The sequence below is a fragment of the Trichosurus vulpecula genome, chromosome 9 (assembly GCF_011100635.1).
Source record: "Trichosurus vulpecula isolate mTriVul1 chromosome 9, mTriVul1.pri, whole genome shotgun sequence".
NCBI lineage: Eukaryota > Metazoa > Chordata > Mammalia > Diprotodontia > Phalangeridae > Trichosurus > Trichosurus vulpecula.
Window position 1 is genome coordinate 143,433,708 of NC_050581.1, and position 121,896 is coordinate 143,555,603.

The 121,896-nt window shown below is 43.4% G+C and overlaps 1 protein-coding gene across 1 annotated transcript; it reads left to right on the plus strand.

Moving 5' to 3' along the window:
* Positions 1–18,051: 18,051 nt before the first annotated feature.
* IQSEC1 (IQ motif and Sec7 domain ArfGEF 1) lies at positions 18,052–121,572 on the plus strand. Its single transcript, XM_036738888.1, is given in 16 exon segments — positions 18,052–18,214; positions 48,595–48,691; positions 48,693–48,732; positions 48,735–48,880; positions 61,634–62,901; positions 79,321–79,482; positions 83,588–83,710; positions 84,880–85,046; positions 92,122–92,261; positions 95,092–95,121; positions 102,660–102,785; positions 104,447–104,546; positions 107,970–108,131; positions 109,131–109,307; positions 115,419–115,468; positions 116,768–121,572. Coding segments are annotated over 16 exon segments (3,438 nt in total). The 5' UTR covers positions 18,052–18,149; the 3' UTR covers positions 117,353–121,572.
* Positions 121,573–121,896: the final 324 nt, after the last annotated feature.

The following is a 121,896-nucleotide window of genomic DNA, read 5'->3' on the forward strand; positions in this document are numbered from 1 at the left end:
ACTGCTCCGAGTGACTATGTTCTTTTTAAAAGGTGGTATCCAGAACCAAATGCAATACTCTAGGTGTAGTCTGGCTGGGAAGAGTACAGGAGCACTGTCATCACTTTCTTAGTCCTGGACATTGCCTCTCTTGGTGAAGCTCTAGGTTGCCTTGAGGATTTGATCTCCAATATTATACTGCAGTTCCATATTGAGTTTGCATTCTACTAAAACCCCCCAAAATCTTTTTCAGAGGAATTCTTATCAAACCATGTCTCCCCTTCTTATACTTATGAAGCCGACTTTGGAGCCTACCCGTGTGATTTTACATTGATCCTTAGTAAATTTCATTTTGTTAGATTTTGGCCAGCATTCTAGCTCATCAAGATATTACTGAATCCCTCCTAGCTTTGTGCCATCAGAAAATTAGCTAAGTATGCTATCTATATCTTTATCTAAATCGTTGATAAAAACTTGGAAATAGCCAGGTCAAGCTCAGACCTTCCCAGGCCATATTGAACCCTTAATGACTGACCACTCCTTGTTTTGGGCCATTTTGAATTCACATTGATTTGTACTTTTATCTAGCCCACATGTCTATGTCTATCTTGTCCATAAGAATAGGAAGACGGACTTTATTAAATGCTTTGCTAAAATATACATAAATTATGTCTATAGCATTCCGATCTATCAGTTCAGTAACCTTATTAAAAGAAAGAAATAAGTTTCTTAATGAAACCATGCTGACGTTTGGGGCCATTGCTCAGAATTCAGGATGTTCTTTTTAGTGATATATCCTGTTTTTCCAGGAATGGAAGTCAAACTCACTGGCTTGTGGCTTATAGGCTCCATTCTCTTCTCTCTCTCTCTCTCTCTCTCTCTCTCTCTCTCTCTCTCTCTCTCTCTCTCTCTCTCTTTCTCTTCTTGAATCTCAGAACAAAATGTGCCCTTCTCCCATTCTCCAGTATCCTTTCCATTCTCCTCGATCTTTGAAAAATCACTGACATCATCTCAATAATCACATCTGCCAGTTCCCTTGGTACTTTATGTTCTATTTCACCTGGGCCAGGTGACAGATGCAGATGGGTGTTTTACTATCTCCTGATTTGCTTGGGGATTAACAACCCTGATGGCGAAGGGAGTACCCATAATGATGAAATCACAGCTCCTTCAGGGACTGAAATACTTTGCAAACTATAATCACTCCACTAATTCATTGTACTTTTTCCTGCCAGCTAGAAGGCACAGTGGATAGAGCAGTGGGCCTGGAGTCATGAAAAAAAATGAGTTCAAATCTAGCCTCAGAAACTTATAACCCTGGGGAAGTCACAACCTCTGTCTGCCTCAGTTTCTTTGACTATAAAATGGGGGTAAAATAGCACCTACCTTCCAGAGTTATTGTGAGGATCAAATGAGATAATATTCGGGTTTTTTATTTTATTTTTTTGGAGGGGTGAAGGCAGGGCAATTGGGGTTAAGTGATTTGCCCAAGGTCACACAGCTAGTAAGTGTGTCAAGTGTCTGAGGCTGAATTTGAACTCAGGTCCTCCTGACCCCAGGGCTGGTGATCTATTCCCTGCACCACCTAGCTGCCCCAAGATAATATTTGTAAAGTGCTGGCACACTGCCTTACCAAAATACATGCTTGATATATGTTTATGCCTTCCTTCTCTTTTCTTCCTTTCTTTTTTCCTTCCTATTTTCCTTCTTTCTTTTTTCTTCTTCCCTTCCTTTTTATTTTCTTCCTTCCTTCCTATCTTTCTTCCTTCCTTCCTTCTTTCCTTCCTTCCTTGCTTCCTTCCTTCCTATCTTTCTTCCTTCCTTCCTATCTTCCTTCCTTCCTTCCTCCCTTCCTTCCTATCTTTCTTCCTTCCTTCCTATCTTTCTTTCTTCCTTCTTATCTTCCTTCCTTCCTTCCTTTCTTCCTGTCTTCCTCCCTTCCTTCCTTCCTCCCTTTCTTCCTATCTTCCTTCCTTCCTAGCTTCCTTCCTTCCTATCTTTCTTCCTGTCTTCCTCCCTTCCTTCCTTTCTATCTTCCTTCCTTCCTTCCTATCTTTCTTTCTTCCTTCCTATCTTCCTTTCATCCTTCCTTTCTTTCTATCTTCCTTACTTCCTTCCTCCCTTCCTTCTTTCCTTCTTCCCTTCTTCCCTTCCTTCCTTCCTTCCTTCCTTCCATGTCTGTCAATGTACCACTTTCTAATTTGCCCCATTAGCAAAATTGCCTGCTCTTTTACTGGTGTTGTGTATATATGAGCATCTGGACTGTACTACCTTGAAACCTAAACCTGCTCTGACGTTGAGCCACCCTCTAGATAATATAGAATATGGGAAGGAGGACTTAGGAGTCCAAAGAACTTGGTTAAAGTCCTATCTCTAACACTTAGCATGTGCCCCTAGGAAAGTCATTTGACCTGGAAAAGCCCCAGGGAATTCTAAGAAGATAAATTGTAGAACATCAGCTGGATTTGCTTTGATAGAAGGAATCCCCTCACCTAGGGTTCCTACATTCGGGGTGTCAAACACTTTGCTGCTACCACATTCCCAGGGGCAACTGTAACACTCCCAAGTGAATGCAGAACCAAACTCACATGCAATGGGGAAATATTTAACAAAATAAATAAAAACACAATAGAATATAGATAATGTCAATATGTAACGCTTGGGATCTTTTTGTGCAATTTAGTAGCCTGTGCTCTCAGGACTCCTTTACTTAAAAATTATTGAGGACCCCAAAGAGCTTTTGTTTATCCATGTTCATCTATAGGTGTTTACTGTATTAGAAATAAAGTGATCCATTTAAAAAATATTTATTAATGCATTTAAAATAACAATAAACATATCACATGTTAATGTAAATAATATATTTTATGAAAAATAACTATTTTCCAAAACAGAAAAATTTAATGAGTGGCATTGTTTTATGTATTTTTCCAAATCTCTTTAATGTCTAGCTTAAAAAAAGACACCTGGATTCTCTCATTGGCTTCTGCATTTAATCTGCTCCAATATGTTGTTTTGGTTGAAGTCTATCAAGAATATTCAGCTTTACAAAGATGTGTGGTTGGAAAAGGGAGAAATGTTTTCATAATTTTAATAATCAAGCCACATATTATTATGAAAATAATTTTGACCTCTTGACCCCAAAAGGGTCTCAGCTACCCCAGGGGGTATCGAAAGATAACTGCTACCTATACTAATGAAATCACAGATCTAGAACACCCCCCTCCAAAAAAAGGAAGGCATGGAGGACTCGGAGTCATAACACATTGGTTCCACTTATTACTTGTGTGAAATTGGACAAGTCACTCAAGCATTCATTATGAGCCTCAGTTTCTTCATCTGTTAAATGGGGGAAAATATTTGTATTACCTCCCCGAGGGAGTTTGTAGGGAAAGGACTTTGTAGACTAGAAAGGTGAACATCTCAATAGTTTTTTTAACTCTCATCTACTCTCCTCTAGCCACACTTCTACATTGTCCCCTTCTTGAGAGGCAATCCAGTGTCCCCCACTGGTCCTGGAGTAATCCAATGACATCAGGCAACTTGACTTAGTTCTAGTTCACCCCAGTACTAGCCATGTGATCTTAAGGGGGATATTTCACCTCTAAGCCTCAGTTTCCTCATCGGCAAATTGAGGATAAACATGTGTGTGTGTATGTGTGTGTGTGTGTGTGTGATGGCCCCCTTGGCCATCCAGCGAAGTCTATGGATCCCTTCTCAGAATGTTTTTAAATGCATAAAATAATACACATAGGATTCCAAAGTAAACTATTATATTTAAAATGCACTTATCAAAATATTTTTAAAAATAAATTCACAGATTCAAATGACCCCTGGGATAAACAACATTCTCCCTGCCTACCTCTCAGGGGTAGGTGTCAGGATCCAATGAGCTAATGATATATGCCTGCTCCATCACCATAAAGAGCTACATAAAAGTCAGGAATGATTATACCCCTTCCCTTAGGGAAGCTCTACATCTATTATTCATTTTTCATCTCTAGCCCCCCCTGGCTTCCATTGTGGCTCCTCTAGGCCCCTGCAGTTTGCCAATCCAGCCACAGTAATGAGGCTGTAGGCCTGGAGGACAAGATTTGGGTTGTGGTCTCTGCAGAGCTGAGCACCAAAGGTCAATTACTTCCTGCTTACACACATGCTCCCCCAATGTCGCCTTAACTTTGGGTTTGGGGCATTTACAAAAAAAAAGAAGCTCATTTGCTCTCTATCACCACCCATGTGTCCAGGCCACAGCTGCCCAATGACTTTGGCCATCTGGCTGGATGCTTCTGTTTGGCTTTCTTCCTCTCCGTCTCTGTTCCCAATGGTTGTACAATTCTAAAATTATAGATCTCCCTTGGATTCTAGGAGATCATAAGATCAGAGATTTTAAAGCTGGGAGACAATTCAGAGGTCATTAAGTGCAATCTAGCCTTTTGCAGTTGGTGAAATTAAGGCCTGGAGAAACACGATCACACAGGTAGCCAGTAGCAGAACCAGACATATTTCCTCCGACTTCTAATCCCTAGACCGTCCACCTCTTTTACAGATTTGTGCAAACCCCAGGAAACCTGGGTTTCCACATGGGTTAAATTTCCTCCCCACTCCCCTACCCCCTCATCGGTCCTTTTATCTCTCACTGAGCTAACGCTGCAGCATCTCTTCTCCAGTAATCCTCTGTCTGCCCAAAGAGACTCAGAGCTGTTGACTTAAACTGGGGGGAGGAATTGGCGGGGCTTGAATGAAGAGAAGCAACTAGGAGATGAGATAATTAAAGAAAGATTCTTCAGTGACTTCAGTATTAATTGCTAACTACCACATTCTTCCACCCCTAGGCCCTACTTCCATCCTCCCTAGTCCTGGCTAAAGCCAAACTCCTTTGAGATTCCCGGTATTGTTGGTATTTTTAAGATCTCTTTTATTAGAGAGGAATGCTTTTAATCAGACCCATTCACTTTGGTGAAAAGCAGGTCTGCTGGAGAGCAGAGGAGCTGGGTGTTAACCAGCATATGGGTAAGGAATGCAAATTGCTATCAGATTCCCATCCTGAATGGAGAAAGGGGTACAAGCAGCCAGCCAGGATGGGAGGGGGCGGGAGGGAGTACCAAGAAGGGAGACCTTTCATTTACACCTACATTCTTGGAGCAGCTTGCAAAATGCCAACTGATGAAATAAGCAGAAGGAATTAGCTAACGCCACAGAGCCCTTTCCTGGGTCACCGTTTTCTTTCCATTTATTTTCAGGTCGGTGTTCCCAGAGGAGGGAGCTGAAAATAGCCCAGAGTGGGCTGGGAATAGAAGCAAATGATCTTGGGATTCAGATTGCTCTTTTCCTGCATGGAGAGTGTGTGACTGATTTGTGAATGGAGCTTGAGGTAGTAAAGCTTGCAGACTGTAAGGATGTTCCTTTCCCCTCATACTCTATTTAGGTTTTCAGGCCTGGCATAGTTGCTGGGCATTGTCATTTGGGGTGTGGCCAGTGAGCATAAATAAAAGGAAAGAACATCCTGCTGGAGGAGAGGCAAATGTGCAAGGGGGCACCAATTTGTCTTCCTAGGATCCTCTTGGGGATGATGTGTTCTCATTAGCTCCTGCAGGGCAACAGGGCCCCTTCCCTCAGCTGGACATCATTCCAGCGCTTAGCACAGTGCTGGCACATAGTAGGAACTCAATAAATGTTTACTGATTAATTCTTGTTTGAAGTGAGAAGAGTGGGGAGTAGGAGGGAAGTGGAGGTGGCCGTGACGGGCCCCTGAAAGGAAGAGATCTCAATTAGTCTATGCCTGCCTGGGTCTTCTGGGCTTAAATTGGAAGCTGCTCTCAAAAAAGTGACTTCTATCCCATATACAATGCTTCCCTCCATCTTCTCCAATTAGCAGCCCAAAGAGACAAAAGGCATTTTGCATTCAGAGAAGGCATGGGGCCCTATTTCATGATCTCCATCTTGGAAGGGCAGAATCTGAAGCATAGAGAACTTTCCCCTTCTCTAATAGCCAGAAACCCACAGGATTAGAGCCCAAACAATAAGGAACAAACCTAAGGCCCTGCAGTTGGCAAGGCTTCATCCAGAATAGACACCTGCCCCAAAGAGCTTCTCTTCTTGTGTGGTAGCCAGTGAATGCATGTTACGGCTCTGTGCTTGATTTTGGTGTAGTGAACTCTTGAGGTCCCTTCCAATATGGTGATGCTTCAGGTCTGTCTTTACAGACTGGAAGATATAAATTGTGTGTTAATGGGTAAGCTTGGTGTCCTATGAACAAGTACCAGTCTCTAGGGAAATTGTCCTCAGGGCCTTCGTTTCTGCCACTGATGAGACCATACTTGGCTCTGATATGGATTAAATGTTGTTTGTCATTTGGAACATTTCCTCAGTTGACTTGATGCCCTGCTGTTCCAGCCCTAAAACAGAATTCCCTATTCCGTGTCCTCTCTCTGTCATTCTTTGCTAGGACTTTCTATCATCAAGCTCTGACATTTCAGTATTCTATTCTATGTATATCTCTAATTTCTTTCCCTGTCTACTTCCTCCTTCATCTTTTGCCTCTTAGCTTCTTGATTTTATTCTCTTCCTGACAGAAGTAACCAAAGGTCATTCTCACTTCTATACCAGAATGTACATTTTGTAAAATCCCAACATCCTATTCATCGAGGTCCTTGGAAGAAGTTTATTGTGTATAAGACCAGTCCTTTGATGTTAGTAGGCATGAATGGGAGGCAAACCAGAATTGTGTCTAGGTCTGCTGGGCCTCAGCAGGCCAACAGTCTTCCCAAAGCAGCAAATGTCCAATTGGTCCTCTTCATGACACAGAGTGGACTCTGAAGACTAGTTTCATCATCCTTAAAATGGAAATAATGACACCCACGGTCCTTAACTCACTGGGCTGTTGTGAAGATCAGACAAAATAATGTACACAAAGGACTTTGTAAACCTTAAAGCACAATCTAGGAGTCAATTGTTATTATGATCTGAGCCCGGGACGTTGCAGTGACTTGGTTTTTTTAGCTTAGGTACAAGTTGCTTTATTTACCTCTTTGTCCCATCCTACCTCCAAGAGAAAATTATAGATTTGTTGTGAGTGCTCCAGAGAACAGTATTTCCCAAATCCATCTGGCAATAGAGCACCGGTTTGAGGGTCAGCAGTCCTCCATGTCCTGGAGATGACTGTTTCCCTGGAAAATAAAGGGGGCAGGGGCAGCTGGAGCTGTCCAGCAACACAAATTTAGAGGGTTCGAGAGGGCAAGATTTGCTTCAGGCATCTAAGCAAAAAAGTTCATCCCCAGGATACCGAGTGCACAGATAAAGGAAACGGTTTACAAAACCCAAACTCCCATTGTTAGCCTGGTATGGAGTCCTGCAGCCTGACCCTGATTCTCATCATTTCCCTCCCCCTTCTCCCCACCCTCTTGTTTTTGAGCCTGGTACTGAAGCTATTTTCATTCCTTACATTGTTCTCCACCTATGTGCTCTTAGAAGTCAGTATCCTGGTGTCCTGTAACCTATATCCTGAATCCTGAATGTGTCTTATCCCCACAATGCTTCTGGCACCTCCCTGCATAGGAACCTCCCAGATACCGATTTTCCTCATTCCCCGTCTGGGGAAGCTCCAACCAGTACCAGGGAGCTACCTCAGACTTGGTGAGTGGCAGATCCTGACTCCTTCCTGGGATGGAGCTGAGAGAAATAGTTTGCTTCTAAATATGTTAAAAATTCACAAACACTGGTCTTGAAGGTTGGGGGTAGTGTGCATATAAGGAAGTGGGGAAATTTAGAACAAAACAAGAAGTAAAACTTTTTATCCTGAAAAAAAATTCTTCACGCATTAAGTCCAGGTCATAGAACTTAAAGATCAAAGGGACTTTAGAGTTAATAGAATCCTATTCCTTCAATGTCCTGAGAGACGAAGTAAATTGTGTGACATTGGACAAGTCATATCACCCGTACCTGCCTGAGACAGCTTCCTAGGATGGCACATAGTGGATAACTGAGGGCTTGGTGAAAGAAGTTTTCCCACCCTGGTGAGCTCACAAAGCCTCACTACCCCTTCAAACTGGCAGGAAAATAGCATGTAAGCCAAGATTCAAACCCAGGCCTTCTAACTTCAAATCCAACCCCCTTTCCATTATACTATGCTAATAGATCACATTGACCATTTTGCTAACGTTGCTATCTTTTCTCAAAACTGGATCCACAGTGCATGGCCAATGAAGCATAGCTTAGACATGGTGTACCAGAGAAGTGATGAGATCCTACAGGAATTCGTGTAGGGAGAGACTCTGAAGGCCAACTGGTGTAACCTCCAACACAAAGATTTTGGTTTTTATCACCAAATAAATACATAGATTTGTGTGAAATTCCAGTGGTCCCATTGAAATGGATCAATGAATGGCGTCCAGAAGAACCATTTTTTTTTAAAATCCCTTTTGAAAATGGCATCAAGGTAAAATGACTTCTAGATTGAATCAGATATTTGACTGATACATTCAGAACTCCTTTACCTGTCCTCTCCTCCCTGACTTGTAGCTCCTAGCTCGAAGTATATTATTTCATTCAGTTTATCTTACCAGCTACTTTCTTTTCATGTGACCCAAATTTGCTAGTCCCAAAAAAGCAGTGTGGCCTAATGAATAGCGTTCTAAGCTTGGAATCTTGAAGACCTGGGTTCAAATCTTACTTCAGATACTTACTAGCTTTGTGATTCAATTCAAGTCACTTAATCCCCTTCTGTCTCAGGCAACTCCCTAGGATATATTGACTAAGTCAGCATGGCAAAGGGAGTTTCCTCAAACCAGTGACATGACAACTCTCCCCTATCCCAATACATCCTCTAATTGTTTTCAACACATTCTTACAGCATTCCTTAATCCTTTCATTAACTGTTCATTATTAGAGGCAGCTGGGTGACTCAGTGGATAGAATGCTGAGTCTGGAGTCAAGAAGACTTGAGTTCAGATTTGGCCACAGGCACTTATTAGCCATGTTACCCCAAGCAAGTAGCTTCACTTTTGTCTGTTTCAATTTCCTCAACTTTAAAATGGGGGCGATAACATTAGCCCCTATCTCCCAAGGTTATTGTGAGGATGATAAAATGAGATAACAACTGTAAATTGCCTAGCACAGTCCCCGCAGACATTTAGCGAATGCTTATTTCGTCCGTATTATCAGTTCTTACAGTTTTTTATGATAATTCAGAGAACACAGTTATCTGTCAAGGAAAGAGAACTGGACCAGAGATTAAGGGAATCTGGATACTAGTCCTTGCTTTGCCACCGAGGCAGTCTGTCTGTAATCTTGGGCAGGTCCATGCTGCTCTCCAGGCTCCCTCTTCTTCATCCGTAAAATAAGAGGGCTACGCTAAATGATCTCTAAGGACCTTTCTGGCTCTGAAATTCTCTGCTTCTAAATCAAGTATAATCTCATTTTAGCAGTATCGGCTTGAGCCAGATGACATACATTATGATAATTTACTACCAGGATAAAAACCTCTTCAGTATGTCAGGTGTCTAACCAAGTATACGCATGCCCAAGACGGTGCTGAGAGTAATTTTTAATACTGATCGCTGCCCCTTTATCCCCTCTCTGTTATTTGCCCAAGTGGCTACTTCCATGTCATAAGAATTAACGCGATGGTAGGACCTTCCTGTTGTTCTCCTGGCACATACCCCTCTCCCTACAAACCTGCCTCCCAATTTGGCAACTCAGAAGAATGGAAGTTAAAACCTTGAAACATTCCTTTTGAAAGGTTAATAACTATGGGAATAGAAGTATTACCCTCCAAATCATAGCCAAAATGAGTGCTCCCAAAGGTCTGTAAGATGCTCAGCATGCATTGTTGGTTATTATTATGAATCATTTTATATTAATAACGTCCTTTATAACAAACATTTATCAGTGTTTGTCCATTATGTTCAGGTGCCAGATAGTGTGGAAGATACAAAAGTGAATTTCACGTATTAGCTGTGTGACCATGGACAAATCACGAAACCTCTATAAACCTCAGTTTCTTCAGCTGTAAAAAGGGCACAATAATAGCAACTAGCATTTAATTAGCACTTTCAGGGTATTATCTACCTCATAGGGTTGTCATAGGACAGGCATTTCATAAATCTTAAGGCGCTTAATATGTGTGAGTTATTAATAGCGATAATAATAATTAGACATGGTCACCACCCTCAAGATCAGAATCTAGTAGGGGGGAGACAGTATAAATCAGGACTTGACTTATTAATTTGTTGATTAGCTAGACTTAAGAAAGTGATGGAGAAAATGTTAATAATGAACATTAAACTTAAGTGCAAGTGCAAGTCACTTAACCCTGTTTGCCTCAGTTTCCTCATCTGTAAAATGAGCTGGAGAAGGAAATGGCAAACCACTCCAGTATCTCTGCTAAGAAAACCCTAAATGGGGTCACAGAGAGTTGGACATGACTGAAATGACTGAACAACAATTAGGAGAAGGGAAAGGGAATAAGCATTTATTAAGTACCTCCTATGTGCCAGGCACTGTGCTAAGTTCTTCACAAATATTATCTCACTTAATCTTCATAACAACCCTGAAGGATAGTTACTGATATTATCCACATTTTACAGTTGAGAAAACTGAGGCAAGCTGAGATTAAGTGACTTGTCCAAGACCATAGAGCTAGTAAGTATCAGAGGCTGGATTTGAATTCAGATCTTCCTGACTCTTGACCCAGTGCCCTATACACTTGGACACCTAAATCTGATTCAGCACAATATTCAAGCTGTCAAGATCTCTTTGAATCCTTATTCTCCTCCACCTATCCCTCCTAGCTTTGTTTCATCTAAAAAAAAAAAGTTAACCATTCCATCTTTTCCTTTTTCCAAAGTCATAAGTAAAAATGTTCAGCAGGTGGGCCACTGCACTAAAGACTTCTTCCAAGTTGACTCCAAATCATTAATGGGTCTGGCCATTCATTTAGTTCTGAATTTGCTTGTGTTCACATCTCTCCATCCCTCTACAAGAAAAGCATGGAAAATTTGATTGAGCGGTCTGCTAAAATCCAAGTAAACTGTTTTCTACTGTTTCCCTTTGATCTTTTAGAGTCTCAGCTGTCAAATATGGAAACTTGGTTAGCTTGACAATGATCTGTTCTTGAAGCTTTGCTGGGTCTTTGAAATTCATCACTTCCCCTTCTAAATATTCGGTTACCATCTCTTTAATAACACATTCTACATTTTTGCCAGGAATCAAAGTCTGACTCCATGGCCTATAGTTTGGAGATTCCAGTCTCTTGCCTTTTTTTAGAAAACTGGGACAACTTTTGCCTTTCTCCAAGGCCTGCAGCGTCTTTTCTGTTCTCCATAAAGTTTCAAAGATCACAGATAGTGATAATTGACAGGAAGACTGCATAAGAAACCATGCTCCAAACGGATTAGAGAATTTGGAGCTTGGTGGGAGGGAGGCCAATCAGGAGAATTGGTTAAGAGGCATCTGCCCCATAAAAGCATTGGATTTGAAGAGAGGGGACCTGAGTTCTAACTCTAGCTTGGTTACTTGTTTCGCCTAGGGCAAGTCACATAATCTCTCCCCCCTCAATTTCCTTATCTGATCAAATAAGATAATGGATGTTTGGTACTTTTTAAGCCTTAAAAGCAGTAGATAATTATCAACTGTTATTATCAATCAAGTTAACAAGCATTTATTAATGGCCAGCACAGGGGGGACAAATGCAAAGAAATGTGGTCCAGGAGCCCACAGTCTATCAGCTCTTCTGAGAAATGCAATGATGTAAGACAGTTCCAAAAGACCCATGGTGGAAAATGCTATCTACATCCAGAGAAGGAACTATGGAGTCTGAATGCAGATCGAAGCAGACTATTTTCAGTTTCTTTTTTTGTTTGTTTTTTTCTTTCTCGTGGTTTTCCCCTTTTGTTCAAATTCTTCTTTCACAACATGACTAATGTAGAAGTTTGTTTAATATGATCAGATTGCACGCCGTCTTTGGGAGGGGAGGAGAGAAGGGAGGGGAGGAAATTTAGAACTCAAAATCTTGAAAACTAAAAATTAATTACTTAAAAACAAAAGGAGCTCACATTCTAATGGGGCAGACAACATGCAAGCAAGAAGTTCCAAGCTATATTCAGGCTAAATTGGAGATAACTCTGGGGGGAAGGAGCTTTGATTAAGGAAGACTGGGAAAGGCTTCTTGCTGAAGGTAGGACTTTAGCTGAGGCTTGAGGGAGGCCAGGGAAGCCAGGAAATGGAGAAGATAAGAAGTGAGAGAGTTCTAGAAATTAGGGCAGCCAGTAAAAAAAACAAAAACAAAACCTTGGACTTTGGTAGTAGAATATGTTTGTGGAACAATAAGAATGGCAGTGCCACTGGATTGAAAAGTAAAGAATAAGGAGGAGAGTAAGGTATAAGAAAACTAGAAAGGTAGAAAAAGTGGTCAGGCTACAAACAGCTTTAAAAATCCAAACATAGGATTTTGTATTTAATCATGGAGGTAATAGGGAGCTCCTGTGGTTGTCTATCAATCAACAAGCATTTACTAAAAGCTCACTATGTCAGAACTGTGCTAAGGCACCAGGGGTACATAGAAAGGCAAAAACAATACCTGTCCTCAAGGAGGTGACAGTCTAATGAGCAAGATATGTAAATAAATAGGTACATCCAAGAGATACTTAAGAGTAGATACAAGGTAATCTAAGAGGGGACGGCACTATTAACTGCTGGGACAACCAGGAAAAAATTCGGGAAAGAAGGTGGCATTTGACCTGAGTCTTGAAGGAAACCAGGGATTCCAAGAGGCAGAGATGAGGAGGGCATTCCCAGTACCTGTAAAATGAGGAGTGGGCTTGGTTGTTGCTTCCAGCTCTAGAGCACAAGAATCCACAAGGCTGTTGCAATAGTCCATAAAAGAGGGGACTGGAGCCTAAATTAGCTTGGCAGAAATAGAATTGGAAAGCAGGAGGTCTGAGAGCTACTTCAGAGACAGAATAGATTGTACTTGGCAATAGGCTGGATTTGGGGATAAAAGAGGAGTGGAGGACTCCCGGATGACTCAGAGATTTTGGACATTGATAATAATTAGCGGAAAAATAACGTTCTGGTGTCCCCCATTCAGTGGGTTGTTGCTGAGTGTCACCCAGGTGACACTGTCCTCAACCTGAGAGGAGGTGCCTTGCCCCTTCATCTTGGCATTCTGTACCAGTGGAGCTGCAGAAATTGCTATGGGAATCATTATAAGTAACTGGGAGTCAGGTAGCTGTCCCCAGTTAAGACAATGCCTCCAAATGCCTCAATATGATTGCTGCCATGACAGAGGATCTAGCACAATAAAAATGAACTTTAGCAACTCTAGAATTTTGCTTTATTGTCTCATCCCCAACAGAGATGGATCCATTTCTCCCAGTTCTTACCTTTTCCCTCTGGTGAGGAAACATGACACATCAGAGTATTACATTTTTGTGATATATAACTAGTGAGATACCAGGGAAGGGAGAGAACAGGACAGTGTGAACAAACAATCAAAGCACAACCAAGGTCATCAGAGCATTTGTAGTCTTGGGATTCAATCAAGAACGAAAGTCCAAAATCCTGACTTCTGATTTATTAGCACCAGGAGACAGCTGTACCTAAGTTCAAATGAAGTCCTTTTGGGAAAATGGTGATGTGACTCTCCTCAAACCCATGAGCACTAGAATGAACTTTAAGGTCTTCAAAGAGGAAGGTGCCAGTGAGGGGCAAATGATATACACTGTGTGTTCTTTGGACTTTGTGTACAATAGGAAAAAAAAGCACATTGGCCTGGGGGTCAAAAGACCTGAGTTCAAGACCTTCCTTTGAAGCATGTAAGCTGTGTGACCCTGGGTGAGTCATTTAGTGTCTCTGAGCCCTAGTTTATTATCTGTAAAATGATAATAATATCTGTACAATTCTTGGTTTAAGGGGAAAAAATTTCTGATAATTAGAGCTATCCAAAATTGAAATAGGCTGCCTTGGGAGGAACTGAGTTATCCCTGTACCAGGGGTCTTCAAGACAACTCCAGGAAATCATCAATAATAGAAAAATCACTTTCTGGTGGAGTATAGAGCAAAAATGGTAGGGCATCAGAGAGGGCCTCATAAAGGAGGAGGGTGGTACTTCTTTTGGTTAAGAAGTATGTATGCATGTATTTTTAGAAGTATTTTATTTTTTCCCCAGCTACGTATTAAGAAAATTTTTTAGCCTTCATTTTTACAAGATTTTGAGTTCCAAATTTTGTGCCCTCTCCCCCTCCCTTCCCTTCTTCTGAAGATGGTAGGCAGGTTGATATAGTTTCTACATGTGCTATCATGCAAAACGTATTTCTGTATTTGTCACAGTTATGGAAAAAGAAACAGATCAAAAGGAAATAAAACCATGAGAAAAAGAATAAAGTGAAAAAAAATATGCTTCGATCTGCCTTCTTAGTCCATCAGTTCTTTATCTAGATATGGATAGCATATCCACATAGACTATCCATAGACTTTATGAGTCCTTTGTACTTGTCTTGGACTGGTGTATTTCTGAGAAGATCTATCATTCATAGTTAATAATCACACAGTGTTGCTAATACTATGTACAATGTTTTCCTGGTTCTGCTTATTTCACTTTGCATCAGTTTGTACAAGTGAGTTAAGGAGTATTTAAAAATGCATTTGGGGATTCCTATTCAGGTAGTTGGAGCAATGAAGTCTCTTTCGACTCTTGAGATTCTGCTCCCTTAATGAAAGAACCCTGGTCCTTTGTGACTTGGGTGGGTTTGGGGAGTCAACCTTGACCATCTGGTTTGCTATTTAGACTTCAGTTGCCTTTAGTCTCTTGAGGGCATAACTTTCTTCCTTTTTCCTTCTCTTTTTTTCTTTCTGCTTCCTTCCTTACATAGAGCATTGAATTATTAATAGCCGGTGCAGTTAACTCTATAGAAACACACACACACACACACACACACAGACCAAAACACAGCAAAACAGAGTAGAAAATTAATAGGCATTTAGTTTCCAGAGGCCTGTTCCTCTGTTCTTAATGAATGCTCACAAGGAAACTCAAGTCCTTTCTTCTAAATCCCAGCCCATGCAATGCAGCCAAAACCATTCCTAAGGCTGGGGCTCCATGCATGGAAGAAGTTCCTGGAATACTTGGGGAAGAAATGTTTTGTAGCTGTCATGGCCGGCCAGCGAAGCCTGCAAAACCAGAGAACAGCTGGGTTTGAGAGAGTTCTCTTTCTGGTCCATTTATTAAAATCTATTTTTAGCCTGCCTTTTTCAGGTTGTTCTGCTAGTTTTTCCAGACCTGACCATTTCAAGTCCTTTTTTCCTCCCAAGACAGATGCATAGTGGGTGTGGTTGTGGCTCTTCAGTAGGGTTTATTAGCTACTGGATTGAAAAGGCCCCTTCCCTTTTCAGAAGGGCTCAGTGTGAGCATTGTTCAAAGAAATAACCAGAGTGGCTTTGTTGATTATTTTTAAATTAAGCAGAGAAAACACTGCAAGTCCTTAATAAGAGAAGCCAGAAAAAAATAGAGAGAGAACATTTCTTGGGGGGGGGGGGTGGCGAGCAGTATTTTGGATCCAGCGTAGCCCTGTTATCGGACCCTCACACAAAACAGTCTCTTGTTTGTATTCCTACTGGGAGGGAGTGTGCCTGCCGGGTTGTTAGAGTTGAGTAGTGCCTGGGTCCTGTTCCTAAGCCTGCCTGAGGCCTCTCAGCCTTCCTAGTGCCCCAGTTTCCCCATCTGCTGTGTGAATAATGCTCATTTGTAAGGCCCTTTGAGTCCCGTCCCCCCCCCCCCAGATGAAAGCCCAGAGAGTACAAATTATGATGTCCCCTGGCATGAGTCACATCCTGCTGCTCCATCCCAGCCCCTCACTAAACTCCCCACTGCTGCCCTGCCTACCAACTGGCCTCCAGAGAGAGGAGGCTCCCTGCTTCCCTGGGGGTTCTGGCCAGAAGAAAGAGTACCCCAGGTATAGTAACTAAGCCTGATCTGTATGGCTTTTCAGTGTGCTAGGCTAAGGAATCCTCCTTTACTAGGATCTTAGTCACTGTCCATGTGACCTCCCCTAACCTTCTTTACATAAGGAAAAGCACATTCTACCCTGGAACCTCAGACAATGTGTATTTACACATACCTGTATGTAACTGAGGTTGTTTGTATCTAACTGTCCACTCTTGGGAAATGTGGAGGAAGGGCAGGCAGGGGGTGTAGTCTGGGAGTACGTACAAAGATCCTGCTTCAAGTCAAAACCTAAATAAAAATAAATATTAACCATCTAAGTGATTGCATCAACACTGGAGTCCCCACCCCTCAGTTGGGCCTATTTTTATTGACTATAAAACCAAGAAAACAGAAGCCAAGGGAAATATTTAAATGCCCCAAAAAACCCCAACAGGTTGGGGTGGGGGGAGAGGTTTTAATTGGGTTTGGAGGGGAGAGGTATTCTCCTGCCTTCATACGGACTGCCCTGCTGTGATACTAACAGCCTCTTTAACTTACCTATAGAATCATATAGTTAGATTTAGCTCTGTCATTCTAACCTTGACTTTCAACCCTGAAGAGATCTTGGGGGCCCAAACCTTTTTTAAACAGCTGAAAAAGGCAAGACCCTGAGAGGATTTAGCACTGGTCCTGTGTAGGAAGTGTAGCAATACTGTTAGCAGAGTGGGGTTTTTGGGGTGGGGGTGCATCTTATTTGGGGAAAGGGGGGAGTGTAGGAGGGAATTAGAATCTTTACCTCCCTAGTGCCTAAGGCAGGTTGTGACTGTAAGAGTGGAGAGGAATGCGTTCTGGTAGTTGGGAGTTCACAAAGGGCATAGATTTAGAAGGAAAGGAAACTCCCTCATTTACAGATGGGGAAACTGAGAGTCCCGTTATTTTCCCTGTAAAGTTAATAGGGCAGCTGGGGGGAGGGGGCCGAGAGAACGGGGAAGTGGTGGTTCGTATTACCACCTCTCCCCACCCCACGCATTGGTGACTACTGACATCCACCAGCTTTGCGACCCCTTTTCCCCAGTGTGCGGGATGCTGCGGCTACTGCGGAGGATGGATCTCTTTTCCCTATCTCCCCCCTCTCATCCCCTCCTCTCCTGGAATTCCCGGTTTCCTGGCCGCTGGTGGGGCGGGCTCACTTTATGGGCAGGCCTCCCGACTCCCCAGACGGCGATGGGGCCTGTGCCGGGGATCTGGCCTGGGTCCAGAGCCCGGAGCCCGGCTGCCTTTCCAAGATGTGGGTGTGGGGGGGGGGTGGCGGCTGGGGGAAGCAGGCGGGGAGACCCTCCAGACAGACAGTTGGGGGGGAGGTGAGCAGCATCCCTTCCTCAGTCAGGATTTCTGCCACTTGCATTTCAGCTTTGCTCCCTGAAACCGCTGGTTTGTAGCTGGGGCTCCAAGACTCCGTCTGGGGCCGGGGTGGGGGACAGGACTTCTTCCCACTCGTCTCATTTCTCTTCTCGCCAGTCCACCACATTCTTCTGCACCCCATTCCCAGCCCCTTCTTCCCTCCATCCGGCCTTTCCCCTCCGTTCCCACCTCCAACTCCCCCATCTTTCTTCCCCTTCCTCACTCTTTTTTTCCTCTATTGTCCCCAATTGCTCTTTTCTCCTCCACCTCTCCTCTTCCCATTCTCTCTCCCCTTCTCCCTTTTCTCCTCTTTCCCCTCTTCTCTCCTTCCACTATTTTTCCTCTCTCCCCTCCCACCAGTCTCTTCCCTCCCCTCCCTCTCCTCTTTTCTCTCCGCTCCCCTCCCCTCTCACCACTGTCTTCCCTCCTCCTCCTTTCCGTCCAGGCTCCCCCTCCCCTCTGCTTTCTCTTCCCCCCACACCCCCTCCCCCTGCTCACTCCCCTCTCCCCCTCCCTCCTCCCCCCACCCCCTCCCCTCTCCGCCCTCCCTCCCTGGCCTCCCTCCTTCCCGGGCCGGCCGGCTGGCTGTTGGTCCCATTTCTTGCTGCCCAGCGCTCCCTCGCGCAGCCCCGCTCGGCTGCGGGCTCGGGCTCGTGACCGAGGCCGAGGCCGGGCCGGGCCGGGGGCGGGGGCTGGGGGACGGGCTCCGGGGCAGCCTCCAGAGGGAGGGTCGGCGGTAGCGGCGGCCGGGCTGGCAGCCGGCGCGGGCCCGGAGGCGGCGGCGGCCGAGGTCAGCGCCGGAGGGCGAGGCTAGCCCAGGGCTGGCCGGGCCCCCGGCCCGGGCCCAGCCATGTGGTGCCTGCACTGCAACTCGGAGCGGACCCAGTCGCTGCTGGAGCTGGAGCTTGACAGCTGGTAAGGCTGGAGGGGCCGCTGGGCCGGACCGGGCTGGGGAGGGGGCGCGACTGCCCGGGACTGCCGTCCCGAGCCCCAGTCCCCAGTCCCGGGTTCCCGGCCTCTGGGCTCTGGGCTCCGGCTCCGCAGATTGTCATTTCGGAATGTGCGTGCGTGCGTGCGTGTGCTGAGGGGAATGGCCCCCAGTGTCCGGGAATGCAGGCACACGGAGCGCTGCGAGCCCACGGGCGTGGGGGTGCATGCGTGGACCCCGGAGCCGAGCCTGGCCGGAGGGAGCCGCTGGTCTGAGGGTCTGAAGGAAGGGAGGTGCTTCTGGGCAGCTGCGTGTGTACAAGAGTTGGGGAGTGAGTCAGTGAGTGAGTGAGTGAGTGTGTGTGTGTGTGAGAGAGAGAGAGAGAGAGAGAGAGAGAGAGAGAGAGAGAGAGAGCGCCCAGGTGTGCCAGTGTGTGTATTTGTGTATTACACGGTCTGAAACGGCGCCGGCAGATTATCAGTCATTAATTTCGCCCCTACTGTGTGCCAGGCACTATACTAAGTTCTGTCTCAGAAAGTCTACAAGTGTAAATATGAATATGTTGTGTGTCTGAGAAACTATTTGTTGTTTATTTGTTCTAGAGCCTAGAAGTGTGAGCATGCATTTGTTGTGTGTGTGTGTGCGTGTGTGTATCAGAGGAAGTCCCTGAGTGAATTTGTGTGTCAGAACATTTGTGTGAATTTTTTTGGACTGTAGGTCTGTAAATGCATTTCTGTGAGTCCAGAAGTATGTGAGAGAATCTAGATATGTGTCTGTGGAGTGTGAATTAATTTTTGTATTAGTGTCTGTGTGAGTATGCCTGTGTGTGATGAATATAGATTTCATATCTGAGTGCCCAGCGCTCCCCTCCCCCTCATCAACAGCACAGCTGCACACTTGGGTTCCACTGCACAGAACTGTACTGGGCAGAGACCAGGAGGAGGGGCCTTTTAACTGTGACTCAGGGGGAGGATCCTTCCTGGTGCTATAAGATCTTTATTTTTTAAATGTCTTTAAATGTGTTCCACATAGCACTGCTGGGTGGTTACAGACCCGTTTCTTTAAACCGCTCCTGCTCCTACCCTAAGCCTTGGTAGTGAACAGCCTTGGGACCCTGAGGATGGGATGCCTATCCTTGCTGCTCTGAAGTTAGGAAAACTTAGTGTTCTTACTGATTCCATCTTCTGCAGCCTGTGGGAAGATAGGGAGCTGGCCTTTTTCTCAAGCTTGACACTCAATTAAGATATGAACTTTACTTGGGGGGAAGGAGGGAGCAAAGAAAATGTAGCCCCAGCATCATCTGTCTTTGAATTAAAATGACATTGGCAACCTCTTCCAGGTCTTAAGGGTTCCTCCTAGGAGCATCTAAGGTCCGGATGATTAACTCAACATAATATCCCAATTTCTTCCTTCTTCTTTGCTTGTCTCCTTCCAGCTGCCTTCTTCCCAAACAAAATACAGTAACCACAAGAGATCTTAAGCAGTCACCTTGGGTAACTAAATTGCTTCCAAGTATGATGACCCAGTTATCATCTCTAGACTGGAATGAGGGAAGATGCCCAGTTCTTATATTCCTCCAGTGAAAGACCCAATGCCTGTCACTCATTTTGGTGTAGTGGTTAGAGAGCTGTCTAGGAAAATATGAGTTCAAATTGTAGCTCTGATACGTCTGATGGCTGTTTTTTTCTGAACAAGTCACTAAATCTCTCACTCAGTTCTTTAGACAACTCTGATACTATAAATTGCAAAGTGACAGCTTGCACTGGCAGGGAGAATTTTTCTGTTTCAATGAAATCACAAGGCTAGTCCCTCTATCCCTAACTCTTGGAAATGATCACCTTCAGAATCTCTCCTGCTACCCTTCCAGCCCATTTCCACTGGTTCTGTTCTCAGAGGAGATGGAGAACAGCTGCTCTCCAAGTTGCAGGCAGGACCAAGACACAGGTGCACCCAGCAAACACTTATTTTTAAAGTTACCCACGCTATATTTTGTACTGGTCGGAGTTAGCTTCCTAAATCCCTTGCATTTGCTCTAGTGCCCCTGGTATGTGGTCTGAGAAATCTCCCAGAGGAAACCAGCAGGTTTGGCATATTTCCCTTGCCTCTCTGGTGTTAAGGTTGCTCTTTAGGCATTCCTTCCTGTACCCCTAACACTCATCTAACACCCATCACAAATCCTGCCAGGGTCTAAATTTTGTGAGAATTCTAGGACATAAATTTTGTGAAGTAAGTTGTCAATAAACCTTTATCAAGTGCCTGTAATATGCCAGGCTGTGCTCAGCACTGGGAAGGCAAAAAAGACTGTCTCTACTCTTAAAGAAATCATAGTCTAAGGAGGGGAGACAATGTGCAAAACAACTGTATACAAGATAAATTGGAGATAATCAACCAAGGGAATTAAGGGGGATCTGGAAAGGTTTTTGGCAGAAGGTGGAATTTTGGCTTAGACTTAGGAAGCCAGGTGATAGGCTCTAGCTAGATTATACATACTACTTAAAGATTTTAAATGTAAAATATTTTAAAACCGAGTTGAATGAAATGGGGATGGTTTAACCCAGAGGAAAAAAAATACTTAGTGGGAGATAGGATAGCTTTCTTCAAATATTTGAAAGGCTGTCTTATATAAGTAGAATGAGACTTGTTCTTTTTGTAGGAAAAATGGGTAGAAGCTGAAGAGAGGCAGATTTCAGATCAAAGTAAGGAAATTTTCCCCTAATAATTAGCAACAAATTAGCAATTAACCAAAAGTGGAAATGGGCTGCCTAGGAGGTAGTGGGTTTCCTCTCATTACAGATCTTTCAAGCAATGGCTGGATAATACCTTGTTAATTATATATTGTTAATATTATATGTATGTATACATACATACATATATATGCATATATATGTATATATATATGGGACAAGGATTAGTCTCTCTTATATTTGTATCCCTAGTCCTTAGCACAGTGCCTGGCACATAGTAGGTACTTAATAAGTGCTTGTTGATTGATGAAAGGATATCATAAAATATCCTTTAATACGAGGAGCACTCATCCATCTGGTTGGAATGTTTTGGCGGATATAAGCTTTCCTGGAGGCAGGGGAATGGACTGGATGACCCTTAGAAGATGACCCGGCTAGAATTTTATATCTCTTCCCAAGGAAGCCGAACTCTGTACTAGTTGTGTTAATATTTACACAACTTCAGCTCCAGAATAATGGCTTATCCTGACCACTGCCTGTATAAACAGCATGATGGTTGAGCAAATAGGAGGTTGGGAGAAGGGAAAGAAAAGGGACTGCTGGGGTTGCTGAAGATGAACTGTGTGGGAGCCTGTTTCCTTATATACTATCTGCCAGGTGGTCCCCAGCATGCGAGTGTATGACACAGAGAGAAGCCCTTGCGCTGAAGAAGTCAGAGACCACTTAAAATGGGTATTGGCTAAGAAAAGAATTACAGGCCCACCATATCACCCTCCCTGTCTCCACTGGGGCAGCACCGCTTTGAGAGTTCAAGGTTCTATGAAACTCACATTCTCATCAATGTCTAGCACATAGTAGGTGCTTAATACATGCTTGTTGATGAAGTAGTGAGTTATCTGTTAGTCTTCTTGGGTTCTGGTTCTGACAGCAGTCCCCTACCCTAGGGCCAGCTCCAGTCCTGGATGGAGGTGGCTCTCATGGGTCACATGATCAGGGACAGAAAGAAGGGAAAGAGAGAAGACTGAGGGGTGTGCATGTGTATATGAGGATGGATCAAATCATCTCTAAGGCCCCTTCCCAATTTAGACATTTTATAATTTATTTCTCTCCCTTTCTTAATCATGCCTGGAATATCACCCCAGAAAACTTAGAGAAAAAAAAATGCAATTTTGTTCTTTGAAACTGTGATCCAGCATAGCCACAGACTCTGGGGAGAGATTGATTTTGAGTGGTAAAGAAAATGACTTAATGGAACAGGGGTGGTCACTTGGGTTCTTAAATATAATTTAGAGTTGATCCTAAAAAACAAATCTAATGAGCCTAAAATCCATCATATCTCTTGAGAAATTAATTGATATGGACTTGAAGAGCTATTTGTTTGGCCAGCTCCAGCCTGGTGAGCCAGAGTTGCTATCAGAGAAAATTGATGAAGTTTATGGTTGGAAACATGGCCTATTGCCACCTACCAGTGTGTGTTATCCATCTGATCAATGGCACTGCCCCAAATTGGGGAGTTTCCTAGTGTTAGGCATTCATAGACACTTAAGAATCCTTTTTGGTTGCTGCTGACAGGCAGAATTATCCTGTATTTGGGGTTGGTATCTTGTGATGATGGGTGAATGCAACCCGAGTGGTACCAATTTTCTGTATTTCTGTATTTGGAATAGGAAACCTCCTTTTGTGACTACACCAGTCATCTCTTTCCATTTTAGTTTCAGGGACTTAAATACTGTTGATTACAGATATTTCTTCTTTTGCTGTCCTCCTGGGGTATGGTTTTGGTGAGGTGGTTTTTTTTTCCCTTTTGTTTTAAACTGGGTTGTAATGATCTTTCCCCTCCTTAAAGCTGATGATGGTTGTCACACAATATTGTTACAACACTATTGTTGAAAAAGTTGTTGCTGAGTGTTGTTGCACAGCTTTTAGCTGTTTTCCATTTTACTGATGATAGCTGTGCTTTTGCCGCCATTTGCTGTATTCAGAGTGTCTTTTCATTTTGTTAGTTTATGGACTTTGTGCTAAAATCATTGGTGTTTTAATTTGCTCTCTGAGGCCCAGCACACAGCCATGGTGGATGATTTTGCTCATAGTATTATGTGATTATTACATGCTCCATAGTTCACATTTCTAGAGTGCTTCAAGGTTTATAAAGCCTACTTGTAATAACCCTATGAGGTAAGAAATTCAAGTTTTAGCATCCTTATTTTAAAGATGATGGACCAAACAAGGCATAGCAGGGCCAGGTGACTTGCCCATGGACCCACGATAAGTGTCATAGCAGGGTTCAAACTCACCTCTTGCCTCCAGATCCCAAAGCGTTATTTTTTGCTGTATGGTTTTGTGTTTCAGTGAGAGGTCTTGTTCGTCCTTTTCTAGGTGAAAAAATCATGATGTCGCCTGTTTTTGTTTTAGTCTTAAGGCTGATAAAACATCCCTTTTGGGGAGGGGGAGGAGGTTAAATAAAATGCAGCAAAAACATTTAGCTGCAGTGAACATGAGGCTGTACTCTTGTGGCTTTCTGGTTATCCCCAGACTTCAAAACTGCTTTAAATATTCAGCTACACAGCTGTGATTTGATCAATGGGACCTCAGCTATTCCCTCTTTGGTGCTTTGCCCAACCCTTCTTTATAACTCCCACAGACCCGCAAATCTCCCTTCCACTTCCAAGTCAGGATTCACCAGCAGAGCAGTGATGCAGCAGCTTCATCCTCACTGATTTTTTATCAAACAGAATGTTGTAGGTATACAAGAATATAGGCTACGAAGCTTTTTTTTTTCTTAATGTAGTGGAAAGATGGACCTAAAGTCAGAAGAACTGGATTCTAGTTCTTGATATACCATTAACTGACCTTAAGCAAGTCACTTCACATGGACTTTTTTCTACAATGAAAGGGTCAGATCTGATCTTCAAGTTCCCTTTCTAGGTATACGCTCTGATTCGGCATCACGAATAAACAAAAGGCAGTTACCATGTTTTGATTACTTCAGGGATACCAAATGCATTTGGGCCAGTAAGCTTGGTCCTTGTAAAGGAAGGGAGAATCATTTGTAAAGTGGAATATCTGGAATGATTGAATCCTCCCCCTTGTTAGCACAAATGAATAGTCTTCCTCTGAAATGGGCTAAAATTAGTGCCCAGGAGGAATTTATCTGCCAACATAATCTTGTCTTCATAGAATCCGGCTGTCAGAGCGGAATAATTCTAGGCTAACCCCCTTCATTGAACTGATGAGATTGAGGTGCAGAAAAGGAAAGCGCTTTCTACGATTGTACATATGTATTAGAGCTGGAATTCCAAATCACATCTTTGTGACCCCACATCCAGTGCTTTTCCCACTAAATGGCCTTTCAGGATCATCCAGCCCAGCTTCTTCATTTTACAGACAAGGACACTGGGGTGACTTAGTTTTGAAGTTCACATAGCTAGAACCATGAATTTTGAACTCTGGTCTTCTGAATTCTGTTCTTCCATCTCTCCATTAATATCATACTCTCTTGTGCCTTTTTTATACAGAGTAAAAGGTACTCACTATTTCCTCCTTCCGATGGGTCATTTTTTTTCTTTCTCTATATGTCAGTGTGTACCAGACAGGAATTCACAGTGTCAGATGTGAATTCTGTAGTTCCATCACACTAATAACTTTTGTTTCTTTCTGCTTGGGGACAACTTGGCCTGGAGGCCTCAGATCTTCATGCTGACTTAACCACAGTTGCCTGCTCCTGCCCAGTGGCCCAGAGTTAAACAATAGAGGCAGAGAACAGATAGATAGGAGGAAAAATTAAGGAAGCGATGAGGTTTTCATCTTATGTTTTGAGGAAGTGGAATTCAAAGTAGTGTAACAGATTGAAGACTTGGTCGGAAGAAAACTAAAACCTCTGGGCTGCTGCATGTATATTTTAAAATATGGTATTGCAAGTCAGTGAACTGAAATGGTCTACCAAGAAGTGGAAAATTAAAGAGTGTTATAAAATTGCACTGCCTGTAGAGTTGAGAAATTGCAAAATACAGGTTGCCTGCGTTCAATTTTGCTGTTGGCAAGAATTACTTAGTGGTAGAAGGATGGAATTGTGGAGTTGTAGGAAATTTGACGGAGAAGACTGTTGTGGCCTAGGAATATTCATAGAATTCTAGAGTTGGAATGGCCATCTATTTCTCTACTTAAATGTGAATCCCACCCTCTCTCCCTCCTTCCCCCAGCCCTGGAATCCCTGACAATGAACATATAACTACTACTGAAGTAACTTCTATGATGGGAGGAGTTCACTGCTTCTTCACCAAGCAACCCACTGGTTTTCAGGACACCTAACGAGTATAACTTGATGTGGCTTGGACCTTCCCTGGGGCATTTGGGTCAATTCCCTCTAAAGTGTTAAGTTATTTTGGGGGGGACCCTTTTGTCCAGTCTAAAGCCTATGGGCCCCTTTTCAGAATAATGTTTTTAACTAATCGAAGGAAAAGCTAAATTTCAGTTGGAAGTTAGTGAAAATAAAGATGTAATGTTTTTTCAAGTTCACAGGACACCCACCCCCCCAATCAAGTAATGGACCCTCAGATTAAGAACCCTTGCTCTAGCTGGTACCAGTAAAGGAAGCAGCAGTACTTGAAGCATCTTCTAAATCCACTGAGAATTGCCCCTTTGGGTACCCAGATCTCATTTTACAATAGCACTCTCAAGATGGATGTCTCCAAGCTTAGTTAGCATCATTCACTGCCCTTCCACAGCTCCAAAGCATGCTCCTTGTACTTTTTTTTGGTGGCTGTTTCTAGTCTTTTGAAGATGTGAGTAAGCCTTTTGCCAGTTCTGCTTCAGGCTCCCACCCAAGGACAGTATCTTTGAGTCTTCTCCCCTCCTTCCTCTGGCTAGACTACCCGTGAAGGCTGCCTCCATTCCGGGGCCAGAGCTCATTATAGGGGGGAAGAGGAACTAAAACAGATGCTGAAGTTGAATTGACAAAGATGGGAAATGGAGGCAGAAAGAGACAAGACAGAACCATTGGCTTGGGCGGACACTGGGACTTTAAACTACACAAAGAAGATGAACAAAAAGGCTTCTCTCTTGATCTTTTAAATACATCTATAATCAGTGTGCGCATACTATCTTGTGTCCTGTTCTTTTAACTTGATGATATATCATTTGCAGCTTTCTATGTATTAATATACTCAATACATTTGTAATTTTCAACAGCTTTATTGCCTTGGGCCTGTAATTGTTTTAAATAAAATTTTAATAACTGTATATCAATATTAATGGCTTCCTTTGTAACCCACTGTATTTTATTGTATGCCTTTTGAAACATTATTCTGAGAAGGGGTCCTTAGACTTCACCAGACTACCAGAGGGGTCCAAACACAAAAATGGTTAAGAACCTCTGACCTAGTATGTAATTTCATACCAGAGTTTGCTTGGCACTGCCCTATTGTTAGCAATTTGGGTTGTTTCCATTTTTTTTCCTATTATAAATAGCGCTGCTATGAACAACTTGGTACAAATTACTTTTTTGTTCCTTTTGAGTTTCATTCCCCAAAGCAGAATCAAAGGATATGAAAAGTTTTATAGTCCTTGTTCTGAATTGCCAGATTGCACCAATTGTGGTGTTACAGCAATATCTAAATATATCTGTCTCTCTTTATCCACTATTCCCTGACATGCTTCTTACTCCATCTCCCACCATCACCCAAAGCAGGATATTGCAGAAAGTGGGAGGGGGGATAAACTGGATGGGAAGAGCAAAGAGTATTAGAAAAAGACAATAGAGGAAACAGTATATTGTTATGTGTTATGGACCATTTGGGCAGGTAAAGCCTTATGGAATCCTCAGAATAATGTTTGTAAATGCATAAAATAAAATATAAAGAGGACTACAAAGGAAACCAATTATATTGAAATGTAGTTATCAAAATATAAAAATAAAGTTCCCCAGTTTAAGGAACCCTGTACTAGATTATAAACCATGAAGGCAGGGATGACTTATATTTTCTCTCTCCCTGCTCTCCACCCCTAGCACCTATCTCTGTGGTCTCTACATAATATTGAACTGAATTGAATTAAGTACATGACCCTCCAAAGTCCTTTCTATGTATCTAGGGTACAATATTAGGTGTCTTGCTTTGCAGATGCTCTAAAAATAGATTCCGTTTGCAAGATAGTGTAGGGCATTTTGGAACTTTTCCCAGGCTCCTGGCATCATAAAAATATGCCCTGTTAACCTGATAGAAAATTTTCCAAGAATTCTGTTACATATTTTTTGTCCCTTTCAGAAGAACCCTTGATTGGGGGGTACATATTGACAGGGAACGTAACTTATATATAGATAGGAAGGAGTAATAAATGTGTCCCTTCCTTTGCTTCCTGGTGTCATTGAGGGGAGGCGCTGCTTAGCAGCATAACCATCATTTTTGATTCCCCATATGCCTTCCAGAGCTGTAATTAAATGCGAACATTTTTTTCTAATTAAATTTTTTATGCACTTAATAAAAAATGGTGAAAAGCCTAGGAAGATAATGAGGAGTAGTGCTGGGCTCTGCATGATTTTTAATCATATACCTGTAGCAACTCTTGCCTTGTTATCACTCTCTGGGAAATCCTTTGTGTTTTTTTTTTTAGATAGGGATTGATAGGGCCGATCTGATACTGGATAGAGAAAGAGGAGTGACCGATGACCAAGTGCCGATCAAGGTCAGAGATTACATGTTCAGATTGGATATGAGGAGAGCTCTTTGTCTTTGGAAGCTGCTAAAAGGATATGGTCAGGCCTGGATCTTTGCCATCAAATGTATTTCTCCAATGGCAGGATCCATATTTCTGCCAAAAGAGGGACCTCTTCTCCCCTCCAAACATGGCCATGCTGTCTCTCCTTTTCCTCTGCATCCTCATCACCTCAGGCATCACGTTTTGTACACAGGTAGCCCTGAATCCATTATGTGGTTGAGTGATTTGTTGTTGACAGTAGTATCTAGGACAAAAGAGATTGTATTCTGTACTCTGCACTGGCCAGCACACATTCTGGGGTCAGTTCTAATTGCCCCATTTGAGGAAGGAAATTAAAAAGATGGAGAACATCTAGAGCGTGGTGACCTCTAGATCATAGATATCACCTAAACATTTTAAATGTAAAAGATTATCAAACAAGTTGAACGAAATGGGTTTGGTTTAGCCTAGAGAAAAGAAATTTAGTGGAAGAGGGGATAGCTGCCTTTACATGTTGAAAGGCTGTTTTCTGTAAGGGACCCAAGACTTGTTCTCTTTATAGGAATAATGGGTTGAAAAGTGAAGAGAGGCTGATTTCATATTAACATAAGGAAACTTTTCCTCCAACAGTTAGCACTAACCAGAAGTGGAATGAATAAGCTGCCAGGGACATAGCAGGCTTCCTCTTGTTCAGATCTTTCGAGCGATGGTGGATAATGCCTTGTTAATAATGCTGTAGAGCAGAGGATCGAACACAGTAGGGCAGCAAGTACCACAACCCTCCCCAGTGTAGCCTGAACCAGATTAAAATGCAATGGGAATTATTAATGAAATTAATAAAAATGTAATAAAACATAAATAATGTTAATGTGTGGTTTTCTAAGTCAGTATGTAGGGATTCTCATGTATGGTTTCATGGCCCCTGTTCCTATTTGAGTTTGATACTGGTGTAGAGAGGATTCATGTTCAGGTATAGGTTGGAATAGATAAGTAACTTCTGAGATCCTTCTGACTCTGAGATTCAAGATTATCATCCCAGTTTTGTAGAACCCAGGCCTCATTTTTTAGGTTTTAGATGCTTCCTGCCACCCTTATTTTTCTCAACCTGACCCATCTTGCCTGGCATGCAAAGGGAAGGTATAACTATTGGATTCTGTTCACCTGTTTTAGTATGAAAATGTGTTATAAAGGTGGGGAGAGGGGGAAGCAATGCACTCTGAGAGTCAGAAAGCCTGGATCCTAATTTGAGACCTGCCTTTCATTGGCTTTATGACCTTGAACAAGTAATATCACTAATTTAGATCTTAGTTTTCTCCTTTGCAAAATGTGAGGGTTGGACTAAATGACCTCAGGCCCCTTCTAGCTCTAAAATGCTGGGATTATATAATTCCCATCTGGGAGATCAAACTGTCTGTTATTTGTTGTTTACGAATGGGGGAAAGTTAAGCCTCTTTTTCCTAGATGTGAGTGTGATGCGGTTTTGTTATTTGTGACACTCTGGGCGGCTTGAGCAGATTTGGCTGCTCTTACTAGCTAGGCTGGTGTGCCCTTTCTCCCTCAATGCTTCTTTCAGGCCTTTACAGGCCATACACACATCATTTCAATAAAAAATATTCTTCAAAGACTAACTTGCCTTATAGAATCCCAGAATCCCAGAATTAGAAATTAGAACCTTGATGGTCATCAACCAGCTTAGAATTCACCTAACTCTACTGCCAGCCAGCCCACAAAGATATATTATTAATAATAATTAGTATCATTCCTCATGTTTACATAATAATAACACATTTTATAGCTAACTTTAGTGTTTGAAGAGCAAAGCTTATAGCACTTTAAGATTTGTTTGTTTTACAGCAACTTGTCTATGGTTTCCCAGCTTATAAATGTCAGTGATGGGATTCAGACTCAGGACTTCTGAATGCACATCCGGCCATCTTTCCAATACATCATATTGCTTCTAATGGCTCCCATTTATGTGGTATTTTAAGGCTTACAAACTTTTCCTCATGATAACCAGTAAGGCAGATGGCATAAATGTTATTCATCCCCATTTTACAGATATGGAAACAGAAGCTCAAATTAGTTGATTTGCTCGAGGTCATACAGAGAATATCAAAGCCAGGATTTTAACACAAACCTTTCACCTCCAAGTCTAATGCACTTTCCTCCATGATATATTACCTCTACACTGAGAGTTTTTGTTAAATACTTTGTGAAATTCAGGCATGTTCTGCAACATTGCTCTGATTTACAGGAATTAGGGCCCCTGTCAAAGAAAGGAAAGGAGATTGGCCTGGCATTACTTGTTCTTGATGAACCCATGCTGGTTCCTAGTAGTTACTGCTTTGCTTTCTAAGCTTTCTCAAACCACTCATTCAATAATCTCTAATTTTTTTCCCCAAGGATCTATGTCAAATTTATCCATCTAGTTGTTAAAATCTATTTTCTTTTTAAATAATTATATTTGCCTATAACTTGCCCTCTGGAACCTTTCCTGTTCTTCACAGGACCACTTGAGGTTTATTTGAGGTTGTATGGCACTCTGGAAAGGGTGCTGGATTTGAGATCAAAGGGCTTAACTTTGAATGCCAACTCTTCCATTTTCCACCCACGTGACTTGGGCAAATCACATCACCTCCCCATGCCTGTTTCTTCATCTGGAAAGTGGGGTTTCACCAGATCCACACTAGATATCTTCTAAAACCCCTTGCCCTAAATCTGTGATCCTATGGACCCACTGAGGTTATTATAGAAGCTCTTGGTGCTTCCTGGGCTGAGGGGAGGTAAGATGGCCTCTAAGGTCCTTCATACTCTGCGATTCCAAAATTACCAGTATTGGTTCATTAATTGCATCTCCACATCCTTCCATTATTGGGCTTGGAGTGACAGACTTAATTTGTGAGAAGACTCAAACTCATTTAGAGCTGAAGGTGCTGTCTTGCTGTCATTTCCTCACTTAATTCATTCTTGACCATGTTTGTTTTAGAGGAAGCAAGGTATCTTCATGGATAGAGAGCTGGACTTGGAATCAGGGTGACCTGAATTCAAATCCTGCATTGGACATTTAATACCTCAGTCATCCTGGGCAAGTCACTTTAATTTCTCTCATCTGTAATATAGGAATATATTATGCACCTACTTGACAGGGTCATTGTGAGGAGCAAATGAGACAATATGTGTAAATGCTAACCCAATATAAGTGCTAGCTATTACTATAATTATTGGCACCCTCTTTAGTCTGAAGATCCTTCTACTCAACAGAGAAGACAAAAGCAAATTAAGTAGTAGAAGGGAAAGAGTGGTGGATTTGGAGTTTTAGAAAGGATCCAGGACAGCCCTGGGATACCTACAGTTAGGCCCTTTCCTCAGGCCTTTTCCAGCCCTAACTTCGTGTATATGTATGTATATGTGTATATATACATATATATGCAATATATAAAAATTCCTTAACAGAAAACTTGTAAGGAGAGAAATGAATAATGATAACGATGATAACCTGTGGATCAAACCTGGAAGTCTGAATTTGTCTTAAAGTTAAACCTCTCTATGTGGATACTTTTTTTTCCAAATAAAAAAAATTTTTAATTTTTTTTCAAATAAAATTTTATTGATGTCTTTTACTTTTTCCATTACCTAAAATTTCCCCTGTATTCTTCTCTCTCCGCTCTCCCAAAGAGCCATCCCATTTAACAAAAATGTTTATATATATATTTTTAAAGAAAGAAAAAGAGGAAGGAGAGAGAAAAATCAACATAACTGAATAATATTTAGAAAAAAAAATCTAAAATGCATGCAATGTTCCATACCTATAAACCTCCCACCTCTGCAAAGTAGTAGAGAGGTGTTTTCTATCTCATATCTCTTGTGTGAGGTCAGGCTTGTTTTTTTCTAATTTCACAGTATCCAGTTGTGATTGTTTTGTAGTGGTTGGTCTTTCTATTTACATTGTTGTAGTTGTTGTACATTGTGGTTTTTTTTGGCTTTACTTATTTCACTGTGCATCAGTTCACATAAATCTTCCCATGCTTCTCTGCATTCGTCAAGTTAGTTGTCATTTCTTACAGAAATATGTCATTCCACTCATGTTTCACAATTTGTTTAGCCAAGTGGACACATTTTTCAGGGTTTCATCATACACCTTCTGTTGGTGACACTCTGCTTTTAGATTTATTTTTTAAATATAAAAATAATTACAAAGGATATACTCACATGAGGAGAGTGTAGTATTTGTGCTTCCAGACAGTTTTGGAGCCTTTGCTGTGGAGGGCATTTCAAGTATCTAATGCATCTCCCTGATAGGTCTGGAGGTCCAGGAGCAAAAACTTTTGTAAAGTTTTAGGAAGCGTCGAGGCCAAAAGAAAGATGCGATCTCATCCTAATCTTATCTCTCACTATATGCTTTCCCTATATGGCCCCACTTCCACCAGCCAAAATGCTCTCTTCCCTCTACATTTTAATAATTTGCCATTTTTACCTCTGTATCTCTGCTTTCTGTGTTCCCTTAACCTCCCTACTCCTCCCATCTTTCCAGATCTTACCCCTTCTTCCAGCCCCACGTCCTTCACAAAGCCCTTTCTCGGCACTCCGATCTCCACAGATCTCAGAATCTAAGAATGAGAAATGTTCTTAGAAGCTATCTCATCTGGATTTTGGACAAGAATCCCTTCCCTATCAATAAGTAGTTTTCTATCCTCTCCTTGGAGTCTACCAGTGAGGGAAACCTATTTTCTCCCCGAGAAAGCCTGTTCTCTTTGGGGAAAACGAATTATTAGGAGGTTTTTCCTTAGAATAGCCTAAATCTGCCTCACCACTACTTCTGCCCTCTGAGCCAAGTAAAACCAGTTTCATTCCCAAGATGGCCCTTCAAATAAGACTCCTATTATGCCCCCTAAATCTTCTCTTCGGTAAAGATCCCCTGTTTGTTCAACTAATGTGTCATCTCAAAGCCCCTTACCATTATAATTGCTTTCTTATAAACATTATCTATTCTTTTCCATGTCTTTCCCTAAAGCATGATGCCCAGAACCAGACATAGCATTCCAAATACAGTCTGACTGGGGTCAGAGTACAATAAGACTACCACCTCCTTATTCTGGACCCTGTGCTTCAGTTTAAGGCAGCCTAAGATGGCATTAGGCTTGGTGTTTTTGTATTTTGGTGGCGGCGGGGTTGGCTGCCATGTCACATGATTGATTTGCCCAGTCTGAAGTCTAAATCCCCTACATCTTTTGGAGACAGTGTGGCAGCCTAAGGAACTGTCTTATTGCTGATGATAATGCCCACCATACCTATCCCACAAGACTGACATAAGGCTCCCACGAGATATGTGAAAGCACCTTGAAGACTGTAAAGCAGTTCTACGAATGCAGGGGATCGTCATTCATTTGTTCAGCAAACATTTTATGAAGCATCTTCTAGGTGGATTGCTCATTATTAGGGAGTAGACTAGGGAATCCCTTCCTTTGAAGCAGTCTGTGTGTCTGCCCCTAGTGATGTCTGAGTTTTCCAACCTTCCCAGCCACCCTTACTGTCCCCTCCCCTCACTACCAGGTGGTAACAAAGAGAAACCTGTCCATATTCCTGGTGAAGCTGCCTTGTGCTGAGAGTTGGAACCTGGGCTTCCCACCCCAGGAGTCTCCACAATAAATTGAATGATGGAAACGCTGATATTCAGCTATTTAGCTATGGAAGCTAGACAGAGATCTCTTTCTATCAATTGATTCTTCTGAATTACTAACGCTTGGACATGGGAAGTAATTAGCAGAGGGTGTAGAAGAAATGTCATTAAAAAAAAACCTTTTTTGAAAATCTTTTTAAAATGCCATCAGCCACCCTTCTACTTTAATTAGCAGATTTTTGCTTCCTAGATTCACTCTGGACAATAGTGGTTTGATTCCATTAGCTGGAAGATCCAATTACTAGGGAACCCTTAAAAAACCTCTTGGAAAAGACTCACCTTAAGACATACAGGTCTTAGAGAAAAGAGGACTGGACGAGGAATAAAGAGATCTGGTTTGACACTTCTCAGTCTAGGTTATTGGGTAAATTATTAAAGCTCCTTTAGTATACATCTATAAAATGGGGCAACAGATTTGCACTCCCTACTTTATGAGGATTGTTGTGAGGAATGCATTTGGTAAATCTTGAGACACTACATCTATGGTGGTTTCGTTATTGAATTTTTCTTTGTTCATTGAAAACCTTGCATGACCATTGTCAGATAGTGAATTCTCATTGTCCAGAATTATAGATGAGAGGTGTAGACAATGGAAGATTTGGCCAAAAGACTGTTAACGTTAGGACTTCCATCCCCTGGGAGGAGCAGTTGGTTTATGGGTGTGTATTTAGAGGGAGGAAGGTTACTAAATCTCTGTTGTCAGCTGTTTTTCCTTTCCATTTGGCTTTCCCCTTAAGGAAGAAAATCATGTTTATACATACATATGCAGAGAGATGTGTGTGTGTTTGTGTGGTTCTGGTTAGTAGAATTATATAGTTAAGTGGAATTTTATCAAAATGAGAATAAAATGCATGGTAAATATGATGACATTTATTATTTCCTTAGATCCTAGTGAAAACCACAAATCTAACGGAAGGTGGGAAAGTCCTTAGAGAACTTTCACTCATACAAGGAAAGGAACAAGACTTAACTTGAGATACACAGGGGTAGCCAGAGGGAGACCAGAGAAGAGGATGCGGTGAGGTCATCATCACCAGAAAGATAAGGATGGAATCATGACTGAGTCAGCTGAGGAGTACCTGCAATGAACTTAGGGCTATTGTAGGACAATGAAGGGGGTCAATGATCTTGAGAAACGTCACCCTCCAGAACCGGCCCCCAGATTGTGCCAAGTTTTAATCCTTCCTCTTAGTTCAGTGAGAGCCCCTAAATGTCGTTCCACACCCAATGGGCCAGCCGGCATTATCAATGAGGACCAGGGCAAAGGGTTTTGTAGGTAGGGGCGGAGTCCCACTTAGGCATGTCTGATTGGTTTCTTAGCTCTGATGTCACAGACAAGGAGGCTGCCAATTAGTGAGGTTGCATATATCATGGAAGTTTCTAGTTTGGAAGGTTCTAAGCATAGAAGATTCCAGAAAAGGGAGGGGGCATGTCTACAGCAGAGACAACCAGAGGTTTCTGGGGGGCTATCACAGACATCTCTGTCCTGGCTGGCATAATAATGCCAAGCAGTGGCCAGCTTTATTTCCTACCAAGGTATCATATTTAATTATATCAAGGGTTCCCAACTTTTTCTTTCCCTTATCTTAAAATCACAGGGAGGGGGATAATGGTTACCAACTCTCTTAAGCTGGAGTCTGGGAAGCTCCCACGGTTTGGTCTTGACTTGTTTTTCTGCAATAGCAACGTATTCTCCAAGGGCCAGTGACCAGGTATTTGAAAGAGGTAGCCACCTGCCATCATTGGACTTCCTGTCACTTGCCATGTGACATTTCTCAACTAGCCTGGGGCCAGAAGCAGTAAACTCCATTTTTAAATGGCCATTTTTAGTTCTCTGGTCTATTTTAACCAGTGACTCCACAGCTGTGAGAAAAAGCGGTGGGAAGATGTGGTTTGGTTTCTGGACTTTCCTCACCACCGGATCACCCTTTAAAAATCATTCTTTGTGTTTAGCCGAGCTGCTGCCACACCCACAGTTCCCCTGGGCCTTCCAGGATGCTGCCTTAATCTCACTGGGTAGTGGAAAGACTGACCTTCAAAATGTTTTGTTAGAGGGAGGAAGACGGTCCTAGCATTGCTGAGACATGCTGGGGAGTCTGTTCCTCCCTGGCCCTTCCTTGATGGAGAAATAAGTCATGTTCTGGGAAAAGGCTCTTCCATTGCCCTCTTTTGAAATAATTCCACTTTAATTAGATTCAGCTTACCTATTCATGATGTCTAGGAGATTTATAAGGACTTGGTTTTTCACAAACTTTGCAGGAGTATTTGTGAAGAAAATCACAGGGACAAGACAACACAAGGAAATGAATCACTGATGTTGGAATTTCAGCCGTTAATTCAGGAGATATTTTGGGGGCCGGGGACTTTCTTGGAACTCTTCCAAGCACAGCACATAGGTCACCACTAGTATAATCTCTAGTAAGGCTGGTGCTGATCTTGTCTCTATCCCTGCCTCTCTGAGCAGGATAATTATAAAGGTATTTCTGGTATTTCCTTCTTTACTCACACTCATTAATAATGGCCTATGGTTGGGGAGGTAGGGCAGTGAATTCCCAGGTGTGTTGCTCAGGTGGGACCCAAGGGAATATGGATGCAATCCTTGGCGATTCTAGAAAAGGGTATCCAAGTATCAGAGCCCAACACAAATCTGATTAAAATCCCTTCTCCATCATTGCTAACCACATTTCACTACCAACTCGGCTGTCTCAGGCTGCAGCAGCTGACGTGCGGAATGCTGAATATGGAAATAAGAAAGGATCTAAAAATAGTTTCTTGCTTTGAAACATTCATTGTTGATAGTTTTGTATTACACACACATGCACACACACACACACACACACACACACACACACACACATACACACACCAATTTTAAATTTTCCAAGATTGCCACCACCACAACAGCAGGTGGAAGAACAAATCTTATCTCCCTCTGCAGGTCCGACTGTCCCTCAGCAAAAGTATAAAGTAGACAGAGTTTATCTTTGAAACCCGTTCAGTGCCTTTTTACCTACCAGTTAGCTCCCAGTACCCAAATGCCCTGGTGCTATCTCGCTATTCTTTCTAACAAAACCTGTTCTCAAGAAACTTATTTGTCCTGCAGTATAAATGACTGGTGTTAGCTTTAAGTATTATTCAGCCCCAGGGTATTTACTTTTTAATGGGAAGTCAAACTATAAGTTAAAAGCAATGAAATTCCAGGGGTGGAACTTTAGGAATCCTTCAGGAAGCAGGATAGGTTTTGGGGGGAACTGCAGGCTTTCCCAAGGCCCCTAAAGTTACAGCATACAGGCAGTCAGTCATCTTTTATACCTGCAGTTAAAGTGGTTAATTAATCTGCAGGAACTGGCTATCTGTGCTCAAGAGGGAGTGAGGGCAGAGCTGTGGTCAAGGTCATTGACCCTTGGATATGTGTTTGTGTTGTTAGAGGTGAATTAATCCAATGAGTATCACACTCATGTTTTTTTTTCTCCTCTTTTTCCTCCCTTCCTCCTTCCCCCTTCCTTTGAATGTGGGTTACTTAGGGTGCATTGAAGCCCTGGCTTGGGAGAGATTTCCTGCAAGATGGATGGCCCATCTTGATTTGATACATGAGACTTGTTCCAATGCAGAGAAAAATCTCAAGAGAAGTTTATTTTGTTTTGTTTTGTTTTTAAATGGTGTTAACAAAATGCCTTCTTTTCTTTTTTCCAATTAAAGTATGGTTTCTTATTCATTTTTTTAAAAAGCTTTGAATAGTCTGGGCCAAAAACATTCAAAGTAATTAGACAGGATACACCGGACTGAGCTAGGGCACAAGTGAGTATGATTCATGTAATTCTACATTCTAGGGAATGTGAGAGCTGGAAGGGACATAGAGACCATTAGTGTAGAGATGAGGCCAGGAGAGGTGGACTCCTCCATGGTCACAGCTTGTTTGTGTGTGAGAATCAGGACTAGAGGGCAGGTCTCTTGTTCAACCCAGGTAGCACAGTCACCTCTTTTCAAAGGGGCTATTCAGTCCTGGCCTCTGGCCTGGGACCCCAAGAGGCGGGTCAGAGCCCTTGGGCTGCACCCAGCAGGTGGGACCCTGCCAACCCACTGTGTGAACTTCTTTCCACAAAGGAGGGGAATGTCCAGGGCTCAGAGGCATCTCCCTTTCCCTGGAGAAAACCTCAAGGGAATTTAAGAGAAGTGGAGAAAGAACATAGAGGGAGATGGTGGTGGGGGGTGGTTCTCTGTCTTCATTAAAGCCCTGCATGTGTGAGGAGGGTAAAGCAGGACAGGGAGGAGGGAGACCAGAATGGTGGAGGAGAACCTCATAGAATGTGATCTGGATGCTGTGGACAATGAAGAACAATTAGAGATTTCTGGGAAGGAAAGCAGCATGATGAAAGTGGCGTTTTTAAGAAAGTTAACCTGATGGCAGCAGGGTAGTAATGAGAATAGTTACTTACTAGCTGTGTGACCTTGGGCAAGTCACTTAACCCCAATTGCCTTGCCTTCCCTCCCCCCCCCCAAAATAAAAAATTTAAAAATTAAAAAAATAGCTAGCATTTTTTAGAGCCTTAAGTTCACAAAGCCCTTTATATGAAGTCATCTCTTTCAATCATTACAGTAACACCTCCCCCCCCATAATACAGATGAGAAAAACTGAGGCTGAGAGAGGCTAACTTGCCCAGGGATCATACCACTAGTAAATGTCTGAGGTGGGATTTGAACTCAGGTCTTCCTGACTCCAGGTCCAACCCTCTTCCCACTTTGCCAGATGAGAGATAGATTGGGTGTGAGAAGAGGCAGAGAGATTCCACATGACATATTGTTGTCATCTAGAACTCAGGGATGACGAGCTGGACTAGGGTGGTAATTATTTTTGGATGGCCTGCCCTTCTGAATTAGCCACTCCTTTGCCTCTCCCTACATTGGCAGAAATGACCAAGAGTTGACTCTGCCCACCTGGTCACAATGAAGAGAGGTCCTCATCCCCCTCTGACTCCCAGCCTCAGGTCAGAGAAACAAAGGAGGACCCTGAACTTTTGTTGGAAGCAATAATAAGCAACCCAAACATTTCCCACGGCTAACCTGGCTCTGTTACCTTCAGCTTCTTCATCTCAGATTGGCTGGCACTCCAAAAGCTTAGAGGCGCTAATGTTTGGAGAGTCTGTAAGGGGCCACTTTTCTTGCTGCACACAACCAAAAAAGACTTTTTTCCCCTAAATAAAAGTTGCATTCTGAATTCCTCTTGGAAGCCCTCCTGTCTCTTTCCCTCTTAGGGCAGAGGCAGCACCTGCTACAGTTTTCTTTGCATTATCATCTTCTAATTCAGTAGCTCCTGTCCATTTTCCCCTTCTCAGAACATCTTAGGGTTCACTGGGTGCTGAACCCTTAGATTCAGTTGGTTTTCTAAACTCTTTCAGGGGGTATAATGGGGGCTTCTTTTGGTTTCTCTCTCTCCCTTCTTCTCCTTTCTCCCCCAGTTTTCCTCTTATCTCACCAAAATCTGGGTCTACTGGACACAATTCAACAAATATGTGTAAAGTGCCTCCAGTTCCAAGGTACTATATTGTACTCTAGGAATACAAAGACACTGTAGGTAACCTTTCACTCAAAGAACTAACCATCTAGTGTGTGAAGGATTCTAACGTGTGCAGGACTCAAATACTCAGATGGATTGGAGATCTTATTGATTTGGAAGTTTCTGCCAGTGTTGTAAATCATGACCCCTTGATGTGACTTTCATCCATATCCTCACATAAGTTCAACATAGGGTGTCTGCCCAACATGCTGGTGACCTACCTTACATTCCCTTGACATGAATCTGTCTGTCTGTCTGCCTGTCATCCCTCAACCCTGCCATGGAACCAGACCATCACTTTTTTTATGATTCATTTCTTTGACAAATGCAAACATCTGGTCCTGACAACCTTTTGCGGTATAGTTTTATTCCCGCCCCCGCCCCCCATATTGTAGTTACTGAGTCTCAGAAAGGTTAACACAACAAATTAGGGGAGCCAGGAATAGAACCCAGGTGTTCAGACTAGAAGACCTTCAGAGCCTTGTATCTTCTTTATTAAATAATAAAATAAAGTCAAAAGCACTATGAAAAGTATAAGATGCACATATAAGAAAGGATTAAATTCATAGAATGTTAGACCAGAATGGGACAGTACAGGTAGTCTAATCCAGCTTCCATGTTTTTACAAATGAAAAAACTGAAACCAAAGATTCAGTGATTTGTCAGATATCACATCGATAGGCACTTTGTTGGTCTCTTGGCTCCCAAGACCGGTATTCTCTCCACTCTACTCTGTCCTTCCAAGGACCAAGCAGCTTCACTTGAAGTCACTGTCATAATCCCCTTCCCTGTCCACTGCCAGACCCACTCTTGACTATTTGTTTTTGTTTCTCACTCTCGCCTTGGCACTTTTCAGAATGTACCTCACTGCAGGGGACTTGAGGGTAGTGTCTCCCCCTACCCCAATGTTCCAGAGCCAAGAATAAACCTAATTAGAGGCACGAACGTAAATTCTGGGCCTCAGACCAACATTTCCATAAGGGGCCCCATTCCCTTTTAAATTGCAAGGGGAAAAAAAAGCCAGATTTCCCAACAGAATGGGGCCTCTTCCTGTCCTGGTCCCTACAGGAAAGCCAGGAACCTTCACATAGCCAGGAGGGCAACTCCTTCCCATCTCGGGAGTGATTGTATCCTTGCACAATAAGAGGCAGTTTGGTATAACACTTAGGGGTTAGGGGCCAGGATCCCCTACATTCTAGTTCTATCTTTACCCCTCCATCAATTAATCCTGTGACTTTGGGGAAGCCGCTCACCCTCTCCTTGGCTCATCTTCCCCATCTGTTAAAGGCAGTTAATAACAAGCTTATCCAGAGAAGAACAACTACGATGGAGAGGGAACCTGAAACCCTGCCACAAAAGCGAGGATTTAAAAGGCATTGAGAATGTTTGGCCACGAACAGCTAAGGAGCAAGCGTGGCATGGTAGCTGCCTCCTTTGGGGATTCAGAGACTCTTGAAGAGAGATGAGACACTTCTCCTTAGCCCCAGAAGGCAGAATAGGACCAGTGGGTAGAAGTTACAAGAAGGTGGATTTTGACTCCCTAAAAGAAAAGAATCCTTAGAATGAGACCTGTTGAGAAGTGAAAATGGGTAGTGAGCTCCCTGTTATCAGAGGTCTTCCCATGGAAGCAAAGTTCAGTTGGTTGGAGTGGAGGGTAGGGGGAAGATATAGTTTCAAGGGCATGTATACTTCAGATATGAGATGGTCTAGATCATCTCTTCCATAGCACATAGAGGAAGCAGTATTGGACATAGAATTAGGAGATCTGGCTTCAAATTCTCAACCTTCTACTTAACTATCTGTGTGAGGTTGGACCCGTCACTTTTGCTTTCTAAGCCTCGATTTCCTCCTTTGAAAAGCTATGGATGTGGATTAAGAAGTTGAGTGATTTGCCCCAAGGATCCAGAAGCTCAAGTCCTTTCCAACGGAGAGACGCTATAATAACAAGCTAAGAGAGATGGCAGGGATCTAGCGTGATGATCCATGTGGAGATTATGTTTGTTCACAATAAAAAGTGCCATACAGATAGCATCTCATTGTTGAAGATGCAGGCCCCAATTCTGTTGGACAAACCAGACAACTCCATGTCTCAACCTCACCACCATCTCCTGTCCCCCACCCTCCCATACATATCCTAGAGTAGTTCCCACACATGGGTACTACCATCATTCTGACAGGGGAGAGTGTACTGCCTCTCCTCTTTAGCCACCTTTACACTCCAGGCAAATAAAAGCCTTTAGGAGGGAGGGTGTGTGTGTGTGTGTGTGTGGTGTGTGTGTGTACGCGCGCGCACGTGCACACGCATGTGCTTCCCGAGTTGTAAGTTACCTGACCACAGTCAGGCCTTCCCATCTTGCTGTTCTAGAGCATCTTCCAGGAGGAAGGAAAAGGCAGGGTGGTGGATTAGGGTACAGCAGAAGGGAGAGACTGTGAGAAGCTGGAGGCATCAATATTTCAGGAGGTTTTGTTTTGCCTCGGCCTGTGCAGACTGCCTGGAGTCTGGACTAAAAGTTTCTGGCAAGTGGTACTTAACCACAGTCATCCTTTCAAAACTGCCTGCTTCCTCTAGTGCGGAGAATGAGCCTGATGGGCCCAGCCTGGAGCATGGCTTCACCATCCGATGTGGCCAGCCAGGCCACAGGCTTGTCTGTTTTTTACTCTGAGGACCTATTCATGATGCTCAGGCCCTCGCTCGCTCACTTACTTGCTCACACACGCACATGCCCTCAGTCCCTGTGACCCAAAGAAGGTCCTGACCCCAGCCCCTTAACCTAATGTCCCATTTCTTTTCTCTCCCTCTGTAGGCAAACAGGCCCAGCACAGGGGCCCCCAGAGGGACTACGCAGGCCCCTTTTTTTTGCTGTCTTTGTACCTGTACCAGGCAAAAGAGATTGGAGCCTGTGCCCCCATTGCCCTTGCCCCACATTCCCTCTGACTGACATTTTCTTGGGAAAAATCATCCGTGACTTCACAGGCCATAATTAAAAACACTCATTGACGAAGCCTGTGTACTTACAGCTTTCATCCTGACTCACTTTCTGGAATCAGAAAGTTCTCTCCCCATCCTCCTCTCCCTGTCTACCAGCCTCCTGGGCACTCCATGAGCTCTGGGCCTGTTTGTAGAGACACTGTCCCCAGATTGCTGAGCCAAACTCTCAATCAGCCCTTCAGCCCAAGGCTTTCCTGCATCCTCCCATCTTCTAGCCTTGGCCTGGATCTGTCCTCATAGCTCTTAGTGTTTCACTCAAGAGACACAACTCACGGGACTCGATATCTATTTTTAAGCCTTTTGACTAGGAAGCCATCTAGACCCCTCACAGCTTCTATAGATTCCTCTTTCCTATTGTTTCTCCAGGGCTCTGAAGGTCATAGAAAGTATGATACATATTCCCTGCTCTCCTGAACATCCACAATCACAGGGTTTTGAGACATCCTCTTCTCCATCTCCACCCCCCAACCAAGCCCCACCCAAACATTCTCCCACATTAACAACCAAAAAAAAAAAAAAAACCCTGACAAATAATCTCTATTTGGAAAAATTTTAAAGCAAGGGGTGGGGACTTGGGAATTTATTTTTAAAGTGAGTCAGAGGTTGTAGTGAACACTGAGGGCTATGGAGAAGATGAGGAGGAGTGACTGAGTCTGGAGTTGGTGGACAGCCCCTGACCTTTTTAGGAACTGGAACTAGGGCATGTGCCAGAATACAGCCCAAGGCTTGTTAACTTTTCCTCAACTGTTTCCTCCTATTGCCCTCTTATGGTTCTCTCTGTGGATACTTTTATAGATCTTGTAGGAATGAGTCTGTCTCTCCTTGAGATATCCTTTAACTGAAGGGCTGTTATTGTCTGAATGTGGAATAAAGGATAGAAGACTAGCCCTGGGATCAAAAAATATGGATCCAAGGCCTACATCTGACACTTACTGCTTGTGTGACCATGGGCAAGTCATTAAATGACCTCTCATTGTCCCAGATGATTCTGCAGGACTCTTAAGTTATAGAGAAATTTCCTACATCTGTGAGTGGAGGGAGTTTCTGCAGTGGGAGTTCCATGAACTGATGAAATCACAGGTCCTGAGGTAGGAAAGATAGAAAAAGAAAAGATGATACTGTCCACCAAGATAGGCAGCAAGGCTGCCAGGGGGAATAGAAAGGGAGAGGATCATGGTCCATTCTGGCCTAGTTCCTAGCTCCAAAGAAGACCATCCTCTTAAATTAAAAGATGTCTGAAAATAGTAAAGGAGGCAGGAAGTGATGTGGGGAATTGTGCGGAATGGGGCTACGCTCTCAGCCACTGAGGGTGAGAATCAGTACATTCAAAGAGTTCAGCCTTCCTGTGGGCCGTAGCAACCCCCTCCATAGCAGGTGGTTACACCACCTTTGCTTGAATGATTCTCGTGGTGGAGAACTCACTATTTCTTGAGACAGTCTTTAGTTTTAGTTGAACTTTCTCTATGTGGGTTTTTTTTTCCTCACATTGAGCCAAAAATCAACCCCCAATAACGCCCACCCATTTGGTCTTAATTTTATACACCGGAGCAACAGAGAATGTCTACTTATTCTTCCACATATTTGCAGACAACCTTGTTATTATGGTTGTGTGTAGGTACACACACACACACACACACACACACACACACACACACACACCCCACCTTTTAATCTTTTCTTCTCCAGGCTAAACATCCTCCTTTCTTTTATAACTGCCCTTTGGTGAGGGCCATTCCAGACATCCCAACATCCTGCTGCAGGACTACCTTCAAGACATACTCTGGTTAATTAGCATCCCAAATGTTAGTCTCAGTTTTCTATATAGTAAGGGGGTTTGACTATACAACCTCTAGAGGGCCTTCCATTTTGTATTATTATTATTATACATTTTTATTATGATCAAATATTGTGATTCTTTGTGGCTTGACTGGTACAATGTATTATGTGACTATCATTTCTTGTGAAATCGGTGGAAAGAAGAAAAGAAGTCATAAAAAGGCTAGCCAAAAGGTGTTTATAGAAGGGGAGAAAAGGCATTTTTATATCTTTATCTTGGAGATGGTGGCAAAATTTATGGGTTGTGTCTGATTCTATGGGCATTTTTAATACTTAGAAATGTGGCTCATTTTTAGAAAAGCCTCCCTGAAAAAAAATCTCTCCATTTTACTATTTACCTATTCATGAATAGAAAGAATATGGTTTGGGACCCCCAGAGTTCCATGTATACAAATCTTAGAAGCCATGTGCTTTCCCAATCACTGGCTTTGGTGGTGGGATTGGGAAAGGTCCACAAACTTTAACATGCAGGGTTCTGATACTTACTTTAAAATTTCCTCTTTTACTGCTATGGAAGAGGAATAGGCATCAAATAACCATAACTACTTCTCTGCTCCTTCAGAGGTCAGGTGCATGATGTCAAAAGCTGAAAGAAATCTGGCAATACTTGTATAGATTAAGCGTAGGAAGAGGTAGAGTTTTCTCCTTTAAAAAATTATTGATATGTTTTTTATCCTCTTAATTTCCCAATATATCCCTCTTCCCTCCCCCATGAAAACAATCATTCCTTATACAAAGAGGAAAATAGAAAGGGTAAAAAAAAAACAGTTCAGCAAAACTAAGCAGCACATCAGCCAAGTCTAACAATCTATACAGTGTTCTGTGCCCATGACCTCCCACCTCTTCAAGGTAGGGAGGGAGGTGCATTCTCCTATCTTGTCTCTGGAACCAAGGTTGGTCATTATAGTTACAGAGTATTCCATTTTGATTTTTTTCTATTTCTGTTATTGTTTATATCATTTTCCTGGTTCTGTTCCTTTCACTTTGTATCAATTCATAGAAATCTTCCCATATTTCCCTGTATTCTACATACTTATCATTTCTTATGGCTCAGTAATATTCCATTATCTTCATGTACCATAATTTGTCCAGCCATTCTGCGGGCATTTGCTTTGTTTCCAGTTCTCTGCCGCTACAAAAGGTACTGTGACAAATGTTATAGTGTACGTGGAACTTTTCTTTCTTTTGTAAAGAGAAGCTTGGCCTTCTCTGTTCTTTTTTCAGTCAACAAAAAACTATTTTCTCTCCCTGCCTTCCCATTAAAAAAAAAGAGAAAGAGAAATAAAACCCTGATAACATAAGCATAGTCAAGCAGAACAAATTCCAGCATTTTCTGTGTCCAAAAATGCGTTTCAGTCTGAACTCTGAGTCAATCACTCTCTGTCAGGAGATGAGTAGCATACTTCAGAGTGGATCCTAGTAAATCAATGGAAGGAGAAAATTGGTGATAAAATAAAGGCAGCAGAATTATTTATAGAAGGGAGGAAAGGCAGTTTTATGCTTTATCCCATGTGGTTGAGTACCTTTCTTTCTGTCTTTTTCCTACTTGGGTTATAGGCCTAGTAGTAAGATTTCTTTGTCAAGGAGTATGGACATTATAGACACTTTCTTAGCATAATAAGTGAGAGTATTTTCAATTTAATGTAGTTAGGGGTGGTGGAACATAGGGAGTCATATGATCAGGAAGTCTTCTCAGGTGTTATGGAAAACAATCTTGGGAAGTGCTTTGATCACATAATGGGCATCCATTGAGGGAGTGAAGTTTGGGGAAGGCACAGACGGGTAGGGTGTTACTGCCTAAGCTGCCATATTTGGGAAGGTGTGCATTGGCTTAATACCATGGGAGCTGCCACGTTTGAACAAGGTGGGTCGCCAGTAGTGCAGAGCATAGCTCCATAGCTGGACTATCTAGGACTTTCAGGTGAAACGTCCAATATCTGGCCTCTTGGAAACGGATGAAAATCCCTTAAAATCTCCTTTGAAAACAATATACACAGAGGATTAGATTTATAGGTAGGAGGCATGCCCTATGGGACTTTAGGCAAGTCATTTTACAGTTACCTAAATTCAAATTTTAAAACTTTCTCTAATACTGAATAAGAGCATCCTTATTTCTATGATAAAGCAACGGCTAATTTGCAATTCTAGATCTTACGATCATAGATCTTGGGCTAGAAGGAACCTCGGAGGCCATCCAATCCAGTCCTTTCATTTTACAGATAAATTGAGGTTACAGATAGACTGAGGTTCAAGGAGTTCAAATAATTTAACCAAGGTCCAACAGGTAAAGCCTCAGAAGCGGATCTGAACCCAATTCTTCTGATTCCAGTGCCATGTGATTTCCCCACTGTGCCATGAATAGTTAGGAGATTTGTGAATATAGATGAGGAAAAATGATTTTTTCCACTAAACTTTGCTTTTTAAATTCCGTTTATTTTATTTTATACATTTTAAAACATTCTGAGAAGGGGTACCTAGGCATCACCAGGCTGCCCAAGTGACCGTGGCACACAAAAAGTTTTAGAACAGGGGCAGCTAGGTGGCGCAGTGCATAGAGCACCGGCCAGGAGGACCTGAGTTCAAATTCGACCTCAGACACTTGACACACTTACTAGCTGTGTGACCTTGGGCAAGTCACTTAACCCCAATTGCCCTGCCTTCCTCCCTCCAAAAAAAAAAAGTTTTAGAACCACTGGTGTAAGGTTTAGGAGTCCATAATTCTCTATGGTATGCTACAGGAATATAGCAACCATTTTTAAGGAGGGCTAAAAGAATGCTTAGGAACTGGAATGCTTCTAAATGCTCTAAACTGTCACTTTTCCTGTGAAGAAGAAAGACTTGATTAATGGTAGGATTATAGATTTATTGGTGGACACTCTAGAGGTCATCCAGTCAAACCTGGCCACATTATGAATGAGGAGCCTGCAGCCCTGAGATGAAGTAGGTTACTCTGGTTCACATTGGGGAATAAGTGTCAAGGCAGGGATTTGAACCCAGGCCCTCTGGATACTGCTGCTAGCACTTTTTCCACTGTACCTGTCAGGCAGGGTTGTTGATGGGTAGTGTCCTTGATAAAACTTCATATAAAATATTGCATGTGCAATATCTATTCTAATTTCTACTTTGGGAATGAGGTTTGGGGGCGGAGCCAAGATGGCGGCATGAAGACAGGGGATGAGATTTAAGCCATTGACCATAGATGGCAGAGATACTTGGGAAGGAGGGAATAAAGGCGATCAGAGGAATGTCCAGTGGGAAGCTTGGCCTTCTCTGGGAAGCCAGAGCTTGCCGAGAAGCTGGAGAGATGTTGCTTCTTGGTGTCTCCGTCTTGCAAATGCAGGATACTGCAGCTGTTTTAGAGTTCTTTTAAGTGTAGGCCCAGCTGGGTCTCCTAAGGGGAAATGGTTTTCTTTCCTGTCAGACTCCCGCTTGGAAAAACCCATTTGACCACTCACTGAAACAATTTCCAGCTTGGGAGCACTTCTTCAGAACGGATAAGGACAATTGGGAGCAAGGAAAAAAGAAAATTATTTACCTTTACACAGTTTGCTGAAAGACAGAGAGCCCATTGCCTTTGGACAAGTGACTTTCTCTAAAGGCCTCAATTTCATCAGCTGTGAAATTGGGGGAATCGTACTAGATGACCTCTAATTTCCCTTCTTTTTCTAAATCTCTGCTTCTTTGATCCTACCCAGGCAGACACACAAACACAACAATGGTCCTTCCATGAGGAAGGGTATTTAACCATTCTTATACTATGGCTCTCAGCAACCCTGATAGTCACGGGGTAGGAATATTCTTTTGGTGGCTAAAAGCAGGAGCTTCGAGCTTCCTTGGAGGAAGGGATAATTGAAAGAGTTCCGTTTGCCCTGTCTTAGATGAGGGGAAGGAAGGGCCTTTGTCAACAAGAGAGTCTCTAAGCAGTTAAGCAGGGGGATATAACAAAATTGGTGGCAAGAGGCCATATTGCTTTTCTTAGGAGAGTTGATGGGAGCGGAAGGCTTGTTGTGACTATTTTTAAAATACACCACAGGAATGAGTACGTGTGTGTGTGTGTGTGTGTGTGTGTGTGTGTGTATTTCGAGATTTGCTGCTGAGTTTTCTTATTCCTGGCCAAGTGTGGCTCAAAGGGCAGACCATTTCCTGCCTGCCTCCTGTGTTAGCTGCAAGTGGAAACCTGGTTAGAGTAGTGTTTCCTCTAATCTGACATGTATCTTCTGGTCTAGGCCTTCCCCACCCCCAACACCCTAAGTTTGCATTGGAATTGAAGGTCTGGTGAGAAGACTAACTGACTCTAAAACACTAGACTATCATCTCCACCACTGCAAGCCTTGGGGATGGTGGCCCAGCAATCATGGCTCATGGTTGTCAAGGCACATAGAGGCATTGATGACAGAATCAATTTTTAAATGATACTTTCCCACATGGTCTTGAAAATTACCCATCATCCAAGAGGAAAACCTGAAGGAGGGAGATTTTGAGATGTTTGGGGGAGAAAGGGGATAGCACAAGAGCATACTGGAGGTGCTTCTGAAAGTTGTCCTATAAAGCCAGCGAAGGAAATCTCACTTCTTTCTTTTACTCAGCCTAAAAGAAATCTGCAGTGGAGCTCAGTGTAAGAAAAAAAAATTAAGAGTTCTTAAGTCTGGGTTTGGGCTAAGTGACATACGTGAGTCCTCACCATCATGTTTAGGGCTCAGAATGAAGGAAGAAGGATGGTTTGTATATCATTTCACTTGGAGGAAAGGAAAAAAAAGCTTGTTAGTTTTCTCTAGGGCTGGCTATGAATAGAATAAGGCAAAGAACTGGTTTCTGGCCTTCTTGGAAAGATGATTATCAGCTCTTACCCAATACTTGTACTGCCCTGGGCCAGGCTACAGGTGAAGGCAGCTAAGGTCTCACTCACTGGAAATATCTTTTCTCTCTTTCATGTCCAGCGTTGAGGGAGAAGCCCCAGGGAGTGAGACTGGCACCTCTTTGGACAGCCCCTCAAACTACCATCAAGGTCCAATAACTCACAGCTCCACTCTGAGCGCCCGACCACTACGATCACTCTGCGTATGGGCTGTACTCGGTCTCCCTGGGCAGCCCCAACGCTCCCGGAGGCCCAAGCTCCAGCATTCCACCTCCATCCTCCGTAAGCAGGCGGAAGAGGAGGCCATCAAGCGGTCGAGGTCCCTTTCTGAAAGCTATGAGCTCTCTTCAGACCTACAGGACAAGCAGGTACTTGGACTCTGTGTTCATTTATTCTGTGGAGTGAGTGAGAGAAATAAAAATGTGGCCACACTGACAACCGGGGGCTGGCGAGGAATAGCCAGCCTTCTGGAAAAGGGAAACAAATGTCTGTTTGCTAGAGCCTTACTTGGCTCAGGGCTGGCAGAGTGAAAGCAGAAAGGGAGAGATCAGTCAGGTCTTTGATTTTTTTGTCCGCTTGCCTGATTCCAACATAAGCTACAAGGCAGATTGATGGAGAATATGGCATATGTGTGTGTGTATTTTTAAAAATATGTGTATTTGTGTACACACACACACACACACACACACATACATATACATATATCTAAAACGTAGGTTTGTGGAGAATATGGCATGTATATGTGGTTTGTATATACACATACACATGTATGCACATATAGCTAAAATGTAGTTTTGTGGAGAATATGGCATATGTGTAATATATGTGTGTGTTTGTGTTATTCACACATACATATGCATGTATACATATATAGCTAAATGTAGGTTCATGGAGAATATGGCATGTATATGTATGTTCTATTGTGTGTTTGTATGTATACATACATATATAGCTAAAATGTAGGCTTATGGAGAATATGGCACATATGTATGTGTTATATATGCATGTATGCATACACATATGGCTAAAATGTAAGTTCATGGAGAGTACAGTATGTATGTGTGCATACATATTGTCAGTCAACAAACATTAAAGGCTCACCGTGTGTCAAACACCGTGCTAAAGCACATCCCAGACACGATGCTTCGGTTTCTTATTGGAGCTTGGCTCCTGGTATTTATTCCATAAAATGCTTAAGTTTTTTCAAGTAAAAGAAGAAGGTTCAGCCGGACTGGGGCTGGGGCAGGGACCAGTAGCCTGAGCTGGTCGGGTGAACCAGGAAGACTCTCCCTTGGTGCAAGTCTGTGGGAAGGGCTTCGGCCTGGCTCAAACGTAATGGAGGGAACAGAAAAAGCAAGAGCGGTGTGCTGGATGGTACTAGTATCGAGGTAGGTCAATTTGTAGCATAAATAGCACAAGCTTTTTAAAAAAAAGAAAGAAACTATTCACAGCCAGGGGAGATGAGGTTGCCTATTATAGCTCCTTTCATTTACAACTTTGTTCTCTGCTGGGAAATCAGCCTCATTGAATGCTGCAGCCTGGCTTCTCGTCAAAGCACCTTTTTTTTTCTTTGGGGAAGCCTTGCCCCAGAGAGCTCTGACGAGGTTCTGCACACGTGAGCAGAGTCTTCGCAGAGAGACCCTAAAGAGATCCTTGTTTCCTGATGGGTTCGGAGCCCCGGGGCTGCCCCTGGAGACAGAGGCAGAGGCTATTTCTGCAGGGTAGGTACGGAAAAAGGAGGGTCCCAGCTCCTATGGAAGGGGCTTTAGTGGGGTTAGGAAGGGAACAAGTGTTTACCGAGTACCTACTATGTGCCGATGACCATGCTAAGCACTTTACAGATACTTCATTTGATCCTTACAACAACACTGCGAGGTAGGTGTATTACTCCCTATTTTACAGTTGAGGAAACTGAGGTGTCACATGGCTAGTAGGCATCTGAGACTGGATTTGAACGGGTCTTCCTGACTCCAGGTCCAGTACTCTATCCACTGCACCTCCTAGGTAAGGTGGGTCTGATATGATAAGAAGACCATCACTGAGAATTTTCCTCTGTCTTGCAAGTTGTACATCCCCAATAGAATGTAAGTTTCCTTGAGGTCAGAATCTGTTTCATTTTTGTCATTGTATTCCTAGCACCTAGCTCAGCATCTGCTACATAGTGGACACGGAAATATTTTTTCAGTTGAATTGAGAAGGCACAGAGGGTCTTGCTTCCCTGACTCCTTACTGGTAAATTCCCATGGAGGCAGTGTAGTGCAAGGGGAAAATACACTCACCCTAGAGTCCGAAGAGCTAGGTTCAAATCCGTCTTTTGATGATGAATATCTATATGACCTTATGCAAGTCACTTGGGCCTTAGTTTCCTCATCTATAAAGGGATGAAATTGGACTTTATGACCTCAACTATAGATGCACAATCCTACAAATGGGTGGAAGCCAAGTCAATTTAAACAAACATTTGTTATTATCTGCCGGGCACTGAGATACAAAGAAAATCCAAACAGTCCCTATCCTCAAGGATCTTTCAACCTAATAGGGGAGACAATAGAAGGTATGTACAAGATAAATTGGAGAAAATATTAGAGGAAGTCATTAGCATTAAAGGATTTTGGCTGAGTTTTGATGGAAGCTGGGAGGCAGAGGTGAGAAAAGAAGGGATTGCAGGCAGGGGGGACAAAGCAGCAGGTGTTGATAAGAAGGCTAGTGGGGGAGCTGATCCAGCAGAGAGAGCCGAGCAAGGGCAGTTGGTTATTTTGACCCTCTGCTTACTGCATCTTGGCCGTAGAACTCCCAAGCAAGGGCCCGTCCCTTCCTCAGCAGAGGATAAACACAGATAGAGACATGGCACTGTGATATTGCCAAAAGAGCCCATCTCAAAGTCAAGACAAGACCTCTGTTCTAGGGCTAGCTCCAACATTGCTAGCATGTGGCCTTAACAAGTCAGCCCATTTCTCTGAGTTTAAGGGTAACATACTTGCCTGGGCTCCACACAGCGGGGTGCAGGGGCCAAATGATATAAAGCATGTGTGCTAATGGGAGGAAATGGTAACCAGAAATAATTAAAATGGTAGAGAATCTGCTTCCTTGCAGTAACATAGGCAACAGGGGGAGGGTGGCTTTGAGGATCCACATTAATAGGGCTTTGAACCTTAATCTGCTATTTCCCTTCATGGGGAGCATCATTTAATGGTGACTATGAAAAGTTAGTCTGTAAGCTTTGCTCTTTTTCTCCAACATTTTTCTTGCTTCAAATGAGCTTACATTTACATTTTGAAATATACATGTTTAAATACATACCAATCGAATGTAAAGTAATTTTATGGTAGCAGCTCTAGTCTGTCAGTCAACAAGCATTTCCTGAGCTCCTCCGTATGAGGAGGTGCTGTGCTAAGGACTGATGATACAAAAAAAGGTTTAAAAGATCATCCTGCCTTTGAGGAGCTCCCAGTCCAGTGCCAACACCCATGTACAAACAAGCCCTGGAGGGGATAAATTAAAGAAAGCCAGAGAGGTCAGAAGGCAGGGATGGGGAGAGACAGCATTCTAGGCAGAGGGGGCCAACCAGGGAGATTGCCAGGAGTCAGATGGAATGTCTTGTTGTAAGGAACAGCAAAAAGATGAATGTCACTGGATGGCAGAGTATGTGTGTTTGGCAGGGAAGGCAGGGGTGGGTGTAAGGTATAAGAAGACTGGAAAGGTGGGAGTCAGGCAGATGATGAAGGGCTCACAATGCCAAACAGAGGATTTTGTATTTGATCCTGGAGGTGATGGGGAGCCACTGGAATTTATTGATAGTGGGGTTTTTTTTACATTTTTAAAATATATTTTAATTGATATCATTTGTTTTTACTTCTCTTGGATTTTCCCCTATACCTTTCCTCTTTCCCTTTCCCAGAGAGCCATCCCTTATAACAAATACTTTTTTAAAAAATAAAGATTAAGAAATGGAGAAAAATCAGTAAAAAACCAATTGACACATCAGAGACACTCATGGACCCTGACATCTGAAAAGGAACTGTAGGGGCAGGGAAGAAGTCTTATATTTATTTTGCAGCTCATCCAAAGGCAGCACCTGCCTTAAATTAAACTAAATACTCAGGTTGCATAATCAATATACTAACTATACATCTCATGTGTTCCTTAAAACAACAGCATCATAGCCTTAGCATGTCATCACTGCCAAGGTGTACTTTTAATTTTCAGAATTAAACCCAAACTTGGCCAAGAATTTTTTCTGTGACTGTGGGAATGACTCATGGTAGTCTGTACGGATTGGTCACCAAGCCAGAGTCCGACTTCCTGCTGAGTCTGGTGCTGAGGCTTCTTTACCATTATATTATTTTCCTACCCCCTAGATGGGGATTTCTCCACCAAAGAAGAGCTCAGCTTAGCCAAGGGCTAGAGTTGCCCAGGAGTTTTTATGCTGATCTCCCTGCCACTGACCCCCTACAGTTCCTCCAAGACCCTGGCCCCATGTGAAGCGTTATTCCAAAAAAGGTCAGTGCTATGTTGGGCACTGTTAGAAGAGGATTAGAAATGAAAATACAGATACGTTTATCCTCCCTGAGTGTCCATATCTGGGATGCTTGTGTGTCGAGGTCTAGATGGCATCCTCAGGCCAATTGTGAAGAGATGAAGGAGGGGTATGGAGAAGATCACCTGAATGATCCAGGGTTTGGCATAGGGCTGCCATATGACATGATATTTTAATGGAAATATTCAATATGGGAAGATGGCATGAGAAGAGTTTTGATGAAAGCCTGGGAAATCATGAAAGGGTAAACACAGAGCATAGGAGCTTAGATTTAGAGAGGGAAAAGGACTATGTATATGATCTACTCTCATTCCAATACTATACAAATAAGGAAATAGTCCCAGAGGAGTTAAATGACCCACCATGAAAAAATACATGATAAGTAACAGCAGAAGAAGCATGAGGTTAGGGGTCAAGAGACCTGGATTCTGGTCCCAACTTGACCATTTATTAGCTTGAACAAATTATTTAACTTCTCTGAGATTCAAAAAGGAAAATAGTTCCTGCCCTCTCCGCTTCTCAGAACCAAATTAAGATGATGTGTATGAAAACACTTCTCAAAATTTTAAAGCACTAGCCTGATATCTAGTTTTTATTATTACTTGTTACCCTAATAACTTGATACCTAATTACTTGTTACCGTAATTGGTTGCTGGGAGAAAACTCTCAGGCAACTCTAGACCTTGGCCAAGCCAGATGCTTCCTTTGGTTGGAGTTGCACCTTGGAGCAGAGATGACCTTGGCCAGTTTCTTGGAGGCTAGCAGAGCATAAGCTGTAGGGAGTTCTTCCCATGTTGGAAAACTTTTGAATATTAGGTCCTAGCATTAGACTGTGTCTGAGGCCCAGCCTAAGAAGAGGGAGACTTGCCGCTGGTAGACTGGCCACTAGATGGTTAGTTATTTGGCAATGATGACCCGTGAAACACCCTTGAAGGTTAACAGAGAAGTTTTTATGCTAATAAAAGCGTGCCTTGTGTTACACAGTCAAAAATACAGGTATGGAATTAAAGGGTGGGACCCAGCAGAAAATATAAATAACTTCAAAAAGGCTTAGATAATGAAAACACATTCCTATATCACTTTGGGATTACAAAGCACTTTCCTTGTAAAAAACCATAGGAAGTAGGGAGTGCAAGGATTTTTGCCCCCATTTCATAAATAAGGAAACTGAGTCTCAAAGGAGTTATTGACTTGCTTATGGTCACATAGTAAAAGTTGGAGCCAGAATTTGAATCCCTTATGTCCAGCACTCTTTCCATGACCCTTGTCACGTGTATCGGGCCCTGAGCCCACTATTTACCTCTCTAGAAAGAGGGAGTCACCCATCAACCGTGTTACAAGCCAGCTAGGTTTGTGATTTCTCTGATTTTCACAGGTCCTTTTTTTAATTACACAAAGGGTTCATCAGCTTTCACTAAGGTGAACCAACACTAGACCATTTTGTCCACACTCTACTCCTGGGCAGAATGGTTTGTATCAGGTTGTAACAGGACACATTAGCACTTATCAAAGTGGAAGGGCATCCACTGACATGCTCGCCAACAGCCCAGCTTCCACCAGAGTCCTTGGTTTCCTTCTGCCATCTCTTTTTGGTGTTAAAAGCCATAGAGAAGGGTTGCATGGGCACATAAATGTAAAGGGTGAGGTGAATGGTGCATGGTCCAAAGTCTCGACTCTCTGTGGGTTTCTACCCAAGCTACTATTAGACAGAATCTTAGCTTGGTTTCCATTCATTCAGTAAACATTGACTGAATATGTGCTTTATGCAAAAATCTAGTGCTACACATTGTGAATGCTGGAAAGCCGAATAAGAATGATGGTCCTTGACCTTCAGGGGCATATAAGATGGACCCAAGGTTTTATTAATGGTGGTGCTGCTGCTGTTGATGGCCAGACCATCAGTAGATGGTCTGAGGCTGAGCTGCACAAAAGACCTTCAAGATCATTTGCTCTAGTCCCCACAATTTGCCTATAAATGGGCCCAGAGAGATTAAATGATTGACCTACAATAACATAGATAATAAATAACAGTGGAAAGAACATAGATTAGCAGTTAGGAACAGTCAGACAGTCTTTTTTTTTTTCAAAATCACTCCTTCTTTTCAAGTGAGGTGTGAAGTTCAGAATAGGCTGAGACTCTTCCATATGTTCAGATATTAGAAATATTTTCTCCACTGGCTCTCTTTGGATCTCCCTGACATGGATCAGCCCCTGGATCATAAGCTATTTCCTCCCTAAGCATGCATTTTCTTACATGACTTTCCAGTTCCTTTGCTGCATCTGCTGAAGGTACCCAGTTATGGATGGGGTGAGGGTGAGGGGCAAAAAACATGGATGAACCACATGGTCATTCTGCCCCTGAGTAATTGAGACTGAATAATTACTATAGGGGAAGTCTATGATGTAGGGTCCCTGGGAAGAACAGGAAGGGTGGCTCTGCTCTTATCCCCAGTGCCCTGGCCTCTGATTACCAGAGTTGGGAAGTTCTTACAGGGCCCTGTGGAGTAGATTTGGGGTTTGATTTAGCACCAAGAGGAGACAAGGTTTGAGTTGCCATTAAAAGTGGACCTTGGATGAGTCTGTGTCATGCATGACATTGCTGAACCAATGAAGTAACCAAACCATAAATTACCCAGCTCTTTCCTTTTGCAATAGGCAGCATGTGCTAGATGGGGCTCCTAAATAGGTAGGGAGGGAAGGGGAGAGAGAGACAGAGACAGAGAGAGGGAGAGAGAGAGACAGAGGCAGAGACAGAGACAGACAGTGAGAAGAAGAAGAAGAAGAAGAAGAGAAGAAGAAGAAGAAGAAGAAGAAGAAGACGAAGGAATAAGAAAGGAAAGAAGAAAGAAAGAAAGAAAGAAGAAAGAAGGAAAGAAAGAGAGAAAGAAAGCTTTAGAAAGCACAGCCTTAGGGGCCAGTTTGTGTGCTGTGTGGGTTTTTAGAGAGTTTTGCTCACAATCCAAAAAATAGAAACTTCTGCTTATAAATGTGGAAGGTGAAGTCATCTCTTGGATGTTGTTCAATAACCTCAGGGGAGAGAGAAAACAGAACCACCCTGACTGACCTCCAAGGCCAAAGCTGTTCTATGAAAAGTCATTTGATTCTCATTATTTTTTTTCTACCTACTCTTCTCTTTATGCCAGCCTTGGCAAATACTTAACTCTTCACCAGCTTTCTTCCTCATTAGCTCCCTCCCTTTACCATGGAGCAGCCTTATGGATGAAGTCTTCATTTTTACTTTAAAAAAATTTTATGTAATGTGGTGCCCGCCCTTTCTACTTGGACAATGCCTCTGACCTTCTCCTTCCAATCAGCAGGACATGTGCCTGAGGCTTTACACTGAAACATCTATATTTTATTGTCCTGTTCCCCGGTGACTGTTTATGAGGAGACCATTGGATGAGGTTAGGGGTAGAGTTTATGGTCGTTCAGTAGATTTCTCTCTTTCTCTTCTTCCCACCCTTTTTCTTCTCTCCCCCTGGACTCCCCGCATTCCCCAGCTCTTTTTGCACTTCAGTCCCCGACACTCACTGCATTAGCACTGTTATCTGACTAACTATATCAGCCCTGGTTACTTTCCTTCCCCTTGCCATTCCTTGAATTCAGAACCTTTATCCGGCTACATGCAGATAGACCAAAGGATACACAAAGATGAGTCAAACAAGATGTCATCTCCCTCAGATTTACTGTGGGAGTGACAAGATATGCAGACTAAGAACAATAACATAAGGCAGACGGTTAAATAGAAATATAAACGGAGTACTATGAGAGCTCAAAGAAAGAGATTGTTTTTAACTGTGGGAATAATAGGAAAAGGATTTTGGAGGCAGCACCCCTGAACTGGGTCTCAGAGTATGGGTAGGAATCGCACAGGTGCTGAGGGAATTGATCCAGGCAGAGGAACATAGCCAGGGAAAGTATAGAATGTGCAGGACCCAAGATTAGCTAAAGGAGAATGGTGGAAGGGCCTTGAATGCCAAGCTAACAAGTTTAATTGAGTGTTAGCTATGTTGCTGATACAGCCACGTAGGGCATGATTCCTGGGGCTAGTAAATTAATATTTCTAGTGTCTTTAACCTGACCCCATCCACATAATAGAGTCTGAAGGGGATATGTTAAGAGTTCATTTCCAAATGTAAGAAAGATTCCACTTTCTGAACATAAGGCCTAGGGCAGGGATATTTGACCACTTGAGTCTAGTCAATGAAAGTTAGTTTCATAGCTACAACCTGTGGTTATTTCACAAGATCCCTGCTACCTCTGGATAAAGGAATGCTGTGGGCCTTACTAGAGCATCAAGGGATTGCAGAGGTCATGGACATGAGAAAGTCCTCCCATCCCCCAAAACTCCCCCCACCCAAAAGGCAAAAAGGTATTGTCCATTTTCTTTCTGTCTCCTGGGCTGGTGATGTTTGTCCAAGCACCTAGGACAAAAAGGGTGCTTTCTAACTAGCTGATATTAGAGAAATCAGCCTTGCCCATTACTTTATAAACCTTTAAACACTCTATAGAATATAGACCCTATGAAGATGCGTGAATGCCAAATGCTCAGTTCACCTGATGAGCTAGGAACTGGGATGGTCCCAGGGAAATTGCCTTTGTATTCATCCGGTAATGCTGGTTAGCTATTCAGTTCCCCTGGCCCGTAGCCCACTGAAATATTAAGAAGCTTAGCTGATCTATGGTATTTGAAGAAGTTCTTTTTTAAAATAGTGTTTTTTCCCCCAATTACATGTCAAGACAATTTTTAGCATTCATCTTTACAAGATTTTGAGTTCCAAATTTTTCTCCCACCCTCCCTCCCCTCTCTCTTCCTAAAATGGTAGGATATAGGTTATACATGTGCTATCATATAACACATATTTTCGTATTAGTTACAGTTGTAAAAGTAGAAATAGATCAAAAGGAAAAAACACAAAAAAGAATAAAGTAAGTGAAAAAAGTATATTTCAATCTGCATTCAGAGTCCATCAGTTCTTTATCTGGATGTGGATAGCATTTTCCTTCATGAGTCCTTTGTACTTGTCTTGGATCATTGTGTTGCTAAGAAGAGCTCAGTCATTCATAGTTGATCATCACACAGTGTTGCTGCTACTGTGTACAATGTTTTCCTAGTTCTGCTCTTTTCACTTTGTATCAGTTCATACAAGTCTTTCCAGGTATTTTCTGAAATCTGCCTGCTCATCATTTCTTATCGCACAAGAATATTCCATATATTCATATACCACAGCTTATCATGCCATTCCCCAATTGATGGACATCCTTTCAATTTCTAATATTTGCCACCATGAAAAGGGCTACTATAAATATTTTTGCACATGTACATCCTTTTCCCTTTTTTATGATCTCTTTGGGATACAGACCTAGTAGTGGTATTGCTGGATCAAAGGGTATGCACAGTTTGGTTGCCCTTTGGGCAGAATTCCAAATTGTTCTCCCAGAATGATTGGATCAGTTCACAACTCCACCAACAGTGCTTTAGTGTCCCAATTTTCCCACAACCTCTCCAACATTTATGTTTCCTTTTTTGTCTCTGATAGGTGTGAGGTGGTACATCAGAGTTGTTTTAATTTGCATTTGTCTAATCAAAAGTGATTTAGAGCACTTCTTCATATGCCTATATGTAGCTTTGATTTCTTCATCTGAAAACTGTTTGTTCATATCCTTTGACCACATCAATTGGGGAATATCTTGTATTCTTACAAATTTGACTCAGTTCTCTCTATATATTTGAGAAATGAGGCCTTTACCAGAGATACTTGCTGTAAAGATTGTTTTCCAGCTTTCTGCTTTCCTTCTAATCTTGGTTGCATTGGTTTCTATTTGTGCAAACGCCTTTAATTCAATATAATCAAAATTATCTATTTTACATTTTGTTATGCTCTCTATCTCTTGTTTGATCATGAATTCTTCCCTTCCTTTGAGAATCTGGACGCTATACCACTCAGTGCATATATGTTTAGTATTGATATTATTTCATTATCTATGGTACCTTTTAGCAAGATGTGGTTTCCTTCTCTTTTAATTAGGTCTATTTTTGCTTTTGCTTTGTCTGAGCACAGGATTGCTACTCCTGCTTTTTTACTTCAGCTGAAGCATAAGATTCTGCTCTTACCTTTACTCTGTGTGTGTCTCTCAGCTTCATTTTGTCTCTTGTAAACAACATATTGTAGGATTCTGGTTTTTGATCCACTCTGCAATCCACTTCTGTTTTATGGGTCCCATTCACATTCACAGTTATGCTTACTACGTTTTTCCCTCCATCCTTTTTTTTCCTCTTGTTTGTCCTCTCTGTCTTTTCACCCTTTCCCTTCTCAACAGTGTTTCTATGATTCTATGTACCACCTCCCCCAGTCTGCCCTCTCTTCTGTCAGTCTCCCACCCCCTTTGCTTAATCTCCTCCCCTCCTACTTTCCTGTAGGGTAAGATATATTTATATATTCAACTGACTGTGTATATTATTCCCTCTTTGAGTCAATACTGATGAGAGTAAGGTCCAAGCAATGCCCATCTCCCACCCTCCCATCTTTCCTTCTACTGTAATAGGTTTTTGTTCCTCTTCTTGTGGAATAATTTGCCCCAGTCTGTCTCCCTTACTTCTGCACCCAGTGTACTCCTCTTTTTCATCCCTTAATTTTTTTATGTCACTCCCTCTAATTCATCTTATATCTGTATCCTCTGTCTATGTATATTGCTTCTAGCTATAATATTAGTGGTACAGTTATTAAGAATTACAAGTATCATCTTCCCATGTAGGGATGTAAACAGTTTAGCTCCATTGAATTCCTTATGTTTTCTTTTCATTTTTTTACCTTTTTAGGATTTTCTTGGATCTTGATATTGGAGATCAAATCTTTTGTTCATTTCTGGTCTTCTCCTTTTGAAAGTTTGAAATTCTTCTATTTCATTGAATGACCATTTCCCCCCTTGAAGTATTATGCTTAATTTCACAGGTTAGGTGATTATTGGTTGTGGTCCTAGCTCCTCTGCCTTCTGGAATATCATGTCCCATGACCTCTGATCCTTTAATGTTGCCACTGCTAAGTTCTGTGTAATCCCTGATTGTGGCTCCCCGATATTTGAATTGTTTCTTTCTGGCCACGTGCAGCATTTTTTCTTGACCTGATAGTTCTGAAATTTGGCTATAATGTTCCTTGGAGTTTTTATTTTGAGGTATCTTTCCTGAGATGATCAGTGGATTTTTTTCAATGCCTATTTTGCTCTCTGGTTCCAGAATATCAGGTCATTTTTCCTTCATAATTCCTTGAAAGATGCTCTCCAGGTCCTCCTTTTGATTATGGCTTCCAGGTAGTTCAATGATTCTAATATTGTCTCTCCTGGATCTATTTTCTAGGTCAGTTGTTTTTCCAATGAGGTATTTTACATTTTCTTCTATTTTTTTCGTTTTTTGGAATTTATTTGATTTACTCTTGATGTCTCATAGAGTCATTAGTTTCTACTTCCTCATAGCCTTTCTCTCGTCTGTTTTTCTGTTGGCCAATATGACGCTAGATATGTAACATTGGATCTCATAGGTACCTGTTAGTTACCACATCAGCCCATGTCTGGATTTCATGCTAAGAAAACAAACTGGAGTAGAGCTTTTCCTTCTGCCAAAGAAACTGTGCTTTATTTCCGAGTACATAAGTTCTGTCTGTCTCCCCACAGAGCCAGCCCAGCCACAGACACCCACACAGACTGTTTTCTGGCTGTGTCTTGACCAGTGAGGCCAAAATGAGCAATCAGTTTAGGGGGAAGAGAACTCATTCTTTTTCTTAGTTTTTCTTTAATGCCTAAGGAGCCAGCTCTGGCTGGTAGAATGTGCTATGTTTTCCTACATTCCAGTAGAGCACAGAGAGCTTGTGCTGAGTTTTTTGGGTGCATTAAAGCTTATCATGAAGTCTCAGGTCTGTGATTCATAGCAGGGAGTTCTTAGGGTAGGAGAACCATAAGAGGGCCATCTGATCCATCCCTTTCAGTCATTTATGACAATTATCAAATCTTTCCAAAAAAATTACCAGCCATCAAGCCCAAATATGCTAATCTGAAAGCTATCAGAAAGGTAACTATAGAATGTAAGTTCCTTGAGGGCAGGAACTGGTTTTCATTTTGTCTTTGTATCATTAGCACCCACCACAGAGCCTTGCATAGTAAGCACTTAATAAATACTCGTTGAATTAGATAAGTGTCTACATCTTAAAAAGAAGGGAAGGAAGGAAGGAAGGAAGGAAGGAAGGAAGGAAGGAAGGAAGGAAGGAAGGAAGGAAGGAAGGAAGGAAGGAAGGAAGGAAGTCTGGCTTCCAGAAGGGACATCAGGCATTTCATTGTCTTATAAACTCAACAGACATCTTGAAAGTTGCCTTATACCAGATTACTCACCATCTTTCAGACAACTGTGTTATAAAGTGTAAAGAAAACTAATGAGTTGTCAATGTCTTACCTCAGTTTTCATCTGCCCTGCCACCTTGCATCGTAATCTTATGAGGATCAATTGCAATGAATGTTTTTGGTTCTTTGAAATGTGTGAAATGCTACACAGGTGTCCAGATTATTCTCATTATTAACTTTTCCTTTTCCCATGTAGGTGGAAATGCTAGAACGGAAATATGGGGGCCGTCTCATAACCCGCCATGCAGCCCGAACCATCCAGACAGCATTTCGTCAATACCAAATGAACAAGAACTTTGAGCGACTTCGGAGTTCTATGTCAGAAAATCGTATGTCACGACGCATTGTGCTGTCCAATATGAGAATGCAGTTTTCTTTTGAAGGGCCAGAGAAAGTCCATAGCTCCTACTTCGAAGGGAAGCAGGTCTCTGTGACAAATGATGGCACCAAACTTGGGTCTCTGGTCCAATCCGAGTGTGGTGACATCGTGGAACCAGCAACAATGAAATCTCCAGCTGCCTCCAGTGACTTTGCTGATGCCATCACAGAGCTGGAAGATGCCTTTTCCAGGCAAGTAAAGTCCCTTGCCGAGTCAATAGATGATGCCTTGAATTGCCGTAGTCTGCATGCTGATGAGGTGCCAACCTCTGAGCCTATCAGGAGCCGAGACCTGGAGCGGGAGAGCTGTGGGAGGGAGCTCAAACCTGCCCTCCATGGCGTAGACCATCGAAAGCTGGACGAGATGACTGCCTCCTACAGTGATGTCACCCTGTACATTGATGAGGAGGAGCTCTCCCCGCCCCTTCCTCTTTCTCAGTCTGTGGACAGACCGTCCAGCACTGAGTCGGACTTAAGGCTGCGGTCTATGAACTCTTCCCAGGAGTACTGGTCAATGACTCACAAGGATGACAAGATGGACACAGACACTAGTTGCCGGAGCACCCCTTCCCTGGAACGCCAGGAGCAGAGGCTACGGATGGACCATTTGCCTCTGCTCACCATAGAACCCCCAAGCGATAGCTCTGTAGACCTCAGTGATCGCTCTGAACGGGGCTCACTAAAGAGGCAAAATGCCTATGACCGAAGCCTTAGCAACCAGCAAGGGAGCCCCAAGCACGTGCCCCACGGGATCCCCGCCAAGATCATCCCCCGGGAGGAGCCAGAACCTCGGCATCGACCCCGGCCCATCGATAGTCACTTGGCCATCAATGGTACTGCCAACAGACAGAGTAAGTCAGAGTCAGATTATTCTGATGGTGACAATGACAGTATCAATAGTACCTCCAATTCTAACGACACAATAAACTGCAGCTCAGAGTCCTCCTCCCGGGACAGTTTGCGGGAGCAAACTTTGAGCAAGCAGACCTACCACAAGGAGACTCGCAACAGCTGGGACTCACCAGCCTTCAGTAATGATGTCATCCGGAAGCGCCATTACAGGATTGGATTGAACCTCTTCAATAAGTAAGTGCACTGCCATGGTGCCATGTCTAAGCTTCCATCGCTCTTGTGGTGTTCTTTTGGCTGGTGTATAAAGTGGGGGGAGAGGAAACAACTAGAAATGGGAATTGAGGCAGGACAGGACCACTGAGTGTTAGCCAGGACTGGCTGAAGGATGTTCAGCTTGGAGATGAGAAGACTTTAAGAGGAACGTAATAGTTGTCTTCAGGTATTCAAAGGGATGTCACATTGAGACATTAGATACATTTCTTGTCATCTCAGAAAACTGGACTTAAAAAAAATGGAGTTGACATGGCAATGGGGCAGATTTTTGTTAGACAGAAGGAAAGACTTCTAACAATCAGAGGTACTCAAAAGTGCAATGGGCTGCCTCTGACAGGAGGGAATCCAACCCTCCCCCCCCACACACACACACACTTTCAGTCACTGGAGGCTGGGTGACCTCCACCTGTTACAGATGGAATGCTGCAGAAGGAGGTTGCCATTCAGGTGTGTTCTGAGACCAAGGTGGTCTCTGAGTTCCTGTCCAGCTCTGAGATTAGACTTTCTGTGAGGGAAGCTGGAGGAACTCTAGAAAATCATGTTTGGGACATAAGGTAGCTAACAAGAACCAAAATCAGATGGAGATTTCCTGTAACCACCGAAGGGTTAAGTGCACCAAGGCCTCACTTTCTTAGTAAAGTGTTTGCCCAGTAGAGCAATTATGAGAATAGCCTGAGGTTGGATTTACTTTCCTTTCAGGTTGCATGTTTGTCTTTCTGCTCAGATTAAACCACAATTACTCTAGTATTTAATAGAAGGATGATGGAAGCTCTGAAAGACGCTTTGTTCTATGCATGCAGGTTCTGGTGAGGGGAAGGGACCATTCATGGGGTTGGCAGTCCAGAAACAAATGGTTGGACGAGGGGGCTGTTGCTGCAATGATGTCACTTCGATCTGTTTACTCTCAGTTCTGAAACGCACTGTCTCCGCACCTTTGCCAAAAGGAAGAACAATGGCTTCTGTCTCGGTCTTCTAAGGCCTCTCTTCTCTCTGTGGAGTGTGTGAGAATGTCTGAGAAAAAAACAGCTGTACCAGCGTTGAAGGCAGTGGGGGCCACAGTCCTGGTGAGGGAAAATGCTGAGAGTTGGCTCTAAGCTCCGAGCCTGGACTGGTTCTTTCCCGGAGCAGGCACTGTTGGGGGTTGTGTTTGAAGGGGGTGGAGAAGGTCCCATGGGTGATTGAAAGGGGGTGTAACTGGTGGCTAAAGGCAGGCATATGGAGAGGGAAAAGGGTTTGGGGAGCATAGAAAGAGGCTTTTCCCTGCTGGGGATTCACAAGTATGAACACACCGTTTGTCCTGCATTCTCATTCTGACCTAGGTAATGAGCTTATACAAGTAAGGCAGGCTTACATTTATATAGGTCTTTGCAGGTTTTAAACCATTTTCTCATCCAGTCTCTCTTGTTGTCCTCAAACCATGGGTCAGCAAGATATGTCATGTGATCCTAGCTTTGCAAATGACAGTCCTGGGGCCAGAGGAGGTCAAAGTGATAGACCCAAGATCCCACCACTCGGAAGTGGTGGGGAAAGGACCAGTCTACCTGATTCCTGGTCCAGGATTCTGGGTAGTATGACTATAACTGTGTCACCTATGTGAATGACACAAGGAAAAAGCCCCCAGCAAGGAGTGAGGTAACCTGGCTTCTGGAGTGGAGACTAACCTCATGAGGTAACTGGGCACTTTGCGAAGCTTCTCTGCCTTTCGCCTTCCTCATCTCTCATGCCAAAGACATTGCCCAGCATCTAGCAGATGCTTGACAAATGCTTTTTGACAGATTGATAATCATCTCACAGAGATGTTGAGAACTGGATAAGCTATGGTTGTAAAAGCTCTCTGAAAAGTATAAGACATTGCAGAAATAAAAGAAATTGCCACGACTCTTGACTAATAGAAGGATGGGACCAGGGAATATACACAGCCTCTCTGAATTCCACAGGGACTCTTCCAGGCTCCCTCTAACCAACACATGCCATTTCCGTGTGGCTTCCCCAGTGTCCCCCGCCTTTTATCAGAGCGCTTCACAAATTGCTTAAGGAACAAAGAGTCATCTTTAATTCCTTTTGTCATGTACCAGTGCATGGGGGGAGGGGGAAGGGGGAGAAAGAAGGGGCTTGAGAGCTGTGAGCATCCAGAGGGCAGAGAGCAAGGAGGTTGAGAAATGAGACCTATATAATCTCATACTGGATGTCACTCCCAAATCAGTGTGTTGGCTCTGATGAGGGTCTGCTTGCTAACTGGGTGGAAAGAGTGGTATAATTTTAAATTCTGGGTCCCTAAAAAGAAGCTTACAAAATGTTGTCTCCTGGCCTCTTTCCCTCCACCCTTCCCCCCAACCCCCCAAAGCTTTAGGATATTCAATTCATCAAATATTTATCAAATGCCTGCCACGTGCTGGGCAGTGAAAATGCAAAGAACCATTTATGTAATACATTTAAGCTTTACAAAGTGTTTTCCTTATCACAACATGAGAAGTAGATAATGCAAGTATAATTACTCCCATTTTGCGAAGCAGAGCAGTAAGTCTCCCACCGATGAGGGACTTTTTGGCAGTCATTCGCTGACACTAATTAAGTGGCAGGTAGCAAACTCCTTGAAAGCGATCGTTGTGTTTCAGCGTGCATTAGGAGGAAAGCCCTGGACGTTGAATGGGGACACCTGGCTTGAAAATCTTGGCTCTGATGGGAGAGCGTTCCCTCTGAATTCCCGTGGGTGGGCCCTCTCCTAGCCAGAGTGGGAGACTGTTGCTTTCTCCTTCGAATCAGCAGAGATAACTTACAGATTAAGTGGCTGTTAATCAGGAGTGCCAGCCAGGCCTAGGTCAGGTGTAAGTATGTACGTGTTTGATGGGGAGAAGGCGGGGAGTCGGTAACTAATGCCAGCGTTTTCTGAGGCAAAATGAATTGGGTCCTTTGAGGAGCTGTTCCCATTGGATGTTAGGAGTGCACTAGAGGGGTCTCTCTTCTGTTGGGAAGATGAACTAGAGACAGGTATTTAAAACATTCTAATCTTAGCACAGCCTAAAATAGTTCAGGCAGGTGGGGGGAGGGAAGTTGGTGGAGCTTGGTGAGTCTGGAGAGCCTCTTGTTAAACGGGAATCTAAGATCACTCATTATTTCCAAGTCATAAGACTGGAGGCCTGATGCTGACTCTTGGGGAGATGTGGGCACAAAGGGAGCAGGGGGCGGTGCCAGCTTTGTTGCTTCCCCACCCACATCAGCTAAGACTAACACAGAGTGGGGGTAGGGAGGGATGGACATGAAGAGGTTTACTGTATCCTGTGGCTCATTCTCCAGAAAGAATAAATATGTGGTACTGGAGGGTGAGGAGAGGGGGCTAGGCTAAGGAAAAGAGACCCCAAGTTCCTCCCGAGCCTGTTTTATGTTGTACTAGGGATAATGTCCTGTTTGCACCCTGCCTTAGATTCCCAGGGTCTCTTCCCTTTTCTGTTTTATTACCTCTGGAGAGATTTAGATTGTGGTCCTCAAAACCCCTCAATGTTATGACTGGGGGCCCTATTCTGCAGTAAATTGAAGAAGAGTCTACTGCTGTGGTGGGGACGCTGTGTGTGCCAGCTCAGGGTTAGTGAGTAGAGTTGTCCTGGGTGGAGGGAGGGAAGGAGTCAAGAAGGAAGGGGAATCAGAATCTTAGAGCTGGAAGGGACCCAGGCAGGAGCCATCTGTGCCTAAATACATACACACACACAGACACACACACACTCTCATCTGGTTTTTGCGTGGGGACTTCCATGAATGGGAAAACAAAGAGCTAAACTGGGGTCATGGACCCCAGTTCTGCTCCACCACTACCTTTCATCTCTGGTGCTCACTTTCTTCATCCATAAAATGAGGGGATTGGTCTAAATGACTTCTAAAGTCCCTTTCAGCCTTATATCTGTGATCGTATGACCTTTCAAGACAGCCTGGCCCACTTTTGGTTGCTGATTGTGCCTGGAATATAGTATGCATTTAATAAATGCTTGTTGATTTACTAACTATTGGGAGAGTTTTTCTTTCATGGATACTAAATCCGCTTCTCTGTGATTTCTACCTGTTGTTCCTCATTCTGGGGGGAGGAGGAGTTAAGCCTCTGTAACTTACCCCTATTTAGTTGGAAGCCCTGACTTCGGAAATCTCACAGTGGCCTGGGGGCAGTAGTGTCAAACTGCATATTTTCCTCTCTTCAGCATACCTATGATGACCCTGATTTCCTTGTGGTAGGTTTTGTTTTGTTTTGTTTTGTTTTCTGGCTGAGGTTGCAAGATTGATGTTTGGGAACCCTTCCCTGCCAATTCTGTTTGAAGACAGAGACTGCTGTTTCTGGGGTCCCTATTGTTGGTAATACCTTGGAATCACACCTCAGATTCCATGTGCTCCTGGAGACCTCTGCTTCCATGAGGTTGCCTTAAAGTGGCCTAGTTGTATGACCATCAAATAATTTTGAGTTACAGAAATGTAGGATTTGTATTGAAGGAAGTTCTGCAGCTACTTCTGGGAACTGACTTAGTAGACCAAAAAAAGGACCATCCCAGGAAAGCTAGATTGTGTCCCTGCAGGCTCTTGTAGCACAGAAGAAACATGGTAAGTAATGTAGTTAGTTCCTTTTTTCCTTAAGCAAGTGGGTTGGGAGAGAGCATCAGTGAGCTACCGTTTGCTCTAGGAAGGTGCAATAGTATTGATATCTATGAGAACTAAAGAAGGTTTAATTCCATATTCTTGCATTGACTTATTCCTGATACAAGGTAATTTTTTTCCCCAAAGCTGCAAAATTTTCCCCCACATGCTGCCTATTGGAGTCATCCCACTCCTCCATTATCCCCCTCACCCCATCACCAAACTGAAGGTTTTTCCTTGAATGTTTTTTGTCTATAATTCTAGAAGTTCAAGGCTGGGTAGGCATCTTCATCCAGAATCTCAAAAGGTCAGTGGATACCCCAGATTTCAGCTGAAATGTGAAGGATGTCCAAGAGGAGGAAGTGAGGAGAGAGGGAGTTACAGGCACAGGAGACAGTTAAAATTCATGGAATCAGACAATGGAATGTCTTAGGCCAGGAGCGGCCGAGAAGCCAGAGGCCCTGCACGTTGAGGGGAGCAAGATGTGAAAAGACTGGACAGGCTAAAAGGAGCCAGGTGATGAAGGTCTTTAAAAGCCAAGGAATGGATTTTGTACATGATCCTGCAGACAACTGGGAGGCACTGGAATACATTAACTAGGGAAATGCCATGGTCAGCCTTGTGCTCTAGGAAGATGACTTTGGTAGCTAAGTGGAGAACCGACTGGAGTGAGGCGAGATGTGAGTCGGTGGTAGGGACCTGCGCTTTAGGAAGGTCACTTTGGTTGCTGAATGGAGGGTGGACCAGAGTGGAGGAGAGACTTGTGGCTGGCAGACACCCCCCTCCCCCACTAGTCCAGGGATAAGGTGATAAGGGCCTGCACTAGAGTGGTAGCAGTGGCAGGGAAGAGAAGAAACGCTACAAAGGCAGAATCGGCCAGGCCTTGACAACAGCTTGAACATGGCGGGTGAGAAATAGTGAGGAGTCCAGGATGCCTTCCTGCTTGTGAGCCTGAGGGGCTGGGATCTGCCATGGACAGTCACAGGGAAGGTAAGAGGGAGGGAGGGTGATCTGGCAACTAAGTCATTGGATCATAGGACTTAGAGCTGAAAGGGCCTTGGAGAGCTAGTCCAGCTAACTCTTTTTGTTGATAAGAAAACTGAGGCTGGGATGTGCCATTCCAAGGTAACACAGATAGTTTAAACACATAGAATTCAGATTGAGTCCTTTTTCAAATTTCGTTGTGTTTTATACAATACTGTTCTGTAACTCTAAGCAAAGTACTCTGTAAGGTCTGAGAGAAGAAACCTCATTTCCTCTTTAGGAGAAGCATTAGGAAGAGAGAGTTGGGGATCACAGAAAACTTGAGTAGGCAGTTCAGAAGGATACAAAAAGTGACCACTCTGCACCAGGACAGAGGTTCTGTAGCACCCTCAGCCCCTTCCCACTCCCCTCCCCCTTTCACTTTAAGACTTGGCTTTGACTCTCTTCCCTTCCTACAGATGGTTTCCCAAAGTAGGCCTCTGGCTGCCTGTGCCCTTCCTGTAAGGGAACTGCTTCAAGCCGAACAAGCGTAACCAAAAAAATGGAAAGGAAAAACACTGTGTAAGGGTAACCTTAGAAAATGACCAGAGCCTGTGTGTATTTGTATGCCCCGCCATGCCCAAGTATTTTTGTGTGACGCCAGTACCAGTCTGCCTTAGATTATAAACTCCCAGAGGGCAGAGATGTGTGGGTATGTTCTTTTTGGTACCTGATCAAATTCAGACCCCCAGTAAACACAAGGCTTCTTCCCTGCCAGCTGTCACATCTGGCCTCCAGAAGCAGAGCTTACTCGCATACACTGGCAGTGTGATGAGTATGTTAGAAGTCACAAGGAGATATTGAGGGAGGAAGGGCATGAAGGGGTGGTTGGATTTTGACCTGAGCATCTAGAGAATGCTGATATTCTGAGGCCCCCATCCTGGGCTGCCTACCTGGTTTCCTTCAGTTTCCTTCTTTCTCAACCCCATTCCCAACCTAAGAACTGGGAGAGGCAGCCTGCCCTGCCAGAGTCCCTAAGGCTGCCCAAGCGTGGCAAGGATGAGCCCAGTATTTGAGAAGAGTCGGACATAGAATCAGGTCTAGAAATTGCAGGGTCAGTGGGTTGCTCCGCCTTCCCAGCCCCTCCAGCTCTGAAGAGATCTCAGTTTCAGGGCTCTCCCAATCTCTGTGTAATTTCTCCTTCCCTTGGAAGCTGAGGGCAGACACTAAGCTTAGTGTCAGCCATCTCAGAACAGGCCATAGTGAGAAGAAGCCTGGGGTGGAGGCAGGGTGGGGGTGGGCCTAGGGGTGCTCTAAACAGGACAGATCTCCTAAGTCTGTGCAGTCAGACACATGCAGGCTTCCATGAAGCCTCAGCACTTAGGCAGCTAGGACACTTTCTAGAAAGCTTTGTAAAAGCATCTTTGTTTTCCTGCCTTTGACTCCAGTAGCTATGTCTTTTTCAAGGGCTCAGCCATGGAGATCCCCTTTGGTAAATCCCTATTAAGTGCAAAGATGAGGTTAGAAGGCAGAACTTATTGGATAGAGTACCTGGCTTGTGGGCTTGGCTCTGCCACTGACTTTGTGACCTTGAGTGACCTCTCCGGGTTTTTAGCTTTCTTATCAACAAAATCAGAAAGTCAGACTAGATTAGGGGTTCTTAACCTTTTTGTATGCTAGACCCCTTTGGCTTTCTAGTGAAGCCTAAAATATTTTTAAAGACATAGAATAAAAAACATAGGATTGCCAAGGGAAGCCAAAGACTAGTAAAAATAAAGATGTGGTTTTTTTTTTCTCATCTAAGTTCACAAAGCCTCCTGAGATCTATGGTCCGTGCACCACAGATTAAGAACCTCTGGGCTAGGTGATCTCTGAAATCCCTTCTAAGTAAGTGAAGCTCAGGAATGCAATCTTTCTGTCCCTTTCACAGAAGGCTTTCACCTATGAAATACTTCTTAGCAGCCCAGCTGGTCCATCCATGGCACTCTGGTAGCTGTGTTTTAATGTGATTTTTTTGGAGGTAATGTAGTCCTTTGCTGGGGTCTTTAGGAGCCATCCCATCTCAGACTTGGGGAGCTGTCAAAAGAAGAGAGTTGGCCGTGCCCCCTGGGCAAGTTTCATTGCTAGTCGTATAGACAGTTTGAGTGACTACTTTGTGCCCAAAGACACGTGCTTGTTGGTGAAGATAGTTTTGGGGGAAGGTACAATGTTATTGTTTAATCAACCAATTCATATACAATCATTTATTTTACATGCATTTACACTCTATCTCTTCTACTGTCCACCACCACCACCATCATTCGAACAGCAACAACAAACAAAGCCCTCATCATAAACATGCATAGTCCAGCAAAACGAATTTCCACATTAGCCATGTCCAAAAATGTGTGTCTCTTTCTTCATCTTTAAGTTCAGTCACCTTTCTGGCAGGAAGTGAGAAGCCTGTCTCATCTTCAGTCTCATGGGCTCATGGTTTATCATTGCATAGATCAGAGTTCTAGGGTCTTTCAATGTCATTTTTTCTAGATAATGCTGTCATTGCACATCTGTTCTCTTATTTCTGACCACTTTTCATGAATTCACAGAGGTCCTCCAGTTTCCTCTGAAACTTTCCATTTTGTCATTTCTTGTGGCACAATAATAGCCCATCACCACCATATACCTCCATTTCCCAACAGGAGGACTTCCCCTTAGTTTCTTATTTTGTGCTGCCACAAAAAAAGAACTACTACAAACATCTTTGTAGATGTAGGTCTTTTTCCTCTTTCTTTGATCTCTTTGGGTTATAGGCCTAGTGACTATATCACTGTAGTGGATACAAACAGCTCTTGGGACATAGTTCCAAATTACCTTCCAAGATGGCAGTCCCAATACACAGCTCCACCAACAGTGTGCTAAGGCTGCCTGTTTCCCCTGAAGCTCCACCACATTTGTCATCTTTGCCAGTCTTACGGTCTGATGGCTATCAATTGGAACCTGTGAAGGCAAGTTTGAAATGTTTCCTTTAGACTCATGCTTACTTTCCTGCGGATGTTAAAAAAGTCTTTTTTTCCTTCCTCTCTGCTCATGTGGCATTAGAAGAAGCTTCCCTGGAAAGAAAGGTTGAGTGCCTAGCACTGTACCAGGTGTTCATAGAGAGGTCATAGTAGGCTAACACCTTCCCTAAGATGCTAATAATCTAAAGACAAACAAGCATGCATTCAGTGTAAGTGTAGGTAGTGTTGTATGTGTACAGTGTGTAGAATTTGCACACATACAAATATACTGTATTGGCTCCACCAAGTACTACCCCTCATGCAAAGCCTTTCCCTTTAAGAAAAAAACCTTTTTTTGTTCTCCAAATACCAAATACAATGAACATTTTCCATGCGTGTAGTAAAACAAGAAGGGAGGGTTGAACATGAAACTGAATCTCTTTACTTACAGGCTGCTTTATAAGTGTATAATAAATCCAACATGGAACTTTCAAACCTGTGATACCTTCTGGCCTTCTTTTCTATTCTTTTCTGTGAATTTTTTTAACGCTTCAGTGAACCTCCTTTCTCTCTTTTTATTTTCTTTCTGGTTTTTTTTTTTCTCCCAACAAAAAAACCCACTGTTCCTTCTACCTATGCCCCTCATTGGGAAAAAAAAATTCAAACACACTCTTATGACAAATATGTAGAACTAAGCAAGATAAAATTGGATCTATATGAAAATGTTTGTCTTATTCTGCATCTTGAGTCCATCCCCTCTCTGTCTCAAAGGTGGGTAGCATGCTTTATCACTGGTCCTTTGGAAACATGGCTTATGACTTCATTTGATCAGAGTTCTTAAGTCTTTCAGAGTTGTGCAAGGCCTTTCCTAATACTTGTAGTTATTGGTGAGGTCTCCCTTCTCAGATTACCTTGTATTTGCTTCTCTGCCGTACATGTTCTGTCCCCCTCATTATAATGTAAAATCTTTTGAGGGCATGGATGATTTTGTTTTCACTTGTGTATCCTCAGTAACCACCTTTTGCAAAGCAAGTATTCAATGTTCGAATTAAACCTAATACAGGTTATCCTTCTTTTTCCCAGATCTAGTTTGTCCAAAAACCTGATCACAGCCTATAACTGTATTCTTAGTCTATACTTGCATAGCTTCAGAAAAGCTCCATTCCGGTGCCTTCTTGCACTATGAAGGTGCCATTGGTTGATCAAAGGCACTTAAGCTTCAGCAGGCTCAACCTAACTGGAAAGACTTCCCAGCACCTTTTCAGGGTATCTGTCTTATGTAGATGTCTTACTGTTGCTGAAGAACCATCTATTAAGTCTTAGGTCATGGAAAGGTTCCAGTTTGCATCAATAGAGACAATGTAGCATGGTTAAAAGAAAAGACCATTGAATGAATATTCAAGTTTGATTCCATGTTGGCTACTGGAGTGAGTTATGTGACCTTGACTAAATCAGTGAACCTCGCTAGGTATTATTTTCTTCATCTGCAAAATGAACATGTAATACCTATCTCACAATTAGGGTTACTGAAAGGAAAATGATTTGCATTCTTTAAAGTACCATATATATGTTTACTATTAGGAGGGGATGCCGCATGGCTTTCTCTCTCATATTTTCAAAGACAAGAGAAACTTAATGGTGTGACCTTGGGCAGGTCATATGACATCTCTTAGCCTCAGTTTTCCTCATTGTGAAGTGAATGGGTGTGACTACATGATTCTAAAGTACCCTCTGGCTCCAAATCCTGCATTCTTCACCTCTTTCTTCTTATCCTTGACACCTCTTCTCAGCCTCTTGGGAACAGAGAACCTCTGTATTAATGAACATAAAGACCTAGGGCAAATGCATTCATTTCATAGAGAACTCATAAAGCACAAAGTCTTAGAATTCAAATGGACCATCTAGTCCAGGGATGGGGAACCTACTTCCTCGGGGCCACAAGTGGCCCTCTAGGTCCTCAAGTGCAGCCCTTTGACTGAATCCACATCTCACAGAACAAGATGTATGGATCTGTTTTTACATCTATATGTACATAAACCTATGTTTGTGTATGTATATATGTACATAAATATACACATGTGTGTATATCTATGTGTATGTATGTCATATGTGCATTGTTCGTAACATGATTATTAGACTGTAAGCTTAGGGCAGGGATTGTTTTTTGCCTTTCCTCATATTCCCAGAGCTTACTTAGCGCAGAACCTGGTATAGGAGTATGTGTTTAATAAAGGCTTGTTGACTTGAGAAACACTATGTATACATCTAAGATGTAAAATACATGTCAAGTAAATAAATACAAGGTTGTTGTTAGCGAGGTGAAGGCAAACCAGCAAAGTCTCCATGTGGGAATCGGCACTTCACTTGAGTGAGTCTTTAAAGGAAGCTAGAGATTCTGAGAGGGTAGAGATGAGGGAGGGAGTTAAAAGCCGGGGAATGGCCTCTGCCAAGGGTACTCTTCCCCCCCTCCACTCCCTCCCCCCAAATGTAGTGCCATGTGGGAGGAAGTCAGTAGTAAGTTTAGTTGAATCATGGCAGGTCATAAAGGAGAATAATAAATGTCCTAAGTCTAGAAGAGGAGGTTGGAGCCAGATTGCAAAGGGCTTTGGATGCCAAACAGACGAGTTGCATTTTTATCCTGGAGGCAATAAAAGGCCCCTGGGGATTGTTGAGCAGAGAAGTGATGTGGGCTGCCCTAGGCTAGCTCCTTAGCAGTTGTGGAGGAGAGATCAGAGAGGGAGGCAATTAGGCTGCTGCAATAGGCCAGCCAGGAGGGAGAAATGTTATGGATAAAAGGCCGTAGGTTTGTGTCTCATTTCAGAAGTCAGAAAAATGTGGCTGTCTACATCTAAATATGGGAAGGCACTGTAATCGAGAAGAAAGTGAAACAGATTTGCATTCAGAAAAACTATGTTCAAGACCCAGTTTCTGCCACTTTTTACACATATGCCTTTGGACAAGTGCTTCTTATCTCCTGGATTTGTCTCCTACTATATAAAATCGTAGAGTTGAACTAAACAGTCTTGAAGATCTTCTAGCTTTAAATCCTGTGATCCTGTGGCAAACGAGCGGCTATGGATGTCACAGCCAACGATGGAACAGAATTGTCGAGATAAGCATCTTCATCTCCACACTAGACAGAAGAGTTCAGATGCTATCAGCAGCCAAACAAAAATGTACCTTGTGATTGTCCTTTTCCTATGTTAACAAGTCGTCTGTGCTGGTCGTTTTATCTCCCCTGCTGAACTGTAAGGTCCCCGATGGCAAACTCTGCTCATCCTGCAGCTTTAGTTTCATGCCAGCCAGCACCCTGCAAAGTGCCTAGTGGGCACCCAACAACTAACTAATCGTGTTAAAAAGGAAGAGCAGCTCAGTAAACTTGAAACACTTCAAAAAAGCCAATTGCAAAGTTGTTAAAGTCGTTTAAATTATCTAGATGTCACCGAGAATAGAGCACTGGTCTTGGAATCAGGAAGACCTGAGTTCAAATCCTACCTTGGATACATAATAGCTGTGTGACCCTGGGCAAGTCACAACCATAGTTTGCCTCAGTTTCCTCATCTGTAAATATGGGGATAATAGACACCCCTGCCTCTCAGGGATATTGTAAGGATCTTATGGGCTAATATTTGTACAGCACTTTGCAGACCTTAACGGGCTACCTATTGTTATTGACGTCATCATCTTTCCAATAGAGAAAACCATATGGTGTAAAGGAAAGAGGGCTGGATTTAAAGTTAGGGAACTTGGTCTTGAACCTCAGCTCGGTTACTTCCTACCCGTATGACCCTGAACAAACAAGTTGCTTCATTTCCCAGTGCCTCAGGTTTTCATCTGTAAAAATGGCTAAATAGAACCTGTAGTGCTTCCTCACAGGGCTGTTGTGATGACCAGATGAGACGGTCAATAGGAAACCGTTTGAAGAGTATAAAGCCTTTTGTAAACTGTAAAGTACTAAATAAATGTGAGGATCAAGTGATATAATGTATGCGGAGTACTTCAGAAACCTTAAAAAAGAGGAATATTAATGCCTGGTTGTGACATTACCACTCCCACCCCACCCTTCACTTTAAAGTTGAGGAGATGGAAACTAAAGTGACTCATCCAGGGTCACACAACTGGGATGAATGTGACCAGGGGAGGATGGGAACCCAAGACTAGGACTCTGTCCATGAGACCAGGCAGCCTCTATCAACGTGGGATCTCACTTGAGCAAGACTGAGAAAGCCAGTGAGGATTTACTCAGGACTTGTAGCTGTTTCTACTGGATAACTAAAGATAGGAACCAAGAAGGACCTTTGAAGATCACTTGGAGGGTGTTATTGGAACACACCTAAGGAGCAATAAAGATTGATTGCAAGCTTCATTTTATTTTTTAACAGGACGTATGATTTCACTGGCGTGAGAAATTCATGCTTAGAAAACTCCCTCTCCCATTGCAGACCATCAACTGCCTTACAGCTTAAGAGTGTCAGAGAGTTGGCTGGGGGAGTCATTGAGAGGTTAAAGAGGTGGCCTGTCCATCGTCACCCAAGCAGGGTGTATCAAACATAGGACCTGAGCCCACGTCTTTGCGACTCCGTGGCTGCTCCCTATTCAGTACGCCAGGCTGCTCGACTAAATAATGTCCAGAGAGGCAGGGAAAAGGCTTGTCCTCTAGGAAGAGCTAACCCTGGCTTGTCTCCCTGGTACAATGAAAAGAGGACCAAGCTAGGAGTGAAGAGACCACAGTGTTCCAGTCCTGCTTTGTCTTTTCATTTCTTTTATGGCCTTGAGCAAAATATTGGACCTTGTGAGATGAAATCATCTCAGAGTTATTGTGGGAACCCGATAAGATAATTGGGAAAGCTTTGAAAAGTAGAAAGTACATGCTGATATGAGAGTTCTGTTTATTATTATTATTTGGTGGTCTTATTCCTCCTACTATTCATAGGGCAGTTTATATAAGTGTTTTAGAATCACGTAGAATTAGAGTCCAAGTTCCAGTCTTTACTAGAGGAAAGGTGCAACCCCCCAGCACCGTTCTCAGAGACAGAGATCCCCCTGCAGAGTCTGGGTCATGTGTCAGGAGATTGTGAACCTTACCAAAGGAAGATCAGCAGAGTTTGTCAGGTTGTGCCAAGCATCCACTGTGTTTCCTCTTTTTTTTCTCTCTACTGTCTGAGTACCACCAGGTGGGGAAACCAGCTTGCAGACTGTCTAACAAACTCCAGTTTCCAAAGTGCCTCCGGAGTTGTGGGCAAGGCTTATACCCCTAGCCCATGACCCTTGCAATGGGCATGAAGATGAAACTGGACACAGACTCTCCTTGCCTGGAATCCAGTGCCAAAAACAAAACTCTGTACCCCATTATCCTCAGTTCAGGAATCTGGAGTCATTTCATTCGTGCAAGTATTTGTTAGAAGCCTATTCTTTTCTCAATGTGGGGGATGGAATAGAAAAATATAGCAGCCCCTGCCCTTGAAGAGTTCACCGAGACTTACCTACAAGAAATCATCAGAAAACAATTATCTGTGGTATGTAATCAGGTGCCAAATTGAATATAATCAAAAGATCAAGGTTGCAGGGTCCAGAGTGCTGTAGGTTGTCAGGGGGAGAGATTTGTCTGGGGAAGTCTTCAATACCTCGGCAAACTTAAAGGAAGTTACCAGGATAATCCCACCCCTGGAAATTGCATTTCCTTGGGGACGGTGGTAGGGACCCACAGGAAGGGGAGCTTACATTGTGTTGCGATTGTTTCTCAGGACAGTATAACAATAAGACATCCTAAGAGATGGTGTTTTCTTTTGTTTTGTTTATTTGTTTGTTTGGAAAGCATTTCCCGTTGCTGCCTTTGACTTTGTTGTTAGAAAATCGGTAGTTTCTGAATAAATCCTAGAATGAAATTTATAGCAGTTGGAAATACTTATGGTTCAGGAGTGGGGACCCTACAGCCTCAGGGTCACATGTGGCCTTCTAGGTCCTTGAGTGCAGCCTTTTGACTGAGTTCAGGTTTTACAGAACAAGTCTTTTTATGAAGGGGATTTGTTCTATGAAGTTTGGATTCAATCAAAGGGCCGCACTTGAGGACCTAGAGAGCCACATGTGGCCTTGAGGCCACAGGTTCCCCACCCCTGGTTAGGCAATCATGGAAGCTGCAGCAGCAGAAGCCTTTGGATATTCCCAGTGGGATGGAAAAGAGAAAGAGTTTTGAAAACTGAGTTAGTGTTTGTGTATTTTGGGAAATTAGATTGTTTTGATATTGGGAGGTTAGAGAATCTGGGGAAGAGGTGGTGTCTGCCGATGGGTCATTAGGAATAACAGTGACTAAGATGGACCAGAGGTAGAGCCTTTTGACAAAGCATCTGGGGATAGGATTATGACTGACCTTGCTTTTGGACATTGATTTAACTTGTACCTGGAAATGCAGTATCCTTGAGGTCTTGCTGGAGAGTCAGGAGCAGCTCACTTCTGGCCTATGTATGACTCCACCCCAACCCCCAGGATAGGTGGAAGGTGGCCTAGAACTTCTCAGTGCGAGAGTGGGCACTGGCCCATATGCCTCTAAGAATGAATGCTCTCTGCCCTGCCTGAACCCCCCAGGGAAAGGGTGGGAAATGGCTCCAGTTCTCCAGCAAGATTGCCAAATACTAATGTTCTTGACAGTCAAGCTGATTCTTTCCCCCAGTGCCCTATTCAGAAGAGAAATTGTTCTCCCAGTAGACACAAAATGGAAGGACTTTTGGGAGGAGCTGTCAACATGATTTACCAACAAGTGGTCTCCTAGGTAGTGGTATTCTTCCATCTAAGCTCCACCTTACAGGCACAAGACAGGCTGACGGAAACCCAAAGGTCTGATGAAAATCCTGCTATGAGGGTCTGGGGAGCCTTCATTTCAGTAGAACAATTCTGACAGTTTCCTAAGCCTGCCACATGGGCATGGCTCATCATTCTAAGGTCTTCAGAACAGTTGTCTTCCCCGTCTGGCTGCCCTGGGACCTCAGGTACAGGGGATAAAGAGGAGAAAGCAACTTAGTCTTTCTCAAACCTCATGGTAAAGGACGTGGCAATGGGGTAAATTTTTCTTCCATCAGCCTTTCCCCTACCTATAGGGATATACCCTCTGGCCGGTTTAGCCCAGAGCAGGATTAGGTAACTCCAGTTTCAAAAATTATATCAAACATTTGTTAAGCTCGTTTCATGAGTACAGAGTACTGTCCTGAGTATCAGGGGGTGAGACATAGTTTACAGAAGACAAGGCCTCTGATCTCATAGAGCTTACACTCTCCTGGGGTGTAGGAGAGAAGGAGAGAAACCAATAAAGTCAGTCAGTCAACAAGTATTTATTCAGTAGCTACTCTGTGCCAGGAGGTTCATAAGGCCTGAAGGATATAAAGATGAAAAAGAAAGCCTGGCCCCCACCCTCCTAAGAACTTCCATTCTGTCTGCAAAGACATGTGCAAATGGCACATGTAGCATAGACCCAAAAAAGTGTCTAGCCAGTCTCCTTGAACCGTAGAGAGTATGAAAGATAGTACTGAATACTAAGACTGGATGGTTAGGATGGAGCTAGTTTGTGAAGGGCTATAAATGCCCAAGAGACAAGTTTGCCTTTGACCCCAGAGGTCATAGGAGGCATTGGGATTTATTGAGTAGTCCCTGGCACATAGTAGGTTCTTAATAAAAGCTTGTTGATAGAATTACATTGAGTATGAGCTGGCAGTTTTTTCCAAGGCTTCTGCTCCATGCCCACAGGTAGGTCAGAGTCTGGTAATTCCTATATTCCTTGGGTGGGGGGGGTGGGGGAGACGTGGGCATATGACTGAATGTTTTTGTTTTGTTTTCTCCCCAGGAAACCTGAAAAGGGAGTCCAGTACCTCATTGAGCGAGGCTTCGTCCCTGACACGCCTGTGGGTGTTGCTCATTTCCTCCTTCAGAGGAAAGGTCTCAGCAGGCAAATGATTGGGGAGTTCCTGGGGAACCGGCAGAAACAGTTCAACCGGGATGTGCTTGAGTGAGTAGCATTTGTGGTGGAGGTCCCCAGTGCATGGGCAAGGAATATCTACAGGGTCTAAGATTGAAAATTGGTATGGCGTGGGTGCTGCTCATTCCCAGGAAGAATACTGGGCATTGTAAACAAAGGAAGGGGGCGGGAGACCTCACTTGCTCTATCAATTCATCATGCCATCGATAAACATTTAGTAAGTGCTTACTATGGGCCAGGCACTGTGCTAAGAGCTAGAGATACAAAAAGAGGCAAAAGGCAGCCCCTGCCCTCAAGGAGCTTACAATCTAATGGGGCAGACAACATGCACATCTTATCACTTCCACCGTGTGTGTGCGCGCTTCATACACGCTGCCCCTCTCATGAGCACACACTGTCACACGTAGGCTTTATCACTCAACAGCAGCGCTAATGTTTCCTAGCAGAATTGATCAACAGAATGCTTATGGGGATTTATGGACCTCTCAGTGACCGATATTTACTCTGAATTTATGTGGCAATTGCTTTAAGAAGAAGGAAACCTATTAATTTGGGGGCCTTTCCCCTTTCCGAAGCTTTGCAATAATTTATTACTGGAAATGAAATCACATTATGTTCTGCATATGACTCCATCAGTGAGAGCAGGAGAAAAGCTATTACCATGTCAAGACCTCCTCACCTCCCCTAGGAATGGATAGACCAGAGCCCAGTATCTAAATATAACCTCCTCCATCCTTGTTCTTAGAATCTCTTTTCTTTTAAAACTCAGCTCAAGTGCCACATTCTCTATGAAGCCTTGCCTGATCCTCCCCAGCTATTAGTGGTCTTCCCTCCATCCCCTTATATTCATCATACCTCAATGCCTAGCAGATAATAGGCCCTTAATTAATGCTGCTTTATCCTCTAGGATGGAGGAGACAGTTCACAGACTAGCACAGAAATTTGAGGCTTTGGATCTGTCTCCATCCCGGACTCGAGCATATACACCTAGCTTGACCAAGGAACCAATTCTCTGATGTTTTGAATTCCTCTGTTTAGATACTGCCTAAGAGCATGGAGATGAGGTGCTGGAGTTTATTGGACTGTACAGAGACCAAAGTCTTCTTTCACACCTCGTCTCAGAGTGACACTTAGCTCTCTCTAGTTCTCTCCAAAGGACAGAAAAGAAAAGAAAAAGTCTGCCTCTGAAACTGACCTCCTTTTGTAGGCCTAGCACAAAACTAGGCCAAAGTCAACCAATTGAGTTTCAGTAGACCCTTAATAGCTCAAGCACTGTATTTCCTTTAAGTCTCAAACAGCAATTTATCATCCTATAAGCTCATCAGATTGACCAGAGAACTCCCCTGATCACCCCTATACAAAATATTGATAAGTGAGCCATGAAGGCTCTGGACAGTGGTGTAAGGAGAGAAACAAAGGAGGTTACCCTCTATGGTATCATGAGTCCCAATGACTTCCCTTAGACCAAAAGGACAGATTGTCCCCAGCCTCTTGCATTGAGAGTTTGAGGGGCAGATGAAGAGCTCACATATTCTGGAGAAGGCTTGAACAGCAGGCTTCCTTCTGATGGGGAAAGTTGAATGAAAGCATCTAAATAACTCAGACCATGTATTTGGAACTGTCCAGGGCCTACTTGGTAGCCATTTCAGCCCCTCCGTGGCATGCTGAGCTGGCCTCGCAGAGCCAACAAAACACATTGACCCATCACTGTTGTATATACTGTACATGATCCTTATTCCATGTATTGTCCAAGGGAATCCCAGGCCCTGAAGAGCTCTCTGCAGGAGATGATCTCCATCCCCACTCACCTTCATCCTCATCTTGCTTCAGAGAGCCAATTGCCGAAAACTTTTCAGAGAAGGGTACAGATATTTAATTTAAATATTGTACATTGTAGCTGAATTTCATTCTCCCTTTATTCTGTGGAGACAATACTCTATAGAAATGCCCCCCAATGTATTTGGCACTGTCTTGGGTAATGGATTATGCTAAATCCATAGTCCCTGTCCTCAAGGACTTTTCCTCCTAAAACACACAACATCTACTCAGACAGACTTAGCCATGAGATAACAGCAGGGAAAAAAAACAACAAATCCTACTCAAACAATACTAAATCAGAGTGAAGAGCAAACCACACATGATATGGAAGTTTGCCTGAAAAATGCGTAGGTCATCTCTAGTGTAGACATGAATAAGGATGAATTCTCAGTCCAGAGCAAAACTGAATTCTTGTGTTTTTGTTTTGTTTCATTTTCCAGGCATGTCCCAGCCAACCCCTTCCCTGCTTCAGGATCAAACTCCTGGCATTTAACCCCATTCTGAGCTCAGAATGAATCCTGACTCAACTTTTAAAAGCCTCTTTTCTCATCCAAAAGTTAATCCCCCTGCCATGCAACCTCACACACTTAGCCCATGGTCTTTGCCACAAATTCTAAGCTCTGAATGAATATGTGTGTGTGTGTGTGTGTGTGTGTGTGTGTGTGTGTGTGTGTGTGTATGTAAACACCTGCCTGAGTTCTGGCAATAGAAGGAAAATAGATTGGAGCGTGTGGGAGAGTGGGAAGAATGTGAAGAATGGATTTCAGGAAGCTAGGACCAAGGAGAAGTAGGAAATTTTCCTGATTTTCCATCTGACCTGACCTTCCTTGGACAAGAGCAAAAGCCCACTCCTTTCCCCTCTCACCCCAACCTGGTCCCCTTAGCTTCTTGGGTTTTTTTTTTAACTGCTCAGCATTTCTTTTCCTTTTCCATCTAATCTGCAAATAGCTGCTGCCCTGTTGATTGTATTGTTTTTCCTTGTATGAGGAAGTCGTATAGGAGGAAAGTAGATTAGCAGCCTGGTGAATCACTGGCCCCATATATGGCCTTTGTGTTTCTTTGGCCTTGGCTCTCCCTGTCCCCTCCTACCCCCCCAATCCAGCTCCTGGCCCATTCTTTTCTGGATAGATTGCACCCCCAGGGTTGCTGCTGCCCCTACCTCTCCTACTTTTCTTTTGTTGTTGGTAGGAAATCCTTCCATTGTTGTGTCCTTAAATCAGAAATAGTCATGGCCTCAGGAAGCAAGCTCACCTACTGCCACATCCCAGACCATTCTGGGTAGTTGTGGGTCTGGGAGAAGTTCAAATAGCACAGATGGGGGGCTGGGGGAAGCCCTCTGTATTCTTCTGTCCTGCAGAAGAGATCACGGGCTCTATTTTTGGCTCAGATTCACCAGCGAATAAAGATACTGAACAAAAGCCTCCTGGTCCCACTTGCTTCGTCCTCTCTCAGAAATGGGGGCAGAGCGGGCTTATCTCCCCCAGCCATTACCGACTGTTTAATGAAAGTGCCTCCTAAGCAACGTTAGATTTCTCCGACCAAAGTTTCCAGTCATCAGCCCAAAGTTGCAGCGATTAGTCTTCCATTATTAAAAGATAAACCTTTAGTTTGGAGAAAGAGAGAAGTCTTTTTAGTTTGGAAATTATCTTTGAATGAACTAATGGAAGGAGGTAATTTGAACTGATGTCTTAGCTTCTGTCCTCTTGGGATCCCCCTGAGGTCGGCACAGTTGTCTCCCCCTTCCTGTTGGTGTTGGCAGATAGTCATGAAAAGAGGGAAGGAAAGGGAAAAGAGGACCTGTGGAGGTGGCAAGGGTGGATTTATCATTAAATGAGGAAATCTGCAGCCTTTTTCATCACTTAGTATCTCAGGCACTCATTATATGTGCTACACAAATAAAGATAGCTGTGCATGCCCCTACAAAATTCATACACACACACTCACCCTAGATAATTCCCATTTTACAGATGAGGAAACTGAGACTGAGAGAGGCTAAGTGACTTGCCTGGAGACACCTGGCTAGTGTGTGTGTGTCTGAGGCAGGATTTGAACTCAGATCTTCCTCATCCAACTCCACCCCCTATTCGCTATACCGCCTTACTGCCACTAGGAATAGAAAGACAAAAATGAAACATCTCTTGCCCTCAAGGAGCTTACATTCAATGTGAGGAGGCAATACATGAATAAATATGAGGTATATTTGCTGAGGGGAGGATTAACACTTAGGGTTTTTTTTTTTTTAACTATTCCTTGTCTGGTGGGCAAGGGGTGGCTGGAGTGCTGGCTGATTGACCATGTCCGTCTCCCTCTGTTCCAGCTGTGTGGTAGATGAGATGGACTTCTCGGCCATGGAACTGGATGAAGCACTCAGGAAATTTCAGGCTCACATCCGAGTCCAGGGAGAAGCCCAGAAAGTGGAGCGGCTCATTGAAGCATTCAGGTTTGGGGGCTCAGGTTTCCTTGGTCCCAAGCTTGGAGGCGAGTGGAGTGAACCAGGTTTATCCCATTCAGTTTGGACATGCTAGGTTTTAATTTCTGCCAATCACATGAAGCATTCTTAACCTCCAATAAATCGGAATGTATTAACCAGCACATTGTAGTCACCTTGACTACTCTCATTTTTAAAAATTCTAATCCCAAATGTCTTCCACTTCATTGTCCATTCTCCTTTCTCCTTTACCCATACCCTGTTCATTCTGTTACTTTTCTTTATATTAGGTACGTTATAATTGCTGAATGATCTCTTAACGAGCCTTTATTAAGTGCCAAATAGGAGATGGGAAAAGAGGCTGATGAATGGATAATGACGTGGAGGAATCATGGGACTGGGTGTGGAAAGCGCTTCACCAGATAGTAGAGCATATAAGAAGTTTAGACAAAACACAGTCCTTGCCTTCACAGAGCTTACAGTCTCCTGAAGGAGTAAGACGCAAACACCGGTACCCATAATACTAAGTATTACATAGCATCCCTGAGTTGCAAAACTCATTCTGTGTAGGAGATCCGAGAAGGAATGTTGTTACCAGCTGGTGGGGTGGGGAGTCAGGAAAGGCAGCACCACCATGCATCTGTACAGGAAAGTCCACATTTTAGGCACAGTGCTTTTATATCTAATTCTTCCAAACCATTTTCTTTTTGGAGGTGAAATTTGGGGCTATTAGAGCTCTGCATACGATAGCATGGGACTAGAGCAATGTGAGGGAGATTGCATGATTGCCTGGAAATAATATTGACCTGGGATTCAACTTAGTCAATCAGTTGACAATGATTAAGCACCTATTAGGTGCCACACTGTGCTAAACACTTAAAGGTCAAGAGACCTTGGCTTCTCTACAACCTTGGGTGAATTATTTATATTTAACCTTGCTGCCCCCCTGGAATTACAAACATGACCTTTTGCTATTAGTCAGTAGGTTAATTTTATGCAGAATCTGTCCACGCTTTGGGGGGTCTCAGGTGGGCTCCTGGAAGGACATGAACGAGAGGGACATTGGCTATAAAGAAAGCCCCCAGCCCTAGAGCCCTGCCCAACGTCTGGTCTCAGTGGTGCTGATTCCTACTGTCCTCCCTCCCCACCCCCCCATTCTGACCTGCTCTTTCTTCCGGCAGCCAGCGGTACTGCATTTGTAACCCTGGGGTAGTGAGGCAGTTCCGGAACCCAGATACCATCTTCATCCTGGCCTTCGCCATCATTCTGCTGAACACAGACATGTACAGCCCCAATGTGAAGCCTGAGCGCAAGATGAAACTTGAGGATTTTGTGAAGAACTTGAGAGGTGAGCTTCTCTGCTAGAGCTTGAGGAGGCAGTCCTTCAGGGTTAGACTTTCCCAAAAATACCAACCCCTCAGCCAGGTGGAGGGCTGAGAGCTGCAGGCACATCCCATCCTGGTTGTGGGGGTCTTCATCGGGCTCCTAGTTTCCATGCTTTTCTTCTTTCTTCTTAATTATTTTATTTTTAGTTTACAACACTCAGATCAACAAGTTTTTGAGTTCCAAATTTTCTCAGTTCACAACTCCACCAACAATGTAACAGTGTTACTATTTTCCCACATCTTCTCCAGTGCTTTTCTTCTTTCTGGGTCTCTTTGGAAATTCAGTCCGATTCAACTAGCATTTATTAGATACCTATTATGTGCACGGCACAGTACAAGGCAGGGGCACGATGCTAGGACAAAAAATTGGGGAGGAGCTGCCTGCAAGGGAACAGATGGGGGTCTCAGTCCGTGAAAAGTTTGCTGCAAAAATTTTTGATAGGGGGATAGGGAATAAGCATTTATATAATGCCTACTATGTGCCAGGTATTCTGCCAAACACTTTACAAATAGTATCTCATTTGCTCCTCACAGTATCCCTATAAGGTAGGTACTGTTATTACCCCTTTTTACAGTTGAGGAAACTGAGTAAAACAAAGATTAAGTGGTTTGCCCAAGATTGCACATCTGGTAAGTTTCTAAGGTTAGATTTGAACTCAGGGCTTCCTGACCCCAGACCTAGTTCTCTATCCACTTCAACACCAGCCGCTTGATGCATAATTTTGTCATTTTCAAGAATATACAATATCTAAAACTAGGCTGACACTGTTACCAGAGAGAATTCCTGCTGCCACTATGATGATGATGATGATGGTGATGGTGGTGATGATGATGATGATGATGGCGATGATGATGATGGTGGTGATGATGATGGTGGTGATGATGATGGTGATGGCGATGATGATGGTGGTGGTGGTGATGATGGCGATGATGGTGATGGCGATGGTGATGATGACGGTGGTGGTGATGATGATGGTGGTAATGGTGATGATGACGGTGGTGATGATGATGGTGGTGGTGGTGATGATGATGATGGTGATAATGGTGATGACAATGGTGATGGTGATGACGATGACGGTGATGATGGCGATGGTGATGACGGTGGTGATGATGATGATGGTGATGATGATGATGGCGACGATGGTGATGATGTTGATGATGGCGATGGTGATGACGATGGTGGTGGTGGTGGTGGTGGTGATGATGATGATGATGACAACATTCATATGGTACTTATCATGTGCCAGACACTGTGCTAAGTGCTTTACAAACATTATCTCATTTGCTCCCCTCACAACAACCCTGGGAAGGTGGGTGCTGTTGTTATCCCTATTTTGCAGATGAAGAAACTGACTAACAACCTTGCCCAGGGTCACACAGCTAGGATGTTTCTGAGGTCATATTTGAACTCGGGTCTTCCTGACCCCAGGCCCAAGTGCTCTGCACACTATGGCGCCACCTAGCCAACTGATAGTTGTATTACTTTTAGGAACATTTAAAAACTAGAACTATCCTAACAACTGTTCTGAGAGGTTATCCCGTACTTTAATTAGTTAAAAAAAAAAAGGTAGACAAAAACCAGTTTAAATTAGCCTGTCGAGTGTATAAACACTCAGTCCTACTGTAACTCTTGCAGAGATTTTGTCCTCTAGGCAGGTAAACCTTCTCCTGCCATCCTGCTTATACCTCATTGTTGCTCAGCGTATGTAATAATTAGAGACAGCGTTCACATATTGAGCGCTTTACCTGCGTTAACTCACTTGGTAGATAGATACAGACGTCGTATTTTCATGCAAAGAAAGGTAAACTTCAAGCCTGTGTCTGAAGCATCAGCATTTTTGAAATTTGTGAAATCAAAATTAATGAGATTAGTTAACAGTAGTCTCTTAAAAGAATTTTTCCCCTGTATTGTGCTCTTAAAAATTAGTCTTTTTATCTAGTTACACTTGGGAGTATTGAAAGTGAGTTCATGAAAAGTACTTTCTTTTCAATAAGAAAGTCAAAAATGTGGGTGCATTTCAGTCTGCTCTAGCTCTCTCCCTTGTGGCAGGTACACCTATACCAGGACAGGTTCTTGGAGCAAAGGTAAGTCTGGGGGAAAGCATGACAGCCTTTTTCTTAGATCAAGAACTACCTTCATGAGGCAGGCCCCTCATTTTTCATAACTGAGAATTGAACTGAAAGTGAGTTTCCCTATGGACTGGATCTAACTAGAAGCAGACAAGTAGCCACTTGGGAGAGGATGGGATGATTCCAAACCAATCCGAAGGGGCCTTACACAACAGTAAGGATTGTTTTTCTTCCCTAACAGGGTAGCCATAAAATTAGTGCCTTAAAAAGAGCCCCAGACTGGGAGACTCATCGTGTGCTCTTTAAGCAATAGAGTTGACCTCTCCAGACCTCTAGCCTTTATTTGTAAAAGGAGGGAATTAGTCTAAATTATATGACTGAGCCATTAGAGAGGAAGTTTCCAGTGCTCCAGGGTCCAGCAAAGAAGAATGCAGTGTCTGGTTCTAGAAATCTGGGGCCAGAAGTTCTAGGGGGAAATGAATATTTGCCCAGACAAGCCAATGGGAAGAGAGATTCTCTAGAGTTGGGGATGTCTGCACTGCGTGAAACTGGACTACCTTACCATCAATAGCAATGACCACCTCAACATCCATTATCCAACTTTCCCATTACTTATTGACTGAGGAATATACCCCCCACACAGCCCTAAAGAATCGGGACAGTGAGTGCTATTCGCACTTGGACTGTGGTAAGAATCAGAGGAATAACCAATGAGTTAACAAATATTTATCCAACATCTACTATGTACTAGGCACTGGGAATACACAGACAACATGAAACAGTTTGTCCTTAGAGAACTTGCATTCTGTTGGGAGAAAAATTTATGTAAATACACATATACAAGATAAGTACAAGGTAATTTTAGTTGTTGTTGGGTAGGAGAAGGCACTAGCAGACTTTAAAGCACAAATTTAAAGCACATCATAAGATTTAGAGATGGGAGAGACCAACTCTCCAACCCCCCTCCTATTTTACAGTTGAGGAAAACTGAGGGAGGGGGAGAGAGAATGGTACATGACTTGTCCAAAATCACATCATACTTTTGCAACATCTCTTGTATGAGGCCCCTTATCTCCTCGGATACCACTGCCACTCTGGTGCAGACCCTCATCACCTGAACCACTGCATTAGCTTTCCAGTTGGTCTCCCTGACTCAAGTTTTGCCCTGCTCCAGTCTGCCCTCCATTCTTTCATCAAAATTATTTTACTAAAGTGCAAGTCTGACCATGTCACTCCCTATTTTAAAAACAGTGGCTCCCGATTACCCCCAAGATAAAATTTTAAACCCTCTATTTGACCATGAATACATTTTCTATATCACAACCTTCCCTTCAAAGTGTACTCCAAAGCCTTCCTTAAGTGTTAAATCAAAAAAAGGCTTAAAACAGTTAAAAGTGACGAAATCTTAGGAAGGGTGGCATCAGAAGGAAAGAACACAGAGCTGGGAGTTATAGTTCTAGATCTAAGTTATAATTCGGCCACTTATTAGCCACATGACCTTGATCAAGTCACTTGACTTTTCTTCAGTCTTCTCTTCTGTAGAGTGGAAACACTGTTAAATGAACCCATCTCTAAGATGCTTTCCAGTTTTGCAATTTTGCAGCCACAAACGTCACTTGCACCTGTTCCCTTCTCTCCACTCACACCAGCCAACACACTAGCTCAGATCCTTATTGCCTCTCACTTGGACTATTACAATAGCTTCCAAATTGACCTCTCTGCCTCAAGTCTCTCCCCACTTGAATCTATCCACCACACAGCTGCCAAAGTGATTTTCCTAAAGAGATCTTCCCATGCCACCCCCTACTCAAATTCCAGTGATTCCCAATTACCTCAATGATCAAATATGAATTTCTGGCAAGGAGGGATTTGTTTTGTACCTGTACCCCCCAGCTCATAACAGATACTTAACAAAAACTTGCTAATTAATTGACCATCATTTGATATTTAAAGCTCTCCATCACCTGACCCCAACTTACATTCTAGTCGTATTACACTTTACTCCCCTCCATGAATACTACAGTACAGCCAAACTGGCCTTCTGTATGTATACATACACATACATATACTATTTTGTATATCTCTTTAGTTAACTACCTAGATATTTGTGAATATACACATATTTAGACACATACATGTTTTCTCCCCCATGTAGAGTAGCGGAAGGGAACCTTCTTTGGGGCAGGGACTGCTTTACTGTTCTCTTTGTATTCTCAGCATCTGTCACAGCACATGGGCACACAGCAAGCACTTAATAAAAGCTGATTCTAAAGTTCTCCAATTTTCTGTGTCAGCCTAACTTACAGCAAGAATGGGCTAGCTACACAGATGCACAGCAAGGGGTCGCCTGCTCAGGCGCGTGGAAGGGAAGCAGTGTGGGCCAGAGGTTCTCTGTGAGGTTCAAAGCCATCCCAGATGACTGGCCTTCCTCCCACCAAAGTCCTCTTTCCTCCAGTGATTCCTGGCACCATCCCCCTACCCCTTTGCTCTGCTGCGTCCTTCCTGGTTTACACTTAGCCAACAGAGACCCTGTACTTGTGCTCTCATACCTCTCTCACTCCAAATCTCTCTCCCACCACACTGGGTTGGCATCATGAATTTCAGCAGATCTGTAGCATTTACCCAGCCAATAAAGCCGCATAAAAGACACTGAACAAACATAAACACTTCTGGGGAAACAGAGGAGCTTTTGGGCTCTTTACAGAAATCGTTTCTTAAGATTCAGGTTTTTAAAGATTGCTTAATAAGGTCTAAAGAAATCGAGTTCAGTCTCCTGCCTCCAGGGCTGTTCTTTCGCCTGAAATAATTCTGGGCGTGTTTTCTGGAGATGAAGTTGTGAAAACGTAAAGCCCCGTGTGATTTCATCTGTGGGCACAAGAAATAGCACTGGCTGTGGTCTCTTGACTTAAGAGTAGGTTGATTTTTCTGAGTCACTATAAATACAGAAAAACAAGGGAAATACAAGCATTTGCATGGGTATTTTTCCTTACTTTCAGGCTCCTTTACAATATTTTTGCTCTTGGAATGACTAGATAGATCGCTAATAGAACATTTATTAAGTGATTACTACGTAACAAGTGTAAAATATTCTAGCCTAGTCTAATGAGTTTCAAACAGCAGTCTTCCCCGTGACACAAACATTGGAGAAAGCCACTGGAGGAAATAAAAATCTCTCACCATCCCTAAATTCTAGATTGCTAGATCAATCTCTTCTCATTTCACACACAACTTCACTTTGTGTGGCAGGGATGGAATTGTTCAGGCAACTAGGAAAGTCCTGGCTCCACCAGTGACAAGGCTCATAATGGCACTTAGAAAGGTGCCCACGACAAGAGGGTGGGCTTTTGCCTCACTGTGCCTAGAAACAGGCCTCTACATCATATCCCTTCTTGATTTCCTTCTCCCCTTTATATATTGTCTTCCTCCACTAGAACATAAACTCTTTGAAAGAAAGATTGTTTAACTTCCTTATACTTGTATCCCCAAGAGTACCTGGAACATGGTAAATGTTCAGTAAATGCCTTTTCCATACATTTATCCAACTATCTCTTTGTGCTTTTAGTTTCTAGATCCATCCAAAGGGAATTTTTCACGATGAATGGGTGACACGGTACTATCTTGCTTTTCCTCAGTCAAACCTCATAGCAGAAGGGTATGCAAGAGAAGATTTAGTGCTAGAAGACAGCAAGGAGGTCACCTAATCCAACCTTTACTCTCATTTTACAGATGAAGAAAATGAAGCGCATGGAGCTGAAGCTCCCAAGGTCACATAGTAAGCAGCAGAGCTGCAGCTCAAACCCTGACCCCAAACCCAGCATTTATACCACTAGAATTAAAGTTTCAGCAATGTCCTTTAAAAGAAGACATATGAAAGAAAAAGACACTTAAGTCAGGACACAGACCAGATAAGGCTCTTTCCCAACTATATTTTGGAATAGCTACTAAAAGTCTAAAACATCAAACTCTAATAGAAAAAGGTTACGAATAATCAGGAACATTTTTTTTAATTGGGTAAGGAAGCATCTTAGAGATGGGTTCATTTAACAGTGTTCCCACTCTACAGAAGAGAAGACTGAAGAAAAGTCAAGTGACTTGATCAAGGTCATGTGGCTAATAAGTGGCCGAATTATAACTTAGATCTAGAACTATAACTCCCAGCTCTGTGTTCTTTCCTTCTGATGCCACCCTTCCTAAGATTTCGTCACTTTTAACTGTTTTAAGCCTTTTTTTGATTTATTTTTTCAGTCAACAAAAATCTTTTTTTCCCCTCCTGTCTCCCCCCCTAACCATTGAGAAAGAAAATGAAACAAAATCCCTGTTACAAATATATACAATCAAGCAAAACAAATTTCTGTGTTGGACATGCCTTAAAAATAGGGCTCCATCTGCACTCAGAGTCCATCCCCTCTCCATCAGAAAGTCAGCAGCATGTTTCATTGTGAGTTCTCTGACATTGTGGCTACCATTTTTACTTTTAATTAAAACACCACATCCCCTCCATTTGGTATGATTCATGCTACTGAGTGGTCCTAAAGTGGTTATTAACTAGCCCCATCTCCCAATGCAAGCAAGTCAAAGAAAGGTCATGGTTTCCTCTTAGAGATGAGTTTTCCTCATGATGGGCACCAGGGACTTACCGGGAAAAGGAAAGTCTTCTAGAAGGGAGATGAAGCAGGACAGATCTAACTATAGACTACTTTCACCACAGATTCAGATTAAATGATTCCATTTAGGAGGATAGATGGCTGTCCTGACCTTATTCTGATTCAGTAGTTGTAAAAAATGTATAGATTTGGTTCTTATTTGAAATGCTTCACTGGGTGTTTCTCTGAAACAACTCGGGATCCAGTAAAACTGTGCTTGGAATTGATGTAGGATTGAGTGAAGTGATGGAGTCTGTGCCTGGAGGTGAGTGGCGATGTAGCCAAATTGGAGGCTGTGCCCAGCACCGTCTGTCTGTCCTTGCAGGTGTGGATGATGGGGAGGACATCCCGAGGGAGATGCTGATTGGCATTTATGAACGGATCCGCAAACGGGAATTGAAGACCAACGAGGACCATGTTTCCCAGGTCCAAAAGGTTGAGAAGCTCATTGTGGGAAAGAAGCCGGTAAGTGGCAGGTGGGCTGCTCCCTGCCCGGGTACCAGTCAGCCTAGAGGATAAGGGCAGGAGATTTGATTTGGGAAAACTTGCTGGAGCCAAACATGCATTGCAAGGGAAGTCATCCGTTTTTCAGGAGGGCTCTCATTTCCCAAGAGCGATTCCATCTCCAAGAACAAATTGGTCCCCGACCCAGGCAATCCTAATATAGCACAGCCTCAAGAGAGGCAAGGTTATGAATATTAAATGTTGTAATGTGAGGTGTTGGGATTTTTTTTTCAATTTTTCCTCCTCGTTTTCAAATAAGTATTTATAAGATTCCATTCATCATGCATGCAAATACAACCTGTCTCTGTTTCAGTGCTAAGTTTAGGGTGAAATGTCTGCATTTTAAGCAGCGTTGATGACCAACTCCCCTGAGGGCAGAGGCATGCATTGGTAAAGTGTCAGCTGAAGGCAGGAGGACAGGGGTAGCTCCGGGCAAGCAGAGGGGACTTGGGTGTGTTCCATTGAGGCCTTGAGGACAGTCAGTGCCAATCGCGTGGCCATCTGTATTGACTTTTGAAGTAGCTTCTAAGGAAGGGAGACTTCTGAGGGAGAAAAGCAACTTGGGAAAATTGTCTGAAATCCATGCTTGCCAGTTTCTATAATCCTCCTCTCCCCTAACTGACTCTTCTTGTGATTGACTAGTGGTCTCACTTTTCCAGCAGAGCCCAGTCCATGTAAAATTCTGCCTACATGTATTGGAACTGATGTGAATGATGTAAAGGTGTGATAAGAATTCATTTTTATATTGAATTAGGTTTGTAAGACAGTTCCTTATGCTATTCCAGGAAAATTTAGTATAGCATTTTCAAGTTGGAAGGAAGTTTAGCTCTCATCGAAAGAAACCCCATTTTTTTTATAAATCGGGAAATTGTAAAATTGTGTTTTGGTTTGGGGTTTTTTTTCCTCCCCTCCCTAGGCATGACACCCCACTCTGAGTCCCTCCTATTGTGATCTGTCTTGCCTGTGACTCAGAGCTGAATAGGAGGTGTATAGGTTTGCTCTGGGAAGGAGGAAGCCAATAACATGTCATTTCAGTTTCCCTGGCTAACAAATCATTTCACTTTGGCTATTGTTTGCAGCTAGAGAAGCACCACCTTGGGGGTAATGCAGGAGAAAGCACTGAACTGGAGAAGGGAATTCTAGTCTCTGCTGGAATTATAGTGTTTGGCCACTAACTCTCTGACATTATTTTGCTAGGATCCTTAGCCTCTTAATCTCTAAAATGAGGGGGTTTGATGGAATGATCCTCTAATGATGGAAAGATTTTTGTGATTCTTTGACCATCAGATATGTTCTTATGGTGAGGCCCAGAGAAGCTTAACAGAAAATACCTTCTGGGGGGAAAAAACCCCAACAGCAGCAAATTCTTCCATTCCCCCAAACATATTGCAGAACTTGGACAAGATCCATTTTCCTTCCAAATGTAATTTAAGGACTTAGCCAGTGGTTCAGCAACCATTCACAAGTCCCCTGGACCAGTGGTGTTAAACTCAAACAGAAATGGATCCCTGCCTCTTCATATTAACTTTAAAAAACACAAATTAAATGTTATCTGTGTTAAATTGAATTTTTTTATATTTTGTTAAGCGTTTCTGGTTTGGAGCAGCATTCTGGAAATTTATGGGAGAGTTTGATACCTTTGCCCTAGACCCATTACCCATTAGGGTTGTCTGATAATATCTATGGAACGCTTCATGATGTTCTGCATTGGTTATTACAGGTTTATTCAAAAGGTGCCCTAATGCTCTGACATGATTCCAAGCATTAAAAAAACAACTCATGCCTGTGGTTTGAGAACCTGGAAAACTTTATGCACCAAAAGGGCTGATGGGACAGCACATAGTCTCCATTCGAAATAATTTCTCTGCCCTCACCTAGACTTTGCTTTTAATTAGCTGTGTTGCTAAGAGTACCACTAGCCCTTTCTGAGAATCACAAGGATATTGAATGATAAAATCAAGGGTTATTAAAGCTGAAAGCATCCTTAGAGGTCATCAGATTTAAACCTCTCATTTTACAGATGAGAAGACCAGAAAGGTGAAGGGCTTTGCCCAAGATCACACCAGCGGCCCATCTGAGATTCAAAGTCTGACTCCAGATCACCATGCTATTCCCCTTAGCAACCCCTTCATTTATTTCATAAGTGAGATTACTTCAGAGAAATTAAGGGATTTGCCCAATAAACTACAGCAATAGGACTTACCCAAGATCCTGGGCAGTAGGACTTGGGGCCATGGGGTTATATCTCAGAGACCATCTAGTCCAGCTCTTCCATTTTACAGATGATGAAACTCAAGTCAAAGGAGGCTAAGCGGTGTGTCCAGACTCACACAGGTAGTAAGCAGGATTTGAACACAGCGTCCTTTGGCTTCAGAATCAGTCCTCTTTTCCCTGTGTCCTGCTGTTTTCCTTAATAAAGTAACACTTGCACATGTGGCATTTAGGGCCTACATGTATTGGAACTGATGTGAATGATGTAAAGGTGTGATAAGAATTCATTTTTATATTGAATTAGGTTTGTAAGACAGTTCCTTATGCTATTCCAGGAAAATTTAGTATAGCATTTTCAAGTTGGAAGGAAGTTTAGCTCTCATCGAAAGAAACCCCATTTTTTTTATAAATCAGGAAATTGAAACTCAGAACAGGGAAGTGGCTTTCCCAGGGTTACTCATTCGATCATTTATTAATCGAATTTGATTAATTATTTCAACAAGACTAGACTGAAATAGAATTAAATAGTTGCTGTGATGTATCTTTTGGAAGTTTAACGCATCTGTATTTTCTCCTATAGATTGGATCTCTGCATCATGGACTTGGCTGTGTAGGTATCTCCCTTCTTATTGATTCATGACTTATACCCCACCAAGACAGAACAATCATGTCGTTTGCTTATTTACTGTACCACTTTCTTCTGGAATATGGGATTATCCCAAGTGTTGGCAGCTTCGGTTAATTTTCTTACAAGAAATGAATTTTCTTAATTTTCCTATTCTAAGATTTCTATGGACTCTTTACAAAATCCCATGGCCCCGTGCTGCCCAACAGAGATTTCTTGAATTGAGAAGCCCCCTATTATTCAATTTCAGTACACAGTCCAGTGGCTAAGAGAAACCCACCCCGGGTCAGCTGAGACTATGGCCCAGATAGGCATCGCTTCACATGGTGTTTAATTTTGGCTGTCCAGGCTGAAGACTGGGGGCTGGGAAATAAATATCCCTGCAAAGAGCGTATAGAAGTTGATTGGCTTCAGAGGCTGTAGTTAAGTTGGTCTTTTTTTCTGGTAAAAATTCTCCGACTTTTCTCCTTGACTGTTTGCTGTGCCTTGCTCTCCTGGTGGAGAGAGTAGGCTTATCATTACTAAGAGTTTCGTTCTTCTCTGTTCTTACTCTTGAGCTTTCTCTGGTTTGGGACTGAGGGGTTGTCAAGGATGTCCTCTTTATACAACGGAAGGTAGATCATATGACGCTGTATTTTGTGAACCAAAAAGCACCATATAAATATCAGTAGCTACTATTCCCTAAGCACCTCAGAACACTCAAAGGGGATGATAGCTTTCCTTTGTTAGCCTGTGGTTGGTTAGGTCACAATTTAGCATATAGTGCATGCGGGTGTCTTGGGGGCCTTCACTCATTGTTTTGTCACACACTGCAAACCCCCCATCCTGCCATCTTGGACATACATGTGTGCCCTTGGTCACATGAGAAGAAAGCCCAAATGGGTGACCACAGTCCCACATGGGATGACTCCCTGCAACCTTTCAGAAAGTTAAAAAGGACATTTGATTAGGAGTCAGGAGACCTGGGTGCTAGACTTGTTTTTCTAACTTTTTCATCCGATAACCTTGGACAAGTTGCCAGACCTTGAAACGCCTTGGATTCTTCACTTGACAAATGTAGACATTAATCCCAGAATCTTTTCATTAAAATGAACCTCAGAGGTAACCCATTCCAGCTCCTACCTGCAGCATGAAACCCACCTCCAGCATACCTGACCAGTAGTTCTCCAGCCTTCCTTGAATACTTCCAAGATAGGAACGTCACTCTCTTTCAAAGTACTCCATTCTCTTTCTGAATCACCTTAATTCTTAGAAAGTTTTTCTTCACTTAGTCAATATGAATCAAAAATCTGCCTCCTTGTTCCTTTCGACTCTTGGTACTAGTTCTGACTCCTGGCACTGAGCAGAATAACACAAACTACTCTTGTACATAGCAGCCCTTTGAATACTCCAAGACAGCTGTCATGCATCCCATAAGCCCTCTTTTCTGTTTGCTGAATATCTCCTTCCAGTACCCACAAGATATGGTTTTGAGGCTCCTCACCATCCTTATCACCCTTCTCTGAATACACTCTGGCTTGTCAATGATTCTCTTAAAATGGAGGGGCTCAGAACTGAACACAGTACTCTGGATTCTAGGGCATCCAGACGGTCAACCGTAGTAGAGTACGATGCAACTTCATTCTAGACAATTCTGTTAAAGTAGCCAAAGGTCACATTAATATCTTTGCTTGTTGCACCTTCCTCAGGACTTAATGAAAATGAAATTGGAAATATTTTGGAAAGTTTTGAAATCTGAAAACTATGAAGTGCCGTACAAAATCAGAGTCTGTCCTATGGGCTGTGGGTCACTGACATTAATATGATGTACAAGAGATCAAACATCATACTAGCAACTTTTTAGGGAATGGAATTTGCAAGGATTGACGCTATAGATCCTTAAAGTCAAAGAATTTTAGGATTTGAAGGGACCTAGAGGTTATCCGCCCCAACTCAGAAGCACTGATGGGTACTGAGCCCCTCTGCAATGCCCCTGATGAGATAAGCTTCCAGCCTCTGCCTGAATCAAGCCATATGAGAGTTTGCTCAGTTTGTTATCAGACAGTCCTCAAAGTTAGAAGGTTCTTTCCTATACTGAGCTGAAATCTGGTGGATTGTAGCTTCCACAGGTCAACCCTCGTTTCTCCCTCTCAGACACCACAAACTAAATCTACTCTGTCTTCCATATCATAGTCCTGTGGGTGTTGAAGAAGGCAACCTTGTTTCTCCGAACTAAGCATTCCCAATTCTTTCAGCTCTTTTTCGTATGAAGTAATTTCCAAATCGATCATCATTGTCTGTTGCCACAACTTTTGCAGCACAGCTGACTAATGAAGGGGGAGGCACTGGACCCAGTGAGGGGTAACCATAGTAACATCACAGAACTGGGCAGGAGTGGAGAATGCAAGCCTCTGCCATAAAAGATGGAAGCACGGGGGGTGGAGGGGGGCGTGGGACAAGTCAGACAGATGCCAGCTCTTCCAGCAGAGTCTATAAAAGGTAGCACGGCGTAATCCATGGCAAGATGGACTTGGAGTCTAGAAATGCCGGGTTCAGTCCAGCCTCAGACACTTGCTAGTGTGCCACCCTGGGCGGGTCATTTAGCTTCCCTTGGCCCCCAGCTTCCTCATCCTTAGAATGGGAATAATCACAGCATTTCCTACACAGGGTTGTTCTGAATATTGTGGGGGAGAAGCAAGGGAATAAACATTTATCAAGTACCTGCTATGTGCCAAGCACTGGGCCAAGCACCCTACATATACCTCCTTTGAGCCTCACGACATCCCTATGAAGAAAGTGCTACTATTATCCTCAGTTAAGGAAACTGAGGCAGGCAGAGGTGAAATGACTTGGCCAGGGTCACCCAGCTATTAAGTGTCCAAGGTCATATTTGAACTCAGGTCTTCCTGACTCCAGGCCTAGCACCACTGCGCCATCTAGCTGCCTCAAATGAGATAGCATGCAAAGCATTTCGCAATCCTTAAGATGCTGTAAATGTTTATAGATGTATATTATATATAATGTGTATATATTATGTATCATGTATATACCCTATATTAATATATACACATGGTATATTAATATCTAAATGTTATATATTATTTTATTTATATTGATATCTTCTATTTTTACATTTCTTCTTTTTAGAATACAGCCTTAATAATTGCACTGTACAATCTTTAAGGTGCTTTACATAATATGTTAATATATATTAATATGTAAATGTTCAAAATGATTTTATTTTTATTGATGTCTTTTATCTTTACCTCTTTACATTTTAGTATATATCCTTACCCCAGCTCCTTCCCAGCAAACTAATCTTAATAAGAAAGAATGAAGAAGGAAAAAGGGAAGGGAAAAGCAGGTCAGCAAAACTAATCAACACATCAGTCCAGTAGGATAGTGCAAACTGTGTTCCACACTTGTAGTCTCTCACCTCTGCAAAGAAGGAAGGGAAATACACTTTCTTACCTCTTCTCTGGGACCAAGCATGGTCATTATAATTACTTAGTCCTGAATTTGGGGGTAGGTTGAGGATTCATTTGTTTTTGCTTATTTCCTTCAGCAATTGTGTTTGCAATTTGCTTGGTTCTTCTTACTTTATTCCGCATAATGCCAGAGAAGTCTTCCTGTGGTTCTCTGGAGTCTTCCTATTCATTTCCTAAGGCACAAGAATATTCTGCTGTATTTGTGTTCCATGATTTATGTAGTCTTTCCCCAGTCAATGGGCTTCTTGTTTTGTTTCTATTTCTTCATTACCACAAAAAGTACTGCTTTGACTCTTCTGGAAGAGATGGGACCTTTCTTTCTATCCTTATTCTCCTTGAGGTGTATGTCTCACATATTAGTCACTTTTTTAAAGCATAATTCTAAATGGCTTTCCAGGTTATTTGGACCAATTCACAGGCTCACCAATAGTGTAACTGTGTGCCTATCTTTCCTCAGCCCCCCCAATTTTGACTTGCCATGGTTTATTACTTTTGCCAATTTGCAATGTATGAGGTGAAACTGCAAACCAGTGCTACTTATATCTTACTTCCAATTCCAGCCTGAATCTCCGCTTCTCCAACTGGTTTCCCATTCATTTTAACCCTTGGATTTTAGCACTCCAAAGAAACCCTGGCACCATTCCCTAAAAGCATTTGCTTAAACCATTGCATATGTCAACCCTTTCCTGAGTAAGATCAATCAGCAAGTACTTACTATGTACTTACTATGTAACAGGAGTTGTACTAGTCCTTGGCAACACAGAAACAAAATTGAGACAGTCTCTGCCCTAAAGAAGTTTATGTTTTATCAGCATGGTAGCACATGCAAAAGAATTCCCTGTTAGTAGGGGGTGGGGAGAAGCACTAGCAGCTGTGGGTATCATGAAAACCCCAGAGAGGAAAGTGTAATTCCCTGTTTTAAATGTTGCAGAGAGATCAGGGATGAGGATAAGAAAGGGCCATCAGATTTGACCATTAAGAGAGCACTGCTGACTTTGGAGAGAGTGGTGTCAGTTGAGTATTTAGGTTAAAAGTCATGTTGCCAAAGGTTAAGATGTGAGAGGAGATAAAGTGTCAATAATGAGGCCATTTCATTAGGAAAGCTTGAGGTTGTTTTTTAAAGAATAGAGGAGACTTGGGTGTGTTTGTAGATAGCAGAAAGGGAGAGATTAAATATGAGAAATGGGAGGTAGTTGGGGGAAGGGGGAGTCTGCCAGATCAAGGGGGCACGTATAGAGAGTTGACCTTGGCAAGGAAGAAGGCCAGTACTTCATCAAATATTATAATGAAGGAAGAGAAAATAAGGGATAATGGCAAAGGGTTCTGAGGTATAGAAAAAGGGAAAAGAGGGAACTTATGGTGAACAGCCCTGATGTTCTCAGTTAAGTACAAAGTAAGACTCTCTGGTAGTGGGAGGGAAAGAGGAATATTATGGAAGGAAGGAAAATTTTGGAACAACTGCTATGGGGAGTATAATTGAGAATCATTTAGGGAAGAGTTAAAGGAATGCCTTGAGGCAGTGAGGACCCAGTTGAGATTAAATAAGATAATTCTGTAGTGGACCAGTAAGCGTGGTTTAACTGCATGTGAGTGGTGGAGGAGGAATATGATGGGGGATAATCCAGACTGGGATTGGACAGGGCTAGGGTGAGAGTGTAAGAAAGCAGAGGCTGTGCAACACTGAACTCATTAACTATGAAGTTGAGATTGGGAAGGACAGAGGGAACTGGAAGTCCTGGCGAGGATCAAAAATAAATTCAGAAAAAGTGAGGCATCATGAGAAATGAAACGGTAGGAAGTTAGCGTCGGATGATGGAATTTCAGAATTATTCATCACGGAAGTCAAACACATGTGAGTGAGGGCAAAATCAAGGAGGTGACCCGGCCTTCCCTGCGTGTGACTGTGGTGGAGTGAGAACAGGCAAGTGAGTTTGAGAAGAAGGATCTGGGAAGCCAGGGTGATGGAGAGGGTGACTGTGAGCCAGGCAACGAACCGGAGAGAAAAGAGACAGTAACTTGGGCCCATACACAACTGCCATCAGGGCCTGAATCGAGTTCTTGGCTCAGACAGTGGGAGGGATGGGGTGATCTGTTTGGTGAGAGGGAACCTCAGAGGGGGAGAACTTACTTCGTGATGGTGGCAGAGGGCGGGTCTAGGCTCCCACTCCGAGACAGGTATACTCTTTCCGACAAACAAGATCTAGTTTGTCTTTGTACTTTTTAAATTGCAGTGCCTTGGTGCAGGCGTGGTCTGACTAGCCCAGAATGGCAGTATTGCTATCCTTGATTTGCCTGATCTACTACCAATGCTGCATAAAACTGTTACCACCTTAAGAGACAGCAATATCGTATTGTTATATTTTTATCATCATCATCGCTGACACATAGCACCTACTGCGTGTCAGGTCCTGTACTAAGCACTTTGTTTTTCTTAACAATTTTTTTATTATTTAATATTTTAGTTTTCAACATTGATTTCCACAAGATTTTGAGTTACAAATTTTCTCCCCATTCCTACCCTCCCCCCAGTACTAAGCACTTTTACAGTTACTATCTCACACAACAGCCCCGGGAGGCAGACGCTGTCATTATCCCCATTTCACAGGTGGAATGACCTGCCCAGGGTCACGAAGGTAGTAAGCACCTGAGTTCAGATTTGAACTTAGGTCTTCCTGACTCCAGGCCCAACGCTTTATTCGCTGAGTCAGCTTGCTACCCCTAAAATCATAAGATTGGGGGAGCTAGGTGGCGCAGTGAATAGGACACCGGCCCTGAAGTCAGGAGGACCTGAGTTCAAATGCGACCTTAGACACTTAACACTTACTAGCTGTGTGACCTTAGGCAACTCACTTAACCCCAATTGCCTTGCCCTTCCCCCTCCAAAAAAAAATAAAATCATAAGATTTAGGCCTAGAAAAACAACTGGTCTAGCCCTCCCCTTTTATAAATAAACAGAGGCTATCACAGAGGTACAAAAATTAGATGAGAATCAGACTAAATCTTAGGACTAGAAATCCATTATCCTCTTTACTTGTAACACGCTAAGGAGTAGTAGATCAGAGGTGACTTGGCGTCACCCAGATGTTCACCTCTTCTCAAACACTGGCTTAGGAGTGGGAGTGGGATCAGGAGCCAGGTACAGAGAAGAATCAAACCACAGGAGGACTATGGGTTTCATCATCTGATTCCCTGCCGTACACAAAATCCCTTTCATTCATGACCATAAAAACAAATTCTAGGAAAGGAAGAGGAATGCTCTTTTTTCCCTTCTCTGTCATATCCCAGGTCTAAGCTGGCAAGTTCACCTTCCTTTATTTGTCCGCTTCTTTAAGCCAGTCTTGAGGTAAGGCTTCTGGAGCAAGTTGAGTGAGATGCCAGTGAGGGAACCTCTGTTTGCAGAAGGAAACAGGCCCCTCCTGAGCAGCCTTGCCTCCTCTTTCCCTTGAGTCTCATCAGGAGGAGCACTTTCAGGCTGATCCAGGGGGCAATAGAAAGGTACTGAGCATCAGTCGCCTGGCGACTATTTACTGAGAGCCAGCTTACTGAACTTTATGTAATAGACAGTGGAGGGCTGCTGAAGCTTTTTGATCAGCAGAGTGAGGTTATCAGGCTGGTCACTTAGGAAAATTAATCTGGCAGAGGCGTGTAGGAGGAATGGGGAGTGGGGAGAGAGGCCCGAGGCAAAGATGTTAGTGAGAAGAATATTGCAATAATTCAAGTCTATGGAGAGACTGAAGCGGTGGGGTTTAAAGTACAGGTGGGGAGAATTATTTGTTAGCCCAACAATAACTGCTCTGCCTGGGAAGAAAGGCAGGCTCACGACTCTCCTCCTCTAACATGACATGGAGTACAGCAGGAATCCCACCTGAGAGGACTAGTCAGGAGTTCTGGAGGAAGGGGCCGAAGATCCCTGGTGTCCAGTTAGTTGGCCGAGGGTGAGCTCAGCCCTGTGCCTGTCAGCAGCATAGGCAGATCAACTAGAGGTCAGCACCTTAGCCTGACCGTAAGGGAATTTCTAGTTTACAACTGGCATCAATACCTTTTCCCTTCCCACAGGTACTTTCCCTTCCCCATCGGAGGCTTGTTTGCTATTGCCGGCTCTTTGAAGTGCCAGATCCGAATAAACCCCAGAAGCTTGGATTACACCAGCGAGAAATCTTCTTATTTAATGACCTCCTTGTGGTATGTAATTTAACTGTGGTATATCTTCACATACACTAAGAACCTCTTCTGGAGTTTTCCTGAAGCCCAGGCCGTTTGTCATAGGTCTCAGGGCCCTGAAGACACTTAGAGGTCAGCGCATCTGAGGGTTCTTAACCTGGGGTCCATAGTCCCTTTGAGGACCCACAGATAGAATTTAGGGGGGAGGTGGAGTCTGTGGACTTGGATAGGAAAAAACTCACATCATTATTTTCACTAACCTCTAACTGGAATTTAGCATTTCCTTCAATTATTTGAATGTAGGCAGCAAACCACAGTGGTATTAGCAGTACCTATGACTTTGTCACCAATAGAAATCACAGATATTTTCATATCACATTACAGTTATCTTGAAATATAGTTTGTGCTTACCATTACCTCAAAATTACTATAGTTATTAGACCTGTAACTAGATCACAGGGGATTCGAGTCTTTCTGTTACAGATTGTATTTCAATAGAATTGGTTTCAGTTGCAGTGCTCTGTGTTTTATTTTAATACATTTAGGAACATTATTCTTAGAGATGTGTCCGTAGACTGACTCTCAAATAGCGCTGTATTCATGGACAAAACAGTGCGCGATACCAAAAAAAGGTCAATCCCTGATCTAGCCCAGCTCTTTCATTTCACAAATTAGGAAGGAATTTGAAGGTTTCTATATGTACACATTTGAGTGGATAGAGAATTAGATTTTAGTCTTTGGCTTTTCCAGCCCATGGGTCAGTGTCTGTCTTTGCTACAGAAGACATTTCTCCCGGACTCCTAGGTCTCCTCATGAAAATACAGCAGTCTTCCTGTTGATTGCTACCCGCTGTAGTTAGTTTTGGCATTTGCTTTGGCAACCAGCTTTTAGCTTCTAGAAAGGGACATTCCTTTCCCCAGGATTAGACCCGACTCAGAAGAGAGTAACTGATGAGCAGAAAGTGTTTTGTATGGCTTTGAAGCCAGTTACAGAATGGAGTTTTCCTATTCTGTGTGGATTCAAGCATCATGGGCCATGAGCTTAGAACAGTGGTTATCTTAATCTAGGTTTTGGTTATGGAAGAGAAGGCAGTGAAGTCTTACTTCTTTGCATTATTTCTGTGTTTCACTTACTGATTTCCAACCCCTCCCCTTTGGTACTAAGTCCTGGGGAATATACCTCATTGCATTACTTTCTGTATAGGCTTTATCAGGCATGTAAATACAAAAGTGCTTCCTGCATCCGCCCTGAACTACAGGATTGTAATGAAGCTTGCAATGACTCTCAGGAGACCCAGCTTCAGGTCCACAAAGGCTTTGCAGTGAACAAAAGCCATCCAATGAATTGTAGCACAAAAGGGAGTGTTTGTGCAAATGAGATCAATCTCGGGAGCAGGTGTTCAGAATCCTCCCCAGTGTCAGCAAAGACTTTTCTCAGTGTGAGATGGACTTAAAGGGCATCCAGGTGGAAGGGGAGGGCAAAGACTCTACTATGGGAAACATGTCCATTTGGGAGAGGAGGAGTGAGCAGAGAGAAACAGGGAGAAGGAAGCCAAGTGGGAGACACAGACCGACAGAGTGCACATTTCTCCTAACTGGAAGAGAAGATGAAAGACATGGATTATCTTAGGGCCTTTCCCTGTGGCCGTGTTAATAATGGTATAATACATTTGCCCTTCTCAGGTCACCAAGATCTTTCAGAAGAAGAAGAATTCTGTGACATACAGCTTCCGCCAGTCCTTTTCTCTTTATGGCATGCAGGTCCTACTTTTTGAGAATCAGTGTAAGTCCATCTCTTCCTCCCCCGTTTTCTCTCCTCATGAAGAGTCGGATGTCCTAAGAACGTTTCAGGGAAGGGACATTGCTGCTGCCTTAAAACATCTGAGTGACTTTGATGTGGGGGAGTGATCAGACTTGATCCCCTTTGCCCAAAAGGGCACAGCTAGGAACCAAGCCTGGAAAACACAGAAAGGCAGATTTAAGCCCAATGTAAGGAAAAGCTTCCTAACGATTAGTGGCTTCAGTCAATCCACAAGCCTTAATTAAATTCCTGCTCTGTGTCGGGTACCAGGCTAGGCACTAGGTACATAAAGTCAAAGATGAAGCCGTCCCTGCTGTCAGGAAGCCTACATGTGGAGGGGCTGCTTTGGGAGGTGATGAATTCCCCATCACCAGGTATCTTTTAAGTGGAAACTAGATAGCATCTTACTAGAAATTCTATAGAAAAGATTCCTATCCAGGTAAGGCTTGAATTAAATGACCCCTGGGGCACCTCACAATGCTCAAATTTTGTGGAAGCTCTGCTTGGGAAACTGTCACTCTTCCAATTTTAGAATTTGCTTTGCCATCCTTTCCCTCTCCTGGTGCCCTTCCCACCCCAACCCCCAGAAGTGTACTGGGGGAAAGGCCAGGGAATGCTGTCTCCTGGATTAAACTCCCTGGGGAGATAAGTAGCTCCAAGGTGACAATAACACCAGTTTTACAGGCACGTCTCCGGCTCAATCTCCCTTTCTCTCTTACTGACTCTTTCCCTCTGCTTCTGACTGTCTCTGCCTCTTTCTTCTTTCTTCCTTCCTCCTCTCCCCTGCCCCTCTCCCCCACCTCTGCTGTTAATTGTAAAGACAGTTGAATGATGGAGACCCTTAGGAATCTAGAAGCTGAAGCAAAAGGCATCAGAAAGGCAAGGAGACAAGCCAGGAGAGGCTGTTTGGGAGGCTTTATATAGCTCTCCTCCCTTTTCTGAAGTCATGGGGTTGCCTGCAGAGCTGGCTCTTTTTCCCCTGAGACCCACGGGCTGGATTGGACTGGGCTCTGCTCCCCCATGCTGGGGCAGGGTCTGTGATTTAGGTGTTCCTGCTGCTGACCCAGAGTTCCAGAGTACTGTTGTTGGGAACACACTGACCTTGGGGCTGCGGCTGGGGTGGGGCTGAGGATTGTCTCATCACAGATGGTGCTGCTGGAAGAAGGGTCATTTGAGGGGTGATAGTAATGTTTTTAAATCAAACACAATTCATCCAGTATAGGCTTTGTCTTCTTGGAAAACTTTTTGATTTTTTAGCTTAGGGCGTTCCCAAGGGCCCGGCAGTTGAAACACTGAGGAATCTAGTCTTATTAGGGAACAAGGAAATGTCAAATTTGTAGCTTCCCAGCTTAACCCCTAGGACTGGGAAATGATCTTTATAACAGCAACAACAACATGGATACAGTGCTTACTATTTGCCAGGCACTGTGCTAACAACCGTGGGAGGTAGGTACTGTTATCAACCCCATTTCTACAGATAAGGAAACCGAGGCAAACAGGGTAAGTGACTTGCCCAGGGTCACACAGCTAGTAAGTGTCTGAAGCCAGACTTGAATTCAGGTTTTCCCAACTCTCAGCCTGGCATTCTTTCTGCTGTACCCCCGAGCCACCCCTGGTCTAACCAGGGACAGAGGGGGATTTCTGCCTCACGATTACCTTCTATTCTTGTATAAGAGACAGCAAGAACCATAGGCTGCAAGCCCCACCACTGTTGTCTCCACCTCACATTCACCTTCCCCCCACTGACTTATAGCCGCTGGGACCAAAATTCAGGAAAAGGGAAGAGGGGATACATAGGTCACATCACAGTATCTTGGGAACCTGAACATTTGGGCACGGCCTGACTCTAGCTGGCTTAGGAGAGTTGAGGCCCCTTGCCCTGGCTTCTCCCATCCTAGACCTGGAAACTCTCCCTGCTCTGTTCTCCTGGAGACTTGGGCTTTCAGTCTTTGCCTATCCCTTATATGCCTTCTCTTAACTCTGGGGAAGTTTCTGTGCTGCCTGGATTAAGGCCTCTTGGAGCCCTTTGTAGCTTGTCTTTGGGAAGTAGGCATGTGAGAGAAAACGGTACAGTTTGCTCTTGTCAAGGGCATGGGGGCAGCAGGTCAGTGCTGTCTGTTTGTAGAGAGGACTTGGGCCAGTAAAGATGGGGCATTTGGCATCTCAGAGCTGCTATTGATTCTCCTGACTCCCTCATGCCCAGACCCCATACTCATTCCCCCAACAAGATCTGGCCTTGGACCTTCTCTGGGGAATGTCTCCTATGGTAATAACATCAGTGGATCCTCCAATAAAAATGAGATATATGCTAGAGCCATGCTTAACCCAGGACCACAATCCATCTCCCTCTAACTCCTAATCCCTGGTTTGCATGTCAGTAAAGTCTTTGAGTGGCTTCCACCCCGCCCCCCCCCACCATTCCCAGAGTTAGCAGGACTCATGTTCCTGAGTTCAAATCTAGCTTCAGACACTTTCTAGCTGTGTGACCTGGACAAGTCATTTAACCCTGTTTGCCTCAGCTTCCTCAACTGTAAAATAGGGATAATATAGTAGCACCTACCTCCCAGGGTGATTGTGAGAATCAAATAACATAAGTGAAAAAAGGCAGGGGTAGGGAGCCTTAGCACAGTACCTGGCACACAGTCAGCACTACTACATAAATGCTTATTCTCTTCCCCTTCCCTTCTCCCTTCCCCTATTCTGAGAAGGGCTCCATATGACCCAAAAAATGTTAAGAATTCCTGCTCTACAGCAACACAGAAAAAGTAAGTTTCATCTTTAACTTAGCTGATGGTTCCCACTGTCATGGTTCCCCCCTTTTTACAAGTTAAGCATCTGAATTCCGTTAATTTTCCTCATGTGACATTATTTACGGGTCCAAGAGGCAAAGGCAGTTTTGTGAGGACCACCCAGGTGAAGCCCTGCCAGGTGAAACACAGCAGCAGTTTGGCTTCTTGCTGCCAGTGACAGGCAGGGTTAATTTTGTGTCTGATGGATGTCGGCTCATTTCATCTCCCTCTCCAGAATCATTTCTCCACAGCCCTTGAAACTTACCCCAAGGTCATAGGCTTAATGTTGGAACGAGAGTTTGGAGGCCAGGCTATTGAGTCCAGTCTTCTTACTTTAGAACTGAGAACAGGGAAGCTGAGAGGAGTTGAAATGACTGATTTACCCGAGGTCATCCGGGTAGTCAATTTTGGAACCAGAAAGACCCTGGGTTCAAACCCTGCCTCAAAGCCCAGGGCTCTGTCCGTTGTACCACCTAGCTGAGCACATTGGCCAAGTCTCGATTTGTGGAGGCTCATGCTCTGAAGTAGGTGAAAACCAAGCCCTAAATTCAGGGAAGAAAAACTAACAGGAAACAAACAAAAACATGAATTCCACTTATTTTCTTTCCCTGTACAGATTATCCTAATGGCATCCGGCTCACATCTGCTGTCCCAGGAGCAGACATCAAAGTGTTGATAAATTTCAATGCACCCAATCCCCAAGACAGGAAGAAATTCACTGATGACTTGAGGGAATCGATTGCAGAAGTTCAGGAAATGGAAAAGCATAGAATAGAGTGTAAGTACAAAGGATCATACACAGTTTGAGCCTTGACTATAAAGTCACTGTCTGACTCAGGCTCTAGTCAGGGGTGGGGAACCTGCGGCCTTAAGGCCCCATGTGGCCCTCTAGGTCCTCATGTGCGACCCTTTGACCACGTCCAAGTTTTACAGAACAAATCCTTTTGTTAAGGGGATTTGTTCTGTGAAGTTTAGATTCAATCAAAGGGCCACACTTGAAGACCTCAAGGGCCACATGGGCACTCTAGGCTGCAGGTTCTCCACCTCTACTCTAGATCCTGGTGTGCATTCCACACACCATCAGACCTTTCTGGCTCTGGGACTGATGGGAATCAGAGGAAACCTTCCCACTCCCAACACAGGAGGGATGGAAATCCAGGATCTGGACCCCATTCCATGGGGGCTGAGAACTGACTAACTGCTAGAGTGAAAGCTGAGTCTCCCCCTACCAGCTTCTCTTCAGCAGCGTTGGGTCAGTAATCACAATAATGCTGTTAGAGGAAAGCACTTTGAAATCTTAAATTGCTAGGTAGATGTCACTCATTATTACCACTATAATTTTTGTAAATAATGCCTGTGGCATCTTGAGCTTTCTCCAAGAGGCATATTACCCCTGGAATTACACCAACTTAGATGGCCCATCCTTCCTCACCTAGGGCGGTAGGAGTCAGAGGCAGAGAGGGAGAAGCAAGGAGAAAGTCTTAAATAAATTGCCCATGAAGCCAGAGAGATGGCATGACAGACTGGACACTGGGTCTTCTGAAGTCCAGACCTGCCCATTAAGTCAAAGTGCTTTCCCTCAAGAGGGGGCAGTCCCCCTCTCAGGGTTTTCAGCGTTTCCCCAAAGGGTGCTCGAGTCATTCTCTGTCCTTCCGTTGTCCTCGCCCCACTAGGACATCCCTACATTCCATTCTTTGTGAGCTCCCCTCCCCTCTGGTGCTCCCTCAGGCCTTGCATCAGTAACCATGAGAACATGCCTCCATTCTGTCTGTTCCAGCGGAGCTCGAGAAACAGAAAGGCGTCGTCCGGCCCAGCATGTCCCAGTGCACCAGCCTGAAGAAAGAGCCTGGTAATGGGACTCTGAGCCGAGCCTGCCTCGATGACAGCTATGCCACAGGCGAGGGCCTGAAGCGGAGTGCACTGAGCAGCTCACTCCGAGACCTCTCAGAAGCGGGTAAGAGCCGGGCTTAGTTCTGCTTTCCTAGTGCAATGCATGCAAAACTCGGAAAAAAAAAAAAGCCCGACAGTTTGTGCATGCATTGTGCCCATGGAAAGAAACACGGCAGAGCCCCAGGCAGGGCATGTGGGCAAGTTTTCTTAGCAAAACATTGTTTGGTTTTACTTTTTTTTTCCCCCCGTGAAAATTCAAATAGTTTTGACAAATATGAAGCAGTTCTAGTTTTTGCTGTTTGTACTTTTAAAAGAGGAAGAAGACAGAACCCATTTTTAAGTGTCATCACTGAGGGGAAATTGGTCTAAGAATAAAGTAGTTAGTTCTCCCATTTTACTTTAAGTGGTTTTTTTTTCTTTTAAGAATTTGTAATACGGAGAGAAAGACAGCAAGAGAACAGGGCCCCGTTAGCGGCTGTCCTATGTATTTTGTGCTGAAGTTTTTACCTGTGTTTTACACTGATGAATGAAATTGAGTGAAGCCCTACTAAATTGTGCCTAGAACCTGACATCCCCTCCTTCTCTCCATCCCTCCTTCCCCCAGCAGAGGCACCTCGTGGTAGGCTCTCTCTAAACATGATATTCCTTCTTTCCCTTGGTTGCCTTTACCTTTGGCTTGAGTTGTCTGTAGAGAACTCTAGCCTGATCAAGAAAAGTCCTGATCGCTTGGCACGCATGTCTTAAATTGTCATTGCTCCTGAGGTGACTGAAATCCAGATGCCACCTAAACTCAGCATTAGTAGCTAATAGAAAGGTGTTTAAAAAAAAAAGCCCTCAGCGAAAAGAGCAATCTGTGCCTCTCTTCATTGCTTTGGTTTCCGTATTTGTTTTTTGTTTTTTGTTTGTTTTTTTTGCTGCCAGCCATTAATACCCAGCAATGCCCAAATCATTAGTGGGATATTAGTGCCAATGCGATAGGGATGCTAGGGCTATGGCAGTACAAACGAAGCAGCAAGGGGGAAAGACCAAGAACCAAACTATGTTAGCTGCCAGTGAATTCTAATGCCTGGCTTGTTTTTAACCACTGCACCCTAGCATAGCCGTGATCCTCAAACGCCTGTGTGTTCTGCGTCTGTTCAGTGGCTAGACGGCTTCTCTGTAGAGGCAGCAGGGAGGAGGTTCCAGTGGGGTCGCTACCTAGAGATGTAGCTATCAAACGGGATGGATAGGTGTTTATGACAAATCTCTTTGCTGTGACCTCTCTGATGACTAGACCATCTATTCCTTGATATCCCCATCTGCCTCACAGCCAAGAACACCACAAGTTCTCACCCACTAACATGATTTGGCCCTAGACTAGAGAGAGAACTTTGTAGTCATGGACTGATTTATTTTTGAGGCTCATTTTAGGTGGGGGAGAGCTATCCCAACTCCAACCTGCTGGTAACAGAGTGGTATAGCACCCACCTGTAGACCACTGGGAAGGAATCTTGATTCCACTATTCCTTCCCCATAGGATTTTTCCATCCCAGTCTCTCCAGCACTGCCACATAGCCATGCTCAGGCAGAAGGTTATGTGTCATCTGCAAGACAATTCCTTCTGCTCACGACACCATTCCATGTATCAGCAGCATATACCTTGCTCCTGGCATGCTCATTTCCAAAAGTTTTTTTTTTCTTTTTTTTTTTTCTTTTTGGTTTTTGATTTTTTTTTCCACAATTCAAAACTGAAATCCATCTACCACATAAATGGTTTAAGCAATGGATTTGTTAAACCCAACTAAACTTAATTGTAGGCTCTCTGCCCGCCAAAGGCTATGGGGTCGCTTCTGTTTGGTGCTGTGCAGTGCAAAAAACCAACCAAGTCCCTCCCTGACTCCTGCCACCCTCTCCTGTAATTTGGCATAAACACCAAGGCTTCTAGGCAGCTGGTTACGCTTGTGCTCTTGTCTGGGTCTTGTCATACAAATTGAGCTAAGAGTCAGCTTCAGGACCCCTGAGACCCAGCTCTTTTCCCAGGCTGGGAGAGTACCTCCCACCATAAGACCTTTGGACCCTGACCACAGTTTTTTTTTTCCAGAACTAAGTAATACAAAGAGTTTAGCATGTCCAGCTTGTCTGTTCCCCCCTCTCTCACCCCTCCAGTAACCAAACAGAGGTTCAAGGTGATCAAATGACTCAGGTTAGTTCAGGAGACAGAGCAGTTGGTCATTTCTTCTCCTAGCTACCAGAATTTGGGGTCAAGAGAGTATGAATCTTGATTCAATCCAATGGGAAGAATTAAGGCCAGGGTTAATGACTTTTCCATTATACCTCGGATTAAAGTATTTGTAAAGAAAGGAATATTGGGACTATTTTATTACTGTTATTATTAATAATAACAGTAATGCTATTTTAAGATCCTGAGTTGAAAGGGGACATTAATCTGGATCTAGAACCCTCTACAAGCCCTAACGGAAAAACATAGAACCTCTTAAGATATTGATTCTAGTAACTTCTCTACTCCATTCCCCTTGAGAGAAGGCTAAAAGACGAGGTCTAGGGTAGGTACACATAGCCATGTAGATTTACCAGGGGTGAAGGGACATAAGGGTTATTGCAGGGTATCCAGGTTTAAAAAGTGTTCCTTCATTTTGCCAAGAAGATGACTGAGATTGCCTTCGAAGGTACCTATTCCCCTAGAATCTTAAGTCTTCTGAGAGGCAGAGTACAGCTTTGGAAGCTGTCCTGGGGAAGGAGGCCAAGATAATAAAAGTGACCAGGCAGGAAAGTAAGGTCCTCAGAGAAAGGGACTATAGCATCTCCTCATCCTCTATTCCCTCACAGCCTTGCATGGGGTGTTGGATTCTCAGGGGAAAAAATGTACTGAATTAGTATGAACAGCCGGTGAGAAACTCTAAAAGGCTGTCCTGGCTAGGTGACTGAATTCACCCCCAGGACTCTTAGCCAAGACTGGCTTTATCAGAGCAGCCTGGAGCTAGAATGACCCAGAGTTCTGCTTGTGCAAATAAAGCAAACATCTTTCCTTCTCAAGGCTCCCCCGTCTAGACAAAATGGATCCTAGATTCCTAAATATAGAGCTGTAAGAGACCTTAAAGGTCATCTAATTCACCTCCCTCATTGTCTAGATGAGAAAACCAAGGTTGAGAAACAGAGAGTGACCTCCCCAGGGTAGGAAGTAGCAAAGCCAGGATTTAAAGTCCTCTGACTTCTCAGTCGTTACTGGCAAAGGCAGGTTGGCATCTGCCTTTCGAGTTAGTGTGGCAGTGCTGAAGAAAGGCAGGGACACCAACTGAGGACTTTGATTCAGCCCGGAGAAGTGTTCCCCCATCTCTGCTTACAAAACGTGCACAGTGGCAACGGCTTCAACCTTCCCTCGGTCGAGGGGGCAGTCCTTCAGTCTCCTCCTCCATGGATCGCCTCACCAGCTATGGCTAAGGTCCGTCCAGTGACAGAAACCCTGTTTCCTGTTGCCGACCTCAAGGATGCAAAGAAAAATAGAAGCTGATCGAAGGCTTGGCTTCCATCCTTCCTGGAAACCATTCAGTAGATGATGAACATTATTTAAAGTCTTTGAGAAGGACTTTCCATACCCACCATGTATCGCTAACAATTCCGAAACCTATACAAGAAACATGCACGAGTCCATGGATTGCTCTGCAGAGCGGACCTGGGGCTCCAGACACATGCCTAGGCTAAGGCAGGCTTCTGCTACCCACCCGCTCACATCAGAGAATAGCTTACACAAGGCCATCAGCAGCACAGGGCCTAGAGGCTATTGCTGAATTCTGCAGTCTGATCAGTATGTTGACCACTGAAGTGTTGAGAAGTGAGTCAAGGACCAGATGCCCCCGGGGGGGGGGGGGGTGCGCTGCTGGTCAATAGTATGGTGTCTGTGTGGCTCCAAGCCAAGCATTTATTAAGTACCTACTGTGTACCAGGCACCATAAAGAAGTATCTGTGGTCTTCCAGATGATTAGGAAACCTAGACACTGGTGTCACATCTACATCCAGGTAGCAAGACAGTACATCCATCAATGGGGGCCTGGTATGGAGTCAGGGATATTTTACTTCAAGCTGTGGGCATCTGTGTAGGATGAGGTGTGTACACACACATGAACATCTGGGGTTGGAGAGAGAAAGAGGGTTCACACATGGGTGGCTATGTAACTGAGGTATATATTTTTGCTTATGCATGTGCAGACGTCTAAATTTCTGCATACATATTGGTGTGCATAAGTGTGTGTATGTGTGCATATGTTTTCACTAGTTGGCTTTAGAAAGTCTGCCTCAAAAATACCACACCCATTGACCTACCTAGTCACAGTCTAGCACAAGGCTCAGAGAAATAAAGGAAAGTCTAATCAATATGTTGAAGGAGAAGAAGAGAAGAAACACCTAAGCTGCGGTGTCCCGAAGGGAAGGAAGATTCTTTGGAGGAGGAAACATAAGCTTCTATGATAACCTCCTTGGTTTGTTTGTATAGTGGACGATTACTTACTCTTGCTTGTGATGAGCACAAGAGGAGAGCTCTATGTTCAACTGACGCAAACAGTTTTCTCTAGGGGATCCTTTCTCTCCCTGCAAAAACGGGCTGTGAAGCTGATTCCTTCAGGAAAACTAAGAGCACTTTTCTTCCCTCTTTGGGACCCAGGTACGGTACAGAGCAAGGTCTGGAAGGGCCCTTTAACCAAGAAGGCAGAGAGAAAGAAAACCTTTTCTCATCTCCTAGACCTCCTGTGGCTCAGACTGGCTTTTCTTTCAAATAGAAAGAAATGCTTCTCTGAGGAGTCAGTCCCCCTGAGTTTCTTAATTACTAAGCCTGTTTTCTTGACTCAGGTGCACCTTCTTGGGCTGCAGCAGGGCTGGGAGTGGGGAAAGGGTGCAGATTTCCTCCCCTCTCTTTTTTACTCAGATTGTAAAAGAAGAGAATCCCCTCTCTCCTCAGGTTCGGAAAGGACAGGATAGATGGCTTTTCCTTAGGCTTTTTCTGACCTAAGGAAAAAAAAAGTGCCAAGTTTCAAGCTTCCTGTATCCCAGCTGAAAAGGGAAAAGATGCTGAGTAGGACATTTCACCCACTCTGTTCTTTTGGTAAGAAGGAACAGGGCCTTCCTGTTAGAGCCTTCTAGTTCCACCTTCCTGGGGTTCAGCTTTGGGTAAAGTTGAGTCAATATCCCAGTTTAGCTTAGAGGCTTCCAATTGAAGGCCTGTACCAGGCTCTGTCCAGCTGGTCTAACCTAGAGGGATAGACATCATGAAACTGGGTGGAAAAGGGAAGGCTAAGGGCTCAGATAACCTTATGCAAAGGGAGAGATTTGTGCTGACATTCCCCCTACAGATCCCTGCTTCAGCGGCTATCTTTCCACCGTCCCGTTTGGCCAACTCGGGCCGTACCAGGTGACCTCTGGCCCATGTTGCACAACCACGCACACACCACAGAGCTGTAACAAAAGGGGACACTTGCAATTTTGGCTGGTCTAGAAAAATTCAAAAAGGAAAAAAAAATAAGAAAATTAAGTTTAGTTTCCTCCTAACCATTCCCCTCCAAAAGGATATATGAAATCCACTGAGGTTCAGTAGCTTCACAGAATTTTTTTTTCCTTTTGTTTTTTAGTTTCCAAAGAAGCCTTACTTTTCTTCCCTATCCCCTTATTGGTCCCTGTCCCTTGTTCCCATCTAATCTAGCACTTGGAAGCTCCTCAGTTGCCTGGAAATCCTTGAAAAAAGCAGATGTACCTGACATCTGGGGGAAGATGGTCTTTACTTTTTTAGAATCTGGGCAGAACTGGATTCTCCTGATTGTGAAGGTGTCCCTCCTGCCCACTGTGCCCCACCCCTCTGGAGAGACTGGAATTGGAGTATAGGAGATGGTCTTTAAATTTGGGGCTGTGTTTTGTTTTTGTTTATATGTGTGTTTTTTTTAAATACCTTTTTTGCACCTGAATGGCTATTTGCTTCTCCACTGAGCCTCCTCCTCCCCTTGGACCCAGATGGGGGCCCCAGAGGCCTGCAGCTGGGAGCCTTCTCGAAGCTGAGCTTGTTGGTGCCCGCCCAGACCCTCCATAGTTGCGCTTAGAGGCTCCTGTAGCAGCGCCAGCTCAGGCCTAGAGAGGAAATTGCTCAGCCAGGTCTTGCGTCCGGTCTCTAACCTATGGTATTGCATGTTCTGGGCAGGGAAGCGTGGGCGCCGCAGCAGTGCAGGATCGCTAGACAGCAATATGGAAGTAAGTAGGAAGCGCCTGATGTCTAGCTGGATGTGACGATGTGCGTTTTCCAACCTTTATTTTATATACATGTATTTTTTTTGCTCCTCTTCTTCCTATGTATACATAAATATATATATATATGTAAATACACACACACATAGCCCTCTAACAACCTGCCTGCCTAAGATAAAGTGCATGCCTGGGCCACTCACTCCGTCCTGGTACGAAGCTTAAAATATCAAGCGCCACTTACTGGCTTGTTTTCGATGAAACCTGGGTTGTTTTGTTTTTTGTGTTTTGGTTTCAGCTAACCCGTCTCCTCTGTTCCCACAAGCATGGTTAATGAGCACCTGCCCCTTTGCCACCCTACCCCCCCTCTCCACTCTCCCCCTCCCACTACAGCCCCAGCTCACAGGCCACTCCCCCTTTGTTCTCGCTACTTGGATGTTTTAGCTGACCTCTCAACTTCCATGCTCGACCATCTCCATCGCTTCTTTTGGCGTTTAAACTGCTCAATGTCTGCAGTCATGACACCATGGAATTGCATAGCTAGGTTATGGGAGGAGCTAAGCCAATGAGACAGATGAATTCAATGTGGATTTCATGAGATTTCATTCATCTTCAAATCATTTATATTTACTGTTCATGTCAACTTCAGCTTGCAGATCCTTTCTTACCTTTTTTTTTTTGGTTTGTTTTGTTTTGGGTTGCATTAGGTAGGATAAAGTTTAAAACCTGGGTAACTTGCCCCGAGCATAGCTTGTCCTGTGTCCCACGCACTATAGCCTTAAAAAAACCTGAGAGGAAGTAGACCCTTGAAAGCTGATCTGGAGCTACTGGGCCAGTTAGGAAAGTGCAAAAGACTTAGTGAAAAGAAGCGATTTGCAAGGGAAGGGGACCAGGCTGAAGGCAGCCCAGCCAGTCTATTTACCACACTAACCACCAGCAAGCAGAGAGTCCCAATAATGGTCAGCCCAAGGCAGATTTGAGTTTTCCCCTTTATATTTTTCTTAACACCTACGTGTCAGGAAAGGATTTCCCGAGTCAGCATTTCCTCCACTCTTTAATTGGAAAGTTGCAGAAAACATTCCTCCAGAGACCAGTTCTATCTGGCAGGGTCACTCCTTCCTACCAGTGGCACCCCCCTAGTTGTATTAGAGGAGGCATAGGCCAGGAGCCTGGCCTCACCCAAACCTATATGTAGCCAGGCCGCTCAACTGAAGCTTAATGATCGGTTTGCTAATTTTAATTTTTTTTTCATTCTGACATAAATACTTTAAACCTTTTAATTTTTATTTCTATGAATTTCCTTTTTAGGGGTCCATCATTAGCAGTCCTCACATGCGCCGAAGAGCTACATCAACCCGAGAGTGTCCATCTCGCCCACACCAGACTATGCCTAACTCTTCTTCCCTCCTAGGCTCCCTATTTGGTAGTAAGAGAGGGAAGCCACCTCCTCAGGCCCACCCACTCTCTGGCCCTTCACAGCCCCCTTCTCACCCCCCAGTCATCTCCCATCAACAGCATGCTCAGCATCCTTCCACCGGGCACCACCAGGGCCCCTCCGAGGGACAGACACAGGCCCAGGTGCACACGCACCACACCCAGTACTGCCACATGCAGCAAAATCCACCCCCCTACCACCACCACCACCACTACCACCCACCTCAGCACACCCAGCACGCACACCAGTACCACCATGTCCCCCATGGGGGTCATCCCCCCCACCCGCCCTATGTGGCACATGCCCACACACCACATGCCCACCCACCACTGCCCTCATCCCACGCTGGGCACTCTACCCACTCTGGGCACACAGCGCACCACCACGGACAGCAGTCTGCCCCTCCTCCTCCCACCAGCACGAAGCCCAAACATAGCGGCATCAGCACAATCGTCTAGATAGACCTGGGGGGGATGGGGAGGGGGGCCTTGGGCCCCCCTATTGACTGTAGCACCAGATATCTGACACAGAGGCGCACCTAGCAGGCAGCCAGCAGTATATCAAACCTAGGGTGGATTTGTTTTCTTTTTTTTTTCCCTTGGCCCTGGAATCAGACAATATGATTGAATCCCAAAAGCTCACAAGGCTTGCATTTTAGGAAATGAAATTCCTTTCAATTTAACCTTGTTGGCCTGGGCTTCATTCACCTCCACCTTTGGGAGGGCCTGCGTTTGGGCCAGTCTTTGCCATCATTGGCCTTGAAATGGTGCCACCTGCCAAGTAGACGTTAAACTGCCCCCAGCTCCCTTGCCCTCATTGATTTTACAGGCATATGAAAACCCAGCCTAGAAAAGAAGAAGCACGCCACATACACACACACACACACACACACATACATACATACATACACAGACACACACACACAACTTGTTGCATTCTTGCTCTAATTGACAATGGGCAAAAAATTAAGTAGACCTGATATGGTTGATGAAAGTACGTAAGTAAACTTTATATAATATAAATATATATAAATATATATATAAATATACATACACACTGTATAGGTAACGTTTGTGCGTGGAAAGCAAACTTTTCAGTCCACAAAACTAGCAATATAGATTTTACAAGGAATTTCCACTTACTTGATAGACAGCACCGTAGCTGAGTAGTATGTGAGAGAGTAGGCCAAAAACTTAAATGCTAGAAACAAATTTCAGATGTTTCAGTATTTTCATAAAGAGAGAAAGAGAGAGAGAGAGAGAGAGAGAGAGAGAGAGAGAGAGAAGTCCCTGAGGACTTGCAAAGATCTCTTAAGCAATCATTACTGAATGTGCCAAGTAACATAGCATCTAACTGTTTAAGTCCAATATTGCTTTGTATAAATCCTTATTTTATTAACAATAATATCCTAAGTAACCAGTATTATAACTGCTCTGGTATTTCAGGTAAGCAAACTAGTTAAGATGCAGTAAACTCTACAGTAGCAACATGGGATGACCAGCTAAGTATTGGTTGTCTTCGAGTATTGGTTACAAAACTTCTTAGACACTTTAAAGGCTGTAATAACTGTGAACTTACATGATCCACATTTCTTTTGTATGCATTTGATTTATCGGACCCAAAACTCAGAATCATATGAGAGGCGCACATAAACATGGCAGAAATTTTCATCTCCAACATGAAAATGACAGACACTCATCCTCGTTTCCTTAACACCATAACTTACTCATTTTGTTCCCGATTGCAATGGGCGGAAGTCCCCCTAGAGCATTTCCAACAGGAACTGCTCTAGGACATTTATTTTAGGATTTAGCATTTTAGGGTGGTGTTTTTATTTTGAAAAATAATAACAGTAATTGTAATTCCATGTAGCCATGTGCTAGCAAAACACCTGTTTCATCATTGTGACCCATCCGACTTCTTAGCTGACAAGTACCCAGTACTCAGCAGGCTGAGTCTCCCCTGCCTCTCTCTCATAGTCTGGTTAGTTGCAAAAGCATCACATGAAATCAAGCTGTGCTCTTGTTGCTTCTGTGTTGTGATGACGCCATCTGCTAGCCCGTCCAAGATTCTGCACATCCAGATTCTATACTGAGTCAAACATGGCACCTACTTTGTAGTTTCAGCCTTTTGAGCCTCTGCAGCTGCAAGTTCTTTACACCTAAGCAGTAGAAACAAGAGATCTACCCCCATTGCTCCAGCTAAAATGCAAGACCCCTTTAAAAAAAGAAAAGAAAAGAAAAAGGGGGGAGGATATGAAGTCCCTCTGTTGAGATGTGGGGAAAGCACGAAAGAGTTGGCAGGGGCTGGTGCCAAGGCAACGCCAAGGAGAAGAGCAAAACCTTCTGGGTTGAAAAGTTCCTGGTTCCTGTCGCTTGGGTCTTCATCGAGTGTGGGGGCATCTGTTGACTCCCCATCTTTTTTGTTGATTCCTCACCCCTTTTGTCATGCCATTGCTATCACAAAATCAGCAAAACTGCAAACTGAGCACTTTGTTGTATTTGTCCTCTAGGAAGATTAACTGTCTAGAGCTTAGCCTTTAAAAAAAAAATTAAACCTGCCCACTTTTGTTTTTCTATGTGTGTAATACTTCTTTCTTTGATATCTTCTCCAAACTGCTCTTTTGTGAAAAGAGTGGTACACATGTCCTTTAGATTTAGTTTGGGCTGAGTTGGGAGGCTATTCAGTTGCCATTAACTGTTCCAAAATCGTCCCATTTACCTTAAAGTTGAACTTGTCCAAATTCCCTTGAGGCTCTCTGTTCTTGCAAGTGAAGGGATGTTGTTATGATAAGGGAAATTAGAACTGTATTGCATGTCATCTAACGTTAATGGTATGAGGCTACACTCTACATATTGTATATTTGCAAAATATATTGGTGTTTACTGTTGAAAATTAGTCGAAGTAAAGTGATAACATATTAAAATATGTAGGCTTTTCTTCATCCCACTGTACCAATGGTAGAGTCTAATTGTAATTTCTAGGTTGTTCCAGAAAAGATGTGAAACTTTGGGTACAACATTGATCTTTCTCAAGTGGCATTAGTTAAAAAAAAACAAAAAAAAGAAAAACAAAAATAAATTCTATCCTCCACCACCGTCCACTCCCCTTAACCAAAAGATACTTCTGCATCATGGTGCTGGGGCTGTCTTTGTTGTTCTGAGTTTTTGTGGTCATTTGTATCCCCAAACTGTCCTGTGTGTTCTGAAGTTCTACCTACAAGGCATTGAGTCTAGACTTTGGACTAGGGAGGTACCTGGGCCAGGAGATGATCCATTGAAAGCCTTAAGAGAAGAATTACATGGGTTAAGCAGTTATCCTTCCCCTGAAGCTTTCACAGGGAAACATCTGAACTTTTTATCCTCCTGTTTCCAATTTTACCTAAGGCTTGGGTCAACAAGGTAGACAAACTTTGTGCCATTTGTGTTTTTCTAAGCTTAAGACTAGAAATGTTTTCATAGGTATTATATTTTGAAAGGATCAGAGTTATGCCTCCTGTTTTTACTTTGGGAAGTAATGAATACCAACAAAGTAGTTTCCCAAAAGTCAGAGGTCTTTGGGACATCATTGCTTTTTATAAAGTTGCAATCCAACATGTCAGAATAAATCACAGATTAATAGCCATATGAAAACATCATCTGTTTTTGCCTTGAGTGGGAAGATAGAAGATTGATGAGTTGGGCTGCAAAAGAGAATTAAATGTTCCCACCGTGAGGTTGAGATGGCTGTTGGGATGGTTCTAGTCATGCTTATTGAAGAAGTCGAGTCAGGACACACTAATAACATTTTTCAAATCCCATGAATTGGTGCGATCACATAATCAATAACATCATGGCAAGACCCTTAAGGAAAACAGCTGGTAAAAACAACAAAATCTTTTCTGGGACAACAATCAAAGAATGTATTTGTATTTTTTTAAGTTTATGAATGAAATGTACATCAATGTAAAAAATAAAGTTCGTCCTAATATAATGTACGTCTTGCTAAAAAGTAATCAGACTTCCAGTGTAGAGTTTTTTTCCATCATCAACTGCATGCAACAGAAGCCTCTTATTTCTCATTAAAGTGAGCTAAAAAGACAGTTGGCAAATGTTTAAACCATGACTCTCTACATGTTGACTTGCCGTTCCATATGAAGCTGTGTTTCCTACAGTTAAGCATGCTGTTTTCGTTGTAAAATACCATCGCCCTTCCTGCCTGAAAAATGAGTAATTGTATATATATATATATTAACAACAATAACAAAGGAACCAATTGTAAGATTACTTTGAGTGAAATGGGGTGGTGAAAATGGGACCAAGTAGGAGGAATAGATAATTCTCTCAACTTGTATATAGTGTGTAAATTAATATTACTCTTAAGTCTGCATTCTTTCACTTTGAGGTTATATACAGTACCTATCTCCTCTTAAGAACCATAATTCAGCTTTGAACTGTATTAAAAATTGTTAGAGCTAGATCTTGAATGCAGACTGTTTAAAGACTTCCAAGACCATCCTGCTCAAAAGAAGCTTTTGCTCTATTGAGGCCCAGTACCCATTCATTGACTGTGTAACTCTGGAGAGGAAAGGAGTGCTTTCGTTTTAATATGCATTCTGTCTGTAAGTAGTAACAGACCCTATCAGTGTAAAACTATAACTGTGATCATGTGAAGAAATCAAATAAATCATTTAAAACTCTCTGTTTCTTAATTTTTCTGAAATGTCCAGAAATTCAGTTATTAACTAGGGAAAGAAAGATATCTATATTCTCTTTAGCTGACTGCTCATTGAAAACATTGGATTGATTTTGGTTGCTTTAGGGGTGCCACTGAAAGTGGTTTAGATAGATGACAAATTAAATTTGTGAGTCAATCATGGCTGACAATTCTGTTGACTATGTGACAGGCAATAGGAGAATACAAAAGGGCCAATACTTGACTTTAGATATCTTTCAACCTTGTTAACCTGCAGAGAAGCTTCAGAAGGAAATTTCTGGTGGAAAATTGTCTCAGTCTTCCATTA